At 37.8% G+C, this 144,179-nt stretch overlaps 5 protein-coding genes, 2 long non-coding RNA genes, 1 other non-coding gene and 1 pseudogene across 20 annotated transcripts; 7 read left to right on the top strand and 2 right to left on the bottom strand.

Annotated features, from left to right (window-relative positions):
- Positions 1–43,674: 43,674 nt before the first annotated feature.
- On the top strand, positions 43,675–47,903 carry LOC113357014. Of its 13 annotated transcripts, none has more exons than XR_003363367.1 (6): positions 43,675–43,921; positions 44,262–44,301; positions 44,943–45,494; positions 45,652–45,724; positions 45,834–46,083; positions 46,233–46,691. It is a non-coding gene; the product is annotated as an uncharacterized LOC113357014 (long non-coding RNA). The 13 variants fall into 13 exon arrangements; XR_003363357.1 differs by adding an exon at positions 44,039–44,152 and having other exon boundaries at positions 43,687–43,921; positions 44,262–45,494; XR_003363359.1 differs by adding an exon at positions 44,049–44,152 and having other exon boundaries at positions 43,688–43,921; positions 44,262–45,494.
- A 391-nt stretch (positions 47,904–48,294) lies between these two features.
- Positions 48,295–50,559, top strand: LOC113359821 (annotated as a pseudogene).
- A 370-nt stretch (positions 50,560–50,929) lies between these two features.
- Positions 50,930–54,136, bottom strand: LOC113357016. Its single transcript, XR_003363368.1, has 6 exons — positions 53,794–54,136; positions 53,047–53,353; positions 52,668–52,939; positions 52,426–52,551; positions 52,015–52,247; positions 50,930–51,150 (listed from the first exon to the last, which is right to left on the bottom strand). It is a non-coding gene; the product is annotated as an uncharacterized LOC113357016 (long non-coding RNA).
- A 25,239-nt stretch (positions 54,137–79,375) lies between these two features.
- On the top strand, positions 79,376–84,027 carry LOC113357013 (MLO-like protein 9). The gene is made up of 15 exons (XM_026600269.1): positions 79,376–79,601; positions 80,095–80,152; positions 80,341–80,567; positions 81,019–81,135; positions 81,258–81,318; positions 81,443–81,531; positions 81,650–81,724; positions 81,823–81,911; positions 82,030–82,079; positions 82,196–82,236; positions 82,356–82,529; positions 82,781–82,816; positions 83,000–83,067; positions 83,166–83,226; positions 83,452–84,027. The coding sequence occupies exons 1-15, from the start codon at positions 79,395–79,397 to the stop codon at positions 83,830–83,832; spliced, it is 1,734 nt and encodes a 577-aa protein (XP_026456054.1). The 5' UTR covers positions 79,376–79,394; the 3' UTR covers positions 83,833–84,027.
- Positions 84,028–86,218: 2,191 nt separating this feature from the next.
- LOC113357012 (peptidyl-prolyl cis-trans isomerase FKBP18, chloroplastic-like) lies at positions 86,219–88,482 on the top strand. Its single transcript, XM_026600268.1, has 6 exons — positions 86,219–86,504; positions 87,092–87,162; positions 87,255–87,341; positions 87,441–87,590; positions 87,772–87,831; positions 88,143–88,482. The coding sequence occupies exons 1-6, from the start codon at positions 86,252–86,254 to the stop codon at positions 88,203–88,205; spliced, it is 684 nt and encodes a 227-aa protein (XP_026456053.1). The 5' UTR covers positions 86,219–86,251; the 3' UTR covers positions 88,206–88,482.
- Positions 88,483–89,078: 596 nt separating this feature from the next.
- Positions 89,079–89,151, top strand: TRNAF-GAA. Its single transcript has one exon. It is a non-coding gene; the product is annotated as a tRNA-Phe (tRNA).
- Positions 89,152–97,811: 8,660 nt separating this feature from the next.
- On the top strand, positions 97,812–98,804 carry LOC113361530 (RING-H2 finger protein ATL8-like). Its single transcript, XM_026604752.1, has one exon. The coding sequence runs from the start codon at positions 98,119–98,121 to the stop codon at positions 98,704–98,706; it is 588 nt and encodes a 195-aa protein (XP_026460537.1). The 5' UTR covers positions 97,812–98,118; the 3' UTR covers positions 98,707–98,804.
- A 13,353-nt stretch (positions 98,805–112,157) lies between these two features.
- On the bottom strand, positions 112,158–115,080 carry LOC113357011. Its single transcript, XM_026600267.1, has 6 exons — positions 114,899–115,080; positions 113,948–114,008; positions 113,720–113,855; positions 113,291–113,618; positions 113,051–113,185; positions 112,158–112,954 (listed from the first exon to the last, which is right to left on the bottom strand). Exons 1-6 carry the CDS (start codon positions 115,002–115,004, stop codon positions 112,467–112,469), a joined length of 1,254 nt encoding a protein of 417 aa, XP_026456052.1. The 5' UTR covers positions 115,005–115,080; the 3' UTR covers positions 112,158–112,466.
- Positions 115,081–128,485: 13,405 nt separating this feature from the next.
- Positions 128,486–129,637, top strand: LOC113359820. The gene has a single exon (XM_026603396.1). The coding sequence runs from the start codon at positions 128,486–128,488 to the stop codon at positions 129,635–129,637; it is 1,152 nt and encodes a 383-aa protein (XP_026459181.1).
- Positions 129,638–144,179: the final 14,542 nt, after the last annotated feature.

The following is a 144,179-nucleotide window of genomic DNA, read 5'->3' as shown; positions in this document are numbered from 1 at the left end:
ACTAAATCCAATATACTTTTAAGAGAATCAACTAGACAGTTAGACTCAATCTTAATAAAACGCATATCAACGAGTTATATCTCAATTTCTCGATTCAATCCTTACTCAAACAAATAGAAATCTACGAGCCTGATTGAATACAAGAGAAATAACTTGAATGGTACAAAAGACCAATGTTCAAGGATCAATCAATTTCAATCAACAACCAAAGGTTGGATTTACCAGTTGATTGATTCAACGCACAACCTGTGATATTTCAATTATATAACAAAATATAATGCAGAAAAGAAATAACACAGACACCAGAAGTTTTGTTAACGAGGAAATCGCAAATGCAGAAAAACCCCGAGACCTAGTCCAGATTGAACACACTGTATTAAGCCGCTACAGACACTAGCCTACTACAAACTAACTTTGGTCTGGACTGTAGTTGAACCCCAATCAATCTCACACTGATCCAAGGTACAGTTGCGCTCCTTACGTCTCTGATCCCAGCAGGATACAACGCACTTGATTCCCTTAGCTGATCTCACCCACAACTAAGAGTTGCTACGACCCAAAGTCGAAGACTTTAATAAACAAATCTGTATCACACCGAAAAATCCACATGAATAGATATATCTGTCTCCTAAAGAAATACCTACGAGTTTTGTTCCGTCTTTTGATAAATCAAGGTGAACAGGAACCAATTGATATACTAGACTTATATTCCCGAAGAACAGTCTAGAAATATCAATCACCTCACAATAATCTTAATCGACTAGCGAAATAAGATATTGTGGAATCACAAACGATGAGACGAAGATGTTTGTGACTAATTTTCTATCTTTCCTATCAGAGAAATTAATCTTGATCCAATTTTACAGTTGTACTTAATACGATAAAAACAACAAGATCAGATCACGCAACTACAGAGAAAATAGTTGGGTCTGGCTTCACAATTCCAATGAAGTCTTTAAGTCGCTAACCTACAGGGTCTCGATAGAAACCTAAGGTTAAAGGAGAATCGACTCTAGTTTACACAACTAGTATCACACAAGAGGTGTGGGTATTAGGTTTCCCAGTTGCTAAAGTTCTCCTTTATATAATCTCCAAATTTGCAATCAATGCTACCTTGGTAATAAAGCATCCAATATTCGCCGTTAGATGAAAACTTGATTAGATTCAAGCTAATATTTTTCAACCGTTAGATAAAACTTAGATTTTTATACACACATGAAATGTAACTTAATTTAGGTTTGAGTAACCGTACCTAAACGTGTACAAGTCGTTGGTTCAACAATAGTTAACCAATGGTTAGCCATATGAGCACTTTCAAATCAACTTTATTAATCTTCACCATAACTAGTTCAAATGACTCAAAAGAACTAGTTAGAGAGTTGTTCAACTGCTTAGATCTCATATAAGTATACAGGACACAATCAAAGCAAAAACAGTTTTGATTCACTTGAATCGATTCATGAACATTATATTCACGGTCTGCAAAGATTGCATTCCTTAATTTATAAATGTCTTAGTTCACGAATTAAACTGTTTTTAGAAAATAACCCACTTAAGTACGTATACCGGTACACATACTTCTTTTCAGTTCACAAACTCCAGCAGAAATTCACGGGATGTGAACTTCCGACAGTACGCGTACAGGTATGCGGATTTAGCTCCTGTCATCCTAAACAAGCAAAGTATGCATACTTTGGTTCAAGGATTTTGGACTTACAAAAGTATGAGTACACATACAATGTTTATATCCAAACATGTTTATATATTCTAAACTCTCATTTCAATCATTGAAACATTCTTAGAGGATGTTATATAGTTGTTATTCACAAACTATTTTTCATCAAAGCGATTTTCAAGTAATTGAAATAACCATCATGACTTTTGTCACGAGTAAAGATGAACTTGGCCAAAGTGAAAGCTTACCAACACATAATTCGAGAAATAGATAAACGAGATAAACTAGGCTCGAAATAGCAAATGTGTATAATCGAAGTCTTTATAGCAGTACGACTTTTGTCTCAAGATAAGAGATAGAGTAGATAGTCTTTTGAGTGATATATAAGTTCAAGTCTCCACATACCTTTTTGTCAATGAAGTTCCACCAGTTCCTTGAGTAGTTTTTCGTCTTTGCATGATGAACGTCGTGGAGTCTAGAGCTCAACTACACTTTTTATCCTAGTCTGAGACTTAAATATAAGTAGACTACAAATCAAGACTTATAGTTTTGGCAACTAAACTTGACAAACAATCTTGAGATAGAAACGCTTGCGAGTTCGACTGAGCAGTGCGCTAATATTCCATGTACCTCTTTTAAACCCACTAGAGGTTTAAGGCAAGGAGACCCCCCCTGTCTCCTTACCTTTTTATTATTTTTATGGAGTATTTTTCTTAATATATTTTGCATGTTGAATCTACTAAGATCATTCATGGGATTAAGGCTACTAAAGATGCTCCTAGCACCTCTCATATGTTTTTGCAGATAATTGCCTTATATTTAACAATGCTTCCCATGGTGAAGCGGATATTATTATGTCTTTAATTAATGATTTCAGTGCTTGTTCCGGTTAGGTCATTAATCTACAAAAATATGGTTGATTTTTCAGTAAGAATTGCAATCCATAATTTGGGTTTCCCTCATTAGACAAATCAAAATCAAGAAAATTGATCTTAAAGAGAAATACCTTAGTATACCTCTTTTTATTGGAAGATCAAAAAATGAGGCTGGCATATAATTTTTACAAAAGAGCTGCTAAGTGAAAAGGGAAACAAATGACACAATCTTGTAGATCCATATGGTTAATCATTTCCTAAAATCTTCATCAATATATCACATGAATACCTTCCTCCTTCCAGATGATTTTATTTACAAGATGAAGAAGTCTCAAAGAGACTTCTGGTGGGGTAAGAACCAAACCAGGAGGTAGCTACCCTAAAGCTTCGGACAATGTATGTTGTCATAAACTTCAAGGGGGTCTAGGTTTTACAAACCTAAAACAATTCAACTTGGTTCTTTTAGCTAAAACTTCCTGGAATCTTATCCATAATTCTTCTGATTTGTGGGTTGTCATTCTAAAATTTAAGTATTTTAGACATGTACATGCCCTTCAACATCCCAAACCCAGAGATTTTTCTTGGGTTCGGAAAAGTATATGTAAAGGTTTAGAATTTATTCTTGCCCATTGTGTTTAGGAAGACAAGAAAGGAGATACCATTCTTGCATTCAGTGATAATTGGATAGATAAAGTCAGTGACCCATTGTGTCTAGAATTTATTCTTGCCCATTGTTTTTGGGAAGTCAAGAAAGGAGATAACATTCCTGCATTCAGTGATAATTGGATAGATAAAGTCAGTGACCCATTATGTCTTGCATACCCAAATCATAATTCGAAAGTTTCTGACCTCATCACTGGAACAATGAATTGGTCCAAAAAAATTTTACTCCGGACAACTGCCAAAATATTTGTAATACTAGATTACCTTTATCTGGGGAAGATAGTTTAGTCTGGCCACACACCAAGTCTGGTATTTTTTCTGTCAAATCTACATATAGGACATATGTTAGTCTACAACAAACCAAAACCTATAAAGATCTGCGGAACACTCCTGTATTACCCAAAGTACAACTTTTCCTTTGGAAATGCATATAAAATATTCTTCCCACTAAGTCCAGAGTGTTTAGATATACAACTGAACAAGATGCTCTTTGCCCTCTCTGTGAGGAACCACTGAACACCTGATGATTCATTTTTCTTTCTCGAAAGATGTGTGGGCCTTAAATCCTAATGGAAATCTAGAACTACAAGACTCTAGCTCTGGTACAGACATTCACATATGGATATGCACGTGGATTTCTTCATGTAAAGATATGACAATGATGTGTCAAATACTTACCGCTGTCTGGACCATTTGGAGAGATAGGTGTTTAAGACATTTCAAGGAAAAGCTCTAAACTCTAAGTGCTACTGCAATGGATTCTTATGCAATGAAACTTGCAGATGAAATGGTACAATCAGATCCAATAACACCATAATGAGCATAACCCAAGATTTTATTCCTCGGCTACCACCCATGAATTTTCCTAATAATTTTGCTGTGTTTTACTGTGATGCTACCACCCATTGTATTGGGAGGGGTACCAAATACACTACCAAATTTTTTGTTCGGCAACTTGTATGGACAAAACTTAATATAATTGTAAGCAGGCCAACTTAATGTTCTATGACAATATGTATGTATAGCATATATCTCTACCTCCTCTCAATCAGTATGTATAAGACTATGAGTCCATGAACCTAATTGTTAAGAAAACTACTTGGACGATCTCAAAAAATATCCAAGATCAATCTAGTCGTATCCAAATAATCAAATCGTAATTTTTCCAAGTAATTAAACTTGCTATCTATCTTTCAAGATATAAATTCTACAAGAACGAGTCTCGTAATCAATCACAATTAGATGGACGCACCTATTTAGATTGAATATGTACAACTTGCATAAATCCAATTATAAAGATAAATAATATAATACGGAAAGGAAAAACACAAGACACCATAAGTTCTGTTATCGAGGAAATTGCAGACTTCGGACTAGAATGTAGATGAAACTGAATCAACCCTCCAAGCGATTCAATTACAACCATGCTCCTTACACCTCTTGAATCTCTCACGACACTATTCACTTGATTCCCTTAGCTAACGTCCTTTACAGCCTCAGAGTTGCTTCAGCCGTAGTGGAAACGTTTTATATCAATCTGCCTCTAACAAATAAGCCTATTTGATTTCCCTTTAGATCAAGAGATCAAGGTAAGAAATATGTTTGCAATAGGTAAGCTAGCAAAGCTCACAAATATGGAACTTACGACTCCCGAAGATAAGCCTAGATTCTTAACCACTTCTCAAGAACAATCTTCAAAAGATCACTTATAATCAATTTGCAGATAACTATCTTGGGGAATCACAAAGTCTAAGACGAAGAGAAATTTGTGATTTCCATCTACTTGCCTGAAAAAGATTACGAAAACCTCGATGACAAAAAAGCAAGATCAGGATACACGAACTATCAAGGTAAAAGATGGTCGGAAATCGCTTTAAGAATCCCCAAGCCGAAGTCTTTTAGTCGTAAACCTAATTATGTTTCACAGAGGAAACCTAGGCTCATAAAGGACGACTTTAGCTACCAACTAGGACACAAAGTGTCAAGGATTAAATTTTCCAGTTGAAAGAGCATATCTACTTACAGATTTTCAATACTGAGGGTTTCTTAGGATTCAAGATAAAATAACTTGAGAATCAAGCAAATACTTTAGGTCCTGAAAATATAATAAAAGAATGTACGCAGTAGTCTGGTTCCAGAACCATGTATAATGACTTGCTCGGTTTGGAAAATATGCCATGTGAACAATAAACAATATGATGTTCATTAAAACACCTAAGAGTTTAATCATGATGCATACACATAAGTATTTGAGTGATCAATGAAGTTGTTAGCGCACTTCTCGGTCGAACTCGCAACCGTTGTTATCTCAAGCTTGTTTGTCAAATTTAGTTGATCAAAACTATAGTCTTGATTTCTAGTATACTTATAGATATGTATCGGATTAGGATAGAATGTGCAATTGAGCTTTAGACTTCACGGCTTGAAGACGAAGATCTACTGAGGAGAGCTTGGAGGAACTTCATCAACAAAAGGTATATGGAGACTAGAACTTATCTATCATTCAGAAGTCTATTCTATTATATCTCCTAATGATACTAAGTCGTATAACTATATAGACTTTTATATTATACACATTTGATATTTCGAGATGACTTTTAACTCGGTTATATATTTATCGGAATATGTGTTGGAAGCTTTTTGCTTTAGCTACGTTCATCATATATTTATACTTGACGAGTTAGTTGGAAACAATTTATTTGTTGGAAACTAAATAATAAGTCAAAAGATGATCATGTGGAAATTGCCTTGAAACATCTTACATGATTTGTGTGAGACAATCATTTGATGTCGACTTGGAATGTTTCGTATTGATCATTCGATCACTTGAAAATTACTTGAAGCTAATAGTTTGTGTGAGACAGCTATTGTCGTCTTCTAAGGAAGTTTCAGTGATTGAAATGGGAGTTTAGAACAATTAACTTTTGTCTGGATACAGCCCAGTATGCGTACCTAGTATGCCCCCGTTTTGGTATGATTCAGGTCTGGGAACCTTGTTTGCATACCTAGTATGCGAACAGTTTTAACTGTTAAAGTCCCGGGGAACCTTGTTTTCATACTAGTATGTGAACGGTTCTACCTGAGTTAGGTCCGGGACTGTTGTTTGCATAACCGTTTGCAAACGGCTCGACAAGACCAAAGTCCGGAAGCTGTAGTTTGCGTACCCGTTTGCAAACTTAGTGGTTAAAGTTTTTAAATTTGGTTAAGTATGTCTTTCATACTCATGAAAAAATACATTTATTAATTAAGGAATGCAATCTTTGGAAACCGTGGCTTAATTTTCATGAATTGATTCTTACGAATCGATCCGATTTTGGTTCAATTGGTTCATATATATTTCTATGAAATAGTGAACAATTGAACAACTCTATTTGAAACACAATTAGATTCATTTGATTATCTTTCATGATTGATTGATCATCATAAGTTGATCTAGAAGTGTTAGATGAATGTGGTTAAGACAAAAGAGTTCATATGGCTAACTTCGGTTAACTGTTATTGAGCCAACTCAATATACACGTTTAGGTACGGTTACCCATATCTAAATGAAGGTATATTCATTTGTGTGTAACAAGAAAACCATCTAACAATGGAGAGATATTGCTTTGGTTTTAAGCAGACTTAGCTTGAATCTTAAATCAGGTTTTCATCTAACGATGAATATTGAATGCTTTGTTACTAAGCTATCTTAGATTTGATTGAAAGCAAACCATGATTTGAAAGACTATATAAGGGAGAACTCTAGCAACTGTAAAACCTAATCCCCGCACTTTCCTTGTCCTAGTTGCGACTAGAGTTGATTATCCTTTAACCTAGGTTTTTCCAAAACCATTATAGGTTAACGACTTGAAGACTTCATTTGGGATTCGTGAAGCCAGACCCAACTATTTTCTTCATAGTTGCGTGTTCTGATCTTACTTGTTCTATCGTATTGAGTACTATCTTCTTTAAGATTTTCTCGAGATTTATCTTCGATAGGTAATATATAAAAAGTAATCACAAAGCTCTTCATCTTATTCTTTGTGATTCCATAATAACTTCTTCTACTACCATAGAGTTAAGTTATTGTGAGGTGATTGATATTTCTAAGCTTCTCTTTGGGAGTATAAGACCGGATTATCAATTGGTCCTGTTCACCTTGATTTATCAAAAGAAGGAACAAAAAATTCATAGGTACTTCTGTGGGAGACAGATTTATCTATCATAATAGACTTATCCGTGGGAGACAGATTTGTTTATTAGTCTGCGACTTTGGGTCGTAGCAACTCTTAGTTGTGGGTGAGATAGCTAAGGGAATCAAGTGCGCATAATCCGGCGTGGTTCTAGAGGCGTAAGGAACACGACTATACCTTAATCGATGTGAGACTTGGATAGGGCTCAACTACATTCCAGTCTGAAGTTAACTTGTATTAGGCTAGTGTCTGTAGCGGCTTAATACAATGTGGTATTCAAATGTGAACTAGGTCACGGGTTTTTTCTGCTTTGCGGTTTCCTCGTTAACAAAAGTTCTGGTGTCTGTGTTATTTATTTTCCGCATTATATTTGTTTATATAATTGAAATATCACAGGTTGTGCGTAGATCAATCAATTGGTAAATCCGACCTTGATTGTTGGATAGAAATTGATTGACACTTGGGCATTGGTCTTTGGTACTATCCAAGTGATTTCTCATATCAATCGGGCTCACAGATTTCTATATGTTCGATTTCAGGTTGTATTGAGAAATTAAGATTAAGCTCCTTGATATATTTCTTGATTGAGCTCGCTTTATAAGCAGGTGCTCTCGAAATTATATTGGAGTTAGTCCATACAGATTATCGAACGGATTATTGGGTGTGGTTGTTATACCCCCGCTTTTTCAATTGGTATCATAGCAGGCAAACACTATAAACCTAATAAGTTTGTGTTTGTTTGATCCTAAAGACTGTCCTGATGGGAAATATCTTTGGGAAATTTGTTCTGTGCATCTGTAACGGACACCAGAAATTCTCAAAGATTGTTCAGAGTTTATTTTCCTCAAGACCTCTGGTATGTCAAGATAATCTCAAGTCATATAAGACATTAGAAATCTTAGATGATGGAAAAGAATCTAAAAGAAAAAATAAAGTTCATTTAAAAAGGTATGTTGCAGGAAATGTGTGAAGAAAAACTCAAGGATATGGAACCTCACTAGACTGCTTCTTAATCTATTTGAGCAATACTATCACGATGGATCAATCGACAAAGATCTATTTAAGGATTTTGAAAACGTTTTTAAATTGATGAAACAACTAATTTCGATTAAGGAAAAGGTTACTGGTGATAATTCTGATTCTGTCATTTCATGTACACATGATGTGCAGTCGGGTCTTGTTAAAAACTCAGGTAAAATCAATAAAAAGGTTTCTGCTGTTTTTGTTGCAAGTTCCAGGTGTCGAAAAAATTCATTCCTTAATCATAAGAAAAAGGAATAAAAAGGTTCAATTAACCCTGAGTATCATCATTACTATGATTATACTTCTGGTACATTTCACAAATATCAACCGGAGAAGGTGCATGAGGAATCTTCTGTTCATATAGCCTCTTGGTAACAAGATTGGATCCACAATATAACTTGAGAGGGGGCAAGTAACGGTTTGATTAACTTTGTGATTTTTATGTGTATTATGGGTTAGTCTTGCTTTTAAAATGTAAAATACCTATTTACAAGAAAAGCTCCTTTTGAAAAAAGATTATGTCCATCTGAGGTTAAATAATGTCATGTAGTTTTCTATTTTATAAAATTTTCTCAGTGTGTGAACCTCATGATTCAGGATTTAGAGTTGGAATCTTGTTTCCTTTTATGGGTCACAGTACATGGACGATCCCAATCCCGCTATCGATATATAAGGGTTATAGTACGCGTACCCTTCTTCTTCATCTCCTTGTCCGCTTTCGTGAACAATGGTGCTTTTAGGGTTCATGTATCAACTCCATAAAAACCAATTTTGGAGGTCTAAAAGAGGCAAAGGCTTTTCATCATCTACAAGGATCATATCAAGTAAGATTTTCCTTCTCTTATTTTTCTTTTCAATTTTTAGGTTTCATGGGAAAATCAATAATGATGATAAGAATTCAAAGAAGATGTCAAAAAATATTGTTTCATCTTCTCTTATAAGTATGAACATACCAAGTGACCAAAACTCTATTAGAATTAGATTCATCAATAATTCTAGTAGTATGATTTTTGAAAATATTTCTTCTAGTGGATTCATACTAGGGAAGAAATTGGTGGAGTAAAATGGTCATAAAGAAGATCTGGTGTGTTTTGAGAAGTATAATCTTGGTAACATCTTTAATAGTCTTGGTGAAGGATTTGACACTCTCACGAGAATCTTTTATGATAACATCCATGATGTTAATCTTGATTATTGGAATTTAAGACTATGATAAATAGGAAAAGGATTCTAGTTGATAGGGAGTTGATTTTAAATATTACAAGAATTTCATTGGGTAATCTTCGCCTTCCTAGACCAAGATGATAAATACCATCGTCTGAAACCATTTCCGATGATCTTTGTGGCAAGAATGTTGATTGGATAGAAGGGAAATTTCCTACCCATGTTCTTAGTCTTGCTTTGATGGTTTTCGGAAAACTTGGCCTTTCTAATCTTTGTCCCTCCGCAATTAATAACTCTAGGTGGAGTCATGAATTTGCGGAGTTGGTCTATTTCCTTGAATTGGGTGCTCAAAGTCTTGATATTTGTGGATTTATCATTCTTCAAATGATCTCAATGACGTCATCCAATAAGAAGTTAGGCTTTCCATGCTTGATTGGGAAAATATGTAGTGCACATTCCATTGCTCCCATTGACAACTCTATTGGAACTCCCAAACTTGTTCGTCCGTGTACCTTCAAACGTATGAAGATGAATTTTACAAAAGACAAAGATGTGATTCTCCTGACGGTTCTTGTGATCCTACCACCTTGAGGATTCTTCATCAAATTCGCAAGAGTGTTCGTAAGATCAATTCCAAGGTAAAATGTGTGCAAGAAAAATTATGTGTGATTGCTACAAAGTTCCCCTAAATCAAGGAAGAAATGGAAAAAGTTTAAGCCTCTTAAATGGATTCTGATGATGAAGATGATGATTAATTTCTCTAACTCTTATCTTCTTATTATGTCTAGGATACCTCTTATGAGAATTTATTCTTGTGTTTAAGAAGGATAACTAGGGTTTGGAATAACAAATATTGTGATTACACATAGCTGTTTCCAACGATTTTCATCTTGCAATGTTATAGATTTATTTATTTAAATTCTAAGTTATTTGGAATATGACTTTGCAGTATTAACCTTTATTGGTTTTATATATTGCAAAAAAGGGATATGTGTGTTTACGTCCGTGAACTATGATTATGTACATATATGCTCAAAAGTTAAGTTTATTATGTCTTTATGCAAATATTGATAAAAGGTAGAATGAACTTTTGAATATTCCGCGGTATTGATCTTTCCCTGATCCACTTATATGTGAAAGTATTGTATGGCTCCGTAAGTTTTCTTATTTTGAGCATTTCCAACGAAGTTAATCTATAAGGTCTTCTTGTGGTTAATTTATTCGAGTTTCCTGGATATAAATTCATGTTTCATGTAATTTGTTAATGTCCAAAGAAATCCTTCTTTTCTTGTAAAAGTAAGGTCGTTCTTGTTGTTCTTTCGGGAATGACATTTTATGGGGGAGAGTTCTTAATTGAACTTGTGCTTAATTACCAAATCTATGTGGAGAGTATGGTTGTGGAATATTGTAGGAGTTATCTTATATCTTTATTAACTCCTTGATGAATACACTAAATTTCTACTATGTGAAACCATCGAAACAAATTTGATATTTCTCTTTTAGTCATGAATTATCTCTTTCAGAATTTCATTATGATCCGTAATTTTCGTACCTTTGCCAATTTTTATTGACAAAAAGGGGAAGAATTATTTGTTAGTTCACATTACATACATATGCTTTACGGATCATTATGTAAGGGGGGTGGTTTTCACTGTGAGATGGAAGTATTGACTAAGGGGGAGTGATACATATCACCGTAGTATTATTGTCAAAGTTATGACACACTTGGACTTTGATGTTGTGTGATAATACTATGACATTGTATAACAATGATTGAGAACAAATATTTTTCATATGTTTTCTTATTGTTATGGCTACGGATCTTCAAAAACAATGATGCTGAGTTGAACACATTCAGAATCACTGAAGTACTTGGAGTGGCGAAGAATTCAAGGAATGTTGAAGAACCAAGGAAATTAAGCATGATAGATGGGAAGCTACAAAGTTTATTTATTTTTTAATCCATATGTATTGATAGTTTTTTCACTAAAATTGACAAAGGGGTAGATTGTTAGAGCAGTGCTCGGTCGAACTCGCAACCGTTGATATCTCAAGCTTGTTTGTCAAATTTAGTTGATCAAAACTATAGTCTTGATTTCTAGTCTACTTATAGCTATGTCTCGGATTATGATAGAATGTGTAGTTGTGATTTAGACTTCACAACATTCATCGATTGAATACGAATATTTACTGAGGAGAGCTTGGAAGAACTTCATCAACAAAAGGTATGTGGAGACTAAAACTTATCTATCATTCAGAAGTGTATCCTATTTTATCTCCTAATGAGACTAAGTCGTATAACTATATAGACTTTCATATTATACACATTTGATATTTCGAGCTGAGTTTAACTCCGTTATCTATTTCTCGAAATATATGTTGGAAGCTTTTTGCTTTAGCTACGTTCATCATATACTTGACGAGTTTAGTTGGAAACAATTTATTTGTTGGAAACTAAATAATAAGTCAAAAGATGATCATGTGGGAATTTTCTTGAAACATCTTACATGATTTGTGTGAGACAATCATTTGATGTCGACTTGGAATGTTTTGTATTGATCATTTGATCACTTGAAAATTACTTGAAGCTAATAGTTTGTGTGAGACAGCTATTGTTGTTTTCTAAGGATGTTTCAATAATTGAAATGGGAGTTTAGAACAGTTAACCTTTGTCTGGATACATCCCAGTATGCGTACAAGTATGCAAACTATTTTGGTATGATTCAGGTCCGGGAACCTTGTTTGCATACCTAGTATGCGAATGGTTTGAACTGTTAAAGTCCGGGAACCTTGTTTGCATACTAGCATGCGAACGGTTCTACCTGAGTTAGGTCGGGGACTACTGTTTGCATACCCATTTGCAAACGGCTGGACAAGGCCAAAGTCCGGAAGCTATAGTTTGCGTACCTGTTTGATAACTTAGTGGTTAAAGTTCTAAAATCGGTTAATTATATTTTTAATACTCATGAACAAATAAATTTATGAATTAAGGAATGTAATCTTTGCAAATCGTGGCTTAATGTTCATGAATTGATTCTTACGAACCAATCCGATTTTGATTCTATTGGTCCATATATATTTCTGTGAAATAGTGAACAATTGAACAACTCTATTTGAAACACAATTAGATTCATTTGATTATCTTTCATGATTGATTGATCATCATAAGTTGATTTAGAAGTGTTAGATGAATGTGGTTAAGACAAAAGAGTTCATATGGCTAACTTCGGTTAACTGTTATTGAGCCAACTCAATATACACGTTTAGGTACGGTTACCCATATCTAAATGAAGGTATATTTCATTTGTGTGTAACAAGAAGACCATCTAACAATGGAGAGATATTGCTTTGGTTTTAAGCAGACTTAGCTTGAATCTTAAATCAGGTTTCATCTAACGATGAATATTGAATGCTTTGTTACTAAGCTATCTTAGATTTGATTGAAAGCAAACCATGATTTGAAAGACTATATAAGGGAGAACTCTAGCAACTGGAAAACCTAATCCCCGCACTTTCCTTGTCCTAGTTGCGACTAGAGTGGATTATCCTTTAACCTAGGTTTTTCCAAAACCAATTTAGGTTAACGACTTGAAGACTTCATTTGGGAAGCCAGGCCCAACTATTTTCTTCGTAGTTGCGTGTTCTGATCTTACTTGTTCTATCATATTGAGTACTATCTTCTCTAAGATTTGCTCGAGATTTATCTCCGATAGGTAAGATATAAAAACTAATCACAAAGCTCTTCCTCTCATTCTTTGTGATTCCACAATAACTTCTTCCACTACCATATAGTTAAGTTATTGTGAGGTGATTGATATTTCTAGGATGCTCTTCGAAAGTATAAGACTGGATTATCAATTGGTTCATGTTGACCTGAATTTATCAAAAGACGTAACAAAAACTTCATAGGTACTCCTGTGGAAGACATATTTATCTATCAGAATAGACTTATATGTGGGAGACTGATTTGTTTATAAATCTTCGACTTCGGTTCGTAGCAACTCTTAGTTGTAGGTGAGATCATCTAAGGGAATCAAGTGCGTCGAATCTGGCATGGTTTTAGAGGCATAAGGAACGCGACTGTACCTTAATCTGTGTGAGACTTGGTTAGGGCTCAACTACATTCCAGTCTGAAGTTAACTTATAGTAGGCTAGTGTCTGTAGCGGCTTAATACAGTATGGTGTTCAAATCTGTACTAGGTCCCGGGGTTTTTCTGCATTTGCGGTGTCCTCGTTATCAAAAGTTATGGTGTCTGTGTTATTTGTTTTTCGCATTATATTTGTTTATATAATTAAAATATCACAGGTTGTGCGTAGATCAATCAATTGGTAAATGCGACCTTGATTGTTGGATAGGAATTGATTGGCACTTGGGCTTTGGTCTTTGGTACCGTCCAAGTTATTTCTCATATCAATCGGGCTCACAGATTTCCATATGTTTGATTGCAGATTGTATTGAGAAATTGAGATTGAGATCCTTGATATATTTCTTGATTGAGCTCGCTTTATAAGCTGGTACTCTCGAAATTATATTGGAGTTAGTCCATACAGATTTTCGAACGAATTATTGGGTGTGGTTGTTATACCCCCGCTTTTTAGAAGTCTTAGAAGTGTTTAAGAGAGTCATAACAATGTTAAGCATATTTGAAAAATAAGTCTTTGAGCATCTGCTAGATTTGACAGGGACAGTTGATGAGACGGATCGTGAACCGTTAAGCTAGTTCACCAGTCAGGAAGCTACGGTTCTTGAACCGGGTTTCCAACCCTTATTACCAAGCTCGAAAACTCATATGAACACAATTCGCCAACCGGGTTCGCCAACCTTAAGCCTTTTATACCAACACACACAAAAAATCAGTTCACCACGGTTCGCCAACCGGGTTCGTAAATTTTTCCAACTGAACTTGTGGTTTAAGAACTGGTTCGCCAACCTTCTATGTATTTCTGAAACTCATATATATATGGTTTGGAAAGTGGTTTGCAAACCTATCTTGAGCACAAATATTAGAAGTTCATGAATTTCTCTCTTAAAATGGTTGAAGCATTCCCAAATGATAAAATAAATTATATGGGATATTTTCAATTGATCCATAAATTAATTCTCAAATAATAATTTTTTTCGAACTAATATTATTAAGGACCTTTAAACATCTATGCTAGAATCATATTTGATATTTTTAACAAGACAAGCTTGACTTGAAATTTCTTCTTTGTAAATCTACTAGAATTCATACGACATAGTCTCAATAGATAGAATGGTAAGATAGTGAATAAAATAAAATGGTTCAGTCTTCACATACCTAATATAGAAGTTCTTCAAATGTCTTCGTCGATCTTCAGTATTCGAGGGTGATGTCTGATACTCAGCTAACAAATTCTAACCTAGTCCGAGAGTTGACTTAGTAGACTAGAAATCAAGATATAGTTTTGGTCATCTAACATTAACAACAATCTTGAGATAAGAAAACTTATGGGTTCAACCAAGCATTTCTCTATCAGATTACACCCAATTTTTCGTATTACAAGTCGGGGATCGGTCATGATGTATCCCTTTGGTGAAATAACGGTCAATTGTAAAATGCAACATCATCAAGACTTACAAAGTAAACTTCATTTTCATTCTTGTAGGGTCAAACACCACTTTATGGGGATTTATATCGTCGGTGAAGATAAGATGTGAATCTCTTTGAGATTTTATGGAGAGATGTGAATCTCTCTGGGATTTTGACGACAGATGTGAATCTCTCCGGGTTTTTGCAAAGAGTTATGAATCTCTCCGAGATTTTTGCGGAGAGATATAAATCTCTCAGGGATTTTGAGAAGAGATGTGAATCTCTCCGGGATTTTGAGGAGCGATGTGAATCTCTTTGAGATTTTGCGTAGAGATGTGAATCTCTTTGGGATTTTGAGGAGGGATGTGAATTTCTCCGAAATTTTGCAGACGGATCCAAATCTCTACGAATATTTTATGAACGTGTCCAAATCTTTCTGTGGTCAGCTGGGACTCGTCCTGAAGAGAGAGCGAAAGGGCTTTGGGAGATCGATTAATGTCTCTGCGAGACTTTGGCTCACTTGTCTTTGACCAGTGTATCTTGCAGAGATGTGTTAGGAATCAACTGTGTCCATATGATGGGGCCGACAAGACCAGTGTATCTCAAAATGATGTTCTAGGAGTCTGTCGAAAGGGTCCATAGGTAGAATAACCAATGTATCTCGCATGGATGTATTAGGAATTAATAAGAAGCCTCGGAAAGTCGATTCAGAGCCTAGAGTAGACATGACCAGTGTATCTCGCGATGATGCACTAGGAATCAGTCCTTGATATAAAATAGGGTAAGTCGTGCTTACATGAGACATGTATGTCTCCGCTCTGGGTCATAAGTCCGCCTGGGACATTTTTACGCATCTATAGAGCCTACATGACCAGCAGTATCTCGTCGAGGATGTATACTACGAATCATGGCATCACAATCAGCTGTGTATCGCGAAGACATGCTAGAATTGTGGTTTTTATGGTTCATAAGTCTGTCGGGGATGCTTTATGCTCTACACAACCTACGTGACCAGCAGTATCTCGTGGGGATGTGCACTAGGAATCATGGCATCACGACCAGTAGTGTCTCACGGGGACGTATACTAGAAATCGTGTTTATGGGTGCCTTGAGGGCCAAGGGCTTAATCTCTCCCGTGAGAGTTGAGTTTGCCTTATGGTCTTGAAATGACACTTTTTTCCCGTCGTGTGTAGGTGAAAACCGTTTCTGCTGATTTTGGTAATTTCGGGTGTGTGGATGAGAAACGAATCTAAACCCTAAACAATGCATTGCACGGGAGTACTTTTGATTCCAGAGATCAATCTGTACAATCCTGGCCTAAACCAAGAAATGGTCGTTCCAGGCTTGCTTCGGTCACAAAGTGAAGGAGAAGGGTTGGTAGTAGGGAGGGAAGCGAAGAGAGTGTTGAGACCAAAATCGTTGATTCTGAAGGTGTGGTTGTTTATGACTTGTATCTGAAAGTAGAACTGGCTAGCAGAACGGAAAGCTACTAGGTGATTTCTAGATATTGTATTGTTGCCGACCAAAACTTGTTGTTTTGTGAAAATAGGTGAAGCCTATTTATACAAGTCATATTGAAACGTACCCTGGTCTCGTAGGAAGTGGAAACGATTGAGTGGTGGAAGAATAGAGTAACGTGTAACGTCAGACGTTATGCTTCCATGACGAGGGAACTGAATTCATGTAACCGTCAGTCATTACGCTTCCATGATGAAGGAAATGAATTTTTTACACCGTTATTTTTCACCACCACTAATTGTCCTACTTCATGACACTTCTTGTAACAGGCGCTTTGCACGCCGCACGCTGTAAACCTCCAGACCAATACCCTAATGAGTATCCCCCAGTTTGTGACATGTTTGATGTCTCGAGTGTTTTCGTGGAAAACGTGTAGCAGGTTGCTATTTGAGGCGACATGATTGGTCGAGAGAAATAAGGCCGGTTTAGGAATGGGCGTGGCCAATGGAAAGTGGCGCCAGTTGGCCTAAGGCATGGCCAAGCTTCCCTTTGTTGTTGTGGCTCCCTGTTTTCTGATTCTGAGCAAGGTTTTGCACCTGCTAATCCATGGCGGATTAATTACCTAGTTTGCCTAGGTTTAATTTCGACAAGCAAGGTCTGATATACTGCGCGAGGCGCAAAACCCTAACTTTTGCAAGTTAGTCAAGTCAATTGATTGAATTATATGTGTTGTCATAGAGTTCTTTTAAGTTCATTGCCAGAGAGAAACATGTTTTTTCTGACTGAATACCTTATGCAAAGACCTTATTCTTGATACTTGGAAATTCGTGCTACTCTGCTGTGAGTGAACACAAATCGTCATGCCATATCAACATTAAGGGTTCAGCCGGATAACATAGCATAGAAGGCATTCAAAGGAACTTATATTAAGTGAATATAGGCGAGGCGCCGGAATTTACAGAACATCTAGGATGGTTGCTACATTCGCCAGTCTGGATAAATTTCATGTGAGTATATTGAACGACTCAATAAATATGTCGGTGGAGAGGTTAGCACTCACGACACCGTCTCCTTACAGAGTGACGTCACATTAGATGTAAGGTTTTATAATTTTAACCCTAAGCTAAAAACCACCATCAACATTAAGTCCCCTGCTTAGCACGTAACAGTGGCGTTGTTGCGGGGTAAGCATGAGATGGTGACAGACAAGAGTAAAATCGAAAGGGAAAGACGCGAAGAGATCGCCAGGTAAATTCGACTAACCTTTGGCGGAAGGCATGAGGAATCCGTGATCCTTGTATTGGTGGTTTTGCATAAATTTGGCTTGGCCATGGGGTATTGGCATCAGCGCTGCAGCTTTGGCTATTGATCGTCATAGGTGACATTGCAACTTGGTCCGCGGAACGGGCGCTGGTTGGATAGGAAAGGTAGATGGCGTTATTGGCTTTGAATGATGGATGAATGATGGACATCGATATTTGCTTGGCTACATCCATGAAATGGTGCTGCTGGCTAGATCCGCGGAGCAGCGTTGTTGGCTAGGTGCGTGGAGCGGCACTGTTGGCTAGGTGCGTGGAGCGGTGCTGTTGGCTAGGTCCGTGAAGCGGTGGATGGCACTTGGATGGATAGGTCACGGAGAAGAAGGGATGGCACGGCTGGCTCCTGATTCGTGAAACGGTGGATGGGCGCTGCTTTGAACGACCAAGATGGCGCTTCCTTGGATGGTGGATATGGCGCTTCTTTGAACGACTAAGATGGCGCTAGCTAGGTCATGGAATGGTGAAACTGGCTTCAGTCCATGGAATGGTGGAAACTGGCTTCAGTCCATGGAATGGTAAAACTGGCTTCAGTCCGCGGAATGGTGAAACTGGATTCAATCCGTGGAATGGTGAAACTGGCTTCAGTCCGCGGAATGGTGAAACTGGCTTCAGTCCATGGAATGGTGAAACTGGCTTCAGTCCACAGAATGGTGAAACTGGCTTCAGTCTGTGGAATGGTGAAAATATGGCGCTGGAACTTTGGCTACCAAACGGTGATGATGGCACTGGAACTTTGGATACCAAGCGGTGATGATAGCGTTGGAACTTGGGCTTCAAATGGTGATGGTGGCGTTGATGGCTTCAGTCCGTGGAACGGTGGAAATGGCACTTGGAAGACTTGCTGGATGGATCACAGAATGCTGGAGCGTTGGCGTTAACTTAACCATAAAGTGCTAGAGTCATGGAGAATTGGCTTGACCACGGAGTGCTGGAGCCATGGAGAGTTGGCTTGACCACGGAGTGCTGGATCCATGGAGAGTTGGCTTGACCACGGAGTACTGGAGCCATGGAGCGTTCGTAGGTTGAGCGACTGGTGTTCCTCGTGCTGACGCACTGCTGGCTCGGTCATGGAGCGGAGATATTGGCACACTACTTGTTCGGTTATGGAGCATGAGTGTGGTGCATCTAGTCATCTATTCCCGTTCATGGAGCAATAAGGAATCCTTATTTTGTTTAAACTCTAGAAACTGCGTTCGTATGAAAAGGGGTATCGACCTTCTTCTGTTTTTGTTGTTCGTCCGGCTCCGTGCTTTCGTCCCCAGCATCTGGCTCCTCTTCGTCATTTGTTAGCGGTGGTAGAGCGAGCATTAATGGCAACAAAGCAATATCCAATAGTTATAATCAACGGCAAGGAAAGTCAGGAGAACTCAAGGTAGGTGCTCTCGCATGTATCCACCCAACAATACCATCGATCTTCTCCAGAATGTGTAATAAGGCTCTGACTCCAGAAGAATGAGTATTTAACCTCTCCAGTGGATTTCAAAATTTACCAAACTCCATTGCGATCTTGGGATAGATGGATGAAATATATGCTCGGCAATGATCATGTTAGGGATAATCTTGGATATTGTGGTTGCGTTGTTGGTCCATCCTTGATTTTAGGTTATTTGGTGTCTGGACTTTCTGATTGCGATGACGATATGCTGTGGATGCTTGCATGGTCGAAATCTTCTGGAGCCATTGGGTGAAGTAGACGAGCTGAGAGCGTTCCGTTGCCGATGTGCTGCTATCAAGTATTTAAGGACTTCGTTCCAAGCGACATCCTTTGAACCATCTTATGAATCTTAGACTATTGCATGGAACGGGATGCGGTGAGCAGTCCCCAGTTATACTTCTGCTAGATCCGATGGCGTGGCCGGATATGTGAATGTATCTCTGTGGCGTACTTTTGGGGTCTTTGATGCGTGTGTACGGGTTCATGTTGAGAAATTCTTGCGGCTCGTAAAACTTCGACAGTGATGATGTTGAAATCGGAAATAACCTGGTTGAGGGCAGTGAAGGCATCCCATTCTGGTAGTCCCCATGTGTAATTATCCTGAACCTATTTTCTCGTGGAAGATGTGCTTCTGCTGCATTCACTGGTAAGATGGTGACTACGTTTAAGCTTCTAAACATGAAGGAGGCTTCAGTCCCCAAGTGTAGCCTACTTTGATTGCATCGCCTTGAATCCACGCCTATGGGATCTGATACAATCTTATCATACTCTCTTGGATGTGATGCTGGGATGCTTGGAATATCACATGGACAAAACATTCTGGATAACGAAGAGGTAGAAGTGAGGGAGTTATGTCGTTAATCGTGGCTCCCTATGTCTCTTCAAGAAAAATGTTTCAGTCGCGTCACTGGGGTTATCTCACGAATGCTTGATTGTTATCGGGGATGGACCGTGATGAGCAGTCCCCAGTCGCACTTCTCTTTGGTTACTGAAGTTGTTTTCTCTGAGTAGGCTTGGGATCCGCCGCGGCCTCGTAAATTGTTGCAGGTGCCTTCTAGATAGAGAGGTGATGATATTATTACGTTACGCCTTTGAAGGGTGGATGACCTTTTCGTGGCTATGATTTTTGGTTGGTCGTGTCTTCCGAGCTTTGACAGTGAAGGAATCTCGTGTAGAGCCTCAGTCCCCAAGTGTGGTTTACATGTTTCTATCTTGTATGGTCGGTCAGTTGACCATGATAAAGACATCATCTTGCATCCGTACTGGTGACTCTATTACTTCTTCCACGTGAAACTAAAACATGGAGAAGTATGGATTACCTTTGTAGTGGTTTTTGTTATGGTAAAGCTCTGACAAACGAGCAGCAACAGTTCTTGGAAGCATATGTGATCGGAAGAGACTACATCGTCGTGGGAATCAAAATAGGTTGGCTGGATGTGTCCGTGGAAGCAAAGGGATTGGATGGATGTGTAAGCAAGTAAACTTCCCACGGCTACGAGGTTTGGTGGGATGGATCAAAAAGTGGCCACAACTATGAACCTTGGATGGCTGTGATCACGATCCTTGACAGGGATGAGTGTCGACTTCTGGAGAAAATGTTGAAGCGGGGCGGCTCTTGGATAGAAGCGTTGAAGCGGAGCGGCTCTTGGAGAGAAACGTTGAAGCGGAGCGGCTCTTTGAGAGAAATGTTGAAGCGGCTTGTGGAGCGAAACGTTGAAGAGGAGTGGCTTCTGGAGGTGAGACGTTGAAGCGGCTCCTTGAGAGAAACATTGAAGCGGAGCGGCTTTTGGAGAGAACGTTGAAGCGGAGCGGCTTCTGGAGCGAAAAGTATAAGCGGCTCCTGGAGCAAAGTTCGAAGCGCCAACGCAACACGGCTGAGAGCTTGAAAATATATCTCGGCGCTGCACCTTGGAGAAATAAAAAGTCTCACACACATGCTCCATCATAGATTACATGGTTTTGTGAACAGAGTCCCCAGAAAGCATTAATGCATAACTCCACCGATTGATGTTCGGTCACATTTGGTTTATGACAATCTAACGCCTGAATTCTGAATCCCTTGACTAATCATTCAGATGTTCATTGTTTCACTCATTTTGAGTTGTGGCCATGTCTGTCTGAGCCTTAGCAAAAACTTCTTGTATTTCCATCAAATCAACAATGGTAATAAGGGATCGTCTTCCTCTAGCTCCCCCAGTCTCTCGTCATGATGGTGGAGTAGCAGCGGCTCTGGTGACTGTTGAAGGTGTCACACTTGAAGAAACATTGGGGGTGGCGGCAGCGGCTCTGGCTATGGCGACTGGAGGTGTAACGCCTGAAGGAACGTTTTCAGCGCCGTTGGTGTTGATAGGTGGCGTATTAATGCCACTGGAAGAAACGTTAACACCAAGAGTAATCTCAGCGCTAGTGTTTTCAAGGTTTGTTACTGATCCGGACCTGAGTTCTACCATCTTGAGATCGGGATTGAAAAAATGAAATTGGAAATTGGAAATTGTTATTGCAACCGAGAGATCAATCTCCCAATGTGGTCGCCAATTGTTTGTGGGTGAAAACCGTTTCTGCTGATTTTGATAATTTCGGGTGTGTGGATGAGAAACGAATCTAAACCTTAAACAATGCACTGCACAGGAGTACTTTTGATTCGAGAGATCAATCTGTACAATCCTGGCCTAAACCAAGAAATGGCCGTTCCAGGCTTGCTTCGGTCACAAAGTGAAGGAGAAGGGTTGGTATTAGGGAGGGAAGCAAAGAGAGTGTTGAGACCAGAATCGTTGATTCTGAAGGTGTGGTTGTTTATGACTTGTATCTGAAAGTAGAACTTGCTAGCAGAATGGAAAGCTACCAGGTGATTTCTAGATACTGTATTGTTGCAGACCAAAACTTGTTGTTTTGTGAAAATAGGTGAAGCCTATTTATACAAGTCATATTGAAACGTACCATGGTCTCGTAGGAAGTGGAAACGATTGAGTGGTGGAAGAATAGAGTAACGTGTTGTAGATGGTGGATTTTCGACAAAGGCCAAATTCGTAAACTCATAATTATACGAAGCTCTGATTCAGCAATCAGACGTGAGTATCGAGACATGGGTCTCTCATCGAATTCTCAACGGAGAGTACTTTCTCTCAGAGTACATGTAGATATGTAGTCTCACGACTGGACAACGACATATCTCATGAATACTGAATACTTTCAGTGATTATTTCTATATAGCATCACGAGATGGACGGCTCCTAGACAGCTTACTCTGCTAGTATAGAGCGATAACGTCTTCAGGAACAAACAACAAGTTTACCCTGAATATATAAAGGATATGACTTACCGGCAAGCTCGTATCAGGATAATTAATGCTCCTAGACAGCTTTCTCTGCTAGTGTAGAGCCACAAAGTTAATTATTCCTAATTACAATCGCTCATATTCCATGGTCGAATCCACGACTGGTCCCATGGAATGACAATAACAATTTTTCTGATTCTATGATCGAATCCACAGCTTGATCTCATAAAATAACGATAACTATATTATCTCATTACTCCGATTTCATGATCGAATCCACAACTGGTCTCATAAATGGTAATAGATAAACCTTAATTACTCTGATTCTATGGTCGAATCTACAATCCCATGGAATGGTAATGCTCACTTTATTATTCTGAATTCGTAGTCGAATCCTCAGCTGATCCTATGAATTAATAATAAACATCTTATTACTCAGTTTTGTGAATTATTCTCCACTGAATTCCACAATTAGTAATAAATAATCAAAAACTGGGCGTCTGAGCTACCTCTAAGTAAGCCCTGATTCAAATGGTGAAGGTGTATTCAACGATGATACACTAACAATCACCGCACGAACGAGTATTTCAAAAATACAGCGAAACGATGAACCTATGCAAAATAGAGAAGAAAATAATAAATAATTAAATATATTGACCAGGGTGCTGGGAGCACGGACACACGACCTACCAACCGTGTCGTGGTCAATCCCACGCCAGTTTTATATTTTTAATGCATTTTTATTATTTTCCATGATTTGATGAAAATTCTCTCATTTTATCAAATCTCCTTCGTCTTGAGGAAACTCATCGGTTTCATGGTACTTCCATAAATCCATAAAAAATAATATAAAATTAAGGAAAGGAGTGTGGGGCGTGACCATTGGCCAGCCGGCCATGCCTTGGTCCCAACCAACCCCGCGGTTCCTTATTATTTTATTATTATTATTATTATTTCTCTAATTTCATGAAAAACTCCTTGATTTCATGGTATTTTTGCACAAATCATCAAATAATAATAAAATAAAATAAATTATGAAAACTTGTGGGACCGGACCTTGGCCGGCAGGCCATACCCTAGCCGGTCCCACACGCCCCTTTGTTTTATTATTTTATTATTAGTTTTCCTTGAATTCATCAAATTCCTTGATTTCATGGTATTTCTCTCAAATTAGGAAAAATTCCCTCAAATCATCAAAATACCTAAAAGTATTAAAAAATTAGGAAAACTCGTGGGACCGAGCCCTAGCCGGCCGGCCATGCCTTCCACGGTCCCACATGCCCTTGTTTTTTTATTATTTTAATATTTTTTGCTTCCTTGAACTCATGAAAACTCCTTCAATTCATGGAAACTCCCTAAATTCATCAAATTTCTCAAAATTCATGAATTTTTCATGAAATAATTATAAAATTAGGGAAACTCGTGGGACCGGGCCCTAGCCGGCTGGCCATGCCTTCCATGGTCCCACACGCCCTTGTTTTATTATTTTAATATTTTTTTCTTCCTTGAACTCATGAAAACTCCTTCAATTCATGGAAACTCCCAAAATTCATCAAATTTCTCAAAATTCATGAATTTTTCATAAAATCGTCAAAATATTATAAAATTAAGGAAAAGGCACCACGGGACCGTGGTCACGACCGGCCGACCATGCCTTGACCACGGAGGTCCCACGCCTACTCATTCCTTATTTTATAATTATTTTTCATCATCTCATGGTGTTTTCCTCAGTTTCGTCGAAACCTTAATTTTGGCATATTTTCTCGAATGGATGCTCAATTGCACGCCAGAAAATATCAAAATTCTCAGGAATGAGACGCGGACGCCTTGGGGACACGAGCACGTTATCTTGACCGACTTAGATTGGCTCTTTGGCTCAAGGAATCCGGTCCCATCAATTTTCACAGTTTTGACCTAATTTGCACAATTGCTCGTATTAGGTCCAAAACTCTCCCGAACACTTTGGATTTTCATGAAGTGATCGTTAGGAGGTAACGGGACAACCCAGGGATGGTTTCATGACTCCATGGTCGGTCCCTCGCCTCGTCATAATTAATTAGGTTTTCTCACCTAAGGCTCAGACGAGCATTTTCGAATAAATGATTAAACCAGCATTTAATCATTCTTTCACCAACAAATCGTCAACTCTTCAGGAGTTCTTCGTATATGCTCACGTGAGCATATGGACACTACATGGTTGATCCACGGTCCCATGTAATCGCTCCCTCATTCATCCCATGGTTGAAATTCTGACGAACCATGAATTGATCATCAATTGATCGAATTAGGGTTTCTGAATCCAAGGATCATCATTCCAGATTCTAACCTTAATAATTTTATGATGACCTCATGGTCATTAATTTTATTAATTATGCTCGGTTCAACGACCAGTATTCTAATTAATATTTTTGGTACGCTGCCAATAATCCATCAGACGAGCAACACATGCTCAGACGATCAAATATTCAAAAATTCATCACATGAGCAACACTTGCTCAGATGATAAATATTTGTTCAAACCAAGGAATGTTGGTTCAACAATCAATATTCAACGATCCACCGAATGAGCAATACTTGCTCACTTCATCGTAAGAACTATACCTCTGTCTCATGACATGTTCAATTCACGAATTTTAGAACATCATGTTCAACTCAACGACTACATGGACTCATCGTCCCATCAAACCACGAAGTCATAAATTGACTAACAAACCACGAGACGTAAATCGTGTCACTTGGGGGGATATCACTTAGGGTTTTGGTCTGGCGGTCTACGGCACGTGTGTTAAAACACACGATGGAATGTGAACAAGTCGTGCAATCAGTTGAAGGATTCACGAGGTAGTGGGTGGAAAATCGACCAAGTATCCACACGTTGAGCAACTGGTTTCAAACACGATCTCCACTTCCCCACTCCTTGATTCCATCAACTGTCACACTTCATGGAATCATGGTGTCTACAATTCCAGCAATATAAATAAGTCTCTGAATCATGATTGAATCATCATCATCAGTATCATCAATCTCGCGTCAAACTGACAACACGAGATCATCAACTCATCAATTGAGCAACTACTCTCAATTGAGCAATTTCAATCACTCAGAGCTTATCGTATTCAGAATTCACACACCCACAATCTTTGATTACCATTGATTCCACACATTTCTCAGCTTCCCTCCTACAGATCAACCCATCCTCTCTTGTGACCGAATTTACTCTGGAACGGTCATTGTCTTGATTTAGGCCGGAGTACTACAGATTGATCTCTCGAATCTAAAGCACCCCCTTTGCAGCGGTGCATCTGTGTGAGGTTTAACATTTCGCTCGGTTCGAGGAGTCTCCTCCGTACGGTCGTCTCCTCAATTCCTTAAAAACCAGCAAATCGTTTTTCCCCATCTACAGATTGGCGACCACAGTGGGAGATCATTCTCTCGGTTGCAATCTCACAATTTCACAAGATGGTTGATCTCAGGTCAGGTTCAGTTACGAATCCTAACACAAACCGTGCTAGCACTAGCAACAACAACAATCAGAATATCCCGGAGACAATTCCGACCTCCAACACTGATGGTGGTGACACTACTCCTCCTCACGCCGAAGGTCATCCACTGTCCGGACGACACCCTGAAGAAGTCAGAGGAGATCCACCGCCTACCATTGCTGATCTTATCAAAGCGCAGGAGACTCTTGCAAAGAACCAGACTGACATGGCTGCTACACAGAAGCTGTGTAATTATCTCAAAACTCTTACTGACAAGATGTCAGAGAAGACTCAAGAGAAGGGAAAGGAGAAGGAGAAATCCTCGACGACGGTCCTGAAGTAATTCCAATCCATACAGTAGAAGACGACGAAGTCCACAAAACTGCTGCAGACAACTCATCAGCGAAGGGATCACGAATTTCATCACTCGCGAGGATCTGGAGCACCTTAGAGAACCATGGAAAAGGCAAGACATCGCATGACCATCGTCATCAACCTCCTTATCCTGCCGCTACGCAGAGGATTCCACTCCCCAAAGGTTACGTTTCTCCAACTTTCACCTTGTATGATGGAACTGGCAATGCTCGGGAACATGTCTCTCGTTTTCTCGAAGCCTTGGGAGAACATGAACATAATCATGTCGTCCGTCTCAAGGAATTCTCAAAATCTCTGAAAGGCAGGGCATACACCTGGTATAACAGCATCACACCAGGGACCATCAACAATTGGGGAGAAATGGTTAACGCATTTTACAGGAAATACTTCTTCGTGTCAGAACAAGTCACCCTCTCCGACCTTGGAAGAATGTTTCAGAGGGTCAGTGAAAATCCCAATGATTATGTGAAAAGGTTCAGAGTCCAAGCCCTGGATTGTCATGACCCAAACGTCACGGAGCAACAACTGGTGGACTTGTGCATCAATGGCATGCTCCCGGTCTACAGGGCCTTGCTAGAAAACCTTCGATTCCAGACTTTCTCAGAGCTTCACGAAGCTGCGAAGAGGTCGGCAACCACTGCACCCGCTCTTTTGGAAAGAGCAAAGTCTACAAAGACTGAAGATTCAAAAGACACTCGAGGAAGCAGGCGTCTGATCAACAAGCAGTATAACCTGCAACCTTCAACAAATGCTGTCGCGGAAGGGAGTAAGCGAAAAGCAGAACCACAACACAAGCAGACTTCCTCCACCCCTTCAAAGACACACAAAAGGAGAATTCGAAAATCCCTCCTCAGCATACGGAAGATCCAGAAGCACCTGATTTTCCCTGTTCAATGGAAGAAGTTAATGAACTACTCGATGCCTGGATTCAAGACGGCGCAATCAAATTGCCTTATGTCAAGAAGGAACCAACTGAAGAGGCCATGGAAAATCCTCGGTATTGTCGCTTCCATAGATACGTCAGCCATCCCACGAGTGATTGCAAAATTTTGAAGCGCATATTCAAAGAAAAGGTCGAATCAGGAGAGCTCAACCTGGGGACTGAGGGGTGCACAAAAACCCCCTCCCAGTCAGAACTTTTACCATCTCCGAACCTCCTGTCAAGGAAACGGTCCAATCTCTGATCAAACATGTCTGCGAGCTGTTGTATCTTTCGAAAGCTCAAAAGAAAGACATGTTAGCTGCACTGAACCACATCGTGTTCGGAAGACGTCCGCTGATCCAAGAGACTATCACCGGACCTTCAGCCACTGACACAGAAATGTATGACTGGGGACTGCTCACCACAGTGCACATTAAAGGAAATGAGTTCAATAGGGCGTTCATCGATGTTGGTACCGCCGTCAACATCATCCCTTTGAAAACTCTCAGAGCTGTTGGTATTACTCGACAGGAAGCCACCCACGCTCCCATAGCAATCAGGGACCACGAAGGAATCTCCAGAAATGCATACGGCTTCATCACTCTCAAAGTTACGGAAAGATCGATCTGCACTGAGGCCAAGTTTTTCATAATCCGGGAAGACCCTGGATACGACATGGTCCTTGGGAGAACTTGGATTCATGCTGAAAGGACAACAATGCCTTCAACACATCCTGGCATCGACAAGGATTCCGAGTCGGAAGACGAAGCAGGGGACGCACCACCGTTTGAGCATCTGGAAGAAGTAAAAACTCTGATGGAACTTACAAAGGAACTTGGAGATAATCCGCACACCTTTTTCAGAAGGTTTCGAGCTCAGGAAAGTCTTATTCCTCCTCTTGCTCCAATATTACTAATGTTCAAATATGCTACTATGGTCCAAGGACTTCTCCCATGAATAATTTAGCAGTCATCAAAAGCTACGAGTGGGTAACTTCTTCAAATCGGTCACTCCATCGAGAGGTTTATTGCTGAAGACTTGGCTAAGCATGATCAAACAGGAAATCGGTATCTCTTCCGCGCGAGTGTCCATATAGGCCACAATCGTGGAATTCCATCAAACAGGAAATTCCGAATCAGCGGAAGATATTCAAAGAACGATCGACCAAGCCAAACAAGTTTCATGAAGGGGACCTAGTTCTCAAAGCAGTTCAACGCGATCTTCATTCTACAAGGAACTCCAATTGGGAAGGACCATTCATGATCGCTGAGTCCGTGGCCGGAGGATACTACAAATTGACCAACACAGATGGCAGAACTCTACCAGTAATTCACGGAAATTGGCTCAAGGCTTTTATCTGAAATTATTGGACATTTAAGGTATTGGGCGTTTGAAGCACTCATGGCGTTGGGATTTAACATTTCTTTCATTTGTATTTCAATTCCTCCAAAACATTTGCAATACTTGCAATCAGTATTTGAATTCAGCAATTTATCAAAATTCATTACATATTTCGTAAAAGAAAATCTCTATCAAATCTACAAGAAAATCCTTAACCATCAGTCAATCCAAAACCATCTAAATATCAAAACCCAAGTATAAACCTCACATTTCTCAGAAGTTCAGAAGTTCAGAAGATCAGCAAGAAAGGGCTTTCGCTCATCAGCATCCTTCAAGATTTGCAAAGCCGCTCTCTCCTTGTTCAACTCCTCGGTCAGCTTGGCAATCTTGTCCTCCTTCTCCTTCACAACATCATTTGGAAAGGGTATGTTCTTCTCACATGAATCCTTGATAACGTTTATTTGCTTACAAAGTCATTTCACGTTGAGGCCAAGTCTTTCTGAATTCTCCAAGTTAAACTCCCAATCAAAGAGTATATCTGGAGTCACGGTATTCCTGGGTCTCGTATGCATATCACTCACGACACGCAAGATAATGCCTACTTGCTTAGTTAAAGCATAAGTGGTAGGATTCTAAAAGATGGGTAAAAAAATGAAGCGAAATGAAACGCGGGCCTACAGTAATACCGCAAGTGCACGGTCGTCGGTTGTAGCTCGTGCAAGTACGGGTCGATCCACAGAGATTGGGAGTGTTTTGTTGTGTTTAGCTAATTGGGTTCCTAAATTGCTATTGTTGGGCTTTGATTCTCCTTTGAGTAAATTGGGTCTAATGGGTTTGTTTTTAACAATGAAATGAACTGAGCTTGGGCTCAGTTGGTCTTTGAAGTGTAAATGGGCTTTGGCCTTAAACTTAGGCTTGGGCTCAGTGAACTGAAATTAGCCTTGAAGGCACTGGGCTTTCACAGTGAATTGGGCCTTAGCTTTTTGGAATGAGCTGAGCTTTGGGCTCAGTTGGATGGGCCTTGGGATTAAACCTGGGCTTTTAGCCTTTGGTTTCACTGAATTGAACTTGGGATTTGTAACTTATGAGCTTTGGAGCATCAGCAGACAAGGAACAGGCAGCAGCAGTGGAGCAGAAGCACAAGGCAGTGAAGAAGGAAAGCAGCAGTACTGCAGCAGCAAAGCTGGAGAAAACAGCAGCAACAGCAGCAGCAGTGCAAAGAAAGCAGCTGCACAAGCACTGAGTAGCAGGGTAGGGAAGCAACAACAGGGCAAAAGCAACAGCACATGTGTTTCTGGCTTAGTAGCAAAAGAAGAGTGTAAACAGTGGCTCTAGGCCAAATTGGAAGCAAACCAAAGAATAAAAGAATGGCAAAAACAGCAAAGATTAAACAGACTAAAAACTAAACAGCAAAAGAAAGATGACAATGAAGAAAACAGTGTGAACAAGATAAATGAACCAAGGCCTAAGGCCAAGGGCAGGGGTGTGGAGAAGAAGTAACAAAGCAAAGCTAAGGCATTCAAAAAGAATGGGAAGAGAATTAGCTTGCTATGAGCACTAATTTCTCCCAATGCTCAATCAAATCAGTGCAACCTAAGCATACAAAAATGGAATGGCAAGATAATCAGCTTGCTATGAGCACTGATTTCTTCCATTACTCAATCAATTCAGTGCTTCAAAGGTTTCTAGCCTAGCATTCTATCACTTCACATGTATCACAAAACAGGTATATTAACATTACATGGAACTAAACATGCATTAACATTAAACAGGACACATGTAAACAACATCTAACAGTAACAACACACATTAACAGAACACATGATTAAACAGGAGCAACAACTTTAACAGGAGCACATTTAACAGGAGACACACAGGATATGAAAACAGGAAATTAAAACATGAAATTAAAACAAGCACATTAACAGGAACTTAAAATTAAAACACAAATTGCAATAAAAAGTGACAGAATTTAACAGAACTTGAAATTAAAATTGAAACCCTAAATTGAAATCTAATTGAAATTTAAGAACTGAAATTAAACCTAAACTAACCCAATTTTGGGGGAATCTCGGCTAGCCCAAGAACACCCTCTACACCATACCCATCTCTTCTATTTATACAAAAAAATGTAAGCAGAACCCTAATTTTGAAAACCCTAATTTTTCTAGGGTTTGAAACTTCACCTAATTGACGTGACAAAACAGCTTCAAAATGTCGACCCATGCTTCTTCTCTGCTCCTACTCCATTCCCATGCTCTATTTTGTTCTCTAGACTCATCTGTTTTAATGATTTATCACCTAGGGTTATGGTGTGAAATCATTAAAATAGAGGGCTAGAGAGAGTGAAAGGAAAGGGTATGTGAAGGTAGGTTTAGGGGAGAAATGGTGTGGTGTACGGTGGCGGACATGGTGTTCGGTGGAGAAGGTGGTACGGGCAGAGAGGAAGAAAGAGAAGGAGAAGTGAAAATATTAGGGTTTCTTCATTTTTTTAGGTTATATATCCTAGGGTTGTTTTGGTGTGAGGCGAGTTCATCGATTTTTGATGTTCAGCGAGACTAAGCCGTGAGATGTGGAGCTGGTAGGTAGATCGGACGGTGATGCGGAGGCAAGCGAGGAGCGACCGTCGGATGAAGGGATACAACGAAACGAACGGTACTTGATGGAGTTAGGTACTGTAGTGTAAGGCGGAGATATCAAACTTCGATGCACAGCAAGGGAGCAACCGTTGGATTCAACTACCATCTAATCTGAAGGCTTGGAATTTCAGCGCTGTGGTGCTTGGCAGAGACTTCAGATTTTGATGCTCTATGAAGGAGCGACCATTGGATGCTTCTGAGAACTGATCTGATGGCTGAGAACGGAGGCGTTTTTGTGTGTAGAAAATGAGGTTGTGCGCACCATTCTTCGCGGCTTCCTTGCGTGATTTCTCCCGTCTTTTCACTACTTTTCTGCTCTTTTTGCTCCGCAAGTCATCCAGACTTTATTTATTACCTAAAAATGCAAAATTAATTAATAAAAATATTTATTCTTGAAAACAATGAAAATACAGAATATGGGATAAAATGTAGAATTACTGCACAAAAGATGAGTTAAATGCCAACAAAAAGGGATAAATATATACATTATTTGGCACTCATCAATAAGCACGCCCAGGGTTCCTGTCAACGGTCATGTGGCCAAACTTCTTCCGTATCGTCTCGTACAAGCGTGCATATCCAATGGGAACGCTGAATCCACCGATCAGTTCATGATACGAGAGTGAAGTGTTAAAGGGAGGATCGAAAGCAACCCCTGCAGTTGGATATTTGTACACTATTATACGGATCTCAGTCACTGGAGCGGCTTCCACGACCAAAGCAACAGTTCCTTCGGTATTCTCCGCTGCTATCTCGGTTTCTTCTCTCACTGAGGCAACAACCATCTGGTCTTCCATAACATCAGCAGCGACCTTCTCATGGCCTCTAAGTGCAGGGATGACTGTCTCTTCATCAATAACTTCGGAAGGGTTAGAGTTGTCATCATTGGCTCCAGTATCCTCAACTTCGGTATTTAGCACCAGATTACATGAGGTTAGAGTCACGAAGCTAAAGGAGATTATGAAACACAGTATACCAGCAAGGAAATATCATCAAAGTTCATCATACTACATTCAAGGCACGAGCAAATAACATGAAAGTCATGAAAACACATTTCACGATGAGTCCGTCTGAAGAAACTGAACTCTTTCCTGTACTAAGAGACGAACTGGGAGCAATTTAAAAGGAATATGAGGATGGGTCATATGCCACTCTCTTCGTATGGATTTCCTCTATGACATGTCAAAATTTCATGATAATCTGATGAACGAGCGAGTAGATGTGGCCAAAATATCAAGTGACGCGCAATCTGAAAAAGTTCTGGAAGTCTCCTTGAAGTTTACTATTTCGCCTTTTTCAGGCTCTGAACGTGCTCAAAACTTAAAAAACTTCTTTGCTAAAGCTTGGAAATTTTCCGGGCTTGAATTTGCACATGCAGATCATCAAAATCCGACTCCGGACGAAGATTCTACAGCGTTTCTACTAAAAAGCTGGGTTCTGAATTTTCTGACGACAAAATTCGACTAAGTTTTCATATATTCACATGGGTTCTCATTCATTCATTCACAAGTCAGCACTTTTATACTTCTATGAAGAATGTACAGGATATATACTTACTTGAGGAGTCTCCAAAGTGTCCAAGGGGTTGGAATTGTCCACATCAACGACAAGAGGAACATCACTTCCATCCGGCTCCGAATCTTGGGAATTACCTCCATTCCTATTCCCAGAGGATGATTGAGTTCCAGAATTCTCCATCTCCATGACGACATCCTCCTGTACACGTCCTTTACAATCAATATTTTCATCTATGAAGCACCATTTGAACATGTGAAGAAATACTTACAGTTTCTTCGTCACTCAAATCAGCGATTGCTTGTTCAGTAGCAGAAAATTGAAGACCTTCAAGACTTGATGGAGTAAAATTCTGCAACAAAATTAACAACGTTGGCTTCATGATTCTAATGCTAATAGCAATGAAAGTCACGGAGAAAATTGGGAACTCACCAAAGCACCAACTGGGGACTTTACGGTATTAGGTAACAACTTATAACCTTTATGCCTGCCTTCTCCGCCATGAATAACCGCCTCAGTCTCTGAGAAATCTACACCGATTCGAGGTCGTATATTACGACCGTCCTGTGGTGAAATCCAGTAATATAATCAGAATACAGTTCTTATAATTTCGTGAAGATTATATGAAGAAACATACCTGAGAGCATCCTGGAGACGACTTTCGTTTATCACCAGAAAGATACTTCAATCTTGGTCGACTGGAAATCATCTCAGCCGAAGGAAGATCCTTGAATGGAGGTCTGGGAAATCTTACAAAGCCACGCAAACGCCCAAGTTGCTGATCCCAGAATTCTACATAACCTGGGGTTACATAGGCGAATCTATCAGAACCAGGAAACCAGTAGCTACTCCCTTCCACGTGAGTATGATCCAAATGAGTCCTGAGTTGCTCAACTGATGGCTTCCTTCTCCGTATGGTTGGAACACACTGATCCATACCCATTTGTCGAGCTGCTCTATCAATATTATACTCCTCCACTGAAAGCTCTCCAAACGTGACTGATAGCAAATGACCAGGAGTGCAACTCAACATGAAAGATCTTTCGCCATCACTCAGATGCGCACCAGACGTCAAACTCGTGCCTTCTCCAGTATTGAAAGTCATCGGCTGAGAAACATAATCAGGGACTGACACCCACGGGCGAAAATTGAACTCAGATTCTTCATCTAACACATCAATAAAACGTATTTTAGAACGAGGCTGCTTGGTGGACCAACGCATGATCCTAGCATTATCTTTCTCAGGGAAAGTATGGCGCGCATCAGTATTCGGTCCTTGCAGAACATTACGTGGAGTAGGTGCATAATTCTTAAAATGCTCCCACATCAAAGCTTGAAGAAACATCGTGTTGGCATAACACTCAATCTTCATAGAGCCGTTCGACACACTGGAGTCTATAATCAAGGAGTCCAGGTTGTAATACAAGGAGCCTAAGAATAAACTACCTATCGGAAGTTGCTCACCTTGAGCCATCTTAATAGCAAAGGGAATCACAAAAGGCTTCAACAAGTTTCCACTGTCTTCAAAAACGTCTCTGGACAACCATAAACATAAGAAAGCAGCAATGGGTAACATACCGTCGATGGGTTTATCAGAAACCTCGTCTTTGGGCCACCAGTGTGTCAACCAGGAAGCATAGCATCCTTTACTACCAGCCTTATTCGCTTTCTCCATTGCAGCTGTCAAGACATGAGAAACGGCGGTCTCCTCATCTGAAAGATCCCCAGGAAGATTGCCCGTGATCGGGAGATGCATCAGAGCCGCCACGTCTTCCAAGGTAATGGTAAACTCTCCCCATCTACATATGAAAGTGTGAGTGGGAATGCACCAGCGAGCAAACAGAGCCACAATACCACTTGCGTCATGATAAATGAACAACTCTCCAGAAGCTTGAATAGCTCTCGTCACCTGCGCCTGGTCGAGCATAGTCCTCACATGAGGAAAACCCAACATGCCTCGCCCAGCCGGCAAATTTCTCCAAAGGTCGTCGAGAAAGCTTAAACTCTATGATTGATGAGGCGAAGACCCCTCGTTCAAGACAAAATCGAATCACTGTCTTAGGAGTCACCAATTTCTTCTGAGTAACAGTTCTGGGATTTATCAAAAGACGATACACTGGGGATTTCAAATGTTGCTCAGCTCCTGGAATATCTTTTTCAAAGAATGCATCATCTATGTTCGGGACATTCTTAATCCCAGGGATTTCGTCTTCGTCTCCCCCAACGGAAGTTTCATCCATGCATGTCTCATCTCTGGAGATACCATCATCAACGCACATCTCTTCCCTCGAGGCGTCGTCAGCTTGGGAATTGGACATCTTTGCTAAGTAGCTGAAAAGGTTCACACTACATTCTACTTCAGTATGCCGTCCAGATATAAATCAAGGAAATACAAGCAAAAATGGTAACTCTTAACTCTTACCTTTTATACTTCCACTAACAATAGTGATAGTAATGCTAGAGTTAACACCTCAAAATCGTTCGTCTCTTCGAAAACTGCAAAAACGAACGAAACTTTATTTAATTTCCGAAACTGATTTTTCATGAAATCACGGACACAATTTCATAATGTGAACATTCACACAACTGACCTATGAAGTTTACAACAATAAAATATTTCATCATAAATATATTGTCTATCTTCGAAGGTTCCTCAAAACCCACGTTTCTGATTTTTCGAAAAAAAACAGCAATTAATGCAACTTGCTTACATAAATTCTCAAGAATTTTATCTAATGAAAACAAATTCATGCAAATAAAATATACATCATATTTTACACAATATATGTCACGGCTACATATATATATAAAAAAAATATTTTTCCTTCGTATCGTCGTTATTTGTCTTTAAAACGAAGGTTTATTTCAAAAAATTGTGAAAGCTCACATCTCATACATATGATAAAGTTTTGTATTTACATGAAAGCTCATAAGCAAAATTTTATCACTGGACACAAGTTCATCATACATATTTTCCTTCGTGTCATCGTTATTTGTCTTTAAAACGAAGGATTATTCCGATTTCATGAAAATTCACTTCTTTTATGATAAAACCTTGGTACACATGAAAGCTCATACACTAAGTTTTATCACTGGACCTAGGTTCATATAAAAAAAAATCTCTCCTAAATCAGGGATTATAGTTAGTTTTCAAAACTAACGATCGAACGAACATACGTTTTCAAAAACGAGGGTTTTTCATAAAACTCACACTAATATACACACATGTATATAACTTCATCATGATCAAAGCATGAACAACTCATGAGGATCATAAACATCAGCAAAAAAAAAAAACGTACCTGGGAGCGCCGGAAATTGGCCGACGGCGGCACGCGGCGGCGCTCCGGCGGAATCTTCCCTGCTGGCGTGAAGGTGAGATGATGAGAGCTGGTCGTGAGAAAAAAAAAAAAAGGATTAATCCCTTTTATATCAATTTTATTTCCAAAACCTAATTTTCTAAGGATTTCCTTATTGGGCCCGACCCGCGAATCCTAACCGACCACGGACTCGTCGTCCAAACCAGCGGTTCAACACCAATTTATGCTCATCAAACGACGCTCCAATCATGACATTGAAGCCTTCATCAAGTCGTGGTTTGCTCATGCTCTTAAATCCGGTAACGTCTCAACTTACGACTAAGTTCAATTACTGGTATTATTATTTATGGCCGGAAAATCACCATTTAATGCTGACTGAGGAACACACTTTCCTCAGTAAGCAGGGGACTTAATGTAGATGGTGGATTTTCGACAAAGGCTAAATTCGTAAACTCATAATTATACGAAGCTCTGATTCAGCAATCAGACGTGAGTATCGAGACACGGGTCTCTCATCGAATTCTCAACGGAGAGTACTTTCTCTCAGAGTACATGTAGATATAGTCTCACGACTGGACAACGGCATATCTCATGAATACTGAATACTTTCAGTGATTATTTCTATATAGCATCACGAGATGGACGGCTCCTAGACAGCTTGCTCTGCTAGTATAGAGCGATAACGTCTTCAGGAACAAACAACAAGTTTACCCTGACTATATAAAGGATATGACTTACCGGCAAGCTCGTATCAGGATAATTAATGCTCCTAGACAGCTTGCTCTGCTAGTATAGAGCCACAAAGTTAATTATTCCTAATTACAATCGCTCTATTCCATGGTCGAATCCACGACTGGTCCCATGGAATGACAATAACAATTGTTCTGATTCTATGATCGAATCCACAGCTTGATCTCATAGAATAGCAATAACTATATTATCTCATTACTCCGATTTCATGATCGAATCCACAACTGGTCTCATAAATGGTAATAGATAAACCTTAATTACTCTGATTCTATGGTCGAATCTACGATCCCATGGAATGGTAATGCTCACTTTATTATTCTGAATTCGTAGTCGAATCCTCAGCTGATCCTATGAATTAATAATAAACATCTTATTACTCAGTTTTGTGAATTATTCTCCACTGAATTCCACAATTAATAAATAATCAACAACCGGGCGTCTGAGCTACCTCTAAGTAAGCCCCGATTCAAATGGTGAAGGTGTATTCAACGATGATACACTAACAGTCACCGCACGAACGAGTATTTCAAAAATACAACGAAACGATGAACCTATGCAAAATAGAAAAAATAATAAATAATTAAAAATATTGACCAGGGTGCTGGAGCACGGACACACGACCGACCGACCGTGTCGTGGTCAATCCCACGCCAGTTTTATATTTTTAATGCATTTTTATTATTTTCCATGATTTGATGAAAATTCTCTCATTTTATCAAATCTCCTTCGTCTTGAGGAAACTCCTCGGTTTCATGGTACTTCCATAAATCCATAAAAAATAATATAAAATTAAGGAAAGGAGTGTGAGGCGTGACCATTGGCCAGCCCATCCGGCCATGCCTTGGTCCCAACCGGCCCCACACCCACGGTTCCTTATTATTTTATTATTATTATTATTTCTCTAATTTCATGAAAAAACTCCTTGATTTCATGTTATTTTTGCACAAATCATCAAATAATAATAAAATAAAATAAATTATGAAAACTTGTGGGACCGGGCCTTGGTCGGCTGGCCATGCCCTAGCCGGTCCCACACGTCCCTTTGTTTTATTATTTTATTATTAGTTTTCCTTGAATTCATCAAATTCCTTGATTTCATGGTATTTCTCTCAAATTAGGAAAAATTCCACCAAATCATCAAAATAGCTAAAAATATTAAAAAATTAGGAAAACTCGTGGGACCGGGCCCTAGCCGGCCAGCCATGCCTTCCACGATCCCACACGCCATTGTTTTTTATTATTTTAATATTTTTTGCTTCCTTGAACTCATGAAAACTCCTTCAATTCATGGAAACTCCCTAAATTCATCAAATTTCTCAAAATTCATGAATTTTTCATAAAATCATTATAAAATTAGGGAAACTCGTGGGACCGGGCCCTGGCCGGCCGACCATGCCTTCCATGGTCCCACACACTCTTGTTTTATTATTTTAATATTTTTTGCTTCCCTGAACTCATGAAAACTCCTTCAATTCATGGAAACTCCCAAAATTCATCAAATTTCTCAAAATTCATGAATTTTTCATAAAATCATCAAAATATTATAAAATTAAGGAAAAGGCACCACGGGACAGTGGTCATGACCGGCCGACCATGCCTTGACCACGGCGGTCCCACGCCTCCTCATTCCTTATTTTATAATTATTTTTCATCATCTCATGGTGTTTTCCTCAGTTTCGTCGAAACCCTAATTTTGGCATATTTTCTCGAATGGATGCTCAATTGCACGCCAGAAAATATCAAAATTCTCAGGACTGAGACGCGGACGCCTTGGGGACACGAGCACGTTATCTTGACCGACCAAGATTGGATCTTTGGCTCACGGAAACCGGTCCCATCAATTTTCACAGTTTTGACCTAATTTGCACAATTGCTCGTATTAGGTCCAAAACTCTCCCGAACACTTTGGATTTTCATGAAGTGATTGTCAGGCGGTCACGGGACAACCCAGAGTCGGTTTCATGACTCCATGGTCGGTCCCTCGCCTCGTCATAATTAATTAGGTTTTCTCACCTAAGGCTCAGACGAGCATTTTCGAATAAATGATTAAACCAGCATTTAATCATTCTTTCACCAACAAATCGTCAACTCTTCAGGAGTTATTCGTATTTTCTCACGTGAGCATATGGACACTACATGGTTGATCCACGGTCCCATGTAATCGGTCCCTCCTTCGTCCCATGGTTGAAATTCTGACGAACCATGAATTGATCAACAATTGATCAAATTAGGGTTTCTGAATCCAAGGATCATCATTCCAGATTCTAACCTTAATAATTTTATGACGACCTCATGGTCATTAATTTTATTAATTATGCTCGGTTCAACGACCAGTATTCTAATTAATATTTTTGGTACGCTGCCAATAATCCATCAGATGAGCAACACATGCTCAGACGATCAAATATTCAACAATTCATCACATGAGCAACACTTGCTCAGATGGTAAATATTTGTTCAAACCAAGGAATGTTGGTTCAACAATCAATATTGAACGATCCACCGAATGAGCAATACTTGCTCATTTCATCGTAAGAACTATACCTCTGTCTCATGACATGTTCAATTCACGAATTTCAGAACATCATATTCAACTCAACGACTACATGGACTCATCGTACCATCAAACCACGAAGTCATCAATTGACTAAAAAACCACGAGACGTCAATCGTGTCACTTGGGGGGATATCACTTAGGGTTTTGGTCTGGCGGTCTACGACACGTGTATTCAAACACACGATGGAATGCGAACAAGTCGTGCAATCAGTTGAAGGAATTCACGAGGTAGTGGGTGGAAAATCGATCAAGTATCCACACGTTGAGCAACTGGTTTCAAACATGATCTCCACTTCCCAACTCCTTGATTCCATCAATTGTCACACTTCATGGAATCATGGTGTCTACAATTCCATCAATATAAATAAGTCTTTGAATCATGATTGAATCATCATCATCAATATCATCAATCTCACGTCAAACTGACAACACGAGATCATCAACTCATCAATTGAGCAACTACTCTCAATTGAGCAATTTCAATCACTCAGAGCTTATCATATTCAGAATTCACACACCCACAATCTTTGATTACCATTGATTCCACACATTTCTCAGCTTCCCTCCTACAGATCAACCCATCCTCTCTTGTGACCGAGTTTACTCTGGAACGGTCATTGTCTTGATTTAGGCCGGAGTACTACAGATTGATCTCTCGAATCTAAAGCACCCCCTTTGCAGCGGTGCATCTGTGTGAGGTTTAATATTTCGCTCGGTTCGAGGAGTCTCCTCCGTACGGTCATCTCCTCAATTCCTTAAAAACCAGCAAATCGTTTTTTCTCATCTACACGTGTAACCGTCAGACGTTATGCTTCCATGACGAGGGAAGTGAACTCGTGTAACCGTCAGTCATTACGCTTCCATGATGAAGGAAATGAATTGTTTACACCGTTATTTTTCACCACCACTAATTGTCCTACTTCATGACACTTCTTGTAACGGGCGCTTTGCACGCCACACGCTGTAAATCGCCAGACCAATATCCTGATAAGTATCCCCCATTTTGTGACATGTTTGATGTCTCGAGTATTTTCGTGGAAAACATGTAGCAGGTTGCTATGTGTGGCAAGTCAAAGTCAAGAGACTTTGCCATAGGAAAATAGCATGTGATGCTATTAGGCTTGCCTTGGTCGGCCGCCTAAAACTTGCCACAAGTCCATCAGTTTGGTGGCGAACTTGAATGGCTGAAATTACATCTCATGAGGAAGGGTAGCCATTGATTATGGCCACATCTTTATTGTGTACCAAAGTGGCGCCATTAGCATAGTGGCGCCTGGCGTAGCCGTGGCGTAGCGGGTTGCCTGGGACTTACCGCAAGTACGTCAGTTTAATGGCGAACTTGGATGGCTGAGATTGCATCTCATAAGGAAGAGTGGCTACTGATTATGGCCGCATCTTGTTGTATAATTAAATGGCGTCATTGGCATAGTAACGCCTGGTGGAGCCATGACATAACGTCATGCTAGTGGCATGCCAGTGGCGTAGCCATGGCATAGCGGCATGCTAATGGCTTAGCCGCGACATAACGGCATGCTAGTAGTCGTGGCATAGCGGCATGCTAGTAATCGTGGCATAGCGGCATGCCAGGCGTAGCATAGCGGCATACTAGTAGCCGTGGCATGGCGGCATGCCAGTGGCGTTGTAGCATGGCCAAAGCCAAGGTTTGGCTCCGTGGCCAAAATTAGGGCTTGGCGGCGTGGCCAAGGCTAGGTTTTGGCGTCGTGTTAAGAATTAGGGATTGGCGGCGTGGCCAAGGCTAGTATTTGAGGCCATGGTAAGAATTAGGGCTTGTCGGCATGGCCAAGGCTAGGTTTTGGCGTCGTGGTAAGAATTAGGGCTTGGCGGCGTGGCCAAGGCTAGGTTTTGGCGCCGTGGTAAGATTAGGGCTTGGCGACGTAGCCAAGGCTAGGATTTGGCGTCGTGGTAAGAATTAGGGCTTGGAGGCGTGGCCAAGGCTAGGTTTTGGCGTCGTGGTAAGAATTAGGGCTTAACGGCGTGGCCAAGGCTAGGTTTTGGCGCCGTGGTAAGAATTAGGGCTTGGCGGCGTGGCCAAGGCCAATGTGGCATGCTACCGCAGCAGAGTGGCATGTTGGCGTGCCGATCAATATGTTGTTGTGGTAAGGCGTGTTTGGCTTTCCAGTTAGTATGGTGGCGCGACAGGGTGCGTTTGGCCTTTAATGTATGGTGGAAAGTTTAGAGCGACTTGATTGGCCAAGAAAAGGGGGCGGCCAAACATAAGGCGCGACTACACTTCTGGTGAGAGTGTGGCGGCAAAACATAACTCACAACACCGTTTCCTTACAGAGTGACGTCACATCAGATATAAGGTTTTAAATTTTAACCCTAAGCTAAAAACCACCATCAACACTCATGTCCAAATTTCACTATCCACATATATATATATATATATATATATATATATATATATATATATTTATCTTAAGGAATGACAAAGTCTGAGGTGGTGGAAACTTTGCGGTTTCTTTTTATTTCGTTCCTGATCTAAGATTACTAGAACCTTAAAGATCAATAAAAAGAAGACTAAGATACAATAACTATCAAGTAAAAGATAATATGATCTGGCTTCACGAATCCTTAAGTGAAGTCTTTAATTCGTAACCTAGAATACAATTCACGGAGAACCAAGAATATAGAGGGGGCACAAAAAGTGCTAGGACTCTAAAAATCCTGTTGCGGGAGTCTCTTTATTTATCGATTTTCATCGAGGTAGCTTTGAATTCAAGCTAATATAATTTGAGATTGAAGAAAACTCTTTCTCAGTTTAGATGAAACTCTTATTAGGAATTCATGTAAGCATGAGGAGTCCTTATTGAATTATACAGAAGAATATACATTATGGTCCTGGGTTTTGGAACCGTGTGCAACGATAGTTCGTGTTGAAAAATATACCTTATGAACTTACAAGTATAAGTGGTGTTCATAACACTCAAGACTTAAACCATGATCCAGAAACACAGAGTGTTTAGTGAACAAAGTTGTCTTAGAAGTGTTTAGGAGAGTTGTAGCAAAGAAAAACATATTTGGACACAGTTTGTTAGGTTATGCTTATTTTCAAACTGGGTAGCTATGTATAGGGTTACACATATACCTATGGGGCAGTCCGCGAACTCAGGTTGTTAGGTACGCTTACCAGGTGTGTATACCCTAAGCCATTCGCAAACTCATACTAGGGTACGTGTACTGTGTATGCGTAGCTTCTCCCATTCCGGAACTCAAAACCATGGATACGCGTACCTATCCCATTCCAGAGTTCGTACCACTAGGGTACGCGTGTTGGGTATGCGTACTTATCCAGTATCCGGAATTCAGTGTGTTCTAAAAACTCCCTTTAAGAAATTCGAAACATTCTCAATAGCCATAAATAATAAATATCATTGCTTGGGAAATTTCCAAACGATCAATTGAACAAAAATAGTTCATGAACAACAATTTGTTCTTAACCAAGATTGGGAGATTTATCAAGACAAACTTCAAAATTTCTTCTTTACAATATTAAATCTATTAAAATCACACGACATATTCTCATAAAATAGAATCGTAAAATGCCGTGAGTAAATATGATGATTCAGTCTTCATATACCTCTTTGTCAATGAAATTCTCCACATATCTGATAAACTTGCAAATGGTGTTGCTGATAAACTTGCAAAGAATGCAAGAACTCAACTTAATATATTTTTTGTATAACTATATTTTAGTTTTCCAAAATTTTTTGTGTATATTCTTTTTTTAACTGTCATTTACATGAAGTAACAAACTAAAAACCGAATTTTAAAATTGGAATCCAACGTTAAAACTAAAAACCGAAACCGTCGATTAATGGCACGGTTTTGGTTTGGAAAATCAAAAACCGGAAGTAACTATTTCAGTTTGGGTTTAAGCAAAAACCGAACCGAAACCGACCATGTACACCCCTACATAAAACATTGACATGAGATCAAATTACTAGTAGCAACAAGTGGAAGCGATAAAAATCACAAATGCTTTTGCCCTTACTAGCTGCATTCATGGTAAGCACATGGATTAAGTTTGTGTGGTAAAAAGGATACTTTCATGGAAATCTAATACCTTTAAAATCCTAAGCTCCTTAAGCTCCACGTTGAACGGTGACAGACAGAATTGCTCCTTTTCACTTTTCCTTAAAGGAGAGAAAAACAAGGTTTTTTCTCACAAAATAAAAGAATTTTTTATTTATTTATATCCGTGAAAAAAAAAATCGAAAACAAAAACATAGAAAAGCGAAGAAAAAAACCTTATCGCGATCCAAATCTCTCAAGCCGTACCCAAAAATCGTCTCTACATCTTCGACGAGAGAAGAAAGAAGAAGAAAAACCCGTTGCTGTTATAAATTGAAGTTAGGGGACCATTCTGATGAAGAATCACAAAACCAGGTAATTTAGGGTTTCTTTAATTAACTATGTATAATTAGATGGGTTTATAATTTGATCAAATTATGATGGGTTTGCTCATGATTGAAGTATAATTAGATGTATTGGGCTCAATTTAAGTTTCTTTAAGAATTAGGTGAAGGGTTTTCTTTGGTTCGAGTGCAATCTCTTCGCCAGGTCTTTGAAGCGAAATTTGAAGAATCCCTGATGATATCTCTGATTTTCGTTTTTGGTGTAGGTTTCAAAAAGAATCCTAATTTATTTTATCCAACTTTTAATCCTAATTTTATTTTGGTGATATAATATGAGTAATTTTTGGTTGTTTCTCTGTTTTCAATATTAGGTCATTGGTGTGTTGCTTCATTGAAGATATGTCTTTTAAGGTATATCACTTTTCTCTTTACTTCCCTGCTTTTCAGTTTTTCAATTCTAAGTTCCGTATAGAGTGGTAAAGTAAGCCCGATTGGAGATCTTTTATATGTTATTTGGCCTTCAATTGATTTGGAGATCTTTATAGACAGACATCACTTGAAATTCAACCTGGTGAGTCCCCCTCATTTGCATTCGTTAGATGCCCTGTGATTCTCCTAATTAAGGCTTTCTTACTTATGAAATCCGAAGGTATTATTACTTATTAGAGTTTGCTTCTTCTTCGTCATAAACTGATGATCAGGTAAACTGGAATCATCATCTCTCTTATATCATGTTCGTAGAATGGAATCATCATCTCTCTTATATCATGTTCTTATATGCTTTTTTTCATATCTGTTTCCTAACAGACCGTGGATCATGGGTTCTCATTAATCTGTAGATTGTTTAGTTAAATGATCAACGCATTCAGGCTAAGTTTTATTAGCTATTGATTTATATTTCGTATTGTTTTTATATATTGCAGGTGATTATACATGGATTAATTCTTAGATTTTGTTTGTTGTCATGCTGTTTAATTACCTAATCTATTTGAATTAACGAGTTCTTTCAGTTTTCTTTCTTTTAAAAGAGTTCCCTGTATTTGTGGGTGTAGGATAGGCATAGAAAGTGTGAGACAGATCCAAAGTCTAAAATTTTCTCTTGTATTCTTTTATGTAATCTCTCCTGATTTTTGCTCCACCGCAAAGGACCTTGATTGACGATGGAAGCCACGCAAAATGGTTTGATTACAGAAAAGAACCATTTCATATAATTGCATCATCCATTGAGGAAGCAAAGTAAGAGGTTATCAATCAGTTATACGTAATACCACAGCCGAAATCTTATGAAGTTAATCAAGTATTGTAACTATCTTCTAATAATTATTGAACTGAATTGATATTTTTCTATGAGTTTGTTGATCAGGAGGGTAACATTAACATAATTGGTTCAGGTGCAATTGATGCGGCAAAAGATGTTATACTTACCCCAATCTCTATAGATATACCATGGCAGCGACAAATATTCAATGGTAGCATTGACAGATTTTTTAGGTAGCCATGGCATGGGTAGTGGAGTACTCCATGATTCCTTCTATCTGTTGCAACTGTTGCATCAGACCTCTGCAACAGTTTATGTACCAAGAAACCTCTCTGGAAAGTAACAGGTATTATTTTTAATCTGCCAAGAACATGTTTCATTTTTTTCAGCACATTTAGAATATTTGATATTTAACTGAATCAAGAATGAGGCTAATAATCACTCAGTGTATTATTGTCTATCCCCTATTAAAATAATAAATTTATAAATATCGATCTTTTAAGTCTGTGGATGAAGTTGTAACCAAGTTTGGGGGATCACCAGTTGGAAAGCTTAAAAAATCCAAGCAATAAGGAGGTAGAAATCTATTTGGGATGCAATAGTTTCTTTACATGCTTCTAATATAATAATAATTTTTGAAATGATCATCAAGCAATAATTTTGCTTTCTTATTTTTTGTATACAGACTGCAGATATGTAGGTATGTAACTACATAGAACAAGAGCTTGAGAATGTAACAGTAGAGCTTCCGAAGTATAAAAAAGAGTCTGAGGGTGGCAGATCCGAACGAAGAACCCAATTATAGTAGAGCTAAATTACGATCCTAGAGAGAACAGAGATTGGAGAGTGCCATGCGAAAAAGGTATCAGAAATAGTCAGGCTTAGAGTAGAAGCAATGCAACGGGGGGTTGGTGAAGAGGTTAAGTCTGGTGTAGGTATCGATTGATCTTTATGCAATTTTATGAGTATTGTACTATTTCGGTCCACGTACGTAGTGCCGGTTATTTAGATGGTAGTGATTTCCTTACAATTTTGTTTGTCAGCAGTAATATTTTCGTTACATCTAAGGATTATATGTCTGCAGATATGTACCTTATGGTTGGAATAACAAGCAATAGTTGGCATATAAATGATGATGAGGAGGAAATCCGATATCTGTAGAGATCGAAAACTTGCAAAGACTTCAAGGAAACAAATGCGTGCTCATTTACATCCCGAGGTCTCAACAGGCATGTTTTCGTGGTTTTCAGGGACGATTAAGCAATCTTCCAAGAGTGTTTTGATTCAATAAAAGGTACATTTTCTTACTTCCTCATTCTGAAATTTGTTATGCATTTGATTGCAAGGAAACATAATTCTTTACACAAAAAATTCATGTTGTGTTCTTTACACAATATCCATGTAAATCTAAAAAGTGACATGAAAGCCCTCATTACGGATGAATTCCATAACTGCTGCTATTTGTGCTTCCAATTAGAGATGATTCTGGAATCAAATAACCTTGCGCCTCAACAGAGAAATATTACTAGAATACATTGATGGATATTGTGTGTGCTCAAATAATACATGGTTTATATAGTTTATTGATATCCATCTATACACTGAGTAGTGATTATGTTTCAAGTCAAGTCCATGGCATGGGTTTTTCGCTGGGTCATGTCCTCACCACTACTTTTTTTGAACTTGGGTGTAACTAAGACTGCTAGACAGATGGAAAACAAGAAGGTATGAGACAATTCCAATGGTAGTTTCACTTCACAAATATTCTCATGTGTTGCCTATCTAATGATTAATTACCATTTACGAAATCCGAACCTCAAATTTTGACAAATAACATGTGAAGAAAAGCAAGATGTGGTGACAAGATGTGCCTCTGTAAGAATGTTTAGTTGAAACATGATATGGAGTTGGCATTTTGCAATAACCCTTTGGACAATCCTTATCCAACATTGTACAAGCTAGCAGCTGACAAATTTCACTAATGATGAGGTGGGTGATCTTTGCACTTTTTTTTCAACTGAATTTTCTCAATCCCTCCTTCAGTCCTCTTTCTTTCGGCCACCAATGGTTTTTAAGTGGAAAGACAAACAACAAACCCTTCTCACTGAAATCATGTCACGAGAAAGAATATTGCTCATTGATCTCGAGCCTAGCTACACTTTAAAGTGTGTCTGTTATTCTTTTGTTTCCGTGAACATACATTCTTTCTAATACATCTTAGTTCAGTTAAGGCATGGGTGTTTGTGAACTGAAATTTGTACTCAGAACAACCCTGAATACTCCCTTTGTCGATGGTGTTGTGGTGATGTGAGTTTTGCTTAATTCAGGTCATGCGTTTATATTTTTAGTAACTTTTATTCAGTACTGTGCTTTCTCATTAGGTCTCTTAAACACTTGAATAAATCCATGGTTGCTAAATTAGCCTGGAGGTTCTTATTTGAGAAGGATTCCTTTGGGTTCAGTTGCTGCGGTCTAAATACATGCGTGGTGGTCATTTTTGGGATTTAGAAAATGGTGCAGATGCTTAGGACTGTTTAGGATACACCGAATACATCTAAAACACTGAAGAGTTCAACATCATTGCCAGGATGGAGCCCGGAAGAAGAGTTCAACATCATTGTCAGGATGGAGCCCGGAAGACAATGATAGAGTACAGGGCATTTGATACACGGAAACATCCGTATCAAACGCCTGTGGCAGTTATAGTGCAGTCCCATTAATTTATGGCATCTTAAAATTGCATTTATTTTTTCCATTACGTCGCGTTCGTACTCCAGTAGCAAATCTATATTTCAGGCTTTTGTGCGGAAAGGGGCATTAATAGTTGTGGGATAAAAGATACCTGGAGAGGAAACTTGAAATGACGGGCGATTATGAGATATTGGGATCAAAGGAGTAAATGCTCCAAGAGATTCCAAAAAGCCAACAGAGGAATGTGCATCACAGGCCTTTCACCCACTAATACAACAGTTAAGATCAAGAGAGAAACAATTGGAAAAGAAAAAATCTACTACCAAACTGGAAGAGATTAAGATGCCCAAAGACGACGGGGGGTGTCGAAGTCAAAAATCCTAAACGCCCCACACAACACTAAATAAAAAATATGGTTAAAGACGCGCGCAACACCAAATCAAAAATGCATCGCGATGGGGCGAGGTGAGGCGAATCCGAATCACACCAAATCATAAATCCTAAGCATGTATTAGGACGGGGTGAGGCGAAACCCAGCCACACCAAATAAAAAATCCTAAGCATGCACCGGGACGAGGCGAGGCAAAGCCGAGGCGAAGCTGAGCCACACGAAATCAAAAATCCTAAATATGCACTGGGTCGGGGCGAGGCGAAGCCAAGCCACACCAAATAAAAAATGCACGATATGGAGAGACGAAGCCACATGACACCAAACAAAAAAAATATGATTCAAAAGAAAAAAATGCCCGGTGCGTAGCACGGGCACAAAATCTAGGAGAAGTTAGTATAACATCTCCTAGAAAAGACTTGAGTTTGATCACTTTTTCTATTGGAGCAGCACTAGGTGCTACGCCCGGGCAGCTTCTCAAACTTGGTTCACCAATTAGGGCGAGGCGAAGCCGAGCTTTACCAAATCGTATCGGGATTTGGCGAGGCGAAGCCGAGTTTTACCAAATCAAATGGGAACTGGGGCGAGGCGAAGCCGAGCTTTACCAAATACAAAATATGGTTCAAAGAAAGAGGCATTTATGCATTGTATTTGTAGTTGTAGATTGAATTGGTGAACCAAGTTTGAGAAGCTGCCCAGACGTAGCACGGGCACAACATCTAGTATATTAAGTTGGCACTAGCGGTAGCAAAACAGATATAAAAGAAGAAGGCCCTCTAAGACGCGTTCGTGCATTAGTTGTAACTTGGGCTGCTCTTTCCAAATTGTAATGGTTTCTTTTAACCGGAAGACTTGGGAATCAAGTTTCATATGCTTATAAATAAACACCTTGTCTACGGTATTCCAACACACAATTACTAGACTTTCTCTCAATTCTCTCCGTCTCGAGTATTACATCAGTCTTGATCTGAACTATATCCTTTGATCTTAATTATATCCCCAAGTAAAACATTTGAAAGAAAACTTGATCTGAATTATATCCTTTGATCTTAATTATATCCCTAAGTAAAACACTTAAAAGAAAACTTGATCTTAATTATATCCCTAATTAAAACACTGAATCATATGATGCATATCCTTTGATCGTAATTATATCCCTAACTAAAAGAAAAGTATAACGAGTATAGACCCATTTAGCAGCTTGGTGAAGCTTGTTGCTAGAGCTTTCTATGATGATGTACAGTTGCCGAAGAATGGTAGAGATTATAACCGAGGGATGGCGGTAGTAATTCTTGATGCTCTCACAAGGCGACAATGGGTCAGAGAGGAGGATTTGGCCAAAGATTTGAAGCTGCACAATAAACAACTACGCCGGATATTACGTTCTTTTTGAGGAAGAGAAGCTAGTCACAAGGGTTCATAGAAGAGAGACAGCAAAAGGTGCACACAGATTTAGCGATGGTCATGGGAAAGAGGAACAAGTGCATACCCATTCTTACTGCTGTCTAGATTACTCACAGATTCACGATGTAGTAAGATACAGACATCACAGCATGAAGAAGAAGTTGAAGGCTGAACTTGACTATGTGAATACAGTTCAGGAATATCTATGTCCTGGTTGCAAGAAAAGGTATAACGCTTTGGATGCTCTTCATCTAATTTCCTCAACGGGTGAGGGATTTCACTGCGAAAACTGCGATGGTAAACTCGTTGCTGAGGGTGACGATTTAGCTGCTAAAAAGTTGAGGGATATGCTTAAAAGAAAAGATGAAACAACAGCTGAAACCATTGGTGGAACAACTCAAGAATGTGAAGGATTTAACTTGTCCTGAATTTGGTACTCTCCAAGCGTGGGAATCACGAGCATCTATGGGAGATCCAAAGGTTGAGGTCGAGCTGTCTGATGCGGCATCGAAAGAAGAGGATATCAAACCTGAGGTTGGAGCGACGAAAGTCTTGGGTCCTTGGATGATCAGGCAGGGCACAAGTCACTATTGAGGAAAAGGTGGACCGGGGGGCAACATCTGCTGACTTAAAAATTGGAGAAGAGGAGGAAAAAGATATACAGGCCGAGTACTATAAGGCTTATTATGAAGCGTTAATGAAAAGGCAGCAAGAAGCTGCAAAGATGAATCAACAAGAGCCAACTAGTTCTGGAAATGAAATCTAAACGTGAATGGGAAGATGCCCCAACAACAGGATAGACTGGGAGGATGGTCGAATGTTAACCACTTTCAGGGTTAACTACCAATCAAATTAGTTTTGATAATAATCAACTTGTAAAAGCACTGTAACTACAGGGTTAATTACCATAGATTGAGTTAATGTTCAACCTGCTACAAACTTGTTTCTCATACCTAATGGTAAAAACTGGTGTACAGCTCAAGAGAAGCGAACAACAAAAAACAAACTTTTTTTTTTTTTGAATCAGAGATTCTGTATGAAGTTTTGGTTGCTAAATTTTGTTTACTTCAGTAGAAGGCTAGAAGCTACTGCAACAGTTTCTTCCATTTCTGAGTTTTGTTTTAATTCAGTAGAAGCTACTGCAACAGTTTGTTCAGTTTCTAACTTTGGACACAAGGAGATCTAGTTTCATTGCCCAAATCCATAAGTACTATTTGTTCCAACACATCTTCCTCGGTCAAATTTGCTCTCGTCAAAGCCTTAGCTTTCAATTGCTCCAGAACCTGTTCGGTATGCAACACAATTCAGATAGTGAAGAAAAATGACGGAATTTCTTTTGGTTGTTTTAAACTTCCACTGAAATGTTCCTTGAGGGAGATAAACGGACTATCGGTGACGTAAGACGCCGTACCTCTGAATAGGATAAAGATGACATTAGCCCAAGAGTATCTAGAACCATCTTCGCTTCTTTCTCCATTTCAGCAAGGGACGGGAACAACGATTGCTGTTGTTGCTTTGCCTGGAAATGCACACTGTAAGACTCGGGCAAAAAGCAGGAAATACATGAACCAATTGCGAAACCAAGGTGGGTAACTGTAGAACCCAAATGAAGTTTCACCATACCGGTGGTTCTTACTTTGAAACTACCAAACAAGCATCTCATTACACAAGGAGAAGTGCAATGTACAGTCAGCATAAGCACAATCTAGAGCATTCTAGGCAGCAGGACCCGCATACAGATAAGTGCAGGTAGCAGTGAAGGTGTGGTTTTGAGACCGAGATATGATACATTGTGTTTTAGAACAAGGAATAATAAGTACCCCATAATATGCATTTCATAAAGTATCCAAAAAAAATTGGTCAACAGTTTCTGATTAAATATCAAAACATGAATTCGAACTCTAATTTATGGACTAGATCTCAGATCTTAAACACTCAATAAGCAGACAAGCGAAAATGCCGACCCTATTCTAAGCTGTCACTGACAGTTCTGAATCACTAGAGACACAGGTAAGATGACCACATGAACGTCGACCTATTTGCCTTCTCCTGTGTAATTTTGTTGCTCGAGTACACTTTAGATATTCATCAGAAAATATTAAGGTGAAAAAATCACTACAGAAGTTTGAGAAAATGGATTCCTAGGGATAATACATGAAGAGGAAATGTATTTAAAGGAGAAAAAATCTTCTTCTTATTTTTTTATTTTTCTGATCGAGAGAAAAAAAATTCTTAGACTGGACATATGGCATATTGGATCCGTTGGTTTGCCTTTGGCACAGGTAAGTATTTAGCTCCAAAGACACCTTTAACATGCATGTGAGGTATATAGCCATTATTGACAAACACTAGAAGGATCTATAGATCAGCGACAAGGAAATACCTTCTTGAGCTTGTTCAGCGAACTGTTTATGAGCTTCAAAATTTCCTGAAGAGCACCATTCAGGAAGTCTTGAGCGTGGAGATCATCTGACATTTTAGTGTAAAAATCAGTCTTTAATTTATTGATGCATTCCTGGGCGTCGGGAGTTATTCGAATATTTTTGCCCTTTGGTACTGATCCCTCGGATTTTTCTCTCGAAATGGAATTAAGGCCTCGTCACAGTCCAGCAACATCTAAAAGACATGACCAACAGTGCGAGTTAAAAATATATATTATTACACATGTGTGATAGATAGCAAGAAGATTACTCACACAAAAAGCACTTATGCAGCACCTAGGAGATCTAATCCATCAAATTATCATTTCTTTTGGCTAAAACTATTGAAGTATCAGTAAAAATTGGTTATTTACCTGATACGAGTACAAAACAGTATCAGACGCAATATCTAGCTGATCTAGTGAGTAATTGACAGGAGACCGATAGTGCGTAGTCATCATGAAATACCTCAATGCTAACGGATGATACAATTTGATGACCTAAAAGGGAAAGGAAATGGTTAGGAAACAGAAGAACAAATAGTGTTAAAATAGGGGGGGGGGGGGGGGGGGGGGGGGGGGGGGGGGGGGGGGGAATGAGTAATCACTCGACTCACAAATAGTAAAAAGTTGCCAAGGGACTTGGACATTTTCTCGTTGTTCGTATTGACAAACCCATTATGCTTCCAATATTTAATTTCACAAGTGTTGGGGCGGGGGGGAGCGCAACTCTGAGCAAGTTCATTTTCATGATGTGGGAATATCAGATCCATTCCTCCACCATGAATATCAAAGGAGGAAGTCAGATAACGGTCACTCATGGCACTGCACTCTATGTGCCACCAGGTCCCCAAGGACTTTCCCAGCTAATTTCCCCCGGCTTTGCAGCCTGCAGCCGCATAAAGACAATAAGCCACCAAAAAGTGAACAGCCATAAACACAATAAGATAGCAAAAAGAAAACAACCATAAGCATGCTAGGCGCCTGTTCTCTCACCTTCTATCATGCAAAGTCATTTTGATTTCTTTTCTTTGAAGTTAAACTGTCTTGAGCTCTCCCACCTCCACCAGCTCGATCGTCTTCTAATTTTCGCCCAGATAGCCGCCCATAAGCTAAAAATTTGTCATCCGAAAAGTAGACATCTCCGTCAGCAGCATAAGCACAATCATTTTTGTATAATCTGCCAGCAAGAACCAGATCAAATTCCAGGTACATGCCTAACCCGCCATTTAACCTAACCGGCCATAAGCTGGAAATTTGTCACCGAAAAGTAGACATCTCCGTCACAATCAATTTGTATAATCTGCCAGCAAGAACCTTTGTTAAGATCGCACAATATTATGTCAATCACAATTAGTCCATAATTAGGAGAGAAATCAGCGATCTCAAAAGCATTTTACGTTTACAATATTAAGTATAGCATGCTTCTGTAAACCAATAAAAACAACTGAGAAAATAATCAATTCTGAAGCATTTGTGATTCCTCCTCTTGAAATTCTTTTTCATTTTCACTACGTGGTGCAAAAATCCTCTTCTCTAAACAAAAATTCCACCATTTGTTCCCTTTATCTACTAAACATTCCCACACAACATTGCAACAAATGGATCGTTTAAGCTATTCAAGCATTTAACGTCATCGAATTTATCACTTCGCCAGACCAGACACAACAAACAAATCGAAACTCTAAACCCTAATTTGTAAAATGAAAGGGAAAGACAAAGAGAAAAATATCAGAATTATACCTATGAAGGACATCAAAAACAATATATGCACGAGCATGACCGATATGACTGAGATCATAAGCTGTAACACCACACATATACATCCCAACTTTCCCTGGCTCTTTAGGTACGAAGATCTCCTTCTGCTTAGACATGCTGTTGTACAACTGAAATTCTCGTATCGCCATTGATAACACTCGCTTCAGATTTCTGAGAATTACAATTTGAAAACTTTACAGTTAGAGAGAGTTAATCCAAAATTTAGGAAACGTTTGAGAAGTTTCTTGAATGGATTCTTATGAAAACGAATTTTACTTGGTGTAGATGGTGGGTTTTCGACAAAGGGTAGAATTATAAAACTATACTCCAGATTCGGTAACCGGATGAGTATTGAGACTCATGTCTCTCATTAAAGCATGCAAGCTCATGTCATAAATCTCTGACTGAGAAGGTTGTCTCTCATAGTACGTGTAGATGTATAGTCTCTCAGCTGAGGCCACGGCACATCTCATGAATACTGAGCAATTTCAGTAATTATTCCGGATCCGGCAATCGGATGAGTATCGAGACTCATGTCTCTGTGCATGAAAGCTCATGCCACCCCTGATGGAGAAAGTCTCTCAGAGAAGATGAAGATGTGCAGTCTCTCAGTTGAGGCCACGGCACATCTCATACTGTATAGAATCGAAAGATTGGGCGGCTCCTAGACAGCATGTCTGCTAGTATAGAGCGACAACGTCTTCGGGATGTAACAACATTTTCCCCGACTATGCAAGAGGAATATGACACTCCAGCAAGTTCATATTGCTCAACCCTCAGATAATTAATGCTCCTAGACAGGAAGCCCTTCTAGTACAGAGCCAGCAATTAATTATCTTAAATCGTCTGAATATCCAGCAATATTCTACGAGTCGTCAATTAATCGCCTGAATATTCAGCAATATTCTACGATTCCTCGTTATATTTTGTTACTTCAATCTGTGGTTCTTCCCAGCAAAATTCCACAGGTTAGTAATAAATATTCAACGAAACAGGCATCTGAGCATCGAATAAGCCCTGACAAAAATGGTGCAAGTGTAATTAGCAGATAATGCACAGACCAGCATTTTGAATGCACGAACGAGCATTTCAAAAATACGAACGAACGAGGAACCTACGCAAAATAGGAAGGGAAAATAATAATAATAAAATATTAAGCAAAAGCGCCAGGGGACTAGGCTCACCAGCCGGCCAGTCATGTCGTGACTAATCCCGCGCCCAATTTTATATTTTATCATATTTTTACTATTTTCACGATCTCATGAAAATCCTCTTGTTCGAGCAAATTTCCTTTATTTCAAAGAAATTATCTAAATCACATGATTTTATCAAAAATAATAAAATTAGGGAAAGGTGTCGCGGGACCGAGCACCAGCCGACCATGTCTTGGCCGTGGCCGGTCCCACACCTCACGTCTCATTATTTTATTATTTCTTCTGAAATTATGAAAATTCCTTGATTTTATGAATTTTCCCTAAAATCATGAAAATTACCTAATTTCATGTATTTTTATCTAAATCACATGATTTTATCAAAAATAATAAAATTAGGAAAAGGTGTCGCGGGACCGCCGGTCGGCCGGTCATGCCTTGGCCGTGGCCGGTCCCACACCTCACGTCCCATTATTTTATTATTCCTTCTCAAATTATGAAAATTCCTTGGTTTTATGAATTTCCCCTAAAATTACTTAATTTCATGTATTTTCTCTAAAATCATGGAAAATATTAAAAAATTAGGAAAACTTGTGAGACCGGCTTCTAGCCGGCCGGCCATGCCCTAGCCGGTCCCACACGCCAATTATTTTATTATTATTTGGTGTTTTGTTTCCTGATTTCATGTAAACTCCCTGATTTCAACAAATCCCTTTGATTTTATGAAAATTATCTAAAATCATCAAAATTACATAAAATTGGGAAGAGTGTCTTGGGACCCGCGCCCATTGGCCGGCCGCCCATGCCACGGCCATTGCCGGTCCCACACTCCCATTCCCTATTTTATATTTTAATTTATGTCTCTCATCTCATGGAAGTTCCCTAATTTCGCCAAACTCTCCAGTTTCATGGAATTTCCCTTAAATCAGAGAAAAATACATAAAACTGGGAAAAGCATGTGGGACCGCGTGTCAGTCGGCCGGCCATGCCCTAGCCGTGGACGGTCCCACACCTTGTGATTCCTTGTTTATTTATTATTTTCATCATCTCATGTATTTTTTCCAGTTTCAGCAAAACCATGGATTTTTCATAGTTTCTCCAAATGTTGCTCAAACGTGCACCAGAAAATATCAAAATTCTCAGGACTGAAGCACGGACATCATGGTGACACGGACACATCCCCTTGACCGACCAAGGGTGACCCTGAGGCTTGCAAACAGCTGGTCCCGCGTGCTTTAATGATTTTAACCTAATTTGCTCAGCTGCTCATATTAGGTTCAAACTCTTTCCAAACAATTGGAAGTTTGCTCAAATGACCATCTACTGGTCCCACGGCCATCAAGAGACGGTCCCATGACCTCTTGGTCGGTCCCTCATATTTTCCATAAAACCAGGTTTTATGATTTGTCGCTCACACGAGCATTATTTCAGTAAATGATTAAACCAACATTTAATCATTCTTTCACCAACTGGTCCTCAAGAGACTTTGGTATTTTTGCTCATTCGAGCATCTGGGCGTTATATGGTGAACCCGTCATCCCATGTAGCCGGTCTTATGTGATTTTCAGTAAATCATTATCTCGGTAAAATTAGGGTTTTGAATCCAGAGCTTTGCAGAAACGTAATTCTGAGCAGATTCTAACACTCTGATAATTTTATGTTGATTCCATGATTAACATTCGTATTTATTTTGCTCGACCCAGCAGTCAGTAACGTAAATTAATATTTTACTTGGTCCAGCTACCAACAATTCATTAGAAAAACGATATTTGTTCAAACTAGCAATATTTGCTCGAATTAGCAATATTCTCTCAAACCGGCAATATTTACTCAATTAGCAATATTCGCTCGGACTAGCAATATTTGCTCAAACCAGAGAATGTTGGTTCAACTATCAATATTCAACAATTTAGCAACATAGTTTTGCTCGTCTTAGGTTATAATGATACCTCGTCTCAGCAGACACATTAAATTCATGAGTTTCAAAACATTTGCTAATCATGTTCAACTCAGCGCTACATGGACTCATCATCCCATACAGTCGGCAACTGACTCCACAATCACGAGATTTCAATCGTGTCACATGGGGGGATATTAACTAGGGTTTTGGTTTGGCGGTCTGGCGGCACGTGTGTTCACCCACGACGAGAATGTGAGCAAGTTGTGCAATCAGTTGGAAGAGTCAGCAAAGTAGTGGGTGGAAAGTTAACCAAGTCTCCGCACGATGAGTAATTGGTTTTAACACGATTTCCCCATTTCCCACTCTCTGATTCCAGCAACTGTCACACTTCATGGGATCATGGTGTTTTCAACTCCGGCATTATAAAATGTCCCTGCATCCTGATTGAAAAGACATAGGGTTTTCGAACAATCGAACAACATTCGCCAAAACGAGCAATTTCTCATCCAAGATCATACAGACAATCTTTCGTCTACACGAACTCACATAAATTACTCTCAATTGAGCAAAATTCAATCATTCAGAGCATTTTCACGTTGAATTCACAACACACCTACAATCTCAGATCACCATTGATCTCACGCATTTCTCAGCTTCCCTCCTACAGATCAACCCATCCTCTCTTGTGACCGAATTGACTCTGGAACAGCCATTGTGCTTGGTTTAGGCCGGGGTCTTACAGATTGATCTCTCGAACTTAAAGCACTCCCTTTTTGTAGTGCATCTGTGTGAGGTTCAACATTTCGCTCGGTTCAAGGAGTCTCCACACGGTCGACTCTTCAATTCCGTGAAAACCAGCAAATCGTTTTTCCCCATCCACACTTGGAAACAATAAAAAGACAACTGAGAAAACACTTACGGAATCGTGGGTTTAATATTGATGATGAAACGTCGAAACGGTGATATTCTTCTTCTTCGACTTCAGTTTCACTGTTTCTGAAACCCCAGAAGAAAGGAGAGAAAGAGATTTATTACAATTGACGCAGAAAGAGGGGATTTGATCTTTTTTTCACAGTTAATATCAGCCGTTTTAGTCATCTACGGCTGAGAATATATTCGATGAAAAACCGGTGAATGATTGGTTTGATAATAATACAGATTGTACCCTGACTCTAACATCTAACCTGGACTCATCTGAGGGAGGACCCATGGACACTCTTAGGCTAATCCCTATGGGATAGATTGAACTGCTAGATTGGCCAAAAAGTGTTGCAAATCAAGAAAAAAGTATGGTAAAAAAATTAACACTATTTCTGGATACTTCTCTCTCCTAACAACTGCTCGCAGTTCAACTAGTAGCGAGATTGAAACGTTGAATGATTCAGCGCTGAAAAAGTGACATAATTGTTGAACCATTCAGCGGTAGACAAATGTTTTTGGTAGAGAAAGAAAGTGAGACGTATTTGAGAGGGAAAAGATGGAGAGAGAGGAAAAAGAGGGAGAGAGAGGGAAAAGGTGGAGAGAGAGAGAGAGGAAAAAGAGGGAGAGAGAGAGGAAAAAGGTGGAGAGAGAAATGATAATGATTAGTATAAAATCATGTGACGCTGTTTGGTTCAGCGTTTCGCTGCTAGATTAGAAATACCATAGGACTTAGGAGGTTGTCCTAACTGACATGAATGGCCAATCTAGCTGCTAGATATCTAGCCCATATGAGTTAGCCTTAGATGGACAAGGTCACACATGATTTGCGTCATTTTCCTCGCAAAATCCAAATGACAATGAATTTAAGTGTAATATTTTGATAATACGTTCCTCTTATAAGATTCTACATTCCTACAAATAATGAACGCAATTAGAGATAGCAAATCTCACCATCTACCGATCTCAATTTCAACCGGTAATTTTGAACGGCTGATATTTAAAGGGGTAGATAGTCGTTTTATACATCTCGAATTGTGTTCATTTTTTTGTAGGAATGTAGAGTTTTATAAAAGGAACATATCATCGAAATATTATACTTAAACTCATTGCCGTTTAGATTGTACGAAAAAATGGCGCAAATTTTATCTGACCTTGTCCATCAGACTGTCCATGGATCCTACCTCCTCATCTAATTTTGGCCAACTGTGTAGTTTCGTAAGTTAAACAGGTTTTACTTTCTATACTTTCCTCGCTGGAAGAGGATAAAGCTGACCAATTTTGAGTAGTATTCTCTGAATTCTCTTTTTTTTTCTCCCGCAGGGAAACGGTGTTTACAAAGAACTTTACAAACCCCAGAGCTTTATTCAAATACCTCACTTTTATCGAGGTTAGAAGAAATACGAGAAGGCGGATTGGTGGTAAACCACTATCCTTCATGCACAAGTTAAGAGGGATATAAATGAAATTTTGTTATTGATTTCATAACTTTTTAATGTTCCTCGGTTGATAAACTATAACTTAAAAAAAGAAAATTCAAATCCCATATTTACCCATCAAATTCTTCCTTATTGTTTTATCTTTTCCTCTTCCTATATGTCTTCGCGTCTCTTCCTCCTCCATCTTTTCCCATCAATTCTTCCCAAAGTTACGTAAGATACTGTAAATAAGACTGGTGACTCCGACAGATTTTCTTAAAACGTATATAAGATCCTAAAAAGTAGGCGTATTTTTGTATTAAGGGTTTGGATATTAAATTTCGGTTTTATTTTTAGTAAGTTAAATTTAGCATCACAAAAATCCAGATTTTTAAGAATTTTTTGTTGCTGGTATTGAAATTGCGATGAATGCATAAATGATGATTCTGATCAAAACCTTAAATGTGTGTGTCAAAATTTTGATTTAATAATGGTAATCAAGATTTTAGACAAAATAATCAAACTCAAAAGTCTGTGATCGTTGGGACCAATACATTAAATCAAGCGAATGTTGAAATTATTTGATAAATCAATAGAATTTTCTAGTGGGGATGAATAATGGAAAGGAAGAAACAGGAGAAGATGGTGGGAAGATGAAGAGATTAGATTAAAATAGTCACAGTGAAAAGCAATTAAATTATACTTATTCAGTAGAAGGTTAAAAACGTAAAGAATATCTTCTCTAAGTATAAAATTTACTTAACCAAGAATCTCTGTGATTTCCAACAACATTCACAATCACAAGGAAAAAATAATAATATTTAAAAATTGTTAACTTGTGGTAGAGCATTTATAGTCTTGGGAACCGCTCGGAAACTTAAAATTTCAAAATAGATGACAGAGTCTTCAGTCTCACTGAGTTAGAATGATAGGTAGAAAGGTTCCCCTGCAAGCAATTGTTTGATGATATGAAGTACTTACATCAATTATCAATCGGTAATAGCCAACAAATGAGTAATAAAGGAATTACATCAATTTCTCCCATTTATATATGTAGCTTTTTCTGACAGTGGAGCCTCCCGTATTACACTCTGTTGAAGTCTTAGGCTAATTGTGCAAACCCGACATTGAGAAACAAAACATATGGAGAATCAAATCCATAAAATGTTCTTTCATGCAAACCTTATGTACCAAATTTATTAATCCCATTTGGTTTCGATTGGACCAGTGCTTACGTTAATCTGTGAGATTTCACTCAGAATTTTCAGTGCTACTCCTTGAACCTATTTACGCTTGTGGTTTGTTGATATGGCTAAGTTATCTATCTTTTGTATTTTGATAGTAGATTAGTAGTATACATAATTGGTATTTGAAATATCATTTGCGGTTTGATAAGGACCAAAAACATATATGAAGGCAGATTTGTGGTTCGGAGGTAGCATTCATGTAGAATTTAACAAATACTCCCTCCGTCCCACTCCTAAGTGACCTATTTGAAATTTGCACAATTTTTAAGGCAAACAAGGAAAATAGTATTTTTAATCATTTTTTACAATTATACCCTTATGAATAATAACTAGTGAAATTTAAAAATGGTTTATCTCTCAAAATACTCCACGGATGTTCGCAAATTTCATACAATTGAAAAACATTTTAAAACACCTACGTAACGAATATAAACATGCCTATCAAATTATACATATTTCATATATTATTTATAATTAACTAAAAGGATAATTCCGGAATATCTCATTGTTTAGTGATATAGGTCACTTATCATTGGGACAAAATCTAAAATCAAATAGGTCACTTAGGAGTGGGACGGAGGGAGTATTACCTAAAACAGTTTGAACATCATCCACTCTCGAATGGTCAATTTTTCTGGATTTCCTACTAGGGTGTTTACCCATCAGTAGTACACTATTAAGTCTCCCCCAATGTATATAATGATTTTTAGCATAAATTTCCTTGATAGCGCAGTCTAATCTGAAAAATCGTGGGTCTAACAACCACACCCAATATTTTGTTTAGACAATTTGTATGGACTAACTCCAATATATTTCCAAGAGAATCAACTAGACAGTCAGACTCAATCAAGGAAACTACATCCAAGAGTTATATCTCAATCTCTCAAATCAATATGCAATCGAACAGATAGAAATCTGTGAACCGGATTAATATGAGAAATAACTTGGATGGTACCAAAGACCAATATTCAAGCGTCAATCAATTTATATCAACAACCAAAGGTTGGATTGTCTAATTGATAAAACTACGCACAACCTGTGATATTTCAATTATATAATGCGAAAAAGAAATACCACAGACACCAGAAATTTTGTTAACAAGGAAACCGCAAATGCAGGAAAACCCCAGGACCTAGTCCAGATTTAAACACCACACTGTATTAAGCCGCTACAAACTCTCGCCCACTACAAGTTAACTTCGGACTGGAATGTAGTTGAGCCCTAACCAATCTCACACTAATTAAGGTACAGTTGCGTTCCTTACGCCTCTTGAACCACGCCGGATTCTGCACACTTGATTCCCGTAGCTGATCTCACCCACAACTAAGAGTTGCAACGACCCAAAGTCGAAGACTTGATAAAAAAATCTGTTTCACATAGAAAAGTCCATTGAATATATAAATTTGTCTCCCACAAAAATACCTACGAGTTTTTGTTTTGTCTTTGATAAATCAAGGTGAACAGGAACCAATTAATACACCGGTCTTATATTCCCGAAGAACAACCTAATAATATCAATCACCTCACAATAATCTTAATCGTATGGAAGCGAAACAAGATATTGTGGAATCACAAACGATGAGACGAAGATGTTTGTGATTACTTTTCATCTTACCTATCGGAGATTAAATCTCGATCAAATCTTAGAGAAGATAGTACTCAACACAATAGAACAAGGTAAGATCATAACACGCAACTACAGAGAAAATAGTTGGGTCTGGCTTCATAATCCCAATGAAGTCTTTAAGTCCTTAACCTATAATGGTTTTAGGAAAAACCTAGGTTAAATGAGAATCGAATCTAGTCGCAACTAGTATCACACAGGAGGTGTGGGTATTGGGTTTTCCAGTTGCTAGAGTTCTCCCTTATATAGTCTTCAAATCAGGGTTTGCAATCAATGCTACCTTGGTAACAAAACATTCAATATTCACCGTCAGATGAAAACCTGATTAGAGTCAAGCTAATATCTTTCTATCGTTAGATCGAACTTAGATAATTATACACAAATGAAACGTGACTTCATTTAGGTATGAGTAACCGTACCCAAACGTGTGCACATAGTTGGCTCAACAATGATTAACCGAAGTTAGCCATATGAACACTTTCATATCAACCTTGTTCATCTTAATCACAACTAGTTCAAATGACTCAAATGAAACTAGTTATGGAGTTGTTCAATTGTTTATATTCTCGTAGAAGTATACAAGACACAATTGAAACAAAATCGATTTTGATTCACTTGAATCAATTCATGAACATTACAGCCACGGTTTGCAAAAGATTGCATTCCTTATCTTCCACATCATCTGATTCTCCAATATGTTCACAGGTTGCGTTTTCATCTTCCTCATCATCCGGTTCTCCAGTACGTTCACAAATTGTGAGTTTACTATGCTCACAATCTTTCCCTAGCTCCCTAACGTTTATGGCGACCACCTCAAGGAGGTAGAGAACCAGGAGTGTCGAAATCTTTCTTCTTAATTTTCCTGGCTTTAGACCTACATCAAAAGACATACAAACAATTTATACTTAAAATTAACAACAAACAACATTCAGAAAGACAACCGACATGCATATACGTGTTTTTTTCGGCATTAAAGATAAACAACCGACATTTTATACAAAAATGTTGACAATACTGACTCACAATGCTGGTACTAAATACGAAAAATCGACAAGAAAAAAAATGATCATCCATTCTTACGATTTTTATTCGCACCTCCATTACCTGTACTAGAGAACGTAAAGGAATAGACGATTTTTTTTTGGTCGATAAACTTTATCATAAAAAGCTCAAGGACATTTTAGATATTTCTTCTCTCATTTAAGAAGTCAAATCCTCCCTAAGAATTTTTGTTCTCTCCTCGTAATCTTTCCCTCCTCAAATCCATTTTTCCCTCCTCAATGTCGTTTTTGGACATACAAAATCAGGTGATCATAGACATCTCTATGGGCGCGGCCTTCGTATTAAAAACAATACCTCTGTATAGGTAACTTTTCAATTTTTAGATTGGCGCATTATTAACTACTCAATAAATTACCAGTCAACAAAACAACTTGATATTTACCCCTGATAGCATAAGGTGACTGCAGCACCACCTCTATGGGTTGGTGCCTTGGTGGTAATTATTTGGTCCCCTCAAAAAAAAAAAAAAAAAGCTGTCCCCCGGAAGACACTGTAGCAGCCTCTGAAAGCAGCCGTCTTAAATAAATCGGCTCATGTATCTATCTATATCTATATGGTGTCCCGAAAAGTTGATTAAAAAAATTGGTGTTTCGAAATAGTTTTCACGATTATCTTTAAAGAAAATTGGTATTTTTGGTTGTAATTGTCGGCTGCCTATAAAGAATCAGAGAAGATGATTCGTAAAGCCCGACTACCAATTGTTTTAATAAGATTCCAAAAAGTCCCAAAGCTTCTTTTGTGTTTTCTTGTTTGGCGTAAGCAGCCAAGTTATTTAACTAATAATTCTACGGATATTTTCGCAATGAAAGCGAGAATTAAAAACTGTTAAGCTGGAAGTGGATAACTACATAACGATCGTTATTCGCAACCGGACGAATCTATCTCATTGATTAGCCCGTGATCAACATCACGGTCACGGGTAACCTACTTTTAAAAGACAAAAACTGTTGATAAAGAATTCAAGATGGACCAACCGGACAGGTTAATCATCGGCAGCTAAATTCATTTGCTTATGATGCGTAATAACTTTGTGCAATTGCGCTCGAGTATCCGGTTTGCACAAGTAAGCAACCGTTGCAGGTGCAACATTAAATATGGAAACATCACCCGAAAGACGAAAAGTAGTCTAGCAATGCCACAAAATCCAAATTTGAAAGAGAGAAAATAGATACTCCCCGCCCATGCCGCCCTAGTCACTAATGGTATGCTCTAACCGAATTAGTTAATCACAAAAGAAAAAACAGTCTAAACAAATTAATGTCCCTTTGGACTTTGGTGGTAATCTACGATTCCATGAACAAGAAACAAACGTGTTTGAATGGCTTTTTAATTAAACTTTTGGAGCAGGATATTTCATCCACCAGTTTTTCGATTTTGTTTTTAGCGGATGGCATTGTTTGTTGACATTTGCCTCGTTCCTTAGAGATTTAATGGCAGGATGTCATAATTACCAACAATTCTCAAACATGACAATGTTTGATCAAAGGACAATTAAAGCAAGGCATTGGTTCAACACGCAGTCTTATGCCATAATAACGTACTCTACGCGTAATTGACCACACAAAACTCTAACACAATATCTGAAAAGAACCTCGGATGTTAATAATTGTAGAAGAAGAAGAAAACGATGGTCGTCAAAAAAAAAAAAAAAAAAAAATACTGACAGTTAAAATCCAATCGAAAAACATAATATAAAAAGAAATGACGTTTTTCTTTTTCTTTTTTTTTTTCTTTTCTTTTTTTGAATAAATATTTTATAAGAGTACATAAAAACACATATAACAAAGACACAAGGTATGCTCTGTAGGCTAAAAGTAAAGGTAAACACAATCAGAAATGTATAACTGTTGGAAGTAAATATATGCGATTTCGGTTTCTCGGAAATCATGTTCATGCGACTAACAAAATACTAACAAGAAGAGAGTTAGAAAAGCTTATAGGATTGGTTGATCGAGGCGAGGTAATCCTCTTTCCTTAAAGACAATTCATCCCTGCATACGGTGCTCACGGTTCTACGGATGTCACCTTCCAAGATACAATGATCACGCCTTATAGTAAGTAGCACTACAATACTCTTACGCCAGCGAATGTTGACAATTACTATGCTCTTAAATGACTCTGACTCTTGACTTCAAAACTTGTTTTTGTTCTCTTCTAACTTGTGTAAAAACAAAACTAGGAGATGGGTTTATATAGAGTCAATGGTGACTCTACAAAGTGTCCTTTCATCCGCAGGTGACTCACCATGTCTAATGGTGACTCTCCATAACACTTGTGCACTAAGTGTCTTATGGTGAAAAGGCATGACCCTTAAACACACCTCTTGGAGTTTAAACTTTCAAAACCAATTTTTCACTCACATAATAATTTTTGATCCAAAGTTCCAACAATAACCACCTTCATCTGCTGCACTGAAAATCAATCTTTGAAAATTGATGATTGAAATTAAGATAAGTAAATTATGAGGTTTGGTATTTCACATTGTGTTTATTTTTGGTAGGTATAGAGCTTTGTAAGAACATATCATCAAATAGTAGCTTCAAATTCACTGTCGTTTGAGATTTATAAAAAAATTGGCCCAAATATTGTGAGATAGTGCGTGAATAAGATTGTGCATGGATCCTACCTCATTTTAGATTTTACTCTGTAACTTTTTCCAGAAAGCAACGTGAACTTTCAATAGAGTTGACTATAAATCAGAAGGATGGTTTTCTAACCTCTTTGTCGCATTTGTAATCATAAATTGGTTTACCTTACTAGCTTCTTTGAGACCTAATCCCCCATGAAAATCGGTTTACAAATAAAATCTCAAGACTTTAGGTATAGATCCTTAAAATTTGCAAAAATCTCTTTGTATTAAGTTTATCTTGCAAGTAATCTTCTTTGGTATCATAAAACATCCCATTTAAAAGATGCACAAACTAGAATGTATTGAACTATTAAGAACTAGTTAACTTGCTTGAGGCAATAATTTAACAGAACTCCAACAAAGTCTGGTTATATACTTTTGGATGTACGAAAAAATATTATGTAATAATTTTTTTTTTCTTTTTTGGATATTTCAAAGTAATATTCATTAATGAAAATTCAAGGTTGTTTAAGATCGAAAATAAGAGAATATAAAAGAACATACCGTACAAGTACAATCGAAAATGTTATATAGACAGTTTTATAACAGCTGAGTGACCACAACTTTGACGTGGCTATCTCACGTGTAATACATGTCAGAATATTCCCTATTTTTTTCGGTAGAAAACTCAACCTATTTCTTCTTAGTTCTGCAACTAGGGTTTCTAGTTTTGATGAGAAGATTGAAGTATCAATTCTTAACTTTAATGATGAATTAGACATTTGACTTTTAAATTTCTGTTGTAATTCGTTTATAATTCAAATTCTAAACAGAGAAAAATGATGGATCAAAAAACACACAATCAGTATGACTATCATATATAACGGCCATAACAATCAAATTTTTGAAACTACTGAAAGGAATCAACATATATCATAATTTTGAAATCTAACTGCTTCAATTAGTATGATGAGATGAAGTTACATAAAAAGGTAACAAGAATTAAGATCTAGAATAATCCAAATTCTCGGGATTTTACTTCAATTTAACTATAAGTTTTGATCAAAAGCTTTTGTCAGTCTGATTTAAAAAAAAATTTGCTTGTGTATACTAGTTTGTTAAATCTGAATTTCCATGGATAAATCTTCTTAGACCCCAAATATTGTGTGAAACTACCATTTAGTTTCAAGCAGTAACACCGCAAACATTTTTTTTTTTAACTCGAGAATTACTATATACAATTCCTTAATTTGGAAGAATGATAATGATTTGTGATGAAGAACCCCATCAGTCATCGCCAGCTTTTATATAAGTTTGATGGTAATCTCGATTGTAGTTCGTATTTTATGATTAAAAATAGAACTTCTTTTATCTCTTTATTTCCTTTTTCTTAGTTTTGGGCAACGTGGATAAAAAGGAAAACAACTCTCTGCCACGATGTTTGCTAAGTCAGGAATCGCTGTCACTCAACTATTATACAGCGGGTCAAGTAGCACGATTGCAAGTACAATACCGAGAAATCCGACAAGCGAATAAGAACGATAACCGAAATAGATTAAATATAAGTATATTAAATTCCAACCATTTTGTTTGTTATTCTTTTTTAGAAAGAAGTGCTTCTAGAGTATGAGTGATTTGCTCAAATTTCTTATAGCTAGTGATGAAGATCCCGTCGTTGAAATCATCTTTGATGAAGATCTCGTCGCCAGATAATTCAAAGATGATGATCCGGGTTAAAATTCCGTCATCGGAGAAAAAAAAATTTCAATGTAGAGCACCACTAGCAATCTAAAAACCCAAGCAAGTAACCAAGATTGGTCATTAAAATCGAGAGAAACTTCTTGAAAGGAGGAGACAAAACTACCAAAAAGTGGACAAATCTCACCAAACGATTCGAGATAAACTTATAATGAAGAAGCAACTAAATTTTGGAAGCAGCTGTGGAGACTTGATATACTTCCCAAAGTGAAAAAAATTCTTTGGAAATGTCTAACCGGTAATGTTCCTTCCAACGAGAGAATGGCTAGAGTTATGCATTATAAAGGAAACGAATGTAAAACCTGCAACCAGGAAATAGAAACTACAAGTCATATACTTATGGAGTGTATCTTCTCAAAGGCTGTATGGCTTACAGTTCCAGGTGCTCTTCACAGCATACAACGCAATGGCAACAATGTCACAACATGGATTAAAAGTTAGTTCACATATGAAATTAATGGATTAGTTGAAGATTGGATAGTTCAAATGGCTAATACAACTTGAAAAATTTGGAAGGATTGATGCAATCATACTTTCCAAGATATAAGGCCTAATCCAGTTGGGGTTGTAAAGTGTGCACAATGGCTAAACATAGGAATATGAAAAGCCATGAGATTGGGGCTCAAAAAAGCAATCAGTGTTCAACAGAGCATATAACATACATCTCATTCGAAACTTCCTACTGCCCCTACCTTTCTTTCTGTTGTGATGCTTCATATAAAAAACAACATAACATTCATAACACAGGCATTGGACTAATAAAGTGTAATTTTGCAGGTTCATTTGAACGTGGAAGATGCATCTATGCAGATGAATATGTGAATGCAGAACAAGCGGAATGTAGGGGTCTCTTGCAAGCTATGAGATGGGCTCAAGAGGAAGGAATACAGCTGGTGTGTTTTGAACTTGATGCACATGCAAGCAGTCATTGGAGATCATCACAAGGTCGCGTGGGAGAATCAATCTTTTATTTTAGACATCAAACTTATGTTAAGCAGGTCCTGCAAGTTTATCAGTAGAAAATGTGATAAACCAGCCGACAGGCATATTAGAGTTTTAAAATTGTCAAGTACATGAATGACAAATCCTCTGAATTTTATAGCGAACGCACTAAAGGAGGATAGACCTTTTGTAACCCATTATGGTTAACTGAATTTTTTTTTCTTAGTATCAAAAAAAAAGAAAAAAACGATAAGAGAAAAACATGAAAAATACAACTAAAAGCAAAGAACAAAATAAAAACAAGTAAATTGAGTGAATATCCTGCTCAGTTCCGGCCCCATTGGGACCAGATCTGAGCAAAGTGGGTTGTCGGTCGGTTCTCTTTTTCTTTTCTCCTGGTCTAAGAGAGTAGAGACAGAATATATCCAAGTTAAAAAAAAGTACCACGAGGTCTCGGACGGTCGGACCTCGATGTGAAAAAATTCATGTCGTAGCGAAAAATCTATCCATACGGCCATCCCAAAACAAAAGACCTACCAACGTAAGTGTCACACCTCCAAATGCTCCAAGCAATTTTTCGCGAAGGTATAAGCCGGCAATACAGTGGTTCAGTGATCTCTTATCACCCACTCGTATTTCAGCCTTATAAGTTTGTACCAATGCAAACATCCAACTCTACCTTGAGTATGCAATGGAAGAATTACTTAGATTTTCTCTACCAAACAATGTAGCCATACTAAAAAGAGGTTCCTGCCATGTTTATGCTTCACAGAATTTGGGGGAGTATTATCGAATCAACAGAATACCAAAGCCAAATACATAAGCCAACAAACTCACTTTTATTACCTTAAGAGGAAGATTACAAAATCAGTCCAACCAATGGACTTACAAGCTTATTCTCTAAGCCTACAACAAACTCACTCTCTAATGCAATGTGGTTCCTCAACACTCGAACTATTGAACAACTCGTTTACAAGGGTTCTCTGGCTATTTATAATGCCAAGAACCAGGTCCAATCCGTATGCAACTCTGTTGCACGCCCCATGAACAGCCATCTGTCCATGGGCAGTTCCCTAACCACCTGACTTACTTTTTAACTGCTAGCTTTGGTGATGGATTGCACAATGGCGCCACACATGTGTCAAACGGTTAGGACATGCCAAACTCGGTTATAAAGCCACTCTATAACCGTCTCTAACTTGCTCTTTCACTTTGGCATATGTGTGATGCACACACGCTCGCAACTGACAACTTGAACCCAAGTTCGACAATCATCATTGAACTTTGGCCCTGCAAATATTCGATAATGATTGTGCTTCACTCACTATTGGCCTACGCCAAGTGCTCGACAATGATCACACTTCATCCAACTTGCACTTCTGCCAAGTATTCAACAATGGTTGCGCTTTATTCATTCCGCTACGCACTCGGCTCATTTGGATGCCAACATCCATATATCATGCCAACTGAGTCTTAACTTGCTTAATTCAACTTCATGCTTCATATGCATCACTGACATCTCTTTTGGCGAGCAGTTATCACCAATGGCGCGTTTGGCCTCGCCATTGTTGCACATACATAGCAGCATAGTCCAAGCCTTGGCCAAATCTTAGGACCATGCCAGAGTCATTCCATGACTTTGCATATCATCCTTTATTCCTTTCTTGAGCTGCGCTAACTCTGAATAAGGATATGCAACACTATCTCATAGTTGTTGCATGTGTTAAGTAGCCTTTCTTGTCTCAGCCATGTTGGCGCTACATCGTCGGCATGTGCAGCTCCATCTGGCAGGCTACATTCACAGTAATGCGCTACTGTGGCGCTTAACTGTTGGGACATGTCATAGTAAGATACTACGCCTACCAGAATACACTTTGATCCCCGTTTGACCACAGTCGTCAATGTAAAAAAAAAAGTAGAAAACCTAAATAGTCCACCATGATTGACGCTTTCCTACGTGCATTTGTTTGACCCATGTGTTTAAATATCGAATGGCCAGGAAAAATCATGACTCTAGAAAGGGATGGCGAGAGATTGACTAATGACGACAACGGATAATAGCAGTAATTTATTGTCCTAATCTACAGACTTTCTAGACAATTGAGTGTTGTTGTTTTTGTACAAAATGGAAGTTTTTTTTTTACTCGCGTTTTTAGGGGCCACCTGAAAGGATTTATGGGCCATCAATTTATACCCAGCCAAAGACTCTAGTTAAGGGGTATCCTATATGATATTGAAGTTACATAAATGCCCTTCTGGTAAAACTGTATAAAAACCAAATCAAAAAAAATTCTACTCATTTCAACTCTTCTTCTTCCAGTTTCATATTATCTTCCGATTGTGGAAGAAAAAAAAATTTCCCTCGTTCTTGTGTTCAACCGAAACATCGTCGCGAATCGTAAAATCGAAAAATCATCGATTCATTTATAAAACAATGGATAAGGGAAATGAAACCCAAAGACCTAGAACCAAAAACGTTCCTCGGGGTATCGATCCAAAGATTGGGATTTTAGCAAGAAATAAAGACATTGTTGCTGCAAATGAAGAAGAACGCGAAAAACGCGAAGAAGAAGTACCCGTCGATGTAGTCGGTGGTGGCAATTCCGATAGTCAAACACTTCGTCAACTTCAAATGGCCCCAGTTAGGTAAGAATCTATCATTTTTGGGGTTTATTTCGCTTTAATTCGACGAATCGAGAAAAAATATTTCAAGGGTTTTCGGTTATTTATCCAGATTCGGGCGATATTCATGCTTATTTACTTCCGAATGTAGTCGTGTTCTTCATTTCTCAAGAACATCGACAGTATTCGGGAGGAATATTTGATGGTTATCGGCCAAATATTGTTGGCCATATCTTCCTGGATACAAACTGGTAATAATCGGTAGTTTAATGAATTTTTTGGCTCCCGAATATATTTAAGTAGAAACACAGTATTCGGAAGTACACTCACTACCGAATATATATATATATATATTGAAAAAATCTCAAAATTTCTGATATAGGAAAAATCCCATTTTGGGGCCAGTATTTATTCGGAAGACAATATAATGTTTTATACCTCCGATTGTGTAGGATAAAATTTTAGAGTTTCTGAACTCCAGTTGATGAATATTCGGTTGTAAACATGTTTAGTTATATTCCGATTGTTTTTCATTCGGGAAAAATATGTGTCTTCTTACTTCCAAATTTGTTCATTCGGGTTATAGTTGTGTACTTTGTCTTCCGATTGTGTAGGATGAAAAATTTAGAGCTTCTGAACTCCAATTGATGCATATTTGGTTGTAAATATGTTTAGTTAGCTTTCGATTGTTTTGTATTCGGGAACAATATGTGTCTTCTTACGTCCGAATGTGTACATTCGGGTTATATTTCCATACTTTGTCTTCCGATTGTATAGTTTGTAAATATTGTTCCTTTCTTTGTTGTTTAGACAAAGTCGAGAAAGGAGGAAGAAAGTGACAGCTAGTGCTAGGAGGGAAAGGAGTGCCAAAGATAATTCAAGTGCTCAACAAAGCTTACAAGAACAAAGCAGTCAACAAGGAGTGCAACCAAGTGCTGAACAAAGTGTAGAACAACAAGGCAGTGAACAAGGGGTGCAACCAAGTGTTGAACAAGCCGCTCAACAAAGTGCAGAACCAACTGCTCCACAAGTTACACCCCACCATGAAATTGAACCAGTTGATCCAGTGCCAAGAGTAGAAGAAGAAGGACAACCAAGTGGTACCCAAAAAGCCAAAAAAGGAAAAGATGGTGTAAAGAAGGATATTGCTAAGAAAGCATCACATCTTGTCCCTCAGCACTTGAAGAAGAAGGGTATTCCAGCAGGCACAATCCTTGGGCTACCGGCGGATGGAGGAAAATTGCTATTTGGATACAAAGACTCATGGGCCAGAGAAATATACGAAACCGAGGTAATAAAATTACTATTTTTTATTAATGTATTGTCTATGTGTTATATCGTAATATTTGTATTAAGGATTTTTTTATGTACTTTAATAGGATCATCAAGATGGTCCGTCTACTCAAACCTACCGCCGCACCAACAAAAATGCTTGCGTGGCCTTTATCCGGTGAATGTGAAAGGTTCAAGTCAATTGTTGCCAACTCGGGGTTAGCTAATGCCGCCGAGAATTCATTGTTGGAACATGATCGTGTGGCCATATCGGCGTTCGTGGAGAGAATGTATCCTGAGACCGATACTTTCCATATGCCGTTTGGGGAGATGACGATTACCCCGGATGATGTTGTGCAGATTCTTAACCTTCCCGACCAAGGCAACTGTGAAGTTTAACTACACAAAGCAGTTAAGTTGGGCACAACTTTATGCTCTAACTAAAAAGTGCTTAGGTTGGGATGAAGAGACAACAACAGCAGAGTTTAGGAGGGCATGCAAGTTACAAACAAGACAGATCAACATTACAGCTTTGATGAATATGTTCCGAGGCACCTTGGAGAAGGAAAAGAATGGAACGTTAACTGATGAGCAAGTGAACCACGCTGCCACCGCATATCTCCTTTGTGTATTGGGATGTGTCATATTCCCCAATACTTCTGGCAACCGGATCGACGCCAACCTTATACAACTTTTGGATCCTCTCCATGAAGTCGGTGACTATTCTTGGGGCACGGCATGCCTAGCATTCTTGATGGAAGAGTTGAGAAAGGCTTCGAGGCTAGGAACCTGCCAAGTTGCCGGGAACGTGGCTCTATTGCAGGTTTTTTCTTTAACTATATAACTCACTCTATAGTTATTCGGTAGACAATACATATGATGCATATTCATAACTCCAAACTATGCATATTCGGTAGGATATCTACATTGTTAACTTCCGAATGTAGGTTATTCGGGAACATGTTACTTAGTTTTACTTCCGATTGTTTATAATCGGAGTTTAGTCTTGGGGAGTTACTGCCGAATATATAGGCCAAAGTATTATAGGTTACTGAACTCCAAATGACGCATATTCGGTAGGAAATGATCCATCTCTTTTTCCGAATGTTGGTTATTCGGTGGCTAGGTACTTATTTTGTTTTCCGATTATATATAATCGGAAATATTCTTTTGATATTAGAACCGAATATACAGGCCAAAAAAGGTTATGAACTCCAAATGACGCATATTCGTTAGGAAATGATCCATATCTATTTCCGAATGTTGGTTATTCGGTGGATAGGTACTTAGTTTTATTTCCGATTATATATAATCGGAAATAATGTTTGGAAATTACTACCGAATATACACAATCTATTTACTAAAACTTGGTTTCTTATGTATATAGGCATGGATCTATGACCACTTCCCTATCCTGAAGTTGGCCGGAGAGAACCCGGGGTGGTGCAAAGGTACTCCTAGAGGAACAAAGTGTATATTTGAAGACAACCGTTCAAGGACAAAAGAGCAGCAGTTGATTCGCATGAGGGAAATTTTGGACCAATTGAAGGCCTCGGACGTATGCTTTGATCCATACAAGGAAGATCGATCCAGTGGGCATATAAATGTTCAGTCGGACTTGTCCCTTTATTTTGGACCATTGTGGCACCCCACAGGATATGTGATGTATAACCCCTCTAGGGTGATGTGACAACACGGGTATATACAACATCAACCTGTGGAGGAAATGGGGGATTACTACAAATTGGAGTTGGAGTTGTGCTCTTCTAGTGGTGAAAATCTCACGATTGTTCACACAGGCCCACCTACTGTTCTTGATAACTGGGATAAGAGGAATGACTTCATTATCAACACTGGTAGACGAACCACCCGAGGTGATGAAAATTCTCCAGGCTATATGAGTTGGTATAACAACGTATCACATCCTTTGGTTATCCGTGAAATCAAATCCAACACTACTGCGGCGGGTTCAAGTTATAATTGTATCATCAAAGACAAACCAGCTGGTTATGATAGACTGGTGCGTGTTCTTATATTTTTGTTCATTTTATATTGTTCCTATAAATCTTAGGTAATTACCGTTTGATGTTATGTCATTACGTATAAAAAACAGGTGAATAGGTTCAAGCGTGTTTCCAAAATGTTAACTGCATGCCTGAAGAGCGGAGATCCCATGCCAGCTGAGAAGATCAAAGAGGCTAGAGACCTAGTTGATAATATGGATAACGAAGATTATGCTGCCCAGTTTGGGGAGAAAGTCACGAAGAGGCATCCCCCAAGGTGGCAGTATCAAAGACGGGTAAAAGAACTCGAGCTTCATCGAGCGCTGAAGGTGCTCCAACTGAAGCTGCTCCAACTGAAGCTGCTCCAACTGAAGCTGCTCCAACTGAAGGTGCTCAAACCCGTGGTCGTGCAGGACTGGGAGGTAGTCACGGTCGTAAAGTAAAGAAGAGCAGATAAATGAAAATGATTTGTGTTGTGTTGACTTCCGATTATTGCAAGTTCAAAATTGAAAAGTATCAGGTTTTCCCAAATTCTGATTTTTGGGCCATCGTACATTCGGGACTTTACAAAAAAAAATTATCCTACGAATATTACAAGTTCAAAACAAACCATGCCATGGCTCTAGGTGGTTCCAAGGGCCAATATAGAAGGTTAGACAACCCATATTCGGAAGTTTGGGTAACTGAGTTGACTTCCGATTATTGCAAGTTCAAAATTTGAAAAGTATCAGTTTTTCCCAAATTATGATTTTTGGGCCATCGTACATTCGGGACTTTACAAAAAAAAATTATCCTCCGAATATTACAAGTTCAAAACAAACCATGCCATGGCTCTAGGTGGTTCCAAGGGCCAATATAGAAGGTTAGACAACCCATATTCAGAAGTTTGGGTAACTGAGTTGATTTCCGATTATTGCAAGTTCAAAATTTGAAAAGTATCAGTTTTTCCCAAATTCTGATTTTTGGGCCATCGTACATTCGGTACTTTACAAAAAAAAATTATCCTCCGAATATTACAAGTTCAAAACAAACCATGCCATGGCTCTAGGTGGTTCCAAGGTCCAATATAGAAGGTTAGACAACCCATATTCGGAAGTTTGGGTAACTGAGTTGACTTCCGATTATTGCAAGTTCAAAATTTGAAAAGTATCAGTTTTTCCCAAGTTCTGATTTTTGGGCCATCGTACATTCGGGACTTTACAAAAAAAAATTATCCTCCGAATATTACAAGTTCAAAACAAACCATGCCATGGCTCTAGGTGGTTCCAAGGGCCAATATAGAAGGTTAGACAACCCATATTCGGAAGTTTGGGTAACTGAGTTGACTTCCGATTATTGCAAGTTCAAAATTTGAAAAATATCATTTTCCCAAATTCTGATTTTTGGGCCATCGTACATTCGGGACTTTACAAAAAAAAATTATCCTACGAATAATATAGTCGTGTTTAGAAATACCAACCTAATCGGTAGATAAAAATTTAAGTTCGCTACCGAATGTCCTATTCGGAGGAAATACGTGTATCGTTAGCAATCGATTGTAGTGCATCATTGATACGAAACCTCAACGGCCATATTTTCAGAAACCTCAACGGCCATATTTTCAAAAATTAGAGCCGTTGGAACTCTAATCTGTATAAGGAGGGTAACCCCTCTCAGTTATTATTGAGTAAAAAATCAGAATGAAAAACCTTTTCAATGGCAAGTCCATCATCAATCGACAACATACTTCGAAGATGCAAGCGAACAACTACATCAATTGCAGCAATGGAAGAAGAAATACAAAAAAGAAACAAACAACCCAAAAAAATTAAACCATCGTTAGTGGCAACGAAGGAGGAGGAAGAGGAAATCAAGGATAAGAAGCGAGGTCAAGAACAATTCCATCAAAGAGAAAGATTAAAACAAGTTGAGGAAGAGACCGAATGGATAAAAAATTATTACATTGTGAAAGATCTACCCAAAGAACAACAGGACGATCGTATATTTTGGATTAACGTTTCATTGGGTCCTTTTGTTGGTAAGTACAAGAAGCCACGCCACAATTATGAACCATCCCATGTTTCTTCAAGGGTGCACCATGTTATAAAATTGTGCACCGAGTACAACCGTATTCTTGCAAACACAAACCGTATTCTCGTCATCATAAGTTTTATATAACTTCAATTGTTTCATCATGCGATTTATTGCCCATCTTGAAACTTTATGAACAACTCCCCTTAGAAGCAATTTTTCCTTAATATGTTCCATCGGGAATTGGTGTACACTAAATTGCATACATTTCCTAATCTTTACGAGATCACGATTGGTGAATTCATGGATTGCTTCTTGGATCGACACAACTCCATTTTGACTACCAATTAGTATTTTCTTTAGTCGACCATGAGACCCCTCCGCAATGCTTGTCGCCTCGTTCTTGAAGTTACGATATTCATATGTCCATGCAAACACAAATCTCTCCTTAATCGTTAACCATTGTTTTTTACAATACTCAACCGGTTTTGGGTAGTCCGTGCCGTATTCATCCTTAAATTTCTTCAATTTACATTCGTAAATTTCCTCGGTCATCGACCAAACGATTTTGTCCCATGCTTTCATGAACATTTTCCAAATAATTCCATCCTCCTTCCACTTTTCTTCAAATAACCTATCCTCTTCCTTACGTTCTTCCACGGTTAATTTACTAATGCGCTCATCCTCTTCCTTTGACCTCTTGGTACCCTTCCTTGGTCTTTTAGCTTGGAAATGATGATGGCAATTGGTTTTGAGATTGCATTGAATGTGCCATGTACATTGCAAGTTTTGAGCTTCCGGAAACATTACCGCTATTGCATGCATTAAGTCTTGATCGTTATCCGTTATAATAACCCTTGGAAAATTATCACCGTTATAAATGGATCTCAACGTCTCCAACATCCAAATGAAACTCACATTGTTCTCATGATCCATTAAACCCCATGCAATCGTAAACGTGTTTTTGTCCGAAGTATGGCAAGCAATGTTCAACAACGGCATGTTATACTTGTTTGTCTTATAAGTAACATCTATCAACAAAATTTGATGAAAACATTGAGTCAATTGGATCATTTCGGGATGTGCCAAGAAAATACGAACCACTATACCATCCTTTTCTTCCTTTCTCAAGGTGTAGCCGTGTAACTCCGCTAACCACTCCGATTGTTGCATGACCGTTCTACCATCCCATTCAGTCCTTTTGATCGTAGGTAGGGCCGACTTAATTGTAGACAAAGAAGACAAGTTGCCGGGGTCGTCCGCCTTTATTTTACTTAAGATCGCACTCGCTTTTTGGATCCGCATAGACCTCACCGTCTGCATTTGATGTGGTTTTAACTTGGCAACCATTACATGTCCAATTAAATCCAACGGATCATCATGGTTGTGACAACCGTTATCAACTTTATATATTTTATACTCTTTACCTTTAATACCATCGGGCTTATAGAAGACAATCTTAAATGGGCATCCTATCTTCTTGGTATTGCTTCGGTATTTCCTATTCTTCTTCCGTACGTACTTACTATTCTTTCCCTCGCGACTCTTTCGCGTCCCACCTCGCTCACAAATCATTTCAAATCGAGTGTCACTAACATGATTATTTTGAACTACCACGTACATGTTATCTTTTGCCTTGTTCATAAGCCATTCCTTTGCCTCCTTCTTACTTCCAAATGTCTAAACGTGCATAAAACAAAACAAATCTAATAAGCATAACCATTTAACATATAAATTTTGAAAAAAAAAGAAGTAGTAATGAGTATACCAAATCGTTTGCATAGTATAGGGAAGTGTCGGGCCTCAAATAGAAATCATCAACAAACTCTTTAACGGCCCGCATATGAAAGCAACGAATTATTATACAATAATCGGAGGTTATTAAATAAGTCAAACTGCCGAATATACTATATTCGGAATCCTATCGGTTACCCAAAACACCCGATTTATGCAAATGAATGTACACAGTTTACTGAGTGCAAAAAATGATATAATCGGAAGCTAAAATATATAGTAAAACAGCCGAATATAAATAACCGGGAGATAAATTTAATCGATAAACATCCGATTTTCAAGTTTTCGGAAATTTTATTTTGAGGCCACTGTTATATTCGGCAGTCAAATAATGTTAAACTATTACCGATTGTAAAGGATAAGAATACCGAGTTTTGAAATTTTTTGAGGAATTCGTTTTTGGGGCCATTCGGGGGTAAATAACTCTACATAACTACCGAATGTAGATTTTTTTGGAAAACCAGTTTGAGTTTTTTTCTCATATTCGGCAGTAAACTACTATCTTGGAACTACCGAATATACATATTTGGTACTCAGTATGTTATATTCGTAAGTTTATTCGAGAAATTATCTACCGAATCTGGGTAGTTCATGGCATTCAATGCATGCAATAATCGGTTTTTCTTGTTTACAAAAGCACACAAACGCATGCAAATCGAGTATTTGAGTTTCTTAACACAATACCCGTGTTTTACATGCATCACTAGCTTCAATATCAGGCGATTCTCCATTTTCTTCCATGAAAGGGTCGTCTAGGTTTTCCTCTCCACAAAAGTTTGGATCATTCAACATATACCCCAAATCGTCTTCTCTAAACGGTCGTGAACCCTCAACATTTTGTTCTTCGCCATGATTCTCACCTTCTTCTTCTTCATATCCATCCATTTTTGTAGTGATAAAATGGGTTTTCCCTTTTTTCCTTCACCTTCTTCTCTATAACTCTAACAACTCAAAAATGAAAAAGAAATGAAAAAAATGAAACATAAATCATTCTAATACTGCACCGACTACAATCGAAAATCTGGGTAATATTTTGGCTTCCGATTGCAATTGGAGAATAAAAATGTTATCATATCCTCCGAATATATAAGAGTAATTTTACCATTACGAATTACGCGAGATAAGGGCTGGTTACATTTTCCCTTTGAATGACCTTTTTTATTTTATTGTTGGCCCCTAAATCCTTTTGAGTGGCCCCTAAAAACGCGAGGATCTTTTTGAATAAATGTTTCCTTCTTCTTTATTGTTGGCATTGAAAAAAAAAAGAAGGTTTATAAGCAAGAGAAACTGGCCATGGAGTTGGATGTCAGTGTTACTGAGGGTTTAGTTCTGAAGATTTTGATTTTGTCTGTTTGTTGTAATCCTCATATCATGGCTGTAGCTGCTAATTCTCAGTCAAGAGAGCTTGATCAAACACCAACATGGGCTGTTGCTACTGTTGTTGCTATTATTCTTATAATCTCAATTTCGTTAGAAAAAGTTTTACATCGGCTTGGAAAAGTAAGTAAAGATGACAGTTTCTTCTTGTTTGTACATTAATTAGTTTCAGTTTTGTTTTTGGGTGGAGTGGGGCGTAGTTGAAACTTTTAATTTTTTATGGTTTTTGATTCGAAGAATTTTTTTCTAAGTTGTTTTTTTGCTTGTTCAATTGTTGATTTGATGATGGGTTTTTGTAGAATAAGGATGATGGGTTTATACAAATTTGATGAACAGTTCCTTTTCCTTTTTCATTTTTGTTAAAAGCAAGGATTTTCTTCATTTCTGCTTCTAAATTATGATAAATATGTTCAGTTTGTTGGCCTTAAGACTGCAAACTTTAAAATTTAAGAGGTGTATTCCTCAGGGTTCTGTGTCTATTGATTTCTCTCTTACCAACTGGGGTTCAGCTCTTGAATAGACTAGTTTGAGTTTGGGGGCTGGTGTTTTTTCCCTTTCAGTTCTCCATTTATGAATTCCTTACTGTGATAAATAACTTTACTTCTCTTGGTTTCAGTGGTTTACGGAAAGGCATAAGAAGGCCCTCTTTGAGGCTCTTGAGAAGGTTAAATGCGGTGAGAATATAAATTTTGATTCTCAGTTGTAGCAATATATTCAGGGAAAACCATTGTGATGCCTTTCGTGTGTTCACTGGATGACAAATTTGGTTCTCAGTTGCAGCACTTTTTTGTGATTTCGTTTTATTTTTTCACTTGATGATTAATTTGTAACTGTTGTCATTTGTGAATTTTGTTTGTTGCAGAGTTGATGGTTTTAGGTTTCATTTCCTTACTCCTCACGTTTGGGCAGGGCTATATTGCTAGAATATGTATTCCCTTGAAGGCTGCAGAAACAATGTTGCCATGCCCTGCTAGGCACGTTGAAGAGAAAGACGATGATAAAAAAGAGGAGCATCGGAGACTCCTATGGGTTGCTCGCAGGATTTTAGCTGCTGGGGCTGGGGGTGGAGAAGTTTTCAAATGCAATCCTGTAAGTGTGGTCTGATTGATGTTATACACCATTGGTGCTCACCTCATTTTTTTTCTTTTATAGTTCAGACGAGGGGGCATTATTTTACTCAACTTGTATCACCTAAAGGATTGTATCTATATCCCTACAATCATTTACAATTGCGTTTAAGAACCATGAAATCACTTTCTCATAATATTTGGTAATGCTATTCTAGTCCTGAATTTGTAAACATGACCCCTATTCTGAGGATCATGCCATCTCAGAATTTCTTGTTGCTACTTCTCAGGCATCTAGTGTGCTTCATGGATTGGTTATTTTTTCTACCTAACATCCTCAGTGAACTTCTTTTGGAGCACCTCTCCGAAGAGGTTCTATAGTTTAGACTGTTCTCGAGTAGTTTATAGTTTACACAACTTATATTTGATCGTGATTACTTCCTAATAATGACGATTTTATTTCACCTAAGCAGGGGTTCGAGCCACTAATTTCTGAACATGGAATACATCAACTTCACATTTTCATATTCTTTTTAGCAGTCTTTCATGTAGCATATAGTGCTACGACGATGGGGCTCGGAAGATTAAAGGTAGGTCAAATATGATGCACCCTCATCATTTGTTTGCATCTTGCTGTCTTCAGTACTACAAATTTGAAATTTCTCTTAGTGGACTGTATTTTGTTGTTCACTTATGTAGTTGTTTTCTGCAGATTCGTGGATGGAAGGAATGGGAGAAAGAAACTTCATCGCACGACTATGAATTCTCAAATGGTATTTTCTGCTGTTTTTCAATTCAAACTATCTTGACGTGGAACACCAATCTTTTTCTTTTTGTCATCATGTGGTCGCCATTGAGTTTCATGTAACACTAAGCTTGTTAGTACTGTACTTGCAGACCCTTCAAGATTCAGGCTTACACACGAGACATCTTTCGTGAGAATTCATTCCAGATGGTGGAATAGGATTCCTGTCATCTTTTACTTTGTAAGGAGATTTCTGACCCCACCCATAGACCATTAAGAATTCACATTTCCTTCTCCAAATGCTAATCAATTTGCATTGCGGTCTCATAAATGCCTTACCAAACTATTAACCTTTGCAGGCTTGCTTCTTTAGACAATTTTTCAGATCAGTTCGCAAGGCTGACTACTTGACCTTGCGTCATGGATTTATCAGTGTGAGTAAATCTGCTTTACTTTTAATTTTTGTTATTTTTATACTTATATTTTTGCTGCATCTATGTTGTAATCTAATTATCATTTTTGATGTTTGTAGGTTCATTTAGCTTCTGGAAGTACATTTGACTTTCAAAAATATATTAAAAGGTCATTGGAAGATGATTTCAAGGTGGTTGTGGGAATTAGGTGTGTATCTTTAACTCAATGAAATAAATTTCTTATAAAACTGGTTGTAGCCAACTGGTTCTTTGCCACCCCATATTACTACACCCTTTTAGCCTAATTTCTTCATGATGTTTTGCAGTCCTGTTTTATGGGGTACACTTGTTATCTTTTTGCTTCTCAATGTTAGCGGCGAGTTTTCATTTTATTACGATGTTAAGTACCTTTCAGTTAGAAATAAGGAAAAAAAATACCTAGCCACAAATCTAATTCAAGACGTCTTTGTACAATATTGTCTCTCTTTTCAGGATGGCAGACATTGTTTTGGGCATCCATCATTCCTTTACTGGTAAGTAACACCCGGTGGTAGAAAAAAGTCACATTTTACCAGTCATTTTTTTGTTTTTTTGTCTGTACTAATCTCTTTCGAGTAAGAAAAAAAAATGTGACAGTGATTTCTATTTGCAGATTATCTTAGCAGTTGGAAGGAAGCTTCAAGCTATAATTACAAAAATGGCTCTTGAAATCACTGAAAGGTATGCAGTGGTTCAAGGAATTCCTCTTGTCCAAGTCAGTGATAAACATTTCTGGTTTTCCAGGCCTCAGTTGGTCCTCTATCTTATCCATTTCACTCTGTTTCAGGTAGTTAATTTATCTGAAAAGTCTTCATCTTTTATAATTTTTTACTAGCAATTTCAGTGAAAGCATAGGACTTAAGTCGTCCAATAAACTTTGTTGAATATGTGATGGTTATTTTCTACACATGGGTTCCACAAGAAAGACGTGTTAGACTTATACTCCGTAAAAATCTCGAAGCTAAAGCATACAGTTCGCTATCATTTTTCCTATGAGTCCATGTATCCTGACTTTGCTTATTGCCTTGTATTTTGCAGAATGCGTTCCAGTTAACATACTTCTTTTGGATATGGGTATTGCACTCTTCTTTATTATTCCATTTCACTGATGTTTAGCTTCTAGATGACTCTTTGTTTTTTTTTCCTGTATTAATTGTAGGGGAATATGATTATTTAAATAGAACTTCGTTTTCTAGTTGAACTTTTGGATGACTCGCATTTAAGCCTAGCTTAATTCAATATGTTCTCTTTGTGCAGTTTGAATTTGGGTTGAAATCTTGCTTCCATCAAAATTTCACACTTATAATTATAAGAATTGCTCTTGGGTGAGACTCTCCCCACGACCATCTTCTTTCCAATTCAAACTTCCTACCAAAGTTGGTGTGAACGTCTTGGATTAAATATTTTTGTTTTGGTGGTACAGGGTGGCAGTACAACTTCTGTGCAGCTACGTTACACTTCCACTCTATGCCTTGGTAACTCAGGTAATATCAGTTGCTATACTTAATCTTAAGTTTTACTTGACTTAGTATGAAATTAGCGTTGGCACTTCAGCCTGTAGGCTCAAGGTTGGCCACTACGTTTCTGGGACCTAGACCTGTTTGATTTGACTACCTGGCCTGGCCCAGTCAGCCTGTGCTGCAGATCTTCCAGGAGGGTGTTGGCCCTGCTGAGCTGAAAGATTAATGAATTACTGTTGGAATTTGCAGATGGGTTCGACAATGAAGAAATCAATCTTTGATGAACAAATGTCAAAAGCGATTATGAAATGGCGGGCAGCTGCAAAAAAGAAGAATGTAGGAAAGTCTGCTAGGAGCACTGGTCCATCAGTGACAAGTACCCCTTCACACCCACTTCACCGGTTTAAGACAACTGGTTATTCAACACGCTCATTTATGTCTTCGTTGTCTAATAAGGCATACTCTGACACTGAGCTGTCAGACATGGAAACTGACCATTCACCAGAATCAGCAACGGCCACTCTTATTGCTAACATGGAACGAGGCGATGTGGAGTTAGAGTCTGAAATAATAGAAGAACATACTCGTAATGAAGACGATTTCTCATTCGTTAAACCCGCATTAAGATGATAACAGTAAATTTTAGTATTTTCTCTTCATTGCGGTACTTGCAATGAGAGTTTTAAACTGTCTGATTTTCTGGGTGCTCCATTGATTTTTACTGTACCCAAATATTTGATTCCAGGAAAATTTCCAACTTGTATAAATGTGATTAATTATTAATCATGTGTTCTGTTCCTAGAACACCAGCATTTTTTGTGTGCATAGTTTTCATAATTTTGTCCTTCTGAGTTGCAACTTTTAGTTAACCAAAATGGAACATGGTTTGTTTTCCACACTAGCACCTCAAAATTGAGTAAAAGATACTCCATCTGTTTCAGGAAAAGTGATACACTTTTTCAATTTAGCCTATTTTAAGGCAAACGTAAATAAAATGCTGAAACGGAGGTAATATGAAACTAGCACAAGTAATTCTGTTTGCAGGCTGAAAGGCTTACATCCGTTGCAGGCCGAAAGGTTTACATCCGTTAAAGGTTATCTGGGCTGGCTGGGAGAGTTCAGAGACTCGGAGGTCTTTCAAAGAATGATTTTTTTGGGACCATGATTTTTTTGAGGGGACCATGGTTTTATTAGGCCATCTTCCTTATAGTGATAAAGGGTGTTCTAAAACGTTGAAATGACTAATCTACCCTTAACCTAATTTAATTTAAAACCAACCTAATAACCACCTTCATATATAACCACCACCTCCTCCCACCATCACCGCCCACCACCACCACCACCTCCGATTATCACCACCACCAGCCACCGATTACCACCACCACCACCTCCGATTATCACCACCACCAACCACCGATTACCACCACCACCACCGCCCACCACCGCCGATTACCACCACCACCACCTCCGATTATCACCACCACCAACCACCGATTACCACCACCACCTCCTCCCACCACCACCGCCACCGCCTATTTAAGAAATGTAACAACATCAATGCAATCACAATTAAGTTCGGTTACATAATAATTTTTTCGAGCATAAAAGACGCCAGCCGCAACCTGATTCTACCATGGGACCACTCCGGAGGTATTTTCCAACAAACCCTTCACTTTAATTTGATTTTGATTGCTTCAATCGAATAGAAATCATCAAAATAGGGTTTTAATAGGAGTTACAGAGCGATGTTCGGTTAAGCCGATTTTCCAAAAAACCCTAGTTTACTAACCGAACTTCTTGAAAATGAAGAACACAAAGAACAATTCGGTTCTGTTGGATTTAAAACTAAGTCACCGAACTTTCTGTTCGGTTGTTTCGCAAAAAATTTTAAAACTACAAAGTAACCGAACTCCACCCTTAGAACCGAAAAAAAACAAATCCAGTCTAACCGAACTGTGTTGTTGTGGCAACTATGTTGAGTTCCAAAATAACCGAACTTAGCCAATAGAGTTCGGTTTTGTTCGCAAAAACTTTTAAAACTACAAAGTAACCGAACTTAGCCAATAGACGCTGGAACTTCACATTTTTTTTGTTTGTTAAGTTCAATAACTTCACAATTTTATCGCAGAAACCGAACTCAGAGTTCGGTTGGTTAGCTGTTAGGTTCAAGTTTGCGAAAGAACCGAACTTTGTAAACTTATATACTCTTATATTATGCAAAGTTCGGTTAGTTCAAAAGTGCATGCAGTTTGCGAACCAACCGAACTTTGTACACCAAAGTTCGGATAGTTGAGAACCAACCGAACATAATGCTGTAACTCCTAGAAATTCTATTATTTGAGAGTTCGGTAACCTACGTGTTTGGAACAAGTAACCGAACTACACTTTCAGATGAGTTCGGTTACTTGTTCATCTCACGGGGCAACCGAACTACAGCTTCAGATGAGTTCGGTTACTTGTTCTTCATATAAAGTAACCGAACTGTTCAAAATCCAGTTCAAATCCGGATCATTTTGAAGATTAACAAATATTCTAGGAGAGGATGGAGATGAAGAATCAGATGAGTTTTCATCATTTAAATACTCATACTTAGTGAATTGGAAAAAAAAATATTTTCCATGTTTTTCTCCTTCATCTTTTCTAACTCTACTCTCTCAATAATTCTACTCAACTAATAATAAACCCATTTTTTAATTTAATCTCACTAATTATTTTTAACTAAATCATTTACTAATCATAACCTAAAATTAATTAGAGGGTAGATTAGGTATTAAATAAATAACTAGATATGGGGTGACCTAAAATTACTTCCAATGTCTTTACCCAAAATAAAGTCCCTCCAAGAAAACCATGGTCTCCAAAAATTCGTTCCTTTCAAAGAAACAACAAAAAGAGACCAGTATTACCAACTGTGGCTATAAAAACTGAAATGGGTATTATCCCGAGGAATACACAATTTAGGGGTAATTCTGTAATCTACAATATATGAAAACGGATAGAGCATATGTGAGGAAGGCGTTTGTAATCTGCACTGTTTTAATTAACGGCCATGACTTCAATACAGAGCTTGGAGAGATTGGCAGTTGATGTCTTCCACTGCTCAAAATCAAAACTTAGAAATCAGAATCAAATCCAGACCCAAACTCAAAATAAAGTTGTTTTTCCAATACCCATTTCAAGGAGAGCCGCAATTTTGATTTCTGTTATTCCTTTTGGTCTAATTGCATTACCTCCTCCATCTTCACAAGCTAGAGAGAGAAGGAGCAGAAAAACCATTCCTCCTGAAGATTATGTTACAAACTGTTAGTTCTCCTTCTCCATTCATATAATTGTTTGTAATTTTTGCTAAAATGTTGACATTGTTATAAGTTTTGTATGGGTTTCTAGATATTGGAATTATCCGTTGGTTATGCATTATTCAGGGTGAGAAGTTTTTATGAGAATCCCAAATTCTTGAAGCACATGACTGAATTATCTGAATCCACATTACTCAAACAATTTATTCGAACACAATTTTGTAATTGCATGAGCAATAGGAAACAAAAAATTGCCTATAGCACAACTGCGTAATTTGAGCATGTGGTACTATCTCTTGGTCATCAATTATGATAAGGATCCAAGTGATATACATCTCCTTGGCTTTGAAATCATCGAATGAAGGATTTTATATGTTGTACAACATGTGATGAGGAATTATACAAAACCACTATCTATGTATGACCTTGTAATAGTGTGCTGGTCTTGTCATACTAATATCACTTCCTTCATACTAATATCACCGGAGTTGATCTGTTATCAATTCGAGGGACCCCTCGCATTGGTTTTGTGTTGTTTCTTCTTTTCATTTTTTAGTTCGAAATCGATTTCATTCACACCTTGTGAATCGCAGCTGATGGCTTAAAGTACTTCGATCTCATTGAGGGCAAAGGCCAAACAGCAGAGAAAGGATCAATTGTCCAGGTTTATCTATAACAGAAGTAGTGCAGTTTTACCCTTTCTTCGCCATTGTATCCAATCCTAGTTTCCTTTTGCTTTAACTTGTTTATTTTTAGGTGCATTTTGATTGTGTGTACCGTGGTGTTACTGCAATATCGAGTCGGGAATCTAAACTCTTAGCTGGAAATCGCGCAATTGCACAGGTTATCTCTCCAGGCCGAATACTTTTTGTCTTCATAATGGATGATAATGCATCATTGATGGAGTAAATAGAACTGACACAATAATCCATTGTCAAGTAGCCGTATGAATTCAGGGTTGGAGCAACTCCAGGAAAAGAAAGAAAGCGGGATTTCGTAGATAGCGCAAATGGTTTGTTCTCTGCTCAGGCTGCACCGAAACCCCCAGCAGCTATGTACTCAGTAACTGAAGGGATGAAAGTAGGGGGGAAGGTATGACAAAGCATTGAGCTACACATATATCACCTTTCAAGATGTCATATTGCTTGTGACGTTTGTTCAGCTATATGTGTCTGTTTTACATCTGGAATTGCAAGTTATCCTCATTTCAAATCTTATATTGCACTGTATGTTTCTAGCCTTTTGACTGTTCATTTGATCTCACTGTGTACAGAGGAGGGTAATTGTGCCTCCAGAAGCTGGGTATGGTAAAAGAGGAATGAATGAAATCCCGGTAAGTCCTACTTTAGTATTCATCGTCAATTCATTAGAAGGAAAAAGTTCTCTTCCTAAATTCATGGTATTCAGCGTCACTACTTTTTCACGTTCTTTCTTTACAGTCTGTTATGCTAAAAGCTTAAATTCCAGAGAGTCCATTTGTGAATTAGTGTTTCTAGTCATCACTTGATCAACCCAAGGGGACGATATTCGTGCATGTCCGTGTCCTTTAGTGTCTAAAGACTCCAAACGTGCACGTAATTTACGTGATGTGTGATTTATTAATATGAACAAACTTTGAATGTTAATTCCAATTTCCTTTTGCAGCCAGGAGCTACTTTTGAACTTAACATAGAGCTTTTAGAAGTACTAGCACCCGAAGCAAAGTAACTTGAGCTTGTCCAGTTGTGAGTGAAATACGTGTACCATAAATCCGTTTTTATTACTTAAAACTGCAACAATGCAAGCTTTTGCAGAAGAAGATTGTCCTCTTTCCGCGCTCATTCTTTTTGTAAGTAAAAATATAGTTGTCGTTCATGAAATCATACTTGTTGATAATTTTCAGATGATGTTATCTCAACTGGCGTTTTCCTATGGAAACAAGTCAACAACATCATAATTGTACTCTAAGTTTATGCACAGTTGAAATAATTTTGATTCACTGAAAGGATCGGAGTTTCTAAATTAGGAAAGACGTAAAACTAAAGAATAAAAGCTTTTGGCGTTTCTAACTAAGAGAAAAGCTAGTCACTGATTTGCTGTGCAAGTGTAACACGAATTGAAGGATGATATTTGCTGAGAATTGCTCCTCTTTGGTAAATTTATACGCATTCAGCTCAGTAGAAATATTGAACTTGAAACAACGCTGTATGAAGCTTGAAATAACAATACTGAAGCATGAAGAACACCACAAATCAACCCTTATATAATGCATATCTACGAAGTTGAAATGTTGGTAATTGGCTGAATTACTTGATCCAGCAAAAAAAAAAAAAATTTAGCAACACTTGGTATCAGATGAACATTTTGTACTAACTGAAATCCAGGGTGGGATTGATGCTTCATCAAGTGGGTCATCCACGAACCATGGTGCTTCATTCTCGTTGGGACATAAAAAATAACAAGTTCCTATGGATGAGCAGCTATGATTGAGTTAATAGCTGCATCACGAGGAAGATTTTGAAGTTAACAACAAATTTAAACATCCCAGGATAAACCTTAAATATTTGAGTGTAGATGTTGCTATGTACATATCAACAACAAGCGGGGATAGCTCAGTTGGGAGAGCGTCAGACTGAAGATCTGAAGGTCGCGTGTTCGATCCACGCTCACCGCAAAGTCTCTTTTTTACTACCTCCGTGTTCGATTCGCGTATAACCTTCTTTTTACTCTTTTCCCAAAGAGATGTTATCATTTTCTCGATTCTTTTTTTCTTTCTTTTTTTTGACAAAACTTATAAGGAAGAAAATCATTTAAAAAAAAAAGTACAACAAAAAAGAGTAACACGTACTTTCAAAAGTCGATAATCACTAAAATTGCCTGTTTGTTGTCATCCTCATAGCATATATTTTCCATTATACAAAGAGACGTCGGAAAATATATATATAAAAAACAACACTGCATGTAACTACGTGTCATTCGATACCCCAAAACAATCCCTCCTAAAAGTTAACAAAGTAATTATCTAGTTGTTAATCACTCAATACATGGCAAAGAATAATATTGTCCAAATTTTCCTTCCAGTTTTCTTCACTATTATGTATTTTCAAGATCTTAATTCTTGTTCGATCGATGATGTGCGCTTATTTTGAATGAACCCTTCGAAGAAATAGTTTTGTATTTGTTTACATATTTTGCAATGTAACTTTAAATGGTTCACAAATCTTCTTCTCTATGACATTTTTTTTGCTAGGGAAAATACTTCATTGAACTAGAAAAATATTACAGATATTCAGCGAGGAAGTCTGGAATAATACCGAACTATCGCGATTGTTTCTAGAAGTTCTACAACGTTTAGCTACAATATCAGCCAAATGAGCGAAATTTCTGTTTGAGAATTCAAATCTAATAAGCTTAAAGAAATTCATGACTGTCTTGCAGTCATTTAAGATAGAGTTACTAAACCAACATAGTTGGTTATTATTTGAGTTCAAGCAATCTATAAATAGTTTTGCATCGCTGATGAGGCAAAAAATGTCATTTCCTCGCTCCTTTGTCCAAAGAACAATTTCAAGGATAGCCAAACTCTATGTTTCTTCTACATTCCTTGCTAGCCCTGAAATGATCTTGCATCCGAGATAGGTCCATGATTGTTATTTATGATCAAAACCAATACTTGTTAATGTTAGAATTATGGTCAAAAGAGGCATCAATAAACAATAACACAATCCACAAGTAAGTTATTGGCCACCACAATAATCTAATCCCTCATGATAGGTACTGATGCATCCAATGAGAACCATTATTATTTAGGTACTGTTCAGTATCGTTTGCTAGTTTAAGAGCTACTCTAGTTGTATCGTGATGATTTAGAGTCTTTGTTTTTAAAATGAAAGAGCATTTGTCTTTCCAAATACACCATGTAATTGTGAACACATCCATAGATTTATCCTTAAGAGAAGGATTAGTCAACCAATTAGAAACCTAATCAGATATAAAAACATTCATAGTCGAACCTTGAGTAATCAAATGAAATTAAGGTGTGATAGACCACACTTCTTTTGCAAAGAGACAATGCAAAATGATATGTTCAACAAACTCATAACTAACAAATTATACATATTACTATATGTTATGACCATAACTGAACATATATATATCTTAGCAGGAATAATTGCCTCATGACATTTCCATATGAACAACTGGACTTTTTGGAAGTAGTTTCAGTTTCTATAGTGCTTTATAAATAAGATTCACATTACTAGGATTTTGGATGTATTAAACCTGACCTGAAATAAGTTTATACGCATATTTAACAGTGAACTGACAACTCTTAGTGGATCCATAAATAATCCTATCCTTACATGTAAAAGGAATTCTAGTGCTAAGGAGAATTAACCAATTCAGGGTTCCAGTTCTTAGTGTTTTGATCAATAAATTGAGAAACGCAATTTTTTGGATTAAAAGTAGACACATACAAAGGTTGAACAAGGTTAAGTATCCAATTATCTCTAAAAGCTAAGATATCTTGACCATTTCTAACTTCCGCAAAAGAGTTTTCCGAAATAAAACCAAGACGTGAACAAATATTTTTCTAGACCCAAGAAGAGTCTTGCTTCTTATTATAATAAAAAAACTCGACCAAGTTTATAATATTTGCATTTTTAAATTATGGCACACAAATCATTCTGGGAATGAACCAATTTTCATGCATTTTTACTCAAGAGTGACAGATTCACATGTTTCGTGTTTTTAAAGACGAGACCTTTATTCCAATTGGTAGGGTAAAAACCACCAGGTCTAGTTTGACACCAAAAGTTCCCTTGGGATCTCTCCATTTGATTAACAATGTTATCCGGGATTACGAAGGTATTCATGTGATAAATAAGTAAAGTTTTTAGCATATTTTAACCAAGACGGATTTCCCTGCTTGATTTATTTTTTTACCCTTCTACTTAGCCACCCTTTTATCAAACTGATCATTTAGGTGATTGAAATAACCAGAGTGATATCTAGTAATGAAAATAAAAATAACTAAATATTTTTCATTTAGGACAATTTTCTTGACTTCAAGAGATCTAACAAGAAAAACTACCAAGTCCGGATAAATATATTTTATTTAAAAAATGCCATAGTTTTGAAAATTTATGACTTGATCAGAATAACAACTAAAATATTTAATGAGACTCATAAGAAAGTAAGCTTCTTTGTGTCAAACTTTGACAAAAATGAGACAGTCATCTGCGAAGAGCAAATGAATGATACTTGGGGCCTCTTTTGTGATTTTTATTCCATGTATAAGTTTAGAGTTTTCTGCATGGATCAGATATCTTGAAAAAGCTTACATGCATAAAATAAAAAGATAAAGAGGAAAGGGACATCCTTGTCTCAAAACTCTACTAGGTCTATAAGCTTTATAAGGCGTACTGTTAAGCATTAATCTTGTTTATATTTTAAGTCATCTTCACCATTAATATTAGGAGGCACATGTTTGATCCATCTCAATGAATATGGAAAATCATGCTTTAACGAGAGGTATGTATCCATAATTAGTAGACAATTATATATGGATTTGAAGGGGAAAAAACCATATGAATATGTGATAATTGCATCTTCCGGATTAGACATCAATGGAAGTGATCCAAGTTGCACCTTCATCTTTTTTATGAGTGTTTGGGTATGTGGTACTTTGAATCGTATATCCCAAGCGTTATGAGAGATCACATCATTTATTGAAGCTTGTTTTTCCTAGCTAATTTATATACCTTAAGAAACAAGTCTTTCAACTTTTTTTCACCCCTCCATTTATCCCACCAGAACTTAGTTGAAGTCCCATTACCTATCTTTGTTGTGAAATTTTTTTCAGCTATATGATTGGATTTTTAAATACCTTTCCAAAAGATTTTCTCCATTAGTTCAGAGTTATTTTTAACCCACAAATCTTGTTCTGATACATACTGAAAAAGCGGGGGTCTAACAACCACACCCAATATTTCGCTTAGAAATCTGTATGGACAAACTCTAGTATACTTTCTAGAGAATCAACTAGACAGTCAGACTCAATCAAGATAAAAGTATATCAAATAGTTTATATCTCAATCTCTCGATTTGATTTTTACTCAAGCAAATAGAAATATGTGAGTCTTTTTCAAAGAGAGATAACTTGGATGGTACCAAAGACCAATATCCAAGTGTCAATCAATTTAAATCAACAAACAAAAAGTTGGATATTCTAATTGATCGAACAACGCACAACCTGAATTATTTCAATTATATAAACAAATATAATGCGGAATAGAAATAATACAGACACCAGAATTTTGTTAACGAGGAAACCGCAAATGCAGAAAAACCCCGGGACCTAGTCCAGATTGAACACACGCTGTATTAAGCCGCTACAGACACTAGCCTACTCCAAATTAACTTCGGTCTGGACTGTAGTTGAACCCAAATCAATCTCACACTGATCCAAGGTACAGTTATGCTCCTACGCCTCTGATCCCAGCAGGATACTGTGCACTTGATTCCCTTAGCTGATCTCACCCACAACTAAGAGTTGCTACGACCCAAAGTCGAAGACTTTAATAAACAAATCTGTATCACACAGAAAAGTCTATGATAATAGATAAATCCTTCTCCCACGAATATACCTACGAGTTTTGTTCCGTCTTTTGATAAATCAAGGTGAACAGGAACCAGTCAATAATACCAGACTTATATTCCCGAAGAACAACTTAGTTTTATCAATCACCTCAGAATAATCTTAATCGACGCAGCGAAAAAATATATTGTGGAATCACAAACGATGAGACGAAGTTTGTTGGTGATTACTTTTTATCTTGCCTTTCGGAGATAGAATTCTCAAGCCAATTATTACAATTGTACTCGTACGATAGAAACAACAAGATCATATCACACAACTACGATAAAAGTAGTATTGGTCTGGCTTCACAATCCCAATGAAGTCTTTAAGTCGTTAACCTAGTTTAGAAGAAGAAACCAAAGGTTAAAGGAGAATCGACTCTAGCTCAGCACAACTAGTATCACACAGAATGTGTGGGGATTAGTTTTCCCAGTTGTTAGAGTTCTCCCTTATATACACTTTCAAATCAGGGTTTGCAATCAATATTAGCTTAGTAACAAAGCATTCAATATTCGTCGTTAGATGAAAACCTGATTAGATTCAAGTTAATATTTCTAAACCATTAGATCGAAAACTTAGCTTGTCACACACAAATGAAATGTCCAATTTTGGGTTTATTTAACCGTACCCAAACATTAACATTTGTTGGTTCAACAAGTCAACCAAAAGGTTAACCATATGATTACTCTCATATCAACCTTATTCTTCTTCACCATAACTAGTTCAAATGACTCAAATGAACTAGTTAGAGAGTTTTTCAATTGCAAGGAAATCTTATGTAACTACATAAGACATAATTGAAGCAAAATCTGTTTGATTCACTCGAATCGGTTCATGAACTTTATAACTACGATTTGCAAAAGCATTCCTTAGTTTATTTATACATTAGTTCAAGAACAACCAACTTTAGATATAACCTGCTCAAGTTCACGGACTAGGTTCGCGGACTTAAGCTCATGAAAGGAGTACACAAACTCCAGCAGAAAATCTCGGGCCGAGAAGTTCCGCAAGTTCGCGGACTGAGTTCGCGGACTTGGCTCACGCCACTTCCATTTCTCTTGATCAACAAAGTTCGCAAACTTTGGTTCAAGGAATAAGGACTTATGCATATATGTGTTTCCACAACAATGCTTATATCCTACCAATGGTTATGTAATCTAAACTCTCATTTCAATCATTGAAACATTCTCAGAGAACGTTATATAGCCGTTATTCACATACCATTTTTCGTCAGAGCAATTTTCAAAGTGATTGAAACATAACATGACTTTCGTCACTTGGTAAAGATGAATTCGGCTAAAGCGAAAGCTTACCAACACACATTTCGAGAAATAGATAGGCGAGATAACTCGGCTCAAAATAGCAAATGTATATAATGAAAGTCTGTATATCAAAACGACTTTTGTCTCAAGAGTAGGAGATAGAGTAAATAGAGTTTTGAGTGACATATAAGTTCAAGTCTCCACATACCTTTTAGTCGATGAAAATCCACCAGTTCCTTGAGTAGTCCTTCGTCTTGTATGATGATTGCCATGGAGTTTTGAGCTCAACTACACTTTCTATCCTAATCCAAGACCTTAGCTCTAATAGGCCAGTAATCAAGACTTATAGTTTTGATCACTAATATTGACAAACATGCTTGAGATAGAAACACATGCGAGTTCGACCGAGCAATGCTCTAACACATACATTTTTTTATTAAATCACTTTTCTTCACTGGAAATGTTTCTCATTATGATATCTCCATGTCCACTAAGCCATCAGTACCAAACCACCACATTTTGTAGGCATGCATGATTTTTTCCAAGCCATCTAATTTGTTTCTTCTTATCCGTTGAAGATACCTACATAAAATCTCTCAATAAACAATGTAAATTCATTCTCTTTGATTTTTTAGGTATAAGGACATGTACGTAATACAATGGGAGAGCTGACAATGTTGCATTTGATGAGAACCACTCAACCAGCTTTTGAAACTTATTTTCCTTGTCTATAGATTTAACTTTTTTTGGACTTCCTCAATGATCTCATTCCGTATTTGGGTAGTGTTGCATCTGCACCCAACTGGCATCCCAAGATATTTGGGAGGCCGATATTCCACCTGACATCCTAGTATTATAGCTAATTCTTTGTCTTTGGCATCAGCTACAATGCTCACTATTGTAGTTTTAAGGATCTTGATTCTTAACCTATAATAGCTTCAAGGATTTGCAAAATTAAATTCAAATTCTTTTTTTCTTTTTTTTTTTTCTTTTGCATCAAAAGATAAAACCAATATGTATCATCTGCAAATTTCAGATGAATTACAATCATTTTTTCCACAAAATTACATTATTACACTGCTTTGTCCACTATAATTAATTGATCTGAATCAACTGCTAAAAAAAATTACTTACTGATTATTTGTGAACTGAGAAGAATTTCTTTACCCAAAAAAATTGACATAATAAGATATGTTTGCAGTACTGAGTAAATATTTGTTAGTCTTTGACTTTTATCTTGTGTGGTTGTTAATGAAGGGTGTCAAAATCTATATAAGAGAATTTTTTTTCGAAAGTATATTTACGACACAAATTATCTTTATGTGTGGTTGATAATGGAAGGACACCAAATCCATATAAGACCAAGCTTGTTCGAAAATACGTTTAGAAATTTTCATTTTTTCTTACACGAATTTTGATGCTCTCCCTAATAAATTAGTACCCCACAAAATGGGGTTCTTTTTGATAAACATCATTGTCAATATGCCTACGCCCTATTTGCCCAATGTAACATTTTACGTGGAGAAAATATTTGGAGAAAATTCGATAGAAACTTTAACCAAACTTTATTTGCAAGCTTATTATAGGAGCGGCATGATTTATTAGAGGGGCGGCATTGTGATAGTAATGTCCCTTTAGTTGGTTAGGGGATGTCCTAAAGGGGATGTAAATTGACTAGATTATCTTTTTCACCTTAAATCAACCAAAATCAAATCAATTTTTTTAAACCTAATGAATCAGAAAAAATCAAATCAGTTTTTTTTCATCATTTTCTTCATCTTCTCTTCTCCTCCATCAACCGTAACCTCCATTAAAACTAAAAATTTCATCGTCTTCGATTAATCGACGATTCGAAAAATGTTTGGAAAAACCCGGTTAGGGTTTAGTTTATCGTGTTGGATTTAAGTTAATTTTGTATCAAAAATTAGGGTTTTGTATGAAAATTGAAATTGAAATTTCTGGTTGCATGTGAGTTACGGTTGGTAATAACTCAAATACGAACCGTAACTGTAGATTGGGTTGATGTTACAGTTGGTTTTAACTCAAATACCAACCGTAAGTTCTTAGTTTTGAGAAATATGTTCAGTTTCGGTTTGTATTTGCATCATATTTATCAACCGTAATTGAGTTACGGTTTGTTACTCAAACAACCATACCAACTGTAAATAATCCTGTGTCTTAAGAATTTATCAAATAATGATTTACGGTTCAAAAGTTAAGTTAACACACCAACCGTAGGGTAGTTACGGTTGGTCTCGATTCATTAGTTACCAACCGTAATTTAGTTACGGCTGTTGTCTAAATTTAATTACCAACCGTAACTGGTTTTACAATTGGATCTTCCCCAAATTTAACCAGTTACGGTTGGTATTCGATAATTTACGAACCGTAACTAAGAGTTACGGTTGGTCACGAGCAAAATTGCAACCGTAAGTTCTTCTGAAAATTTAAAAGTTTTGATTTTGTTACGTACTTTAGATAATTTTGAGCGAAAAAAAGCTAATGGGAACTAATTTAGAAGTATACCGGATCACTGGAGTCACTTATTTTAGTTGAGTGAATCAAAATCTAGGGTTTCACAAATATCACAAAAGTTTTTCTTTTTCTTCTCCTCTAAACTTTTTTCTTTTTAACTCTAAAAATCTGATTTTTTTTTTGATTTTGAGTTAATATAAGTGAAATTAATCATTAACACTAAATTTGATTATCATCACTAAACTAGGTTATTAATAATGAGGATTAATTTGTTATTTCCAAATTTTTTTGATAAGAGACACCTTGAATGATCATGTAATGATCCTTTTTGTCCTATTAGAATGCCGCCCCTCTAATAAACCATGTCATCCCTATAATAAGATTATTTATTTATTCCTCTGCTGCACTCTCTTTAGTGCTTTAAGTTCTACCCATTTCTTCAAGATTCCTAATTCATTTACACTTTCAGTCCATTTAAAACTCAAAAAACAAAGAAGCCGGGACAAGTTCAGTGGCTGAGATGTTTGGGTGTTTATCCAATTTATTTGTTTAACTCTTTAATTTTTAATTATTTTTGGTTGATGAACCATAACTCTAAACTTAAAAACCAAGAATTGGTTTATTTCAGTCACGTCATACATTTTTGTTTCTCTCTTGGAGATATCATGAAGTAGTTGTATCCACTTAAAGACACCTACTCACGTGGCTACATATATCTGACTTGTGGACATAAGTTTAAGCTACGTAAATGACAACCACCACCCAGAAATATTCATGTTCTTGCACAGTTACACCGGTCACCCAAACTTGTACTGATGCCTCAAAACAACCCAATGCCTTGCATGCTCGGTGCTCCCTACTCTTTGAACTTGAAGTGAGTGTGAGTAATAAACAACATATACGTTGCACAATCAAAATACAACTGGCGTCAGACGATATCTCAATTACAGTGGGCTGAAACAACCATTTACCAGACAGAACCGAAGGGAACTTCACAAATTTCGTAAAGGGTATTTTAGTCATTAACGTTTGTCCTTCACACGAAAAACCATCGTATTAAATTCACGTTCTTTTCCTACACCATTTTCATTTTCATTTCCCATTTTTTCTTTTGCTTCTCTTGAGAAAGAAAACAAAGAATTAAAAAACTTTATAAACCACTCCTCACACTTCCCCACCACCGAACTCCACAAATTTCACTCCCAAAACAAAACCCTCTTCTTCTGCTCTCTACCTTCACTGATCTATCTCACTGTAATCTGTAATGACTTCTCCATCAACATCAGCAGTAGCAGAACCACCATCACCAATTATATTAGATTCGGATTTCATTGTTATACTGGCAGCGTTACTATGTGCCTTAATCTGTGTTATTGGCTTAGTTGCAGTAGCTCGTTGTGCTTGGCTTCGGCGTACGAATGGAGATAGTGATAATAATCCTTCAGCAGCTTCATTACAATCACAAGCGAATAAAGGATTGAAAAGGAAGATTCTTAAATCATTACCTAAAATCACTTATGATAAGACATTGTCAATGGAAGATTGTGCTATTTGTTTAAGTGAATTCGAAATTGGTGATGAGATTAGAGTGTTGCCTCAATGTAATCATGGATTTCATGTTACTTGTATTGATACTTGGCTTGGTTCTCACTCTTCTTGTCCTTCTTGTCGTCAGATTCTTGTTATTCTTAGATGTAAAAATTGCGGTGGATTTCCAAATACTTCTTCCTCTTCATCTTCTTCTGTTAATCATCATCCTCCTCCACCCCCACCTCCTCCTCAAGTGCTACTACAACTCACTGAAGCTGAACTGAAGGCTAGAGAAGATCATATTAATCGATTTTTGCCCTAAAATCTGAAGGGTTTCTTTCTTTTACTTTCTGTCTTCAGTTCTTTCTTTCTTCTTCTTGTAATTATTTGATTCACAGAAAGAAATTGAAATTAATCTAACTATTTATGAACAATTAACAAAAAAAATTGTGTTTGAATATTAGTGGGCAGGAGATTAATCCAATTGTTCAAATAACCAACATAATGTCGGCTTAGAAATATCCATGGGTTCAAAAACTAGAAGAACTGATGGCTGAAGTTCTGATAAGATTTCAGTGATATCACTGTACCAAAAAAAACAAAGGACTGCTAACTTACGCGTGGTGCGTAATCATCAGATGGTAAGAAGAGTGCAGAGGAGATGAGGGTTTTTCAGACTTTCTAGTACGATTAAAATCACTGGAAAGATTAGTTTGGAGTTACCTAGAAATGCCATGTTTCATGATGTTTGTTTTTGTAAAAAGTTAGAAATGTTGGAAATTTTGGGTTAAACAAGAGGATGAAGAAAATGGTGTATCCCGACTTCAAGGCTCTTTCGATTCTTTTAGACAATAATTCGACCTTTTCCAATAAATTTGGCGAGTACAAACGGTCTTTCGAATTATGCCTTCAGGATTCAATGAAGCTCTAACACCGTAATCGAATTCAAGGATTGTACTTCCTTGATCCGACCAAGAAACACACTGTATAAGGTTCTGATGATGCTTTTTAGAGAAGAAGAAACCAGATTGTTTTTGATGTGTTGGAATGGGAGAACATCTTCGCTACTTATAGTGATATTCATGCCTGTTGGTAGTGTCGTTTCATCACCAACAGACGCTTCCAAAAGCCATTAATTGTGGCTTATGAGAAGAGACGCGTATGTTCAATTTTGAATGGAAACTTCTAGGTTTTACAAAGTAAAACCAGAAAAAATTTCCGCGAGACGCTGTCTCGGACTCTGCTAGGGGGCGTTGCCCCCTAGACCCCCACAACCTGACCGGTCAGGTCGATCACCGTATAACTCTGCGTAGTGGCAAACCTTGAAAATATCCAACATTCTCCCCCTATTTTCAAAAAATGAGAAAAACACAAACACACACAAAGTAAAAAAAATAATTTAAATCAGAGTGGCTTCATCACTAAAGTGACTGTGTACGTACCCGAGTGGGATCAAGCCAACGTAGTTCACGCTTAGTTTGGGAAATAAGCATCATCGTTGAAACCAATACATAAACGATAGGTATCTTTTGGATTTGAACCTTCACTTAGTGTAAGAAATTCAAAGCCTTATCGTTATCGAGGTTCAGTGGTGAAACTAGTCTTGAACCAAGTACCCCTAATGAAAAAACCGGAATTTCAACACATATTGATTTCTGAGAATAATGTGTTCTGTAGCTCGCACATTAACGGACATGTGCTTAAATCCTGGATTCATGAGTCTTCTTTAGAGAACGGTCTTCTTCTCTTAGGAAACGACCTGATTTCCATACTCATATAGGTAAGTCTCGAAGGTATTTCTGCGAGACACATTGTGATAAAAGTTAGACTTATTAAGGATTTTCATCCATCCTGTTTTCTTTCAGAAAACCAACACTAATTAGAAATGGGAAGTTTTGTATTAGTGCTCCATAATCACCTCCATAACTTGTTGGTACCACATTGAACCTTGTTTATCCTTTCCAAAACATAGGTTGGGTTTCTGCTATGGGCGATCAAACTTCATTCACAGACCTTAGTCCCATTTCATTACACTTTATTGAAACCACTGCCTTTGGTAGACTTTTTGTAAATGGGTCTGCCAAGTTCTTACTTGTTTTAATATAGTTTACTGCAACTACTCCTCTTTTGAGTAATTGTCTTACCATTTGATGTCTAAGACTTGCATGTCTTGACTTTCCATTATAAGTCTTGTTAGAGACATTATAAATAGTTGCTTGATTATCACAATCAAGACCGCTGGACATGGCTTCTTCCAAAATGGGATTTCAACAAGTAAGTTTCTAAGCCATTCCGCCTCCTTACATGCATCGATTAACGCTATCAATTCTGACAACATTGTTGAGTCAGAAATACAGGTCTTCTTATTGGAACTCCAAGACACAGCAGCACCTCCTAATGTAAATATTCATCCACCAGTCGACTTGGATTTGGATTCTACATTGTTCCAGGTAGCATCACTGTATCCTTCTAATACAGTGGGATAGCCGTTATAATGCAAACCATAGTCAATGGTTCCTTTCAAGTAAGCCAAAACTCTTGAAACTGCTTTCCAGTGTTTAACTCCTGGGTTACTTGAGAAACGACATAGCAATCCCACGACATGAGCTATGTCCGGTCTTGTGCAATGCATAGCATACATAAGACTTCCAATAATACTAGAATACTCAAGTGGTGCATGAGTACGCCCAGTGTTCTTCATTAACTTTATAGTAGGTTCTAAAGGAGTAGGGGATGGTTTGTCATCAAAATGACCATACTTCTTGAGAAATTTCTCAATGTAATGAGATTGGGTTAAAACCAACTCATCTCCCTTTCTTAGGATTTTGATTCCCAAGATCACATCAGCCTCCCCTAAGTTCTTCATATCAAAGTTAGAGTTAAGAAACTTCTTTGTTTCTTCCACACGAGATATGTCAGATCCAAAAATAAGCATATCATCAACGTACAAACAGAGAATCACACATCCAGAGCTATCATGCTTACTATAGATACATTTATCAGCATCATTTACAACAAAACCATGTGACAAAGCTACTTTGTCAAACTTCTCATGCCATTGCATGGGAGCTTGCTTCAATCCATAAAGAGATTTTACCAACTTGCAAACCTTCTTTTCTTGGCCTGGCAATATGAAACCTTCAGGTTGTTCCATATATATCTCTTCTTCTAAATCACCATTTAGAAAGGCGGTTTTGACATCCATTTGATGTATAATTAACTTCTGTGTAGAGGCAAGTGCAATTAAACAACAAATAGATGAGATGCGAGCAACATGAGCATATGTATCAAAATAGTCAATTCCATGTTGTTGTTTATAACCCTTAGCAACTAGTCTGGCTTTGAAATTATCAATGGAACCGCCTGCATTCATTTTTATCTTGAATACCCGTTTACATCCTATAGGCTTTACGCCAGGAGGTAAATCACAATATATCCAAGTACCATTAGACAAAAGTGAATGTTTTTCATCATTGATAGACTCTTTCCAGAAAATAACATCTCTGGAACTCATTGCCTCAGCATAAGTTTTAGGGTCATCATCAACATGCATTACATATCTAGTAATACTAAGAATTTCATTCTTACTACCTTCTACAAGATATTGTACCCATTCTGGACCAAAGATTTTCGCTTTCCTTGCTCTCTTACTTCTTCTAGGTTCGATATCTTCTATACTTTCAAAAATATCTTCTATGTTAGGAGAAAAATGTTCATCATTGTTATTAGTCTTTATATATTCTAGACTAGGTAACAATGGGTTTTCTATGGGTTGCATTTGGGAACTATTCCTATTCAAGTTCTCAAAAAATTCCACATCTACAGATTCTATAATCTCAAAAGTGTCAAGGATTAAAAATCTGTAAGTAATACTGTTAAGTGAATAACCTACAAAAGCACATTTATACGCCCTATTTCCTAACTTAGGTCTTTTAGGATCAGGCTTCCTAACATATGCTAAGCAACCCCAAACTTTAAGTCTTCTCAAATTTGGTTTCCTATTAAACCACAATTCATAGGGAGAAACATTCTTCTTTTTCAAAGGAATTCTATTCAAAATATAACATGCAGATAACATAGCTTCACCCCACAAGGAATTAGGAAAATTAGAAATAATAAGCATATCATTAACCATCTCAACCAACGTTCTATTTTTCCTTTCCGCAATACCATTTCGTTGAGGTGTATAAGGTGCAATAAATTGATGAATTAAACCATGCTCTTGACAAAACAATTTAAATTCATTAGGAAAATACTCACCACCACGATCAGAACGTAAAATTTTAATTTTCTGTCCTAATTGTGTCTCTACTTCTGCTTTGTATATTTTGAACATATCAAAGACTTCATCCTTAGATTTCATCAAGTAAGTATAAGCATATCTAGTGCAATCATCAATAAAAGTAACATAGTATTTGTTTCCACCACGAGTCACATGATTTTTTAAATCACCAACATCACTATGTACTAATTCAAGCAAGGAAGAATTTCTAACTACATAATTAAAGGAAATTCTATGTATTTTTGCTTGCACACATATTTCACACTTAGAGATATTATCAAAATTGCAATCAGAAATTAATCCTAATCTTCTCAGGTTTCTAAGGGAACCATAATTCACATGTCCTAATCTACCATGCCATAGATCAACGGAGTCAATAGTATAAGCAGAACCATTATTTATTAAATTAAGCTTAATCATCCCATTACAAGCATATCCTTGTCCAACAAATACACCATTTTTGGACAATACAAACTTATTAGACTCATAAGTCGTCTTGAATCCGTCCTTCATAACGAGGTCTCCAGAAACAAGGTTTTTCACAATGTCAGGGACATGTAATACATTAGTAAGAGTAACAGTCTTTCCCGAAGTAAAGGAGACATCAATAGTGCCTTTTCCAATCACTTTGTTGTGTAAGTTGTTTGCAGAGACAACTTCGTTTTCTTCGCCAGTAACCGATTCATATGTCTTGTAAAGATGCATGTCTTTACAGATATGGACAGTTGAACCATTGTCGTACCACCATCCACTCTCATTGTTAGAAACGGCGTTGGCGGCTTGCACTACAATAACAATTTTGCCATCGACCATATTTGCCTCCTTTTTCTGTCCTTGTTGTTTCTTTTTGAGACGACAGTCACGAGCAATATGGACGGGTTTATCACAGAAGAAGCAAGGCCCCTTCTTCTTACTCTTCTTGTTGGGATGTTGCTTCTTAAACTGAGTATCATTATTAGGTTTCAAAGCATTTGGTGTCTTAGAAAAATCTACAATGTCAACCTTAGAATGATCCTCAGTTTGCTGACTATCCTTAATTTCTCGTTTACGAGAGTCCTCTTCTATACGAAGATGACGTTGTAAACCTTCTAAATCATAGTCAGTCTCGGCATGCTTAAGTTTATTCTTATAACCATTCCAAGAAGGAGGAAGACGAGAAATAATGACTCCGACAATAAAGGCAGAAACAAGTTCAATTCCAGCATCCTTAAGATGATTAACAATGAGTAAAAGTTCACTGACCTTGGAAATAATTGACTTACTGTCAACCATTTTAAAATCCATGAAGTTGCAAATCAGGAATTTCTTGTTGCTTGCTTCAGAAATCTTGTATTTGTTTTCAAGCGTAGTCCATAATTCCTTTGCAGACGAAATACTTCGATGGGCATTGTAAACACTAGTTCCCAGGGCGTTCAAGATATGACCACGACACATAAAAACATCTTCCTGACGCTCTTCTTCTGGCCTTCAAATCATCAGTGTCTTTGTCTGATGGTGCAGGAATTTCATCCAAACCGTCTTCAAGTATGTACCACAACTTGATGGTGATCAGGAAAAATTTCACAGTCTCTTGCCAACGAGTAAAATTATCACCATCAAAACGTTCCAATCAAGTTAGAGTTTGGTTCATCACTTCCAGAGATTGAGCAGTTACATTCGAATTTGAAGATTCACCCTCCATTGTCAGAAACTTATTGTCTAAAACTGTTGGAAATTTTGGGTTAAACAAGAGGATGAAAACAGAAACAGAAAATGGTGTACCCCTGACTTCAAGGCTCTTTCGATTCTTTTAGATAATAATTCGACCTTTCCCAATAAATTTGGCGAGTACAAACGGTCTCTCGAATTATACCTTCAGGATTCAATGATGCCCTAACACCGTAATCGAATTCAAGGATTGTACTTCCTTGACCCGACCAAGAAACACACTGTATAAGGTTATGATGATACTTTTTAGAGAAGAAGAAAACAAATTGTTTTTGATGTGTTGGAATGGGAGAACATCTTCGCTACTTATAGTGATATTCATGCTTGTTGGTAGTGTCGTTTCATCACCAACAGACGCTTCCAAAAGCCATTAATGGTGGCTTATGAGAAGAGACGCGTTTGTTCAATTTTGAATGGAAACTTCTAGGTTTTACAAAGTAAAACCAAAAAAATTTTCCGCGAGACGCTGTCTCGGACTCTGCTAGGAGGCGTTTCCCCCTAGACCCCCACGACCTGACCGGTCAGGTGGATCACCGTATAACTCTACGTAGTAGCAAACCTTGAAAATATCCAACAAGAAATAGAACAAATAAAGATCACTTTCACTCTTGGTCCAATTTGTGCGGTGCTGTGGCGCTTACGCACCGTGGTGAGCCATGTGTATTTTTTTGAGCAGTGTTCATTTTACTTATGACTTGTGATGCTCACAGATAACAACATTGGTATAAACTATTACATCAATCATGTCAAATGCACGGCAATACGAAACCTAGTTAATGTGGCAAACATGAAATTTAAGGATCACCAGATAAGATTTAACGGGGTTTTGAAATTCTAAGGTAGGGCAACTGACAACCATTGCCTAGGGTTGGCTCCGCGGCTGTTTGAGTCCTAACTTTTCACATTGATTCTTAGACTAGGGTTGGCTCCGCGGCTGCTTGAGTCCTAACTTTTCACATTGATTCTTAGACTGGGTTGTATTTCGTGGACTCTAAGAGCATCTCCAATGCTAGGGGTGGAGATGATCCTATGTGGAGGTCTAAATATCACATTTTCTATAAAGATCATTCACATATAGACAAAGCAAATAAAGTTAAACACCTTTCAACCCAAAAAATCATCTCCAATCCTTAAGATTTTATCTAACAATTTTCAAATTGACGTAAAGACAAATTGATGATGTGACTTTGACCCAAGATCATGGAGAAGTTCTTATTTAGACTTTCTCTTCCACCCCCACATAATTATGTCACAATTCCCAAGGACCTTAACCCTTGCATTGGAGATGGAATTTTGGTAGAAAAAAGTCTTAAATCTTACTCCCTATGTACCTAATATATAGGCAGAATTTTCATTTTCCTTGTACCACTATATAGGCGGAATCCAAATTTCAAAACGTTTTTTTACTTGTATCACCCCTATTTATCCTCGCGTTTTTAGGGGCCACTCAAAAGGATTTAGGGGCCATCAATTTATACCCATCCAAAGACTCTAGTTAAGGGGTACCCTATATGATATTGAAGTTACATAAATGCCCTTCTGGTAAAACCGTATAAAAACCAAATCAAAAAAAATTCTACTCATTTCAACTTTCTTCTTCCAGTTTCATATCTTCCGATTGTGGAAGAAAAAAAACTTTCCCTCGTTCAACCGAAACATCGCCGCGAATCGTAAAATCAAAACATCGTCGATTCGTTTATAAAACAATGGATAAGGGAAATGAAACCCACAGACCTAGAACCAAAAATGTTGCTCGGGGTATCGATCCAAAGATTGGGATTTTAGCAAGAAATAAAGAAATTCTTGCTGCAAATGAAGAAGAACGCGAAGAACAAGTACCCGTCAATGTAGTCGGTGGTGGCGATTCCGATAGTCAAACACTTCATCAACTTCAAATGGCCCCAATTAGGTAAGAATCTATCATTTTTGGTGTTTATTTCGCTTTAATTCGACGAATCGAGAAAACAAATTTCTAGGGTTTTCGGTTTTTTATCCAGATTCGGGCAATATTCATGCTTATTTACTTCCGAATGTAGTCGTGTTCTTCGTTTGTCAAGAACATCGACAGTATTCGGGAGATATATTTGTTGGTTATCTGCCGAATATTGTTGGCCATATCTTCCTGGATACAAACTGGTAATAATCGGTAGTTTGATGAATTTTTTGGCTTCCGAATATATTTAAGTAGACACACAGTATTCGGAAGTACACTCACTGCCGAATATATATATATTGAAAAAATCTCAAAATTTCTGATATAGAAAAAATCCCATTTTGGGGCCAGTATTTATTCGGAAGACAATATAATGTTTTATACCTCCGATTGTGTAGGATAAAATTTTAGAGTTTCTGAACTCCAGTTGATGAATATTCGGTTGTAAACATGTTTAGTTATATTCCGATTGTTTTTCATTCGGGAAAAATATGTGTCTTCTTACTTCCGAATTTGTTCATTCGGGTTATAGTTGTGTACTTTGTCTTCCGATTGTGTAGGATGAAAAATTTAGAGCTTCTGAACTCCAATTGATGCATATTCGGTTGTAAATATGTTTAGTTAGCTTTCGATTGTTTTGTATTCGGGAACAATATGTGTCTTCTCACGTCCGAATGTGTACATTCGGGTTATAGTCACGAAGAGGCATCAACCCAAGCTGGCAGTATCAAAGACGGGTAAAAGAACTCGAGCTTCATCGAGCGCTGAAGCTGCTCCAACTGAAGGTGCTCAAACCCGGGGTCGTGCAGGACTGGGAGGTAGTCACGGTCGTAAAGTAAAGAAGATCAGATAAATAACAACGATTTGTGTTGTACATTCGGAAGTTTGGGTAACTAAGTTAGACAAGTTCAAATGACAATGATTTGTGTGGTACATTCGAAAATTTTGGTAACTAAGTTAACTTCCGATTATTTGAAGTTCAAAATTTGAAAAGTATCAGTTTTTCCCAAATTCTGATTTTTGGGCCATCGTACATTCGGAACTTTACAAAAAAAAATTATCCTCCGAATATTACAAGTTCAAAACAAACCATGCCATGGCTCTAGGTGGTTCCAAGGGCCAATATAGAAGGTTAGACACCCCATATTCGGAAGTTCTGGTAACTGAGTTACCTTCCGATTATTTCAAGTTCAAAATTTGAAAAGTATCAGTTTTTCCCAAATTCTGATTTTTGGGCCATCGTTCATTCGAAACTTTACAAAAAAAATTATCCTCCGAATATTGCAAGTTCAAAACAAACCATGCCATGGCTCTAGGTGGTTCCAAGGGCCAATATAGAAGGTTAGACACCCCATATTCGGAAGTTTTGGTAACTGAGTTAACTTCCGATTATTTCAAGTTCAAAATTTAAAAAGTATCAGTTTTTCCCAAATTCTGATATTTGGGCCATCGTTCATTCGGAACTTTACAAAAAAAATTATCCTCCGAATATTGCAAGTTCAAAACAAACCATGCCATGGCTCTAGGTGGTTCCAAGGGCCAATATAGAAGGTTAAACACCCCATATTCGGAAGTTCTGGTAACTGAGTTAACTTCCGATTATTTCAAGTTCAAAATTTGAAAAGTATCAGTTTTTCCCAAATTCTGATTTTTGGGCCATCGTTCATTCGGAACTTTACAAAAAAAAATATCCTCCGAATATTGCAAGTTCAAAACAAACCATGCCATGGCTCTAGGTGGTTCCAAGGGCGAATATAGAAGGTTAGACACCCCATATTCGGAAGTTCTGGTAACTGAGTTACCTTCCGATTATTTCAAGTTCAAAATTTGAAAAATATCAGTTTTTCCCAAATTCTGATTTTTGGGCCATCGTTCATTCGGAACTTTACAAAAAAAATTATCCTCCGAATGTTTTATTCGGAGGGAATACGTGTATCGTTAGCAACCGATTGTAGTGCATCATTGGTACGAAACCTCAACGGCCATATTTTGAGAAACCTCAACGACCATATTTTCAAAAATTAGAGCCGTTGGAACTCTAATCTATATAAGGAGGGTAACCCCTCTCAGTTATTATTGAGTAAAAAATCAGAATGAAAAACCTTTTCAATGGCAAGTCCATCATCAATCGACAACATACTTCGAAGATGCAAGCGAACAACTACATCAATTGCAGCAATGGAAGAAGAAATACAAAAAAGGAACAAACAACCCAAAAAAAATTAAACCATCGTTAGTGGCAACGAAGGAGGAGGAAGAGAAAATCAAGGCTAAGAAGTGAGGTGAAGAACAATTCCATCATAGAGAAAGATTAAAACAAGTTGAAGAAGAGACCGAATGGATAAAAAATTATTACATTGTGAAAGATCTACCCAAAGAACAGCAGGACGATCGTATATTTTGGATTAACGTTTCATTGGGTCCTTTTGTTGGTAAGTACAAGAAGCCACGCCACAATTATGAACCATCCCATGTTTCTTCAAGGGTGCACCATGTTATAAAATTAAATTGTGCACCGAGTACAACCGTATTCTTGCTAGGCACAAAGACGACAGGTTTGCGGCACAAGATGCTTATTCCAAGTGGAGAGGAGAGTCTTTTCTACATTTCGAAGCCGCATTGATTGTTGCATCTCGGACTGGGAAAAAAGAATAACATGTGACTCTTTCGCGTCCCACCTCGCTCGCAAATCATTTCAAATCGAGTGTCACTAACATGATTATTTTGAACTACCACGCACATGTTATCTTTTGCCTTGTTCATAAGCCATTCCTTTGCCTCCTTCTTACTTCCAAATGTCTAAACGTGCATAAAACAAAACAAATCTAATAAGCATAACCATTTAACATATAAATTTTGAAAAAAAAGAAGTAGTAATGAGTATACCAAATCGTTTGCATAGTATAGGGAAGTGTCGGGCCTCAAATAGAAATCATCAACAAACTCTTCAATGGCCTGCATATGAAAGCAACAAATTATTATACAATAATCAGAGGTTATTAAATAAGTCAAATTGCCGAATATACTATATTCGGAATCCTATCGGTTATCCAAAACACCCGATTTATGCAAATGAATGTACACAGTTTACTGAGTGCAAAAAATGATATAATCGGAAGCTAAAATATATAGTAAAACAGCCGAATATAAATAACCGGGAGATAACTTTAATCGATAAACATCCGATTTTCAAGTTTTCGGAAATTTTATTTTGAGGCCACTGTTATATTCGGCAGTCAAATAATGTTAAACTATTACCGATTGTAAAGGATAAGAATACTGAGTTTTGAAATTTTTTGAGGAATTCGTTTTTGAGGCCATTCGGGGGAAAATAACTCTACATAACTACCGAATGTAGATTTTTTTGGAAAACCAGTTTGGGGTTTTTTCTCATATTCGGCAGTAAACTACTATCTTGGAACTACCGAATATACATATTTGGTACTCAGTGTGTTATATTCGTAAGTTTATTCGAGAAATTATCTACCGAATCTGGATAGTTCATGGCATTCAATGCATGCAATAATCGGTTTTTCTTGTTTACAAAAGCACACAAACGCATGTAAATCGAGTATTTGAGTTTCTTAACACTATACCTGTGTTTTACATGTATCGTTAGCTTCAATATCAGGCGATTCTCCATTTTCTTCCATGAAAGGGTCGTCTAGGTTTTCCTTTCCACAAAAGTTTGGATCATTCAACATATACCCCAAATCGTCTTCGCCATGATTCTCACCTTCTTCTTCATATCCATCCATTTTTGTAGTGATAAAATGGGTTTTCCCTTTTTTCCTTCACCTTCTTCTCTATAACTCTAACAACTCAAAAATGAAAAAGAAATGGAAAAAATGAAACAAAAATCATTCTAATACTGCACCGACTACAATCGGAAGTCTGGGTAATATTTTGGCTCTCGATTGAAATCGGAGGATAAAAATGTTATCATATCCTCCGAATATATAAGGGTAATTTTGCCATTACGAATTACGCGAGATAAGGGATGACTACATTTTCCCTTTGGATGACCTTTTTTGTTTTATTGTTGGCCCCTAAATCCTTTTGAGTGGTCCCTAAAAACGCGAGGCTATTTATTTACTTGGGAATCATCATAATTGAGTATATGTCTCTAACATTGGGAATATATAATTAAGAATAAAACAGTAAAAAAACATAAAAATTTATAAAATCAAAAAAAAATCTTAATCTAAGAGAATTGGTCCCTCCATCTATATATGTGGTACGGAGAGATTAGGTGACATGGTTTTTTATGACCTCCACCCCTTGCATTGGAGATGCTGTAAGAGCTTCAAGATGACCAATGCCGAAAAGGATCCAATTGCGATTAGAGGCTAGTAGAGTGCAACACCATAACATGACCCAGATGAAATATGTAACGTCTGTCTTCAAATGGTTGCGCTAGTGGCTCTATAACTAAGAGTCCCACTAGTACAGGAAGTGGGGCATATAATAATTGAAGAATGAAAAATAGGGTTACCAGTTTTCGGGAGTGGGTTTAGTTGAGTGCATTAAAGTTCCATTTTGTGAGTTACTTATGTAAAGACTTGTCAAAATTGCATGTTAGAAATCCGGATGAGTTAGTGTTATGTCTCTAAAAAGCTGGATTTAGTGGAGTTGTTTGTTACTACTCCCTATATATATGCTTTTGATTTGACCAAATAATAATCTACTATTTGTTAGAGAAAACCATGCATTCGATTAGTTATTCGGCACTCGACAGATGAGTAAATTTGCAAATAACAGAGTCCCAATCCCAGGTGCTCTACTCCGTTTACACAGCTTATAATAGTGTATGTTCTGGCACATGAATTTTACTGTACGTACGTGCATCAACATCATTTAGATTATCGTAATCATGCACAACAGACAAACTTTAGATCGTGATTCGTTTCTTGAACGTTTAATACCAACTGAGATTTGGAAAGTTTGTTCTGATAATGACTTGTACATCCGATGCCTTGTTAAATATTTCTTTTTTCTGGTTCCTGATAATGTAAAAAACACACACTTACAACTTACAGGTGATCTAAGGTAGTGGTGGTGTTGATTCTTTTCAATTTCCAAACACTCATCGAGCGGTGTCGGCTGATTATTCAAGTCAAATCATAGTTTCTTGTTATTAGCTAGCTTTGTCTTTCATGACTATAAAAAAATTGTTAGTGCTTTCCTTATTTCATTGCTCATGAACTCGCAACAAGTTAAAAGTGGGAGAAGCATAAGGTATCTACTGTCAGCATCTCATATGAGCTCCAAGTTCCAACTTCCAAAACTCACTTTTGGACGAATACTAGTTTGTTGCACGGGATTTTCTATTACATAGAAAAAACACTCCATTCATGGAACAACAAAGTACTTTTCATTCGCTAGTGGTGTGACCTAAATAGTGACCAATGCTTAGCTCCATATAGGCATATACACCTGTAAGACATGTGATCCTCCTGCTTTGGAACCTTGCTCGTGAGCCAACCCTAGCTATGGATGTCCAACATTATCACATGTATTTGCTCTGGATATCCGAAACCTTGCTCTGGATATCCGATTTTGTTAAATGTTTACTCTGGATATCCAACAATACAAAAGCTTGCTCTGAATATCCGATGTTATCAAAAGTTTGAACGTTTTGAACGAAGAGTGATTAAGCACATGACAAATGCAACAAGATGTAGAAAATATAATTACACCAAATAAGAAAGCATCTCGCAAGATATCCTCTCTTGGATCATTCTCCATTGACTCATCGAGTAAGGGGTTTGAAGGGTCTTAATGGGGTTAAAAGTCGCTCTTCCTAACAAAATTGTTACATTTGTTTAGCTTTGAAATGAACCAAAAATAGAGCCTCCACGAAATTTAGTATAATCTATTTTAGGTAAAACTTATATGTCTGAAAATTCCACTAGGCTCGGAAGTCTTTTACATGTTTCTCACTCTTAACACTTCACCACCAATATCAGTGCAGCCAAGATAGAAGTAAAACACATACTGACTACAGAAGTAAACTCAAACTGTATCACTGAACTCATCTATTTAATATGAATTACATAAACTAGAATACAAGATTACCTGAGATTGGTATGGATTGTGTTGTCTGAAATCTGTCTTCATATGAGATTTGTTTATAGAGGATCTACACCGTCACGGATGATCAAACAACAACCTCTTCATCACCACTACTGTCGCCACCAAACATGGCAGCCATTTTCATAGCCAGCTTTGCAGCCATTTCCCTTCTCTGAAAATCAGGCATTAATCTCAAGCTTCCACGAATATTTCCAATCTCACTCATCAACTGCTCCACATCTTCGAACCCCAAATGATCATCCTCTTCTACTTCAGTAACTTTGTCTGGTTCACTTGCTTTCTCTTCCACATTTACTTCAGACACATCTATACCTGGAGATCTAGATGTTGAGGGTTGATCTTTAACTAAATCATTTGTCATTTTCTCTTTTTGTTCTGGTTTCTTGACGATAACAATCTCAGACGAGGAAGAAGAGGAACCCACATCATATCTTGTATCAGTTGTACCATTAGAAGAAACATATACTTCTTCCGTGTCATCCCATGGATCAGCTGAACCCGCAGATAAGATTTCATACTCAATGTCGTAATCGGGTTCGTCTTCTGATGAATCTGTAGCAAGGATGATAAGATTGCCTTAAGTACAATTCTAGCCTTCCTACAGATTGTAATATTTATACCAAACTAAGGGGTTAAATTAAATTAGACCTTCCTCCTTTTCAGGTGCATAGGGTTGAGATATCATCATATTGCCGGATTTGAGAACCATCCCAGGCCACATATGAGCAGACAGAGCACCATATAATCGTTCTACTCCTTGAGAATCACCATCAACTGATAAGCCTATTACAGGGGGGGAAAAGAAATAATCACAGTTAACGCTAAAATTCAAAAGAAGATAAAATTTGCGACCAGATAAACCAAAGGAAAAAACAAGACAAGTCTAACATTTGTCAAACGCAGCATTGGATGCACAAGCTTCAATGTATTCGATATTGTGCTCACTGCACCACTCCAAACACGATTTCCTGATTTCCCATGATGGTTCTTCGTCCCCTAACAAACTACTTCCTTCATTTTCTAGAATTCCATAGTCTAAATAGTCCGGATGAGGATCACCAATGGATTCGCCTCGTCTCTGCAGATATCTTCTATATTCGATATGGGCAGCATGACCAGGCAATAAATCAACTTTGTTTCCAATGCATAGCAATATTTCAAACTGTTGAATATCAGTATGAGAAACCCAATCCTGGAGTGTGGTGAAGGATGACAGCTGGAAGAAAAATAAAATAATATTAACCAATCACCTGTTGAGCATAAATCTCTTAGACAGTTTCAGAATAAAAGAAGCAAGAAAGAAGGGACGAGGCTAACATCATTCATGTCAAAAACCATCACCAAGGCAGCCAAGTTGTTAGAGACGGGCAGTGCTTTAATAGAAAATCCATCTTCAAGATGAGCCATCCATATGGAAACATCGGCTTTGTAATATTTGGTATCAATAGTCCATCTGTGCATAAGTATCATATAAGTTACAAACTTTAGGGATGCAAAGAGCTCATTTAAACAGAATCGTTATAAGATTAAAAGTTTACAACATACCCATGACAGAGTGCTTCAGATGATGAGTCAGAGGCATCTTCGAAATCAATAGAGAGCAATCCTGCCGTGATGAACAACCTTAAATGAGTCCTCCAGCATTTTATTTAGCAGGGCGTACATAACAATGGGAAGAAAGAAACAGGGATAGTAGCGTATATGTGTATACTATGTACGAAAAACGGTAGTACATTATCATCCAACTAAGTTCTTTGATGCAGATAGATAACCTAACTTATACTAGACGGAAGTACCATATGACCATCCAATTGATCATACGATTCATACTGGAACTGATAACGACTAGAAGCTACATGATTGAGATCAAAGGTAAACCTACTGCATGATAGACAATCTATCCTCCCAACGTATATTGCAGATAAAACACAGAATGGAAGAATGCAATGTGAGTGACAAATTAGTCAAAAATAAATAAATTATGTGAGTGATAAATGATAATCTTGGCTAAATTTGAGCCAATCATGACGGATACTGCATTGTCAACCCAATTAAAACCTAGGAATTCAAAATTTACCAAAAGTTGGACATTTCTTGAAACTCCAATCCAAGAGTGGCAATGATTTTAAGTAGTAAAAGCTCTAAACACGCCTTATGTTCTCCTTTATTTATCAATTGCAAAAAATAAACACTTACATCAGTATTTAGCAAACCTAGATTTGATGAGAACCAGAAATTCTAATATGTACTAAAAAAAAATCAGCTTGGAATCAATCTAGACAAACTGATAAAGTGGTATACAACCCAAAATACAAGTAATTTGTAGCCAAAACTAAAAACAAAAGGTAAATTTCGAGATTGCTGAACACCTAGCAGATTATGGCTAGTAAACAATTGAATGGATTGCAAAATCATAAAATTCAGTTGTTTGTTTGATTTTCAGTTTGATCTAATCGAAGTAAGAAAAACAAATAGAAGGGAAAATCTTAAACGTACTTGAAAGGAGACTTCGTTTCCCGGCGTTAGAAGATCCAACCATTAAAATTCCAGGTCTACTCTCCAGAGACATACCATCAGCTTGGATATCCATTTCTCTTCCCATTTGATCTAAACAGTACTTAGATCCCTTTCTCTTTAATTTTGCAGGAATGTTTTTTCAGCTCGACTTTAATGAGAGAACCAGTCCTTTACTCCCGTGCTTCGGTTGTAGCTAATTTAAACTGGCCCGATAGGTTTATGCAAATTAATTGGGTATCTAAAATGTAAACCCATCTAAAATAGCGTGCTAAGGGGTGTCCAGAAAATGTTAAAAGACTAAATTGTCCTTACTATTAGTACATGAATTCAGTTTCATCGAAACCGTAAAATTAAAACTCATCCATCAATCTTCAAAATCCATCTTCAAAATTCTAATCCTACATGACGAAGTCCAAAAAAAAAAAAAACAATACAAAACGAAACTAAAAAATCAAGAGGAGACTGAAATTTGGGGCTACGAGATATGAGATTAGATATAATTTTTATACTCAATCTCAATCTCAAATCGAGCAAGTATTAAGAGATTGGGTATGACTTTATACCCATTATTATATGCTCGATTTTTCTTACTTTGAGATTAATGATTTTCATCTTTGATGTACTTGAACATGATGTATTCATTTTTGTTATGTTAATGAAATCAAGATGTTTCCTTCAAAAATAAAAAAAATCCTATAAAAAGTCATCAAGGAGATATATCTTTTTAGCATGACGGCTTTTCTTGGTATTCAAAAGTCGTCATGGTCTAATTTGTGTAGGTTGACGATTTTGATCCAATAAGATTTATAAGTTTTAGGGTCGTCATGATCCTCAAATATTTACCTTGACGACTTTGTGTTGGTTGTCACTTTCTGCAATTTCGACCATGATGACCAATAACATCTTAAATCAACCTTTTTCGATGTCCCATTTTTCATTTAGTCATCATGTTGTTTTATCTGTACTCGTGACGAGTTTGTGTATAAGATTTTTAGTCGTCAGTGTTTGACATTCTCGACCATAGTCGGCAAGTTATGAAATCAATACATTGTCCAATAATCATGCATTTGTAACACCTTTCTCTGTATGAAAAATCTCGTTTAGTCGATATCATGGTTTATTATCAACATGCCGGCTATAAAGGGCTGTTATCTTCATTTTCAGTCGAGCATGCCGCTTTTCGAACTGTGATTTCTTCTATAATTTAGAGAATGAAACCATTAAACACCGTGAAATTCCCTTTCTATAAGTGTTTGGTGAGTGTAGTTTCATTTCCGTTAGAAACAAAATTCTCAAAACAAATCTTTTTTCTCAAAGATCTTCCAACAAAATTCATAAGTTCAATCTAACCGTAATAAGATTTAATAATTTTTAGTTAAACTAACTAATCAAACTAAATTAATTAAGGTAAATAGGTTTTTTTTCTTGGTACACTAATTAATCTACCTAAATAGGTTGATTAGTGCTAGTTAAATAAGGACAGTTTGGCCATTTTCAAATATATATGGCTAAGGGACTTGGGTTTTACTTCCTAATGACCCTTTTTTGTTTTATTTGGTATATCCCAATCTCGCGAGTAAAATTAAGATGACATAAGATAAATGCAAGCACCATGGTTATGAGTTAGACTAGGTATCACCGGGGACTTACGACCCCGACTCAACCGCTCCTAGTGGTGATAACGATGGGATATCAACAAATGAGGTGGCTGTTTTCTCAGCCAAACATACTTCAATATACTTAGAGAATGATATTGAACATGAGTGCTCAAATTGAGTCAACTACATGAAAAAATTAAATTCCTTGGTACTTTACTTTGAAAGTACAGTATGATAATTTTATTTTTTGGCGAAAGAGATACTTACTTAACATATGATTATGAGCCTAATCTGGTCAAGCTAAGGGGAGAGTACACAAAAGACATGTATTAGAGTACAGAGACTGCAACAACGTGACACTAATGCATCAATACATCTAAGCTCCAAGTTTAGCTAAAAGCAATTGGTATATCATCTTGCTCAATTTGGAACTTAATAGTATTCTAATTTATAACCAACTACCATTGCTTAAAAGAAGATAAAATTGCTTAGACCGTTAATGATCTTCGCATTTATTTATTTATTTTACTAAAAATACCACTTTTTGTGAATATGTGATGTTCCCCAATCATAAAAACGCATATCATAAGACCATTAATGATATGGTGTATTTCATGAAATATATGCCAATAGGAAAAATAATGTAATACTGTCTCATTAAACACCTAAAATACATATACACTAAAGAATAAAAAGTATTTCATGAAATAGATACCGATAAAAATAAATAATGTGACATTATTTCTATTTATCACACAAAGATTGGTATACATGCTTCATGAAGAAAAAAAGATCGGTATAGTATTTCACACCGAAAAATGTGGTCAGTTTTTTAAAGGAAGAGAGTTGATTACTGGCATACTTAAAAGTGTATAAATCATGTTCCTACAACAAACAATCAGGTGTTAAAAGACTTGATATTCAAAACACAATATGACAACAAATAACCAATAAAAAACTCATTGAGTGATTTTATATAAAAATTTACAGAACAAGCTTGTTAACAGAAAAATTTAACCCTTATAAAATAGTAAACAAATAATCGCAAACCAAAAAAACAATTCAAAGCCCTACATAGTTACATATTTTAGTCTACATTGGCACATATATCACGTTCAACCAAAATAAGAAAGCAGACATATATGTTGATTAAAAAAATACATGATAACAACTGTTAGAGCATTGCTCGGTCGAACTCGCAAGCGTTGCTATCTCAAGTTTGTTTGTCAAAACTATATGTCTTGATTTCTAGTCTACTTATAGCTATGCCGCGGACTAGGATAGTTAAGTGTAGTTGAGCTCCAGACTCCACGGAGATCATCTTATGAAGACGAAGAACTACTCAAGGAACCAGTGGAACTTCATCCGACTAAAAGGTATGTGGAGACTTGAACTTATCTATCACTCAAAAGTCTATCTACTCTATCTCCTACTCTTGAGACAAAAGTCGTATAAGTATGATAGTTTTCATACATACACATTTGCTATTTCGAGTCGAGTTTACTCGCCTATCTTTTTCTCGAAATATGTGTTGGTAAGCTTTCGCTTTAACCATTTTTCATCTTTACCCGTGACGAAAGTCATGATGACATTTCAATCTTGAAAATGGCTTTGATGACGATAGTTGTGAATAACGACTGTTATAACATTATAGAAGAATGTTTCAACGATTGAAATGTAGAGTTGAGATTACCATCTATGGATATAAGCATATAAATATATATATATATATATATATATATTTATTTTTCTGAATCACATATATTTTATTAATATTGAAAAATTGTTACAGATCATAAGCCAAAGTTAAATGAAAAGGCATATATAGTGTGTTCGCACATTAGTATATAAATCCATGTACCGGAAACCAAGTGTGTGCATATGTGTGCATACGATATTGGTAAAGGAGACAGGTTGGGTACGCGTACCCGTACGCGTACAGGCGGAACTTTTCCTCCCGGAAAATTCTGCTGAGTTTGGAGTTTACGAACTCATAAACCAGTCACCTGTGACAACCCGGATTTTCGGACTTCCAGCAGACACGGATTCGACCTTTCGGGTCGGGTCCGATCCAGCTAGCAAGTCCAAATTTCCGGACTGCCACTCGTGTAGGACTAGATTTTCCGTTCCAAAACATTTTAATAAAATACAAAAATCAACTCAAATGAAATTTATAAAATGAAATCAAATATTACGTTTAAAATTACAAAACTGTAAAATAATAATTACAAAATCAAAGTAAATTAAAACAAACCAACACTCTGGTTTAATTCAAAATGCGCAAAGCCAAATCCCCACGATAATAATAATTTCTTTTACGGCTAGTTTTTCTTCATTCTCTGTGGAAAGGGAGGAAAAAGGGGTGAGCAAACCACATCCCAGTAGGAAGTTTCAAAAATAATAGAGTGCATCGATAATCAAACACATGCAGACGATACGATAATTAATACCATGCATAAAAATTCATAATAATACTTACACTATTCTCAGCCACAAATAATCAGCATTATCTTACTCGCAATAATACTTACGCTATTCTCAGCCACAAATAATCAACATTCTCTTAGTAAAATCTTCAATCTAAAATTCTAGATTCTTAATCTAATTGTCAGAGTTATTTCGGTAAACAAACCTACTGTTCCCCGAACAGTCTTCCCAGGGTAGCCACCAGTGGTGGGATGCCATAAAGGCCTGACATTTCAACAGCAGAGAGACTTATATATCCGTTTCTAATCAACACAATTACGCGCGTACAAACACCAAACTCATTTACAACAACTAATAGTCTAATTCAATGAATTCACTTTCACAAATCAAAACTCAATTATATGCGTTAATATAATTTCCTTAACAAATAGAAAAAAAACATTTTTGTCTAGATCAATTGTTAAAATAAAAATTAGAATAATCTAATAATAACGGTTAATAATCAATATGCAAATTTCATAAATAAATCAGTTTATACAGACAAAACAACTTAATAAATTTAAAACAACCATCGTGATTATTAGCATAAAAATGAAAAACAAAATAATATAATTATAATGCTCAAATAGGTTTTCATTTTTGGATTAGGTAGAAACCCTTACCTTACATAGCAATCCACAAATCTTGCTGTAAGTAGTAAGTACAAACACCGATGCTTTCATTTTTTTTTTGTTTTCTTGCATGAATAAAACTACGAGAAGAAGGTACTCTTATTGTTGTTTGAAAAGAAAAATCAGAGAGAGAGAAAGATGAAAGTGATGTGTAAGTTTTGTTTTGTTTACATTTTGTTATAAATAACGTTCATTAAAACATTTAGACAATAAAACTCATTATGTCAACACTTTCATTTATCCTAGGCAACATTTTTAACCAAACAAACACATGCATGCAAATAAAAGCTATTGATTTAAATTTTAATTCCTGATTTAAATTTTATTTCCTATAATAACGTGGCAATCCATGCATTCTATTTATTAAAAGTTAATAAAAAAAATAAAGAAACTTGTTTAATACGCTATGAGTGAAATAATTCTTTATTCCTAACACAAAGAATTTCCTTAAAATTGTTATTAATGATGTTCTTATTTTTATCCAAATATATCTTTCGTACATCTAAACATAATTTCACATTTATATATCACAGGAAATCCTTTTAGTTTTGCTGACATTGATTAGACACGCAAATAGGAAAAAATTCCTCTAATTTTGTATTATCATGTGCATGCATTAGTATTAATCAATCAATTTACTAATTTATCTTAGATGCAAATATATATTCTTAACTTACCATATGCACACATATTTTTCATAAGAGACAAATAGCTAAATTTCCAAAATAGATCAAATCTTCCATTTTCATTTTTCTTATGTATTTAAAATTCATGCTATAATTAGTTAGATAAAAAAATAATAAATTGTTTTACTAACATTAAGAAAAATATCTAAATTAATTACACATAACTACCAAACATGCACCAATTGTTCCCATAATCAATAAATTAATCAAAATAAAAAGATGATTTATATTTTCAAGATATACAACATAGTCAAAACATTTATTATTTCATTTATTTATTTTTCGCAACCATAAGCATACTCATAACTAAATATTTATTCTTTACAAATTAAGCTTTAGATTAAAATCCGAATAAGTAATATGGATAGGGTTTTAAACGCGAAAATCATGTTAAGAAAATTACGGGGTTTTACACCTTAGGTACGCGTAATGGCGGGACTTTTCTTCCCGAAAAATTCTGCTGAGTTTGGAAACTCAAATCCGGTAGCTAAGGTACGCATACTCGTACGCGTACCCAAGCTGGTTATTTCTCAAATCGGTAGTTCATGAACTTAAAACAATAAATTATAAGGAATGCAATCTTTACAAAACGTAGCTATATTGTTCATGAATTGATTCAAATGAATCAAACCGATTTTGTTTCAATTGTGTCTATGCATAAAGACCTAATCAATTGAACAACTCTTCAACTAGTTCTTTTGAAGTCATTTGAACTAGTTATGAGAAAGATGAATACGGTTAATATGGAAGTGCTCATATGGCTAACAATTGGTTAACTATTTGTGAACCAACTAAGTGTACACATTTAGGTACGGTTACTCAAACCTAAATAAAATACATTTCATTTGTGTGTGACAAGCTAAGTTTCGATCTAACGGTTGAAAGATATTAGCTTTTATCTAATCAGGTTTTCATCTAATGGTGAATATTGAATGCTTTTTTACTAAGCTAACATTGATTGCAAACCCTGATTTGAAAACTATATAAAGGAGAACTCTAGCAACTGGAAAAACTAACCCCCCCACCTCCTGTGTGATACTAGTTGGTTTAGATAGAGTCGGTTCTCCTTTAACCTTAGGTTTCTTCTCGAGACCCTGTAGGTTAACGACTTAAAAACTTCATTGGGATTGTGAAGCCAGATGAAACTACTTCTGTTGTAGTTGAGCGATCTGATCTTGCCATTTTATATCGTACGAGTTCAATTGAAAGATTGACTTGAGATTATATCTCCGATAGGGCAAGATAAAAAGAAATCACAAACATCTTCGTCTCATCGTTTGTGATTCCGCAATATCTTGTTTTGCTACCATACGATTAAGATTATTGTGAGGTGATTGATAATTCTAGGTTGTTCTTCGGGAATCTAAGTCCGGGTTATCGATTAGTTCCTGTTCACCTTGATTTTATCAAAAGACGGAACAAAACTCGTAGGTTTATTTGTGGGAGATAGATTTATCGATTATCGTAGACTTTTCTGTGTGATACAGATTTCTTTATTTAAGTTTTCGACTTTGGGTCGTAACAACTCTTGGTTGTGGGTCAGATCATCTAAGGGATCAAGTGCGTAGCATCCTGCTGGGATCAGAGACGTAAGGAGTGCAACTATACCTTGGATCAGTGTGAGATTACAGTCCAAAGCGAAGTTAGTTTGTAGTAGGCTAGTGTCTGTAGCGGCTTATTACAGTGTGGTGTTCAATTTGGACAAGATCCCGGGGTTTTTCTGCATTTGCGGTTTCCTCGTTAACAAAACTTCTGGTGTCTGTGTTATTTCTATTCCATATTATATTTAGTTATATAATTGAAATATCACAGGTTATGCGTTATATCGATCAATTGTGAAATCCAACCTTTGGTTGTTGATTGGAAATTGATTTATCCTTGGATATTGGTCTTTGTTACCATCCAAGTTTATATCTCTTGTATTTGATAAAGACTCAGAGATTTCTATTTGTTTAAGTATAGATCAAATCGAGAGATAGAGATATTAACTCCTTGATATACTTTTTATTAAGATTGAGTCTGACTGTCTAGTTGATTCTCTTAAGATTGAGTCTGACTGTCAGGTGCATGTCAGCACCCATGCTGACCCGTCAGGCTCCACGTCAGTAACCATGACGACACGTTAGGTGCCACGTCAGCAAAACTGTTGACGTATCAAGTGCCACGTCAGCAACCATGCTGACCTGTCAGGCCCACGTCAGCAGAAAAGTAGAATCAGCAGTGAAGTGGTCGATGACATCAACAGTAACTAACACCGTCAGAATATGCCACGGATATTCTGTTAAAGTAAACAGCGTCAACACTTTTCCGTTAACGGCGTCAGCATGACGTCACCCGCCGGTAACAGTCATCTTCTCCGGCGCAGTTTCCATCTCCGGCAACAACAGATGTCGGCGGCTGCAGTCGGCGGCAACAACCGGCGGCCACCTCCGTCCGGCAGCAACTCTGCTATGGTGCAGTACAACGCAACTTAACTCCATGGATCTGTTTTGGTGCAAGCGCGGTAAACCTTAATACCGTAGCCCTGATTCAGCGCATCGCGATGTAGCGTAACTCCAAACTCCTTGGATTTGTGCACTCCTCCTCTGCTCAACTAATGGATATTTCAACCCCGAGACGACCTGAGCCATGCTGATCCAAGCTAGCCGAGTTGCAAGCTAGTCAAGCCATTGGCTCAGTATTTTTCAGCCCCATCCAGTTGGCCTTGCGGATTTGTGCGCCCAATATGGGTTTAAGCAAGTTTTTTACTTCTTGGGCTTGGCATTTCACACTATTTCGTGGGCTTGGTCCCTTTCATCCATTTTGATTTAGCCAATTCCATAACCCATGAAGAAGATTCTGGAAGCATGCAGGACCAGTCAATGCAAGTTATGACAGGGAGGCATGCAGGGCCAGTTATGATAGGGAGGCATGCAGGGGCCAGTTATGGCAATTGATGGATATCACAAAATAAAACTGAAATTCGCACCATATAAATACAGGGGTCACAACCCCAAAAGTTAAGCAATCTTCCACACAAAAACTCCTGTGAAAAAATCTGTCTAACTTTAGCATCGGAGGGTTTTTTGCAGGTACCCCCCCTACACTGTTCAATTGGAGATTAAAGCATCGGATCTATCTTCGATAAAATCATTATCAAATTCGTGTTTGGGGTAGAAGTAATTTTACCATACAAACATTGGCGCCGACCAACGAGATCGAGAAAAGATAATCGTGTTTTACCAAATCGAGTTATCGCAGTAATCAGACAGACTGCACAAAGGGCCATTTCTGACAGCGATTCCCAACAACACAGGAGAGACGAAGCTGAAAGGCACGAAATTGAGGTTCAGTCGGCTCCAGCAGTACCCATTGGAAACAAGCAGGGTCAAAATCATGCTCATAACAGATCCCTGGATCATGGACGAGATCGAGATCGTTTCCGTGACAGAACTTCAAATCTGAATCGGAGAAGAGAAAGACAACCGGAGATCGATAACGAAGAAATAGATGTTGATGCGGAAAACCCAAAAGTTCGAGGAAATAGAGGGCATGTGCTCGGCTGCCCGTCTAGGAGGAATGAAAATCGACATGACCTGCAAGATGGCCGCACCGCGACTCCTAGTACAGAGGAAGAACTGTTACTCAATCGGTTGAACGAGATGGAGAAGGAGAAAGATCTCCTGAGGTTAGAACGTGAAAAACAGTCTCGACCTAGGTATGGTAATCTGAACAACTAGAGGGGTAGGTCTGTATGGCAGCATCTTGGAAGACGAGTTAGCCCGCAAGCTGCAGAACGAAACAGAGAAGTGATCAATCTTGATCGACGAGAGAAAAATCTGTTGGTCACTGGAGATCTACCTAAGCGAAGGCCTGTACGACCTTGGCGAGCAAGGACCCGGCCAGCTGCAACTCAGCAGAGTGTAACCAGAACTTCCACCGGTTCAAGACGTCTCAGGAATGATGAAGATGAGGTTCGACATCGACACGATGAGAGAGAATTTTCGCACGATTACTATGCTCGTTCGGAGCAAGGCAAAGATGGAAGAGATCCCACTGGACCCCGAAGGAAAAAAATGAGATCTATATTTCGTATTCCAGAAGACCGAGATTATGGGAAGGAAGACAGTTCCTCAGATGGTGACGTAAACGCAATAACAGAGGTTTGCCTTTACAAGATGATCGAGAAAGTGATGTCGAAAAAACAGTCCAGAGAAGAAAAGATAGACCGGTTACATCGATCTGCAGGAGCCCCTTTCAATCTAAATATCATAGAATTCCGACCACCAATGGATTTTCAAGTTCCGAAACTGCCAGAGTTTGACGAAAAATTAGGAGATCCAGATCAGCATGTTTTACACTATGAAACTGCCATGAATCTGTGGAAGCACAGTGATTTAATATGCAAAATGTTTCCACAGTCACTGGCTGGAGGAGCAATAAAGTGGTTCAATAAACTCCCGGCACAGTCGATCGGTACTTACCATGAATTTGTTGGAGAATTCTTCTCCCATTACAAGTACAACAGACGTTCCTTCTAGGAATTCGGAAGGAGGAAAGCATCAGACAGTTTACTCGACGCTTCAAGCAAGAGTTGGACGATGTCGATGGAGCTAACGATCAAGTCATAATTACAGCCTACAAACATGCATACCAGCATGATCACAGGGGCGTGTACGGTTCTTTGGTCAAGAGACCAGCAAATACTTTGGAGGAATTATATGATCGAGCAGAAGAATACGCTCGAGTGGAAGATGATTCCAAAGCTCAGGATATGAGAGATGTCAACAGATCATCCAATCATCCAAATAATGGGAAGAAAGACAAGTCAAAGAACCATTCGAGCGGGCAGTATAACGATCGAGGTGAAGTTCGAGAGAAAAACCAGGGGAACGAATGAAAACTGGATATCTGAAATATCATGATATGAAGCTGACGCCGTTGAAAATATGCCTTACAGAGCTTATGAGAAAATAAGAAAGGATTTGAGTCCCCCTAGGCCTTTGCCAGCAGAGACACGTGATAAATGTGATAACAGCAAATACTGCAATTATCATAAAGATCATGGTCACAAGACTGAGAATTTTTGCTCTTTACAGACTGAAGTCCAGCGAATGATAGACGCTGGAAAGCTACAAGAGTACGTAAAAAAGGATTTTGGGAAAGGTTCGGGGAAATTTGGCGCAACACACGTGATTAATGCACATGTGATTAATGTCAGTCATGACGGGATCCATTCAATGACCAGGCGGTCATCAGAAGATGAAACCAGAAGAATCTCAGGCAGTTAAAAGAATGGTACTTGACAAATCATATCGATTTTGTCAGTGGAAATGGAGCAGAAATTCTGGATCTTGGCTGCACGAAGATCGAGTTCTATAAGGCAGACATGATAGGTGTATATGCTCCCCACAATGATGCTATCGTTATAACTTCTTGGATTGGCATGTTTCGTGTACACTGGATTCTAGTGGATACAGGAAGCTCGGTGAGCGTGCTGTTTCAGGAGATTATTCCTCTATGAATCTCCCACACGACTTGATCGAAGAGGATGAAAATCCAATTATCGGTTTCAATGGCGAAGTTACAAAGGGAATTGGAAAAGTGACGATACCTATAACAGTGGCTGACAAGTCCGTTCTAGGAAATTTCCTGCTACTTGACTGTAGAGCTCCCTACAATGCGATCATGGGACGAGACTAGATGCATGAGATCGGTGCAGTCACATCCTCATATCATCAATGTTTGAAGTTTGTTACCATTGAAGGAGTCGTGAAAGTTAGAAGCGACCAGATGGCCGCCCACAAGTGTCACGAGAGTGCAATGGATTAGTACAAGAAGTCAGAAGTTAACGGGAACCAAATCATATGAGTCAAGCAGAAATAGCAATTACAGAATCCTCTCCCTACAGAATCATATAAGGGGGAGGACGCAGCTGAACCCCCAAAAGTCGAGAAACTGATCGAGGTCCAGATTGGAGATGAGAAGCACAAAACAACGTTCGTATGGGCAGATCTGCCTGCACGCGAACGTGATGGTTTGATTACATTACTAAGGGCAAACAACGACGTTTTCGCATGGAGTTTTGCTGAGATGCCTGGGATAGATCCGAAGGTAGCCTGACACAGGCTAAATATCGATGAGAAGTTCCATCCAGTTCGTCAAAAAATTAGGATTATGGCGCAAAGTATGAAAGATGGAGTTACTGCAGAAGTCGAAAAGCTGTTGGAAGTAGGCTTTATTCGACCAGTGCAGTATCCTCGCTGGCTATCTAATGTCGTACCCGTTCCAAAGAAGAATGGTAAAATTCGTGTCTGTATCGATTTTACTGATTTGAATAAAGCATGTCCGAGTGATCCGTATCGGCTGCCACGGATAAGATATTTGTTGGATGCAACCTCAGGGTATGGGAGACTGTCATTCATGGACGTTTTTTCAGGGTATAACCAAATATCTTTGTTCGAGGAAGATCAAGAGCATACTGCGTTTGTGACTGACAGAGGAGTTTACTGCTATACTATGATGCCGTTCGGGCTAAAGAATGCAGGGACGACCTACCAGCATTTGGTAGACCATATGTTCAAGGATCTGATTAGGAAGACGATGAAAGTGTATATCGACGATATGGTAGTGAAATCTGAACAAAAGGAGTCGTATTTTCTTGATCTGCAGAAGACATTTGATATCTTGAGGCAATATCGAATGAATCTCAATCTAGCAAAGTGTTCATTCAGGCTGTCATCGGGAAAGTTCTTTGGATACTTGATGACGCACAGAGGAATCGAGGTGAATCCGGAGCAAATCAGAGCCATCAGAGAAATGTCGTCCCCAAGAATGAAGAAGGAGGTCCAGAAGCTGGCGGGACGATTAGCAGCTTTAAATCGTTTCATTTCACGCTCTTCGGATCGATTCAAACCATTCTTTGATGTGTTGAAAAAGCAGTGAATTTTGGTTAGACGGATGAGTGCGAAAAAACTTTCGATGAGATCAAACAGTATTTGTCAACTCCTCCAGTTTTAGTGAGTCCAAAAACTAGACAACCTATCGGAGTTTATCTGGCTGCAACGGAGAATGCTGTAAGTGCAGTGCTTTTTGTTACGGATCCACATGAAAATCATGTTTACTTCGTCAATAAATCTTTGACGGGGGCGGAAACACGGTACAAAAATATTGAAAAGATAGCACTTGCACTGTTCCATGCATCTCATCGCCTCAAACCTTATTTCTAAGGGAGGCATATCGTTGTCTACTTGGAATACCCGCTGAAGAGAATCCTGGAACGTGCTGATGATTCCAGCCGACTATCCATATGGTCAAATTTTCTGGGGGCGTATGAAATCAAGTACGAGACCAGAACTGCAGAGAAGGGACACGCCCTGGCTGCACTGCTAGAAAATTTTTCTGTGACGACATACAAACATTTACCGAAGAAGAAGAGGAGTTGTTCAAACCCATAGAGCCAACCACCGATTAGACTGGGGGCGAGTCGCAATAGAGGTCGATACACCTGAACCATTATGGACTGTATTTACTGATGGGTCATCGAATGTTGGTGGAGCTGGAGTTGGATGTATCATCCTTACTCCTGAAGGTTCGAGGATCGAGAAAGTGACCAGGCTGGGTTTTGAAGCATAAAACAATGAAGCTGAATATGAAGATGCAATTATCGGTTTAAAGGTTGTCAAACAGTTAGATGCGAAGAACGTGAAGCTGGTGACTGATTCAATGCTAGTAGTTAACCAGTTTCTGGGGACCTACAGAGCCAAGGAAGAGAGGATGACCCTGTATTTGGATCATATGAGAGAGCTGGCAAATGAGTTCGACCAATTCTCAATTGGGCAGCGACCGCGGTTGGAAAACAGGCACGCAGATGCTTTAGCATATCTTTCTTCCGCAGTCGAAACTGATACCACCCGTTTCGTTGTAGTGGATTTCCAAGAGTTGCCTAGCATCTCCGACAGCCAATTTGTTCTGGCTCTCGAACACGCTAGTGGGGGCGACAGGACAACTACATCAGCACAGGGAGATACCTAGAACATTGACAGCAATATGGATATTGATAGTCCAGTGATTGATGATTCAGGCAATCCTGCTGAAAACGCTTCAGACTGGCGTCAACCTTATATCAGGTATTTGACAACCAATGAACTCCCAGAAGATGAGTAACTTGATTCAAAGGTGAAAAAGAATGCTTGGAGATATTCAATGATCGAGGGGGAGATGCACCGCAAACCTGTAGATTTGGAGCCATTTTTGCGGTGCATATCAACCGAAGAAGGGCAACAGATATTGGCGGAGGCTCATGAAGGAATATGTGGCAACCATTCTGGAGGGCGCAGTCTCGCGCACATGATACTTTCCCAGGGATACTTCTGTCCATACATGCAGAAAAATGCTAAAAAATACGTGCAGAAATGCGTGCCATGCCAAGAGCACGCTCCAATTCCAAAAAGGCCCGCCAACGAATTGCATCCAGTTTTTAGTCCCTGGCCATTCTCTATGTGGGGACTGGACATCGTCAGACCACTTCCCAAAGCTCCTGGAGGCGTTAAATTCGTACTAGCCGCTACTGATTATTTCACCAAATGGGTCGAAGCAGTGGCACTAGCACACGTTACCATATATGATGTGAAAAGGTTCATATGGGGGAATATCGTCTGCAAACTTGGAATCCCAGACGCGATAGTATCATACAATGGGAAGCAGTTCGATTCTGGGGTGATCAAAGACTTTTGCAAGAACCTTAATATCCGCTACAATTTCTCATCTCCTTACTATGCTCAGAGCAACGGGCAGGCAGAAGCGACCAATCGCGTTATTATGTACAATCTCAAGAAAAGGCTAGAGAAGGCGAAGGGAAAATGGATAGAAGAATTCCCTGTGGTCTTATGGTCCTACCGGACAACCCCAAAAAGATCCACTGGATTTTCCCCATTCACACTGGCTTATGGGACAGAGGCAGTCATACCCACCGAGGTACATCTCAAGACTACCAAGACTCGTGTTGTCAAGTCTGGAAAAAACGACAGCATACTGGCTTTAGATAAAGAGTTCCTGGAAGAACAAAGAGAAACAACTTTACAACAGTTGGTCCGATACCAGCAGGAAATCAAGCTGAGCTATGATCGTAAAGTCAAAGAACAGTCATTCAAACCAGGGGAATATGTCTTGAAGAAAACTCGAGCAGCCACAATGGAACCAAACTGTGGAAAGCTCGGAGCAAACTGGGAAGGTCCATACATAGTGGACAGGCCAACATCTCGTGGCTCCTATTGTTTAAGGAACCTCGATGGAACTAAGGATTCAAAACCATGGAAGCTATGGAATTCATTCCACTTGAAGAAGTTTTACCATTAGGAGTAGTCTCAAACCTTGTTGTACTGCACTCTTTTTCATTTATGATGGTTTTATCCCACTGGGTTTTCCACGCAAAGGTTTTAATGAGGCAGCTGTTGTCGAGCAGTAGGTACTTATCCTGTTATTTCAATTCAGAAATTTAATTCAACATTGTTTTGTTATTCCACACTCTATCAGAATTGTTCGTGTTTAGTCATAAACTACTACGGATTCGAATTGCAAGGAAGAACACTTCGAGCCTGCTGCCAACAACATCCCCAACACCTTATAAATAAGGAAAATGCACCAGTTCGAGCATTCTTATCCTGTTCCAAACGTACCCCCATCATATGAGACACCTGCATATGTGGCGAAAATTTTCACATGTCTAAGCGTGTGACAATGTACACATCTCAACTCTGTGCGCATCTTGAATAGTAGGATTGACCCCCTGCGCGAATTCAAGATAGCATAAAAACTCAACTTCTCATTTCATGCGCGAGCAAAATGCAGCAGAGAGGTGCACCCTTGCGCGAGCATTGAGCAGCATGACACCACTACTGGGGGCGAGTTATATATCGCCTCAGACATTTGGGGGCGATATATATAACACTCCAGTGCAATCATTACATTCTTGGGGGCGAGTTGCATAACACTCCAAACAACGCGCTTGGGGCGAGTTACGCAACACTCCAGAAAAATGCAAATTCAGTAGAATTGGGAAACCCGAACTTCTTAACCCATAACAGGTTATGGATTAAGAGGGGGCGATGTTTGTACCTCAAATATTCTACACCAAAAATGGGCTAACTTAGGCCTACAAAGCTCCTCCTATCAGCCAAGTATGGTTAATTGGGCCTAATGTGCTCCTCTTGTTAGCCAAGTATGACTAGTTACGCCTTGCAAACACTCTAAACATAGAAGCCCATATGCATAGGTCCAAACCAAGCAAGTAAGGACCCCATCACCACTGCCACGTCAGTATGACACGTCAGCAATAATGGTTAACCAACAGCTGCCACATCATCAGAGAAAAGTCACGTCAACAGTTAGGGTCAGCTGCCACATCAACAACCATGATGACCTGTCAGGCTCCACATCAGCAACCATGACGACACGTTAGGTACCACGTCAGCAACACTGTTGACATGTCAAGTGTCATGTCAGCAACCATGCTGACCTGTCAGGCCCACGTCAGCAGTGAAGTGGTCGATGACATCAGCAGTAACTAACACCGTCAGAATATGCCACAGATATTCTGTTAAAGTAAACGGCGTCAACACTTTTCCGTTAACAGCGTCAGCATGACGTCACCCCGCCGGTAACAGTCATCTTCTCCGGCGAAGTTTCCATCTCCGGCAATGACAGATGCCGGCGGCAACAACCGGCGGCCACCTCCGTCCGGAAGTAACTCTGCTATGGTGCAGCACGACACAACTTAACTGCATGGATCTGTTTTAGTGCAGCGCGGTACAACTTAATACCGTAGCCCTGATTCAGCGCATCGCGATGTAGCGTAACTCCATACTCGTTGGATTTGTGCACCCCTCCTCTGCTCAACTAATGGATATTTCAACCCCGAGCCGACCCGAGCCATGCTGAGCCAAGCTAGCCGAGTTGCAAGCTAGTCAAGCCATTGGCTCAGTATTTTTCAGCCCCATCCAGTTGGCCTTGCGGATTTGTGCGCCCAATATGGGCTTAAGCAAGTTTGTTACTTCTTGGGCTTGGTATTTCACACTATTTCGTGGGTTTGGTCTCTTTCATCCATTCTGATTTAGCCAATTCCATAACCCATGAAGAAGATTCTGGAAGCATGTAGGACCAGTCAATGCAAGTTATGACAGGGAGGCATGTAGGGTCAGTTATGACAGGGAGGCATGCATGGCCAGTTATGGCAGGAGGCATGCAGGGGCCAGTTATGGCAATTGATGCCTACCACAAAATAATACTGAAATTAGCACCATATAAATACAGGGGTCACAACCCCAAAAGGTAAGCAGTTTTCCACACAAAAACTCCTGTGAAAAACTCTGTCTAACTTTAGCATCGGAGGTTTTTTTGCAAGTACTCCCCTATACTGTTCGATTGGAGATTAAAGCAGCGGATCGATCTTCGATAAAATCATCATCAAATTCGTGTTTGGGGTAGAAGTAATTTACCATACAAACAATGGTACACATACCAAGTATACATAACATCATTTAAAATCAAAATCCAGGGGTTTAAGTACGCATACCCGTTTGCATACTTCTACAGGTCATGAAAATTCATTTGCAAACCCGTATGCATACTTGCCTATAGACGTCGATATTCGGTAAACTTGTTTTGGCCGTAATTTCTTCGTTCGAACTCGGAATGACCTCATTCCTTTTGCATTCTCTTCCTATTTGAATTCTCTTGAAAATGGAGATGAGAAACCTTGAATTTGGAGAGTTAAGATTGATATTTTTCCTATCTCTTGTTTTTGAGTGTTTTGCTCCGTTTCGTCGCACTTGTTCCACTTCTCTTGGACTTGGGCACTTGGATTCTTGGTGAATCACAAAGAACGAAGTTCAAGAATGGGTAATAGTACGCACTATTATGGGATTCTTGAATGTTCACAATCATTCTTTGTGAACTATAGTGCATAGTCGTTAATGACTTTGTATGTTCTTCTTTGTTAAGAAAATCTTTTTATACGCCTTTGGTAGCTATTATTGGTGTAAATCCATGCGAAAAATATTGATTCTACCCTGTAAGGACAAATCATCTTGTATGTGCATTACGAGTTTGTCTTGATTTTGTCTAGGAAACTTCGTACAAGAATTTATTCTTGTGTTTTAAGAAGGATAATTAGAGTTTGGAATAGCGATTATTGTGAGTACACATAGCTATGTCCAATGATTTTCATCTTCATTGTTTTTAGATTTATTTATTTAAATTCTAAAGTTGATTTGGAAGATGATTTTTGCAGTATTAATCTTTATGATTTTATGTATTGCAATATGTTATGGGATATGTGTGTTTGCGTCAGTGAATTATTATTGTCCCATACGAGGTCAAAAGTTATCTCTTTCATATGTCGATATGCACAAGATCGATGAACTTTTGACAAACAAAAGTTAAGCCTATTATGTCATTTATTGATGGAAGATAGGTTAAAATCTTTTGTCTACAAAGATTATGTCTATTATATGTCGTTATGCAAATAGTGATGAGAATAGAATGAATCTTTGTATATTCCGCAGTATTGATTTTCCCTGATCCATATTTTATGTATATACTGTGTGGCTCCATAAGTCTTCATATGTGAGCATTTCCAACTAGACTAATCATAGATTCGTTTGTGGTTAATTTGGTTGTGTATTCCGATTAAATTAATCATGGGTCCTCTTGTGATTAGTTTAATTAAGAATTTTGGATACAAAATCATTTTTGTGGTTTATGGTGTCCAAAGAAATCCTTCTTTTCTCATAAAAGTAAGGCCGCTCTTGAAAAAGCGGGGGTACAACAACCTCACCCAATATTTAAATTAGCAATCTATATGGTCTAACTCCAATATAATTTCAAGAGAATCAACTAGACTCAATCTTAATAAAGTATATCAAAGAGTTCTAATATCTCTATTTCACAATGTAATCAGCAAATCGAACAGATAGAAATCCGTGAGCCTGATTATTATGTGAAATAAAAGACCAATGTTCAAGTGTCAATCAATGTAAATCAACAACCAAAGGTTGGATATTCTAATTGATTGATCTTAACGCACAACCTGTGATATTTCAGTTATATAAAAAAATATAATGCGGAAAAGAAATAACACAGACACCAGAATTTTGTTAACGAGGAAATCGCAAATGCAGAAAAACCCCGGGACCTAGTCCAGATTGAACACACACTGTATTATACCGCTACAGACACTAGCCTACTACAAACTAACTTCGGTCTGGACTGTAGTTGGACCCCAGTCAATCTCACATTGATCCAAGGTACAGTTGCGCTCCTTACGTCTCTGATCCCAGCAGAATACTATGCACTTGATTCCCTTAGTTGATCTCACCCACAACTAAGAGTTGCTACGACCCAAAGTCGAAGACTTTAATAAACAAATCTGTATCACACAGAAAAATCTATGATAATAGATAAATCTGTCTCCCACAGAAATACCTACAAGTTTTTGTTCCGTCTTTTGATAAATCAAGGTGAATAAGAACCAATTGATAACCCGGACTTATATTCCCGAAGAACAGCCTAGAATTATCAATCACCTCACAATAATCTTAATCGACGTGGCGAAGAAGACATTGTGGAATGACAAACGTCGAGACGAAGATGTTTGTGACTACTTTTATATCTTTCCTATCGGAGATATTAATCTCAAGCTAATCGTTATGATTGTACTCATCACGATAGAATCAGCAAGATCAGATCACACAACTACAAGAAAGTAGTATCGGTCTGGCTTCACAATCCCAATGAAGTCTTCAAGTTGTTAACCTACGGGGTCTCGAGAAGAAACCTAAGTTTAAAGAAGAATCGATTCTAGCTAATACAACTAGTATCACACAGGAGGCGTGGGGATTAGGTTTCCCAGTTACTAGAGTTCTCCCTTATATAGTATTTCAAATCAGGGTTTGCAATCAATATTAGCTTAGTAACAAAGCATTCAATATTCACCGTTAGATGAAAACCTGATTAGATTCAAGCTAATATCTTTTAACCGTTGGATCGAAAACTTATCTTGTTACACACAAATGAAATGCACGATTTTAGGTTTGTGTAACCGTACCCAAACATGTACATTTGTTGGTTCAACAATAGTTAACCAAATGGTTAGCCATATGAGCACTTTCATATCAACCATATTCTTCTTCACCATAACTAGTTCAAATGACTCAAATGAACTAGTTAGAGAGTTGTTCAATTGTATAAATCTTACAGAAGTATATAAGACACAATTGAAGCAAAAACGATTTGATTCACTCGAATCGATTCATGAACTTTATACCCACGGTTTGCAAATTGCATTCCTTAGTTAATATAAATATAAGTTCTCAAATAATCGTCTTTAGATATTTAACTCAAGTACGCGGACTTAGGTTCCCGGAATGAGTTCACAAATTCCAGTAGATTTTCTCGGGATGAGAACTTCCGCTCGTACGCGGACTGGGTTCGCGGACTGAGTTCACAACTCTAGTTCCGGTTTTCCTGATAAAAAAAGTACGCATACTTTGGTTCAAGGAATAAGGACTTATACACATATGTGTTACCACACAATGCTTATATCCAACGTTGGTTATATAATCTAAACTCTCATTTCAATCATTGAAACATTCTTAGAGGACGTTATATAGTTGTTATTCACAAACCATTTTTCGTCAAATCCATTTTCAAAGTGATTGAAACATAAGGTGAATTTCGTCACTAGGTAAAGATGAACTTGGCCAAAGCGAAAGCTTACCAACACGTATTTCGAGAAATAGATAAGCGAGATAAACTCGGCTCAAAATAGAAAATGTGTATAATCAAAGTCTACATAGCAAAACGACTTTTGTCTCAAAATATGAGATAGAGTAGATAGACTTTTTAGTGATAGATAAGTTCAAGTCTCCACATACATTTCAGTCGATGAAGTTCCACCAGTTCCTTGAGTAGTTCTTCGTCTTGTATGATAATTTCCATGGAGTTCTTGAGCTCAACTACACTTTATATCCTAGTCCGAGACTTAGTTATAGTAGACTAGAAATTAGGACTTATAGCTTTGATCACTAACATTGTCAAACATGCTTGAGATAGCAACGCATGCGAGTTTGACCGAGTAGTGCTCTAACAATCTCCCCCTTTTTCAATTTTAGTGAAAAAACTATCAATACATATTGAATACCAAAATAAATGAATAAACTTTTGTAACTCCTATTCCACATGCCCAATCTTCAACATTACTCGAAATCTTCGTCACTTCCAAGTACTCCAATGATCCCAAAGGTTATAAGTTCAACATCATCGTTGTTGAAAATCCGTATTTATAACAATGAGAAAACAAGAATTCTCAATCATTGTTATAAAGTGTCATAGTATTATTATACAGCATCAAAGTTCAATTGTATCACAACTTCTACAACAATACTATGGTGATATGTATCACTCCCCCTTAGTCAATACTCCATCTCACATGGAAACCACTCCCCCTTACATAATGATCCGAAAACCATATGTATTTGTAGTGTGAACTACATATTAATTCTCCCCGTTTTTGTCAATAAAATTGGCAAAGGTACGAAAACGGGATCCTAATGAAATTTCCAAAAGAGAAATTTCATGACCAAAAGAAAGCACATATCAACTTATTTAGATGCAATCATATAGACGAAGATAAATGCTTTCATCAAGGAGTTTATAAAGATACAAGATAACTCCTATAATATTCCACAACCGTACTCCCCACAAAGATTTGGCAATTAAGCACAAGTTCAATTAAGAACTCTCCCCTATAATATGTCATTCCCGAAAGAACAACAAGAGCGACCTTAATTTCAAAAGAAAAGAAGGATTTCTTTGGTCATAACAACCACATACGACTATGAAATTGAATCCAAAATACTCAATTAGATTAATCACAAGAGAATCGATAATTAATCTAATCGGGAATATACAACCAAATTAACCACAAGAAGTGATGAATTTAATTGGTCATGCTCGACATAAGAGAACTTACGGAGCCTCACAGTACATATATAAAAATTATGGATCAGGGAAGATCAATACTGCGGAATACACAAAGATTCATTTTATTTTCCATCACTATTTACACAATGACATACAATAGACATAATCCTTGTAAATAAAAGATTTTAACCTATCTTCCATCAATAAATGACATAATAGGCTTAACTTTTGTAATGTCAAAAGCTCATTCATTCTTTTATCAATACATGCATATCGACATATGAAAGACTTAACTTTTGACAAGGTATGGGAAAATCATAGTTCACGGACGCAAACACACATATCCCATAACAAATTGCAATATATAAAACCATAAAGATTAATACTGCAAAAATCATCTTCCAAACAATTTTAGAATTTAAACAAATAAACCTAAAAACAGAAGATGAAAACGTTGCACATAGCTATGTGTAATCACAATAATGGCTATTCCAAACTCTAGTTATCCTTCTAAACAAAACAAGAAAATAGAAGATTTACTAGATGGTAAGACCTTTGAAGAATTCTTTATCGTCCCCCAACTCCTTGTCGTCAACAACCATTGGGACATAAGGTTCATGAGGATATGATTTAATATCAATAAACCTTCTTGACTGATGTCGAACCAGGGCCTTCTTAATCTCATGAGTCTTTAAACACGAAAGCCTTTATTTGTTGAATCTCCTTTTGCATCTCCTTCAACACTTCAAGAACATCAGAAAACTTCTGAGAATTTGAAGGAACATCTCTAGGCTTCGTCACATTCCTTCTTTTTCTTTTCAATGTCGGAGCTAACAGAGATTTATCTTTCTCCTTCATGATTGATGGCTTGACAATCATATTAACATCTTTTCCATCAGAAGATATGATACTTGGAATATCCATAAACGTATGGGTTTGTGAGAAGAAATCACAATCTCAACAAGTGGTCTTAAGATAAAGAAAGGTTTCAAGGAAGGAAAAAGGAATATAGGGTTAACCTTTAACAGCTTCGTGCACGCACAATTCTGAACCTTAAAGAGAGTAGAATTGTCGGGAATAACACTCCTTTATTGATAGACAGGGATTCCAAAAAAAACTAAGAAAAGAAGAGCAACCTTTTCCTAAAGCCTGAGAGGTACATAATCTTGTCTCTTTTAATCAGGCGCATGGGACAATATTTACAAATCAACAAAATCAAGTTGCGGTGTGGTGAACAACAATTTGTCCACTATTTTCCTCTTGAGAGGAATCCACAGACCTTTGCCTATCAAAATTATTTGACCATACTTTATTCTCTAATGGTCTTGTTTTGTCCTTGGAAACTAACTTCTTAGACGAAGATAAGATCTTACATACCTCAGCGGTCTTCTGAGCTAGTTTAAGCTTGTTTGCTAGTCGAATTGCTCTTCGTTGAAGTCTGTTGACATGTCTCAATTTGTATTTGTACTTGTAACACTTTGTTAGTTCATGACCTTTGAGTGAACAATATGAGCATGTCAACCGTGAATATAATTCAGGCATCTGTGGTATGCAAACTGCTAGACACATAGTTGAACCTGAAACATTATTCACAGAATTTCCAATAGAAAGGTCAGTTTCATCTTCCAGATTGGTTGAGTTTTCTTCTGAAAGAATATCAAGATTGATGTATGTATTGCTACAATTATCAAAATCAATATTTTCACCAAGAAGTGTAACACTTAATTTCTCGTCTTCATTAGAATCATAGCTGTCGGAAATTTCATCAAGAGTTGCAGCAAGATCTTTGTTCCAAGTGTATTTTCTACGATTTGGGCACTCGTTTGCAAAATGACCAAATCCCTTACACTTAAAGCACTGAGGCATATCCTCGTCATCAGTTTCATCTGTGTCCCTATTTTTAGGAGGAATACGATTATGAGGTTTGATGCTTTAGGCTTATCTCTGGAGAACCATTTACTTCTCCTCAACAGAAGATCCCAAAACTGTCTTGTGATCATCGAGACCGATTTGTAAGATCTTCATCTGATGAAAAGTCTCAGAGTGATCGTCTTCAGAGATATACACTTTTTTTACTTTTATCAAGTAATTTTGTGTCTTTTAGTGCTTTGAACGCAACATCTTTAGATTTGGACGAATGCTCGTGATCAAAGATCTTAAGTTTTCCAACCAACGTATTTCTGGAGAGATTATCAAGGTTATTTCCCTCAATGATGGCATGCTTCTTAGAGTCGTATCTAGATGGCAATGATATGAGAATTTTCATCACTATGTCCTTTTCAGGAATAGTCTTACCCAATGCAAAAGATGCATTAAAAATTTCAGACACTTTGTGATTAAACTCATCAAATGAATCTTCATCTGCCATACGAAGGTTTTCCCAATTGGAATTAAGGTTTTGAAGCCTAGCTTCCTTTTCACTGGTATTACCTTTGAATACGGTTTCTAAGATATCCCACGCATCTTTAGACCTAGTGCAATTTGACACATGGTGCTGAAGATTTGGGGCAATGGCATGTATGATGGCATTCAAACCGTCGGAATTTTTCTTTGCAGCAAGTATCTCGGCAGGACTGTATTCACCAATGTTCTTGGGAACGTTTACATTTCATATTGCCACAATGGGAGCATCATAGCCATTAACTACATATACCCATGATTGAAAATCACGTGCTTGAAGAAAAGCTCGCATACCAATTTTCCACCATAAGTAATTAGAGCCATCGAAGACTGGTGGTACGTTAATAGAGATAACACCTTTGTCCATAAAGTCAGATCGCTACAAACACAGACTTGTAAGGTCTTTAAACGTGTTTGCCTGCTCTGATACCAATTGAAAAGTGGGGGTACAACAACCTCACCCAATATTTCGATTAACAATCTGTATGGACTAACTCCAATATACTTTCAAGAGAATCAACTAGACTCAATCTTAATAAAGTATATCAAAGAGTTCTAATATCTGTATTTCACAATGTAATCAGCAAATCGAACACATAGAAATCCGTGAGCCTGATTATTATGTGAAATAACTTGAACCGTACCAAAGACCAATGTTCAAGTATATATCAATGTAAATAAACAACCAAAGGTTGGATATTCTAATTGATTGATCTTAACGCACAATATGTGATATTTCAATTATATAACAAAATATAATGCGGAAAGGAAATAGCACAAACACCAAAATTTTGGTAACGAGGAAATCGCAAATGCAGAAATACCCCGATACCTAGTCCAGATTGAACACACACTGTATTAAGCCGCTACAAACACTAGCCTACTACTACAAACTAACTTCGGTCTGGACTGTACTTGAACCCCAATCAATCTCACACTGATCCAAGGTACAGTTGCGCTCCTTATGTCTCTGATCCCAGCAGGATACTACGCACTTGATTCCCTTAGCTGATCTCACCCACAACTAAGAGTTGCTACGACCCAAAGTCGAAGACTTTAATAAACAAGTATGTATCACACAGAAAAGTCTATGATAATAGATAAATCTGTCTCCCACAGAAATACCTACAAGTTTTTGTTCCGTCTTTTAATAAATCAAGGTGAACAGGAACCAATTGATAACCCGAACTTATATTCCCGAAGAACAGCTTAGAATTATCAATCACCTCACAATAATCTTAATCGACACGGCGAAAGAAGATAGTATGGAATCACAAACGATGAGACGAAAATGTTTGTGACTAATTTATATCTTGCCTATCAGAGATATTAATCTCAAGCCTATCGTTACGATTGTACTCAACACGATAGAATCAGCAAGATCAGATCACACAACTACAAGAAAGTAGTATCGGTCTGGCTTCACAATCCCAATGAAGTCTTCAAGTCGTTAACCTACAGGGTCTCGAGAAGAAACCTAAGGTTAAAGGAGAATCGGCTCTAGATAATACAACTAGTATCACACAGGAGGTGTGGGGATTAGGTTTCCCAGTTGCTAGAGTTCTCCCTTATATAGTCTTTCAAATCAAGGTTTGCAATCAATGTTAGCTTAGTAAAAAAGCGTTCAATATTCACTGTTAGATGAAAACCTGATTAGATTCAAGCTAATATCTTTCAACAGTTGGATCGAAAACTTATCTTGTTATACACAAATTAAATGCCCGATTTTAGGTTTGTGTAACCATACCCAAACATGTACATTTGTTGGTTCAACAATAGTTAACCAAATGGTTAGTCATATGAGCACTTTCATATCAACCATATTCTTCTTCACCATAACTAGTTCAAATGACTCAAATGAACTAGTTAGAGAGTTGTTCAATTGTATAAATCTTATAGAAGTATACAAGACACAATTGAAGCAAAAACGATTTGATTCACTCGAATCAATTCATGAACTTTATAGCCACGGTTTACAAATTGCATTCCTTAGTTAATATAAATATAAGTTCACAAATAATCGTCTTTAGATATAACCAACTAAAGTACGAGGACTTAAGTTCCCGGAAGGAGTTCATAAACTCCAGAAGATTTTCTTGGGATAAAAACTTCCGCCAGTAGCAGACTGGGTTCGCGGACTGAGTTCACATCTCTAGTTCCGGTTTTCCTGATCAACAAAGTACGCATACTTTTGTTCAAGGAATAAAGACTTATACATATATGTGTTACCACACAATTCTTATATCCAATGTTGGTCATATAATCTAAGTATTGTTGTCGAAGTTGTGATACAAATGAACTTTGATACTGTGTAATAATACTATGACACCGTATAACAATGATCTAGAGCTTTTGTTTTCTCATTGTTATGGCTACGGATCTTCAACAACTATGATGCTGAACTGAACATCTATGGAATCATGGGAGTACTTGGAAAAGACGAAGTTTTCGAGTAATATTGAAGCACCAAGGAGATCAAGCATGTGGACGAGAAGCTACAAAGTTTTATCTATTTTGTAATCCATATGTATTGATAGTTTTGTCACTAAAATTTACAAAAGGGGAGATTGTTAGAGCATTGCTCGGCCGAACTCGCAAGTGTTGCTATCTCTAGCTTGTTTGTCAAATTTAGTTGTCAAAACTATATGTCTTGATTTCTAGTCTACTTATAGCTAAGTCTCGGACTAGGATAGTTAAGTATAGTTGAGTTCCAGACTCCACGACGATCATCTTATGAAGATGAAGAACTACTCAAGGAACCATTAGAACTTCATCCTACTAAAAGGTATGTGGATACTTGAACTTATCTATCACTCAAAAGTCTATCTACTCTATCTCCTACTCTTGAGACAAAAGTCGTATATGTATGATAGTTTTCATACATACACATTTGCTATTTCGAGCCGAGTTTACTCGCCTATCTTTTTCTCGAAATATGTGTTGGTAAGCTTTCGCTTTAACCATTTTTCATCTTTACCCGTGACGAAAGTCATGATATCGTTTCAATCTTGAAAATGGCTTTGATGACGATAGTTGTGAATAACAACTGTTATAACATTATAGAAGAATGTTTCAATGATTGAAATGTAGAGTTGAGATTACCATCTATGGATGTAAGCATATATAGTGTGTTCGCACATTAGTCTATAAATTCATGTGCCGGAAACCAAGTGTATGCATATGTGTGCATACGGTTTTTGTAAAGGAAACAGGTTGGGTACGCGTACCTATACGCATACTCGCGGAACTTTTCCTCCCGGAAAATTCTGTTGAGTTTGGAGTTTACGAACTCATAAACCATTCATCTTAGTTATGCGTACTGGGGGAACTTTTCTACCCTAAAAATTCTGCCGAGTTTGGAAACTCAAATCCGGTAGCTAAGGTACGCATACCAGTACGCGTACCCAAGCTGGTTATTTCTCAAATCGGTAGTTCATGAACTTAAAACCATAAATTATAAGGAATGCAATATTTGCAAACCGTGTCTATATTGTTCATGAATTGATTCAAATGAATCAAACCGATTTTGTTTTAATTGTGTCCATGCATAAAGACCTACGCAATTGAACAACTCTTCAACTAGTTCTTTTGAAGTCATTTGAACTAGTTATGAGAAATATGAATACGGTTAATATGGAAGTGCTCATATGGCTAACCATTGGTTAACTATTTGTGAACCAACTAAGTGTACATGTTTAGGTACGATTACTCAAACCTAAATGAAATACATTTCATTTGTGTGTGATAAGCTAAGTTTCGATCTAACGGTTGAAAGATATTAGCTTGTTTCTAATTAGTTTTTCATCTAACGGTGAATATTGAATGCTTTTTTACTAAGCTAACATTGATTGCAAACCCTGATTTGAAAACTATATAAAGAAGAACTCTAGCAACTGGAAAAACTAATCCCCACACCTCCCGTGTGATACTAGTTGGTTTAGCTAGAGTCGATTCTCCTTTAACCTTAGGTTTCTTCTCGAGACCCTGTAGGTTAACGACTTAAAAACTTCATTGGGATTGTGAAGCCAGACGAAACTACTTCTCTTGTAGTTGAGTGATCTGATCTTGCCATTTTATATCGTACGAGTTCAATTGAAAGATTGACTTGAGATTATATCTCCAATAGGGCAAGATAAAAAGAAATCACAAACATCTTCGTCTCATCGTTTGTGATTCCGCAATATCTTGTTTTGCTACCATACGATTAAGATTATTATGAGGTGATTGATAATTCTAGGTTGTTCTTCGGGAATATAAGTCCGAGTTATCGATAGTTCCTGTTCACCTTGATTTTATCAAAAAACGGAACAAAACTCGTAGGTTTATCTGTGGGAGACAGATTGAAAAAGCGGGGGTACAAGAACCACGCCCAATATTTCGCTTAGCAATCTGTATGGACAAACTCCAATATACTTTCTAGAGAATCAACTAGACAGTCAGACTCAATCTAGAGAAAAGTATATCAAAGAGTTTATATCACAATCTCTCAATTTGATGTTTACTCAAGCAAATAGAAACTGCGAGTCTTTATCAAAGAGAGATAACTTGGATGGTACCAAAGACCAATATCCAAGTGTCAATCAATTTAAATCGACAACCAAAAGGTCGGATATTCTAATTGATTGAACAACGCACAACCTGTGATATCTCAATTATATAACAAAATATAATGCAGAATAGAAATAACACAAACACCAGAATTTTGTTAACGAGGAAACCGCAATTGCAGAAAAACCCCGGGACCTATTCCAGATTGAACACACACTGTATTAAGCCGCTACAGACACTAGCCTACTCCAAACTAACTTCGGTCTGGACTGGGTTCACGGATGGATTCCCACTGTTGCGTCTTTTCAGCTACTTCAATCAAGAAGTCCCAAGAAGCATCAGCAGTTTTGTCTACGAATAGACCATTACACATCGACTCAACCGTTGTTCGGGTGGACACATCTAGACCTTCATACAAAATTTGCACAAGTCTCCATTTTTCAAAACCATGATGGGGACATTGGAGCAATAATTCATTGAATCTCTCCAGGTATCTAGCTAAGGTCTCACCCTCTAATTGCACAAAGCTATTCAGACTTTGACGAATTGTCGCAGTCTTGTGGTTCGGGAAAAACTTTTTGAAAAACTCCTTTATGAGGTCATCCCATGTCATGATGGATTGAGGCTGTAAAGCATAGAGCCAGGCCTTTGCCTTATCTTTCAGGGAGAAAGGAAAAAGCCTTAACTTTAGGGTTTCGTCGGACATTTGAGTGAAACGCAGAGTTCCACAAATTTCCTCGAATTCTCTCACGTGGTGGTACGGATTTTCATTCTCAACACCTCTAAAAATAGGAAGCATCTGTATTGTGCTTGATTTCAGCTCATAATGGCCATTAGCCTCGGGTAGCACAATACAAGAAGGTTGACTGGCTCTAGTTGGGTACATATAATCCTTGAGGGTACGGGGTTCTCCCATTGTTTCTGGTTGATCTGGACTGTCTCCCTCAGAACTTAGAATTTCGATAGGTTC

The sequence above is a fragment of the Papaver somniferum genome, chromosome 3 (assembly GCF_003573695.1).
Source record: "Papaver somniferum cultivar HN1 chromosome 3, ASM357369v1, whole genome shotgun sequence".
Classification (NCBI taxonomy): domain Eukaryota; kingdom Viridiplantae; phylum Streptophyta; class Magnoliopsida; order Ranunculales; family Papaveraceae; genus Papaver; species Papaver somniferum.
Note: the sequence above shows the minus strand (reverse complement) of the source record. Positions and strands in the feature narration are given on the sequence as shown.

What these genes read in the sequence shown, in the direction of transcription:
- LOC113357013 (XM_026600269.1), top strand. Translation starts at nt 79,395, where the DNA reads ATGGAGTTGGATGTCAGTGTTACTGAGGGTTTAGTTCTGAAGATTTTG. An exon ending in CGACTATGAATTCTCAAATG is followed by an intron (nt 81,319 to 81,442) that starts GTATTTTCTGCT and finishes CTGTACTTGCAG; the next exon opens with ACCCTTCAAGATTCAGGCTT. An exon ending in TCCATTTCACTCTGTTTCAG is followed by an intron (nt 82,530 to 82,780) that starts GTAGTTAATTTA and finishes TGTATTTTGCAG; the next exon opens with AATGCGTTCCAGTTAACATA.
- LOC113357012 (XM_026600268.1), top strand. Translation starts at nt 86,252, where the DNA reads ATGACTTCAATACAGAGCTTGGAGAGATTGGCAGTTGATGTCTTCCAC. An exon ending in TGAAGATTATGTTACAAACT is followed by an intron (nt 86,505 to 87,091) that starts GTTAGTTCTCCT and finishes TGTGAATCGCAG; the next exon opens with CTGATGGCTTAAAGTACTTC. An exon ending in GAGGAATGAATGAAATCCCG is followed by an intron (nt 87,832 to 88,142) that starts GTAAGTCCTACT and finishes TTCCTTTTGCAG; the next exon opens with CCAGGAGCTACTTTTGAACT.
- LOC113359820 (XM_026603396.1), top strand. Translation starts at nt 128,486, where the DNA reads ATGATCGAGGGGGAGATGCACCGCAAACCTGTAGATTTGGAGCCATTT.
- LOC113361530 (XM_026604752.1), top strand. Translation starts at nt 98,119, where the DNA reads ATGACTTCTCCATCAACATCAGCAGTAGCAGAACCACCATCACCAATT.
- LOC113357011 (XM_026600267.1), bottom strand. Translation starts at nt 115,004, where the DNA reads ATGGGAAGAGAAATGGATATCCAAGCTGATGGTATGTCTCTGGAGAGT. An exon ending in TCTGAAGCACTCTGTCATGG is followed by an intron (nt 113,856 to 113,947) that starts GTATGTTGTAAA and finishes ACTTATGCACAG; the next exon opens with ATGGACTATTGATACCAAAT. An exon ending in TGCACCTGAAAAGGAGGAAG is followed by an intron (nt 112,955 to 113,050) that starts GTCTAATTTAAT and finishes TCCTTGCTACAG; the next exon opens with ATTCATCAGAAGACGAACCC.